The 144,179-nt window shown below is 34.9% G+C and overlaps 1 protein-coding gene across 2 annotated transcripts; it reads right to left on the bottom strand.

Moving 5' to 3' along the window:
• Positions 1–31,498: 31,498 nt before the first annotated feature.
• Ano5 (anoctamin 5) lies at positions 31,499–142,921 on the bottom strand. Of its 2 annotated transcripts, XM_076846988.2 has the most exons (22): positions 142,481–142,921; positions 135,087–135,133; positions 125,531–125,578; positions 122,969–123,010; positions 120,794–120,907; positions 101,593–101,661; positions 99,607–99,891; positions 94,251–94,364; positions 91,401–91,516; positions 83,138–83,272; positions 82,676–82,781; positions 82,510–82,570; positions 68,401–68,552; positions 65,076–65,150; positions 63,412–63,634; positions 61,529–61,698; positions 60,805–60,902; positions 53,700–53,830; positions 51,501–51,706; positions 49,583–49,761; positions 47,945–48,050; positions 31,499–35,346 (listed from the first exon to the last, which is right to left on the bottom strand). In XM_076846988.2, exons 1-22 carry the CDS (start codon positions 142,518–142,520, stop codon positions 35,125–35,127), a joined length of 2,739 nt encoding a protein of 912 aa, XP_076703103.1. In that variant the 5' UTR covers positions 142,521–142,921; the 3' UTR covers positions 31,499–35,124. The 2 variants fall into 2 exon arrangements, with proteins under 2 accessions (XP_076703103.1, XP_076703104.1); XM_076846989.2 differs by lacking the exon at positions 122,969–123,010.
• Positions 142,922–144,179: the final 1,258 nt, after the last annotated feature.

The following is a 144,179-nucleotide window of genomic DNA, read 5'->3' as shown; positions in this document are numbered from 1 at the left end:
ACACCTGAATACAAGGGAAGAATGATCATTTTTCTGAATCAATGTTATATTGAGGTTTTTTTTTTTTCAGTTTCAAAAGTAACTTTACAAACTAGTTACTTAAAAATAAGAAGACTAAGTGAATCAACTAAAAGAGGTAAAAGCAATTACCTCTAGAAGGGGAGGAGGAGGAGAAATGTTATTTTTTTCCTTATGTATTATGGCAAAACAATTAAACTTCTTGTAAAAATAAATAATTTAATTAACCACCCCCCCCCCAAAAAAAAAGACATTTGTTTAACCAGACTGCCTATGTCCAAATCTCAGTCCCACCATTTGGGAGCTGTATGACTATGGACAAGTTCAAAGTATTTGACCTCTGTGAAGTTCAGCTTTTCCATCTCAAAATGAGTGATAATAGTATCTACCTCTCAGAATATGAGAATAACCAAACTCAGTATCTTCTGTGTTCTCTGCAACCAGTATAGAAGATGCCTGTGACCAAATATGTGGGTTTTTTTTTCCTCCCACACATCTAACAAGCAATCAATTCTGAGGGACACCAGCTGGAGTTCAATTCAATTCTGAATTCAATTCAATTCTGATCCCATTTACCTGGACATAGCTCAGGTCCCAGAGGTTAGGGACTCAGACTCCAAGCTATCTTCCTTGGAATGCCAATAAATTACGGTTCTCAATACCCCTCCTCAGATTTGATTAATTGGCTAGAATGGCTCACAGAACTCAGAGAAACATTTTCATTTATTTATTTTTATAAAGAATAAGACAAACAATACCAGTCACCACCAGATGAAGAGGTAGATAGAGCATGGTATGAGGGAAGGGGCCATGCTGCCTTCCAGGAACATCTACCTGGGGTAGGGCTGAAATTCCCAAACTTGTAATCATGTCTTGGACTTTCTGGATACAAGTCCCCATCCTGAAACTGCGTAGCAGCTTCCAGACACAGTCCTAGTTAGCTTACAAAAAAAAAAAAAAAAAAAAAAACATTTGACGTCTTGAAGTTTTCAAGAGTTTTAGGAGTTGAATACCAGGGAGTGGGGGATAAAGACAAATATACTTCATAACATCCCACTGCCACATAAAGTTTTGTGAGAACCAAAGGAGACAGTGAATGTGAATGTCAAGGTTGGTAAGTGTGCATGGAAGTCTCATTCCATTATTGTCAGGCTCTCCCAGACCAACCTAAATTCTCTTGTGGCTCAAACAATGGCCCTTGATTGTTCAGGAGACCCCCATTTGTGCTTCTGACTGACTACTTTGCTCTTCAGCATCATCTTCTCCATGGATCCTTTGGAGGTGGCTTCAAAGGATCCTCAAATTTAGCCAGTTCTCCCAAGAATCAGTCTTGCCCTGCTCCAGACTTACCCCCACCTCCTGGGAGTCATGGCTTGTTTTCTTTAATAGACCCAAAATTTCCAAACTCTGTAGTTGCCTTACCTACATAAAAAGGGAAGGAGAGGATCAGCCAAAGGAGGAGGAGGAGGAAAATGAGATAAACAGCCAGTGCAGTGGAGAGAAGCATGTGTCCAGAGGTCCCCATCCCTGCAGAGCTGGTAGCTGGGAGCCTGGTGCTCTGTCATCCTCCAGTCTTGTTTCAGCCTGCCACTGTCCCATGGAGGCCATGAGGCCAGGGACTCTGCTGGTCCTGTTGGCAACCACAGCTTGGCATGGTAAGAACAGAACAGGGGGCTTGATGTGAGTAGGACAGAAACCACCTGTGAAAGGGCTCTGAAAGCCCTGTCCCTGGATGTCCCCAATCTCTGCTTCCATCTCCTTAGCACTGGACTGTGATTCTCTGCTTTGGAAAAGCAGTGGAGAGGAAAAGAGTGTGGGTTGGGTGGAACCAGCCTGGCCAGGGATGTGAATCTGTCCCACCTTAGCTGTCAACCTACCAAGTGTCCTGAGCAAGTCTCTAATACTACTCTCAGGGCTTTGTGAGTGGGGGCATGGGGCTGGGCTAGATTAATGCAGTGCTTTTGGAACTTGCCTGTGTGTACAGGAAATTGCCTGAGGATCCTGTTACAAGACAGAGTCTGACTCTGTAAGTCTCAGGCATGACCCAATATTTGCATTTCTGACAAGCTCCTAAGGGAGACCAAGGCTGCTGGTCCAGCTCTGCACTGAGTAGAGGGATCCTAGAGAGTCCTGGCGGCTCTAGGAGCTCTGAGAACCTAGGAGTCCATGCTTAGAAAGGCCCGAAGGCACAGTGGGCCTTCCTTGGGAGGCTTGAGTAAGGGCTAGGGGAGAGACACAAGAGGATGATCTCTCTGACCTAGGGCTCAGAAATGGGGGATTTGGTGAAAGAGAGTTATGAGGCTGGAGGTGGGCTGAGGAACACCAGGGAGGGTCTCCCCAGTCAGAGTCCTCCCAGACGTAGGCTGCCAAGGTCTCAGGAAGGGAAGCTGCATGGGGACGCCACCCCACCTCTAACCTCCAGGCAGCCTCAGCTGTCGAGAACTTCCATCTAGGAGGATGCCTAACTAGTGGGGAGGGGCTGGAGTGTTTGGCTTGTTGGCCCAATTAGCACATTTGGGCCACAATTGGCCCAACAAACGTGCTTTATATTCTATTGCCTGCTTATTTAGAGGGGTCTTGGGAGGGTGAGGCTTGGTGGGGAGGAAGGGCAGCCTCACTCTGGCCTCCCCATAGAGGCTCTGGGGAGTTCCTGTGTCTTTTCCCTGTTGAGGAGTTGGCACCCCCAGGGCCTTTTGCTGGCTCAGCCAATCTCAATGGCTAGCATGCTTGTTCTTTTTTAATTGGATGCAACTTACATGCATTAGAAAGCACAGTTTTTAAAGTGTACAATTCAGTGCGGGCGTGTCAAATGCACATGTTTCAGTACTTGCTGTCTCAATTAACATAGAGGCTATTCCTCTCATTCCAGAAAGTTCTGGGAGTTTGACTTCACTGCTTTGTCTTGTCCTCATCCCGGGGATCCAAATGTGGAGCAGAGTGAGTGAGTGATTGAATGAGTGTGTGTGTGTGTGTGTGTGTGTGTGTGTGAATGAGTGTGTGAATGTGTGTGTGTGTGTGTGAATGAGTGTGTGAATGTGTGTGTGTGTGTGTTTAGGGGTGTTGCGTTGTGTCTAAGCTGTGTCCAGCTGTAAGGGAAAGAAAATTGATGACAAGGGGATGAAAACCTGTTTTGAGCCCAGTAAACTAGTGGTAAGTGGGGTGGTGGGAGTTGCTGTGGGATCAGGGTAGTGCTGGACCACCTAGAGATGGGGAGAGGCTCGCTGCTCCTTATCAGGTGACAAGCTCTGGGGCTGAGGAGGGGCTGTGCACAGGGTCAAGCGTAGCAACTGGGGTGCTTCCTGGGAGTGGATGATAAAGGCATCTGTCTGGCAAGTGGACACGGTGGCGAGGTTTGGGACATGTAGACAATTTGGGAGCTGAAACTAGAGAGAGAAAGAATGGACAGGAGCAAGGGAGACCTTCGTCAGTGTTCAACAAGCCCCTCATCCCAGGGGCTAGGAGTTAGCAGGCTGTCCTTGCTGCCAGCCAAGTTAGCAAGGGGAAATTGGAAGTGGAAGTGGAGGGTGTCAGCCCTGTCCCGCATGAATACACAGGACAACAGAGCAGGAATACATAATTTGATAATAAAAAAAGATATTTAAAAATCCAAAATATCTCACTGCAATAAGCATACTATCCTTCTGCAGTAAGCATACCTTAATCATAATTTGGAGAATAACATCCACCACCAGAAAAATACAGTGGTGGGGAACTATTTTTTATCTGCTGCCCTCTAGTGGTAAATAAAGAAAAAGAGTTCTTAAAAGCTGATGCAAAAACATTAAAGTTATTTGAAAGCCAGCAAACATGTTATTCCAAACATTCTATTATTCCAATAGGAATAATATTAGGGGTGTGTGTGAGGGGGGTGTCCTAGAAAGAAGAAATAAAATGGAACTTATAAGTCATGACTGGGAAAGTGTGCCTCCACTTACACAATTTTTTATGTGCCTGCTCTTGGGACAAAGATGCCAGCTTCTGTATAGAATGCAGATTCTTTGGTAATTCATTATGACTCATTGAGTATTGAGTGCCAATACCTTTAGTCATTCTTTGTGCAGAAACAGAGTCCTAGATCTCTTCAAACCAAACTAAAACCTATTCTCTAACTAGACTAATTTTTCCAAACATCTTTGAGCCAATGAACCAATTTTAATTAATATTTTAGCCATTTGAGCGAGTTATCCTTTACTTGCAACCATAAACATCTTGATATACAATATTGAAATTATTTTATGGATAAATGAGTGGGTGAATGGAGAAAGGATGGATAAACAGAATCAAGGTTTAGTTATAAATTTTAAATACTGGGAAGAAGAAAGGTTCATAAGAGTAATCACAGAACAAAACATTAGAAAGGCAGGCAGTTTAGGACAAAGGAAAGGCTTGAATGTCAACGTTAATTCAAAACATTTTTATTCAGTATTTCTAAGTTATTATTATGTGCCAGTTCTTTCACTGAGTACCATGGAAACAGAAATAAATAAGATAAAGATCCAATTTTCAAAAAACTTAGACTTTTTATATAAGAAAGTTAGTTTTTTCATTATAGATAATATAATTTTTTAAAAAAATTATAAGCAAAGAAATTTACCCCCTGACTTTGGTACGAGGGATGGACCCCAGGGCCTCCTGCATATTATGTAAACACTCTACCACTGAGCTATATCCAGAGTCCAGGAAATCATTTGAACAAACGCAATAACTATCTTTGAAGGTTAATTGGGCAATGGTGTGAGCTGGAGGTGGGTCCCAGTCCAGAAAGTAACTATGACAATAGTCTTTGCCAGCTGATGAAACATATTACAAAATTAGTCTTCTTTCTCATTTGATGATCAGGCTTCTGATTCATTTGGGAGTGGGGAAAAATTACCTGTAGACACACAGATAGTGAACAGCAGCCAGAGTGGAGGACACAAGCCTTTTCAATAGATCACTTGAAAGTCATTAACTCAAATTACATTGGGAAAGTGCTCCTGCAGGCTATCCTGAAACAGATAGACTCCCTGTGTTTGGCCATTTGAATTTTCCTTCCAGAGAAAGTCTTCCAGATAGAGATCTGTTTGAAAACAGTATCCGAATAGTAATAGTAATAGGAATTGTGCACAACAGTAGTCTGGCCATTTGAGTGGAGGTCAGCTTTCTTACAGTAGCTTCTACCCAAGAGACTACAATATCAGAAGAGGATAGAGGGAGATTGAGAGCAATTTTAAGTAGATCATTTCTTCATGTACTAAGGAGGCAAAATGTTGGCAATGACAGAAACTAAAGCACTTAAAGGACATAACAGGTACAAAAATATGCAAATGTCTCTAGTCCATCATTTGTCCTATACGTCTAGCTTTTATTTTAACAAACTGATATATGTACCTGGACTTAGATGTCAAATACATTTTTTTTTTTTTTTTGAGTGATGGTCTGTCCACTCGTTCCATCTACTAACAATTGTTGCTACTAGAAGGACTCACCCTGGTGAGGAAGTTAAAAAAGTGTGTGTGTGTGTGTGTGTGTGTGTGTGTGTGTGTGTATTTTCCAGCCTAAAGCAGTGTCAGGCCCAGAATAAGCACTATATGTGTCAGCGGTTGTGATCATTATGCTGCTGTTTGTTGATTTCCAACTTTTGATACATCTACTGATATTCTCCTGTGAAAGAATTACTTTTAATTCTCCCTCTTTTTCTCTAACACACATGTTCATGCATGAGTACATGAACACAAACGTGTACTGACTTCTTAACTTCTATCTTTAAGCCCACATTCTATTTTCTTATAATAATAATAATAATAATAATAATAATAATAATGTTGAGCAACTGTCTAAGCTTATATAATTCCATGGCAGAGATAAAACTCCAACTCAAGATATTCACCTCTTGTTGCTCACAACCAAACCATAGGGTTTCTTTGGTTTCATTTGCTTTCTTATGAAGCATTCTATTTTCTCTAGAGTTTATAATGACATACTTCTATTTGTTGACATTGTTTTGTTATGTTTCTGTCATAGATCTCAAAACACTCAAAGAGAAGTGTACAATTCCCTCCATATTGTCAAATTCCACAGATAGCCTATCAATTCAACATATTGTCACTATATATTTTTGTCCTTGAGTTTTCTGATCTTCTCCTTCAAAATAAACTAAATACTCTGTGGTCTTGTTGCACAGCTCCCAACCTGAGGGTCCTCCAGCACCATTATCCTAGGGACCCTTCAACCTCTTTTCTTAATCAACTCTATGTTTTCCAGATCCCATATCTTTCTTGAATGCATTCTTTTGCAGTTTCTTGAAGCAAAGGGCTCAGAAGTAAATTACTTGATAATTTGCACATTTGAAAATTTATTTTTCCATCTTCACCCCTGACTGGTTTGCTTCTGTGGGTTTTAATTATAGTTATTTTCCTGATAATTTTGATGGCCTTGCTTCATTTCTTTCTACCTCCTAGAATAGTGGCACCCGCTTTCTCCAAAGAAAAGTCTTAACTGGGCTTCACCAGAAATCTTCACGATGGCTGATTTTGGGACTGACAGCAAAACAGTCTCTACAAAAGAGTTCAATGTAGATAAACTTCCTATTTTTGTGTTGCCCTATCTTACTTGGCCACTGGCCAGGAAGAAATCAGAATTCCAGGTGCTGGACACCCCCTTATTACTTTTTCACAAACATATCCAGTATAATAGTTTGCAGAAATGTGCAAATAAGGCCTCTGGTCTTGAGGTGGGCTTCACAGAGCTGTCTACATTTTCAAGATAACTTACCAATTGTGCTCCATGGTAACAGCTGGCACGGGGAGGAAAGAAAGGGGAGATGAAGCTCTTCCCTTCTCAGGTGTTGTTCTTGAGGGGTTCACTTGTCCAAAAGAGTGAAAGAAAAAGCTGCTTTTATGTGAACTTCTGCAGACTGTGAACTTCTGCATCCCTCCCCTTAAATACTGAGTATAAAACTCTGAAACTACCTGAACTCGGGTTCAGGGGATTGATTACAGCAAAAGCTGTGCTCTCTAAACCTGGCTTCAGCCAAATAAAACTGTTTCCTGCTATCATCTGTCCCTACAGCACTAGTATTGCTATTGATAGACAGTACCATTTGACTCTTGCAGAAATGTATATGCTTTAATTTTTTTTCTCTTGAAATGATACTTTATCTCTACTCTTATGAAAATTTAAGAAATATATTATAGGGGCTTTTGTAGTTTTTATGTTTGTTACTCAGAGACAGACCCTTTCATGTGCTTCAAATATGAAAATGTTCACATTAAATCTACTTGATAATTTCCTCTACTGCAATTTCCCTATTCTTTCTTGAAATCCTATTAGTTGGATCTTAGCTATCCTGAACTAATCTTCAGTTTTGTTTTTTTGTCTTTTTTTTTTTTTTTGTATCAGGGATTGAACCCAGGGATGCTTCAGCCACATACCCAGCCCCTTTTCTATTTTATTTTGAGACAGGGTCTTGCTGAGTTACTGAGGCTTTGAACTTGATATCCTCCTGCCTCAGCCTCCTGAGCCCCTAAGATTACAGGTATGTGCCATCAAACCCAGCCCAAAGATCTCCAGTTTTCAAAATCTTTTTCTTTCCAATTATGTGTTTTGACTTTTAAGTTTTTGATAGATTTCTCACTTTTTTCTTTGAACACATTAATTAATTTAAAGGCTTCTGCTATATACATTTAACTTCCAAGAACTCTTTATTCTATAAACAGTTTTTAGCCAGTGGCATCACATTTTTATTTTAAGGAGACACTATTCTCTTTTTTTCTCCTTGAAATTTTTAATTCTAATTGTTACTATTTTGTTTTCTTGTGTCCTCTGTTTCCATTAATTTCCTGCTTTTCAAAATGTTTGCTTTATATTTGGTTAGGGTCCTTATTCAAAAATCTCATGGACTTTGGCTAACCATTTATAATTAAAAGGAAGGCATTATGGGTGTGTAGACCTTTTGAACTGACATCATTCCCCATAACTTTGGAGCTGTGGATTCCAGATAGCAACAAATATATACTATTTTGTTTTCTTTTTTTCTTTTTTCTTTTTTTTTTGCATAGTGAGTCTCTCTATTTAAGAGTGTTCTGATCTGTTTCCTGGAGATTAGACATCTGACAAACAACAATCTAAAAGCTGTGTAGAAAGTGGAAATGAGGATGGAGTCTTGCCATTCAAACTTTGGTTTTCTCCTCCTGATTTCAGCAAGGTGTCTCACCACAGACTTCAGCATGCATACTATCTTTGAAGTCCGGGTCTATATGATTTGCCCTACAGACACAAATTTCTCTCACATGTCATGACTGTGAGATTCACTGGCCTGAAGAAATAGACTAGGGAAAATCTAAATCCTTATTATCTAGACTTACAGCAAAGTATCCTGTAACTAGCCTGGGCCATCCAACAGGTACTTCCAATTCCCATGCTATCCCAGAGTTTATGCATAAATCAGAATGCTTTCTGCTGAAAAGCATTTAGGTTTTATCTCTCTCTGCTATCTGGGTCACTTTCTACTTGTCCATTAGTTTTCTACCTCCTGAAATCTTGTTTCCATTGTCTAAATTCTCTGACTTCATATCTATTCTGTTTTATAGCACTTTAAAATTTGCTTTCTTATAATTTTAGTGTGATCCCAGGAGAAAGCAGACATAAACTAATATGCTTAATCTTCCAGATTTAATTGGAGATGGGTATCCATTTTATATTTGAAACAAAACTATATTACCTGTTTAAACTTTGAAGTAGGGCCCATATTTCTCTTTTTCATAGTATTACTTTGCATTAAAGAAAGATAATAACAACATTTGTCACAGAAAAAAAAATTCTAGTATTTAAGCTTATGCACATATTTCCTCATTCTGACAAAGGTTAGATGATCATATGCAGAATTCTGAAGCGTTTTCTCTCTGGAGAAACCTACTTCTCCAACTTCACCTTCACGCTTTTTTCATTCTTGCTCTTCCATACCAGGAACAGAGACAGGCCAAGTATGTTTTTGAGCTTCACTGGCTAACATATCATACTTTGTATTTTTTCTTTCTCCTAGAATTTCTCATTTTATAAAAATGTCTTGTTTGCTCTTCTGCTTGCTATCTGATTTAGTTTTCTATTGCTGCTATATCAAATGACCATTACCATTACCTTAGTAGCATAAAGAAACACAAATGTGCTCTAAGTTTGTAGAAGGGAAGTCTGAAATGGGTCTTATTGGGCTACCATCCTGTTATCAGCAGAGCTGCGTTCTTCTGGATACTCTAGGGAAGAAACTGGGTCTGTCTGTTCTAGAGGCTGTTTGTTCTAGAGGCTGTGCTAGAGGCTGTCTGCTTTCATTGGACCATGCCCCTTACTCACCTGGAAACATTCCAGTCACAGACCTCTGCTTCTGTCATTACTTCTTCTCTGACTCTACTGCCTGTTTCATGTATAAGAACCTTTATTATTACCCTAAGCCCATCTGGATAATCTAGGATATTGCCCTAGTTCAATATCCTTAATCACATCTGCAAAATCCTCTTTACCACATAAACTAACAGATTCAGAGATTCTGAGGATTTTGAAGAGAATGTTTGGGAGAGACTATTATTTTGCTTACCACAGTATCTGTTGGGCATTGGTTTTGTGCTGTCTTTCTAAATGAACTAGTGAACACTCCTCAATGATAGGAAATATTCCTCTTTTTCAGAATCCTATTCCCAGCACTTGTAATGCTTCCTGCTACAAAAAAAGATCATTTTAAAATTGGTTTTTGCATTTGGTCAACCTTATTTCCATTCTCTTATTTATGAATCTGTGGAAATCTAGTTAGAGTTCATTCAAAGTTCATAGTAATGAGCAGTGGGAGCTACAGAGTAGCCTTTAGTGGCAGGATGAGCACTCCAGTCAGAGTGTACCTGCACACCTTCAGACCAGTCTGAAACCTCAGTCTGCCCTGGTTGAGCAATAGTGAACTCGAGAGCTGAAATAGTCCATTCACTCTCAAATTCTTTCTTTGTCTTTTCATCAGCAGTGATTCTTTTCTATCCCTTCAAGATCTGTACAGAAGTAGATATCACTTGGGTGTTCTCATTCTGCTATATGTGCCAAACTTCCTAGGTCAGCATCCACCACATCAGACCCATTGAGTTGCCTGGGATGGCAACGTCCACATAATACAGAGGAAAATACATGTTACACAGAGCAATGACAAGCCTTTGTGTAGCTGGTGGTCAGCCCTAAGATCTGTAACCCAAGATCTAGTTCTCCAAAGGCTACACGGATCCGGTTAGTGAAGGTTCCAGAAGTAAAATATTTAGCTACAAAAGTGGCTCCAGTGGACTTTGGCTTAGCCCACTGGCCCTTATGCCTGAAGGATTTGACAGTGAGAGCTTGATTTTCAATGACAACAATGGTATGAGTTACCAGGGGCAGTTTCTCTCAAGTTCTGTTCAGACATATGATGTAGGTACCATAACTTTTCGCTTTGTAAATGTACGGTTCCATTTAAAAGTCAATGTTAGTGTCAACTAGGTGATTCCTGCAAAGAATTTGTGAATATCCTCCTCTTTCATCACAGGATATAAAGGGTTCCAGACATGGTGAAAATTTCCCCTTTGGTTACTGTGGGAATCCAGAAAACATAGTATGGAACCCTCTGTGGGTATCCTGGAAAGGCTCAACAGATATTTTTGAATAAAATAATAACTGGGACTTGAACTTAGAGTTCTTATCCAAGGAGCGAGTGGATTTTGCCCTACTCTCTTATGGCACTTGCCTCCTACATGAGCTTTGGTCTCCAGACTCCTCCATTCTCCAGGTCATTCTGCACTCCCCTGTGGAACTCATGTCCCTGAAGCGACATTGTCTGATCATTACACTTGCTTTAGCAAAGTCTTCACAAACCAACAAAATGAATATGGTATGACTTACAAGAAACCTCTCCCTGCTCCTCTGCCTTAGTGCTTATTGTTAGTCTTACCTATAATGCTATATATATATATATATATATATATATATATATATATATATATATATAAAAAAGTATATATATACTTTTTAATTTTTTTGCTCTGGACTTACTAGTGCTCTTGTCACTCACATCCAAGACCTGGATCAAGTGTATGTTACTTAATGAAGTTCTTTCTTTCACTGGAAATGAGGATCTAGTCCTAACTGATATTGATAGAAAGGTGTAACCTTGGAGAAGACAATGAGAAGTTTTAATCCTAAGTTACTTTATCAAGGTGGGAAGAATATTAACTTGAATTAGGGCCTGACCCAAAAGTACCTAAAGTATGAGAGTCTCTACTGCAGTCTTTAAAAAAGTGTTCATATTTGCATGATATATCTTTTCCATAACTCTTGCCCAAATGCTTGACAACCATATAAACAGTAAAAATTGTTTAATAAGTGAATTCTCTAAATCATATTGTGATGTTCCTTTTTGTAGCAAATGTTTAAATTAGTTTCTTAAAACTTCCAGAACAAATTATAACAGACTGAGTGATTAAAAAATAACATAAATTTATTTTCTTATAAATAAGGAGGCCAAAAGTCCAAACCCACATTGATCAGCAAGATTGGTTCCTTCCATGGGGGAGAAATCACCCCATCCCTCTTTTCTGCCTATGAGCAGTTGGTGACAATCCTCATAATTCTCAGTTTATAGACATATCATGCCCATCTTTTCCTTTAACTTTATCTTTGCCTTTATCTTCTCTTTTTCTCTGTGTCTTCTCTTCTTATAAGTACTTCTGTCTTCAGAATCACTCTAAATCCAGAATAATTCAATTTCAAGGTCCTAATTATATGTGCAAAGGCCCTATTTCCAAATAAGGTCACTTATTTGGTTCTGGGTGAATAAGGTTCTGAGTGAACTAGAATTTTATAGGAACTCTGTTCAACCCACTAGAGGTATGATGAGACTCCTTCTCACTTAAAATCTAAATTCTAGAGCTAGAATAAGTAGATGCAGAGCTCTGCACACCCTTACTGGATGTTTGCCTTTAGCTTCATTACTTAGCCACACCCATTTTCATCTTATGCATAAATGAAATGAAGATAATAATTATAGTAATATCTACTTTCAAGGGGTTCTATGAAGATTAAAATCAGCAATCTCTATATAAGAAGTTTAGTGTAGCTGGGTTGTTATTAGCTAATCAATACATGCTGACTCTACATAATATTGACTTTTTCTTTCTCTAAAGCAGGTACTCCTTCCTGGGAAGCTTGCCACCCCTGTACTTTTTACCTAACTCCTTCCAAACATTTATGTCTCAGCTTAAGTGACCCTTCGTCAGGGTGACATTTCCTGACATCTGCAATAGAATCTAATAGCCCTCAATGCAGTGTTTTAGTCTTTATCACAATTGTATGCTGAGTATTATAATCAAATCATAATTAAAGAAATTTTATATAGTGGACACTTCATTACTGGCTCCCCAATGTAGCTATTCATTCTCAGATTTTCTGAGTTGAATCCTGACTCCTGCAGTCATCCTCCTTGGGTAAACTCCTCGATCTGCCCATGTCCCAGTTTCCTCAGATGAGGAATAATAATAATATTAATAATATTAATACAATATAACATGATATATAATAATATAATATAACAATATTTTAATATATTAATAATAATAATTAATAATAATACTTTAATATATTAATAATATTACTTTCTTCAAGTTGCTGTTTCAAGGACTAAATGAAATCCTGTGCATAAAACACACAGACCACAATATCTAGACTATCATAATTGCCTCAAAATTACTTATTAGTATCAATATTTTTTCTGTGCCTGGCACCTATACAGTTAATGGTGTCAATTAATACTGAATAAATGAGCCTGTTTTGTTGTTGTTGTTTGTTTGTTTGTTTTGTTTCCAAATCTAGGAATACAGTCTGTATCACAGAGTAGTATAAAAATTCAAAGGTTCCAGTGACCTTGTCCTCATTAGAGATTTTCTCTAACCAAAGAAACTAGAAAGCCCAGGGGAAGTGCTGACTGACACTACTGCCCTCAAATAGGTTTGGCTATTATAACCCTTACAATCTTATTTAGAATTAAAAAAAAAAAAAGTGTTCGAGGAATCCAATTGTTTCTAGCCCTCGGGTAGTCGTTTGGAAATAGAGAAAGGTTCTAGAAGGTCAGTGAAAAATATCAGGCAGAGGAAATTCAGGTTCCTTAGCAGGGAAAATGTGACTTGAGGCAATAATACTTTGATGTGAGAAGGGAGGGAAACTCATTGGGACTTTGCAGCTTTTAATGTGCTTCTCTATAGTCTAAGACAAAAATGTACCACTGCTCCCATTGAGGAGCACACATATTCCTTCATTTCTTTTCAGCAGTAGAGAATTTAGTGGCATAGCTTTGCCATCAGACTGGTCCAGTTAAAACTCTGGTGAAAATGTCGGGCAAATTTTAAATCTGATTTCTACAGGCTGAAAGTTCTATAGTTGAAGTCACTTATATTTCTTTAAAAAGCCAGAGCTGAAACAATGAGCTTTTTTATTTTTATTTTTATTTTTTGAGGCACATAATTTTAGAACTTAAGATTATATAGGATAGGGCTGGGGCTGGGGCTCAGTGGTAGAGAGCCTGCCTTGCACATGTGAGGCACTGGGTTGAATCCTCAGCACCATATACAAATAAATAAATAAAGATATGTGTCCATCTGCAATTAAAAAATATCTTTAAAAATAAAGATTAAATAGGTCAAAACCCTTAGTTTACCAGTGATAAAACTGAGGAGCAGAGAGTTTAGGTGATCCATCTGGGTTACAGGTAGGTACTTAGGATTCAGAACTGAAGACCAGATGGATTCCATTCTTACCAGAGTCTCTTCCCCACACTTGACTCCTATTAGGGAAACTGTCCCATTTAAAAGATGTGACATCATGCTGTAAGATGTAACTCCAGGACTAAAAGGACTTTGAGGATTTATTTCATCTGTTTACTGCATTTCAAGGTTATAATTCTATTATCACCAGGTAAAGAGTCTATCCGTGGGTTCCTTTCATGTGGTGACCCAGGAAAGAATATGTATATTCTCTCTTAATAGCAAGCTACTTTTAATAACTGGGAAATGATACGTAGACGTAAGTAAAAGCATATTTTTATTTATAAAAATACAGTGTATATTTTTAAAAACTTTAGAAGGTCCTGGATTCCTTTGTATCACCCCCCCACCACCTCTTGCTATACCTTCAATAGAGAAATGATTCTCCAGACAAAATTTAAAACATCAGTTAGGCCACCTGGACCACTGAGCCAGATTACTGGGCTAAAACAACAAGTACCTGCTTTGTAGTTTCTTTTGTGCCACTTTTATTAATACAACCCAGGGAGTAAGTTAAGCAGATGTGGCTCTCTTGTCTCCTTTGTTTTGCTTTTCTTCCTTCAGGTGATTGTACAATGCTTGGTACAATTACAATAATTAAATTGAGAGGAAGGTATTGGGTTTCATTCACAAGCTGCAGCTGCTTACTCTATCTCAAAGGCCTTTGTCTGGATATTAACACACAATAAAACTCTTTTAGAGGAATTATTTGGTTCATTTTTGTAATCCTTTTGCATCAAATTTCCACTGTGGACACAAAGAGGAATGGAATTATGATTGACATAGTACAATGTAGACACTTTGTATTCCTCAATGTATTTTTATTTTTTGGTACTATGGATTGAATCCCAGGACATTTGACCACTGAGCCACATCCCCAACCCTTTTCAATATTTTATTTAGAGACAGGGTCTCTCCGAGTTACTTAGGGCATTGCTAAATTACGGAGGCTGACTTTGAACTCACAATCCTCCTGCCTTAGCCTCCTGAGCTGCTGGGATTATAGACATGCACCACCATGTCTGGTATCCTCAATATATTTTTATTAAAATTCAATTCATTCATTTCCTCAAAAAATATTCTTTTATTTTAAATCTTGTATTTTTTTACATTTATTTATTCATTTATTTATTTGAGACTGGGGAATGGACCTAGAGGCCCTTTACCACTGAGCTATATTCCCAGTCTTCTATTTTTTTATTTTGAGACACAAAAAATTTCTGGGGGTCTTGCTAAGTTGCTGAGGCTGGCCTCAAACTTGTAATCTTCCTGCCTCAGCCTTCCAAGTCACTGGGATTACAGGCATGTGCCACAGGTTCTGTTCCAAATTATTTATTATGCATCTGCTATATGCCAGACTCTATGTGCCAAATACAGAGGATAAAAAAAAATGAGCAAGAAAGATAATTTTCTGTTGAAAGAGTCTTTTGTAAGAGAAAAGCAAAGACTTTATTATGTCTACCCAGTTTAGAAAAGCATTAAGTGTTAACAAACACTTACTAAGGTTTAGGCACTGTTTGATGACCTTCTAAGTTTTAGCTTCTGTGATCCTACAGTAACACTAGGAAATGTATAATAAATAGGAAGTGTATAATAAAATATAATATGGTATAGTATGATAGGAATCATTATGGTTTTCCCCCAAAGTCTCATGTGTACAGATAGGGGCTTTTAGGAAATGATAAATTATTCATCTTCTTCCTAACTCACTCCTCTCTCTCTCTTCCCCTAACCCCTCTCTCTCCTTCATGAGCTAAGAAGCTTTCTTCCTCCATTCCTTTCCACCATGATGTTCTGCTTCGCCTCAGGTCCAGAGCAATGCAACCATAGGCTGACTCTGAAACCATTAGCCAAAATAACTTTTTTCTCCTCTAAGTTGTTCTTGTGCAGTATTTTTATCATAGTGACGGGAAAAGCTGACTAACAATAAATATTACACAGTTAACTGTCTTTGTTTTGTGCTTCTCTATCAAAGTGTCTGAAACTGGGCAATTTATAAAGAACACAGATTTATGTCTTATAGTCTTGGAGGTTAGTAAGTGGAAAGTCAAAGGGCCTGCATTTGGCAAGGGCCTTCGACTGTGTCATCCCACATTAGAATATGAATGGGAAAGAGAGAATGCCCAAGAGGAAGACAAGGTCAAACCTGATTTTAATTTAACAATAACCCACTCTCACAATAATCAACCCACTCCAGTAATATCAATGTTCATCTTTTCATGGGGAAAGAGCCTTCATTATCTAATCATATCTTATTAGGTCCCATTACCCTAACATTGTTGTGCTGGGGATGAATTTTCCAACACATGAACCCTGGAATACAGATTCAAACCACAGCAATAATAATTCGATATTTTTCCAGGGAGAAAACAATACGACTCAAGATTTTAGAGCTCTTAAGTATCTGAAGTAGAAGCTAAATTCAGAGTAAGTTGAATAAAAGTATGCACATAGGCAATTATGTTTTTTTTCCTTTCACTTACCAATATTATTAAGCAGTCACAGAATCTTGGTATTATGTAGATGCTATAAGTATAAAGATAAATAAGACCACTGACCACTAAGAAACATCCAGCTGGCGGAGGAGACAGTCCTATGGATAAACTCCTGCAATGATGTATAAAGGGAACTATGGCAAAGGAGTAGGAAGAGTAAAAGGAAAAAAAATTGTTCTGTCCAGAAAATGATATGAGTCATCAAGAGGAAATACACTTGATCTGCTTCCCCTTATGTGTTGAATTTTCTTTCATTTATGAGTGCCATTCTATTAAGAGCAAGACAGGAGTAGGGATGTAGCTCAGTGGTAGAGCACTTGCTAGCATGCTGAAGGCCCTGAGTTTGATCACCAGTACTGAAGGGGGAAAAAGAAGAGTAAGGCAGTTATGTGATTAAAATAAAAGGAACAGGGAAGGAGACAAGCCACAAATATTCCAGGTAAAACTTTGGTTCTAATTTGCAATATGAGAAAGAGTTAAAATTTCTCATATATTTTTTTCTTTTTTAAAAATTTAATATATGGCAGCATTAAGGACACCTGTCCCTTCCCTACATGGAATCATATGTCCTGAGTAAGATATAAATTGAGGGCAGGATTTGTGAAAGATAATGTATGATGAAAACGTAAAACAGCATGTTTAACACTGATGATATGATCAAGCCATTTCCTGAAGTTTTAACCTTCTCTTTTGCAAGCCAGATCATTCCAAGTCCACGGTCTTTCTGCGCAGAGCTTGGGTTCAGCCCTTTATACTCCACCTGCTTCTAGACCGTTGACAGCTCTTCCCACTGAGGCATCAATCAGTTCAGCATTATTCCTGTATGGTCTCCTTATTCTGCTTTCTTATACCATGTCATTTATGTAATTGTCCATTACTTAATTCTTTAATTTTGTTTTGAGCAAATTATAACTATTTTGTTATTACTTTTGGAATTTAAATTAGCTTTACAATTATTCTAAAAATTTAAAGGGTAAAACAAGAAAACAAAATCTTGAATTCACCTAAACCTCTACCACCCAGATGTAACTGTTTTATACTTTGGGGAAATTTCCTTCCTTATTGGCAATTCTCTGACTTTAATGTGGAGCAGAATTACCTAGGATGTCTTTTAAGACTGCAGATCTCCTCAAGTCCCAACTTCTAGGGATTTTGATTTAGCTTATTCATGGTGGATCCAGAATTCTGAATTTAAAATATCAGCAGACTTTTTTAAAATTTGAAGTAATTCTGACGCTGATGATATCTATTCCTGATTTTAAAACAAACAAACAATAGCAACAACACAACTATTGCTGCAAACAATACCCGTATCAATACAGAAGAAAGAAATACAGCGTCCTTCCAGCAAATTTGTTGGTTGACTCCTCCAGTGCCACGTTCAATTCATTTTCACTTGTGGCTTTTCCCTGTAGGAGCTGACAACCCCAGAACTCATTGTTCCAGTCTGCAGTACAGTTGCATTTGGTCATACAAACGAGTTTTCACCAGGAAAGGCTTCTGGGGAATCTAATCTCTTTCCTGATAGAAAATAAAGGTAGAAGCAGAGTGATTGCTACAGATACCTCACCTTTTAAAGGGAATGGTGATCACATTCATGATTATTGATTATCATTTGAACTTCCTGGCAGAGAATTTAGGGTCTTACACTTGGACAGGCATACAATCTAAGCCCATCTGTCAGAAGTACCCTCATGAGAATGATCTGGAAGTGAGCACTGTTAGGAGCCAAGCTCTGTGTGGCACATGCAGGTGTAATCGTGGCTGTTTGGTAACGGTGGAGGGATCTGCCTTTGAGTGTCATCAATGGCAGAGGTGATAGTTTCCTGGTGGAGGTGAAGTAGGTATCCTGCTCATCCTGATTTTCCCAGGATTTCCTGTTTTACCATGGAAAATCTTCTATCCTGCTTTTGGGAAACCTGGACAGTTGATCACCCAATGGCTAGAATGACATTACTGATACAAGTGTGGTAGTGAACAAGTTTCAGTATGTCCTAAACATACTGCTGTTAAAAACATCACAGGGCAATTTATAAAGAAAAGAGGTTTATTTTGATTCACAGTTCCGGTTTAAAATTGAGGGGCTACCTTTGGTGACATCTTCTTGCTGGTAGTATTCTGAAGTGGTACGTGGCATAACATGGCAGGGGACAGGAAGCACGTGAGAGGACTACCCAAATTGACATTTATCACAGACCACTTACAAGATACCTCATTAATCCATTATCCATTAATTTCATGAATGAATAGATCTACTCGTGACTAAACAGCCCTGATCTCCTCTTACTCGTCCTAACTGGTCTCATTTCTTCATATCACATAACGGGGATTAAAGTTAACATGAGTTCCAGAGGAGACATATCTTTTTTGAACTGTAACACAGTGAAAAAAGTTTCTGGAATTTAGTGCTAAGCAATGAGAGTGGCAGAAGCTTCTTTCTTGTTTTATGGTGGGATATGTTTTGTTTCCTGGAAGCTGGGCCTGGGGTCTTTTTACCCACCCTTTCAAAGATTTTACTAGCAAGCAAATATGTTTCCGAGTACTCTTGAACTTGAATTAGCAGGAGTGAATTTGTTGCTTCCAAATATGGTTTCTGTCTAATATACCTTTTTTTTCTGCTTCAATTACCTCAATGAAACCTGGAGTTAGAGTAGCCATCTTGTAATGTGACATTTTAAAAATAAGCATAAATACCAACAGTTAAGGATGGCAAGTTGGAAAGAAAGAATGAGTTGTTTTCCTGCTGGTCTAATTTTTTTTTTTTTTTTAATGAACAAGTCCTGGAACTGCCTATCAGGAAGACTCCTTGTTCCTGAGATAACAAGTACCTGGATCTTTGTCACTGTGTTTCAGTTAAGAAAACTGTGTGTTGATACGGGTCAAGCATACTGATATATACCAACTCTTCTACTCATTCAATGGTATGCCACTTTGTATTTACCTGCCAATAATGCAGTTGACAGCATCTTTGATGGTAAACTCTGTATTTCCTTGGATGCACATCCTGTTTTTCCACAAAGTCTTGTTCTGTATTTTGAGCTGTTTTCTATTTTTAGTGTGTGTTTCTTTCTTGGATATGTTAGTGGGTGAAATTTATTAAAATATGAATATGTTTGAATATATCAATAAACATTAGCTATACAATGATTAAAAGAATGGTAAAAAAATTACTATGCTAAAGCTGGTAGATAATTTTTGCTCCTTTGTGCTATAACCATATTTCTCTAGAACTAAGTAAATACTTTTATTTTTTGCTACTTCAAAATGTTATGTTGTGACTCTGAAAAATTTGTCCTGGAAGAGAGAGAGAATGGTTTATTTCTCTTGCAAACAAGGAGTAAGACAGTTTTCAACCATGAAAAGTTTTACTGGGTTCCTTGGACCAGGCAGAAAGAGAGGAGAAGTAAAGAAAAAAGAGGAAAAAGGAAGAAAGGATACCAAAATCCATGTATGCTCATGTCCCATATGTGAAATGGTAGAGTAGTTGCATATAACCCATGAACATCTTCTAGTAAAATATTAATCATCTCTAGATTACTTATAATACACAGTACAATGCTAATGCCATGTAAATAATTGTCACACTGTATTTTTAAAAGAACAATGACAAGAAAAATGTCAATATATGCTTTGTAGAGACAGAAGTATTGTAGGTCTAACTACATAGTATTGAATGAAATAAGAGGTGAACAATACTAAAGTAAGAAATGCCTGAGAACATACTTCTGTTCCACTCTGTGGAACCCACTGTTGACAGTTTGGTGTGCGTCCTTATTAAACTTTTTTTTTTAATATGACAGAGAATAATATTTTGACCGTCATTTGTGTACTTATTTATATTTCTTAAGAATGCGCTACTCACCTTAGAATAAGATACTAAGATGAAATAACTAAGATTTATTTTCAAAATAATATAATAATAAAGTGTAAGTTAATGTTCAATCTCTAAGTGGAGAGATGAAATTTGTGGGAGTTCAATAATCTTGAAATATAGGCAATACATATACTGAAAGGAGAAGCATCTACTAAGTTTATTTAGATTTATGTTATGACTCAGCAGTTCCATTCCTGGGTCTATAAGAAAAATGAAAACTGTACTCACACAAAAAAATTATACATGAATATTTAAATCGGAATCATTTAAGGTATCAAATGGGCTATGAATGCATAAATTCTGTGGTAGGTATGTATGTCTCAATAAGGCCATTTTTAAAATGAATTTATTCAGATTCCTTTTAGCAAATCAAGAGGTAAGCTTACAGGTGCCATTCATAATGTTCTTTGGTGCATAGACAAAGAAACTTTGGGTATTCATTAAAGTTTAAGCAAGACTGGATTTATAATTAGGAAGAAGCAAGGTGTGGAAAAAGGAAAATCTTACTGCTTATAGCTATAGGGGATGATAATAAAAAGATGAAGTCAGGAGTAAAGTCTTTTGATCAGATGTGGGTCTCCATTTCCTCCTCAGGGCTTTAGTCCATGTGGGGTTGTGCATCATAATAACATGAAGGGCTATAAATAGATGCCATTATTGTACCACCCATTGTTCCTTCTTTGTCTAAGGCTTGCCTGTGAATTCTGTGGACAATTTCTATAAAATGTGATGGCATTGTACCCCAAGTGCTAGCATCTCTCTATTTTAATGTTTTGTTTTTGTTTTTGTTTTTGTTTTTTTGCCCCTGGGTACTAGAATGTGCTTGACCGGTTGGGTTCCTGGGACTGCTGATCATTCCTAGAAGCAATTTACTCAGTCCATGAGGTATAGAGGTTGGTAGACAATGACCCTGTCTTCTGCCTCTCTGAGTGTCATGATTCTGAGCTTTGATTTAAACAGTCTCTCAGTGAGTTTCTCAGTGGAACTGAACTTCAGAACGGTAGCCTGCTGATAAACACATGCTTTTTCTCTTGTCTTAGTTCCTCACTCTTTGGAATCTCATCCTAAACACTGTACTTCTTTCTTGTCCTTATTGAAATTTTCTACAAGAAGCAGGGGAACAATGAAATGCTGGAGTCGGGGGCAGGAGGTACTTGCTTAACTTTCCAGTTGGCATATCTCATAGGAAATCAGGAAGCTGCAAAGAAAAATCTACATTGACGTAGGTCCACTCACATAATAACAAGGAGTGGGTGGCTATGATCAGAAGGAATATCTAATTCATTTTCAAGCCTCCCTTAATTTTTATGTATACTGTATACTAAGCAGAGAACCTGTGAAGTTACCATTGAGTGCACTAGGGAAGAAATAGGGTGCTACACAGTGCAGGCTGAGAGCAGAACACTGGATCAGGGTATTTTGGGGGAATATAACATAAAACTAGGAGCTTTTAGCTAGCAAAATCTAAATGAGAGTAAAATAGTAAGCAAGTGGAATGCAGTTGTTCCTCCATGAAGTATTATCCAAGACAAAAGACTGTACATCAGACTCACTTGCCAGAGGATGCCAGCATGGCTCCCAATGACCGGACAGATAAGTGATATGATGATCTTGATTCTTTGGTAGAATGTAGCTTAATTTGAGATTGCCTGATAGTCTGTCAGGATTTGATCGAAGTTATGCATTTTGGTAAGAATATCAAATCAAACCAAACCTAACCAAGCCAAATCAAACCAAAACTAAACAAGCCAAACCAAACACTAAAGACTGGTGTTGTGCCCATCTCATTGTAACCTGTTGGGGATACATGGTATCAATATGTGTTGTTATTGGTGATTAACCCTGACTTCTCAGTGAAACTAGTGTACACCAGATTTCTATGTGGTAGAGTTATTATTTTTACCTCAGTAATAAGCATATAACTTGTAGGGAATGATATTGTAAGTTTTTGCAAATATTCTATTTTTTAAAAAACATTTTTTTGTAGTTGTACAGAATACCTTTATTTGTTTTTATGTGATGCTAAGGTTCAAACCCAGGGCCTTGCATATACAAGGCAAGTGCTCTACCACTGACTATAGACATAGCCCCAAATATTCAACTTTTTAAAAATCATGCATTACCATTAATTTTAGCCTATAACTGTTACCATCTATCCTTGCCGATGACCTAATGCTGGGTTCACAAAATCTGACTATTCCAATAACTTAAGAAAATGACAAAGAAACCAGGCAACCACACAGAATTATCTTTTCAATAATCTGGAGACTGCTCTATGAATTTAAGGGTCCTTGGAAAGAGAGAGAGCACTGTAATTCTTTATTTTTATATAGGGAATACGCAAGGGGAGGTTCCACGGAACATTCTATCCCCAAAAGGGCAAAGGGGTAGCATTACAAAGGGACAGGTGAGCTCAACTCCTCTGTGTGCCGCCTCCTCCTAGGCCACACCTCGTTATGCCAGCAAGGCAAAAGCCCAAGTCATGGCACTACTGCACCAGACTATGGTAATCTTCAGATCCCAGTGGTGCATCAGGACTTAGAGGTGCATGCACTTGGAGTGGCTCCCCACATATAACAATTATTATGGTCTCCCATTCTTTAGTTTGCTTATCATTTTATGAGGCCTTGAGTTATAATACTAGATTATTTATTTGGTATCTTTCTCTCTCTCTGCCTCTCTGTCTCTCTCTCTCTTTAATGTAGGAGCTCTGTGCTTTTATACTTTCCTCTGACAACTACCTTCATATTGCCTTCAACTGCCTTCATATTCTGAAAAGTTGTATCTCTATTTTTGTTTATTTATAAGAATTTTTTCTTCCTCCCCTGATTTCTTCTGTTCTTCATTCATAATTCAAATGTATATTATTTGAGCTGGCATCTGAAATCCCAGCAATTTAGGAGACTGAAGCAGGTAAATCAAAGTTCAGGGCCAGACTCAGCAACTTAGTGAGGCCCCAGACAACTTAGTTTAAATCCTGTCTCAAAATAAAAATCAAAAAGAACCTGTGATGTGGCTCAGTTTTAAGCACCCCTGGGTTCAATCCCCAGTACCAAAAATAAAAGTGTATTATTTAATCTTCATATTGTTAGAATGGTTCACAATCAAGGAATTATCTCTCTGTGTGTGTGTGTGTGTGTGTGTGTTCTTTGGGACCTAAAATATGATCTAGTTTACAGAACGTTCCATGTGCCATGGAGAAGAGAATCAATTCAGTTGTCAATGGATAAAATATTCCATAGATCTCTATGAGGTCTATTTGATTAATAGTATTTTTAAGTTCTGAAGAGTCTTTACTTAGTCAATATCTGTATGACCTATCTGATAGAGAGGTGAGTTAAAATCACCCAGTATTTATTCTTAGATAGGGAACACACAAAAGGAGGTGTTTAGTATTGTGGTCTACTGATTCTTTATATTGTGTGGGGTTTGTTTTTATGTATGTTGTTTGGGGCATAAATATTTATAACCATTATATCTTGTTGGATGATTCTCTTAACTAGCATAAAGTGACCTTTATCTCTTCTGATTAATTTGGGCATATATTCTACTTTGTCTGATATGAGAGTAGCTAACCCTGCATGCTTTTGGATCCCATTAGCATGGTATCTTTTTCCATCCTTTCACCATCAGTATGTAGATATATATGCCTATAAGAAGGTTTCTTGTAAACAACATATGGTTGGGTCTTGATCTCAATTCCTTCTGTCAATCTATATCTTTTGATTAAAGAGTTAAGACTATTTACATTCAATATTATTATAGAGATGTGATTTTTATTTTCTACCATGTTGATTTCTTTTTTTTCTAACTCCTGATAAAACAGTAGATGATTTATGTGCCTGAAACTATATAGTTAAAGTGCAATCACTTGACTTGATTTTCCTTTAATTGAATATTTTTCTAGTATAATTCATTCCTATGCTGGTGTTCATGCTTATTTTTCATTTTTTCTGCATGAAATATTTCATTGATTATGCTCTGTAGTACAGGCTTAGTGGTTTTGTGTTCTTTTTAGTTTCTAAATATCATGGAAGACTTTAATTTCATCCTCTATTCTGAAGGATGGTTTTGCTGGATATAGTAATCTTGGTTCACACTTGTTTTATTTCAGGGCTTGTACGTATTTTTTCAAGCACCCCTGGTTTTTAGGGACTGAGTTGAGAAACCAGTTTGGAATCTGACTAAATGTGATCTGCCATTTTTCTCTTGTGGTTTTTCAAATTCTATTCTTATTCTGTATTATACACATTTTAATTATCATGTGTCTTGGAGAGGAACTTTTTGACTTGTCTATTTGAGGCTCTATATGACTCTTGTATTTTGATTTCCATCTTGTTCCTAAGACTTGAAAAAAAATTTGGTATTATTTTATTCAAAAGATTGTGCTGGGTGTGGTGGCACACATCTGTAATTCCAGTGTCTTTGGAGACTAAGCAGGATGATTGAAAGTTCAAAGCCAGTCTCAGCAAATTAGTGAGGCCCTGAGCAACTTAGTGAGACTCTGTCTCAAAACAGAAAATAAAATGGATTGGGTATGTGGGATGTGGCTCAGTGGCTAAGAACCCCTGCCTTCAATACAGAAAATAAATAAATAAATAAAAGATTGTGCATTGCATTCCTTTGGTTTGTTTTTTGGAGACTTCTTTACATAAATGATTCCTAGATTTGGTCTGTAGATGTTATTCAAGATTTTTTGAATATTTTGGACATAATCTCTTAACCTTTTCTTTATTCTTGACTTTATTTTCATGATTCTGTACTTTGTCTTCAAGTCCTGAGAATCTGTTTTCATAGTCCTGTCATCTATTGGTGATATTTTCCATTTAACTTTTAATTTGATTTTTTTGAGTCGTTCCCTTTCAGGATTTTCACTGTATTCTTTTCCAGAATCTCTATGTCATTATTGAAATGATTTTAAACTTCCTGTGTTTTCTTAGTTCATTTCTTACATCTTTTTAAGAATTTGTTCTAATTAGTTATACAAATCAATAGAATGCCTTTTGACACATCATACATAAATGAAGTGTAACTCCTCATTCTTCTGGTTGTACATGATGTAGCATTATACTGGTTGTGTAATCATATATGCACACAGAGTAATAATGTCTGATTCATTCTACTATCTTCCTATTCCCATACCCCTCCCCTCCCATCACTCCTCTCTGTCTAATCCAAAGTACCAAAGGACCACCATTCTACCCTAGCCTCCTCCCCACTTATTTTCAATTAGCATCCACATATCAGAGAAAACATTTGACCTTTGTTTCTTTGGGATTGGCTTATTTTGCTTAGCATAATATTCTCAAGTTCCATCCATTTAGCAGCAAATGCCATAATTTCATTCTTCTTTAAAGACTGAGTAATCATTTCTTACACCTACTTTTAACTCATTGAACATTTTAACTATGAATTTTCTAAATTCTTCATCTGACATTTTCTCCACTGTGGTGTCAATGGAATCAGTTGTTAAGTGTTGCTAATTGTTTGGGATAGTTTGTTTCCTTACTTTTTCATATTGCTCATATGTCTATTGGGATGATTAATGACTCTACTTTTATGCATTGAGCTTGGTTCCTTTAAGAGCTCTGGGCTGGGCAAATATTAAAGTATTGGTACTTTCATTCAGCATGTTTTCTCTGCTATTCCCAGTGTCAACACAAATTTTGAGAGAAGATTTTAAACCCTATTTACTATAATCACTTCAGAGCAAAGTTTCATAGTAATCATCTTTTGGAAAAATTAAAAAAAAAACTTGTCAATAATGTTCTCCATGCTTCCTCTAATCCAGATATAAAATTGTAGTAATGTTTTGGAATAAGTTGAGAAATTAATTATTAAAGATAGTAAAATTACTATTACATTTTGTAGGGATAAAGAAGAGGCGGGGAAAAAAATTGGACAAAAGAAGAAAAGAAAAAAGTCATAAAAGGAATATTTAAAATGGTAGAAACGAATAATGCAAATTAATGAGAAAAGAAGATAAAACTGGATGTGGGTATTTGAGGTAATATAAGAAAGAAAAAAAGGGGCTAAGGTTCTTATTGATCAGCCCAGGTGCTTGGGGCTGCATGTTCGGAGGATGCTGTTTTGTGTTTTTTTTTTTTTTTTTCTTTCCCCTATTGCGTGCAGGTGCACAGGATGAAGGCCTGAGGGATGTCAGTTACGGTGATTTCTACAGGATGCTATACACTTGTTCCCCTCCATAGGGTCTTGTTTAAAGTATCATAGAGTCTAATGCCTGTCTGCATCTGAGGTCTCACTGTCAGCAGCTGTGAATCATGGGTGCCCCTTTCCTCTGCTGGATGGAATAGAAACTTGGCCCACTTTTGTCTGAGTACCTGGGATGAAGACCATTGGCTCACCTGGGTCTGGGCTCACACTGCCTGTGGCTGTGAATCACGTCCATCCACTCCCATCTTTGCCTGAGCTCCTGCAGAGGCTGTGTTAAGGGCTGGGTTAGTGTTAGCACTCCCTGGGAGGATTAGCTCTCAGGGTTTCTCCATCCTGCCCTACTTCCCTTGTCCATGGTGGAAGGGAGAGAGTTTCAGTTACTTTCAGCTGGCAGTGATCCCTGTACAAATCCCTTGTAGACGAATTATTGAGACATCCTGTTTCACAAGTGTTCCCTCTGGTTATATTTGTTGTTATCTTAAGGTAGAGAGTAGATGTATCGATTTCATTTCTCCTAGAGAGGCTGCTAGCTGTGCCTGCCATGTCGGGCATGGCTTTTAGCTCACAATTTGGGTTAAACAGCTCCATCTCCTTCACCGAGTTTGCTGTTCTTCACTGATTTTATCATGTTTTAACTTGGTTTGCTTTTCTTTCTCTCTGTTGTCAAGGAAATAAGCTTATGTGCTTTTTCCTCTCCCTGTTTCTCTCTTTGTTACCTCTCCCTCCTGAATCCATATTGGTCCTGGTTCAGGGATAAGGATTTTGTCCTTATTTTATGCTTCAGTGACCAATCTTCAAGTCCCTGTAAGTCTCAAGCTGTCCAATATTGAGTTTTAGAGTATGCACTGTCATCCATTGTAATGCCAGATTCTTGGGACCCCAATAGACCTTCAGGAGTTGAATCCAATGCAATCACACAAGAGTCTTTATTGCAAGCTCAAGCCTGGACTCACAACCATCCCTGACACAGCGGTCCCGGGGAGTGAGTCCCTGTCCTTTGGTCCTTTGTTCAGTGAGATTTTATAGGTTTTGTGGGGGATACTCTATGCGACACAATATCACACAGCAAATCATTCCATACTGCAGGAAAATCAAACAACCGCTTTTAACATTGATTAGCACATTCACTGGCAGGAACAAGTTGGGTAAGGGTGATTGGTTAGTACAAGAAGGGGATTCCTTTGAACTGATTGGTTTAAGCCACAAGGGGTGTACGTGCTAAACTACATGGTTTCTCAGCATGTTATCAACCACCATAAACTACTGGGGGATCATCTGGCATCCCAGGTACTTTCCCTGTCTCATGTTGATTGGAGGTTGCTAGGGGGTGAGTCAGGGACACCTGGCACCCCAGATCTCTCCTGTTATTTGTAGACAAACAACTCAGCAGGGTGGCTATGTGTTTAGAAGTGCTCTGAGGGTTTTTCCAAGGACAAGGGTCATGTCCCCTTCCTTAGGACAGGCCTTGAGGTAGAAGCTGCTGTTATTTATTTATTTTTAAAAATGGAGTCACATCAGTTTCTCGCCACCTCTCCAGTCAGCTCTTTTACTGCTTCTTTTCTAGAGGGTTAAAAATGCTGCCTAGGGGCTGGGATTGTGGCTCAGCGGTAGAGAGCTTGCCTAGTGCGGGGGGAGTGGGGGGACCCGGGTTTGATTCTCAGCAAAACATAAAAATAAAGGCATTGTGTGGTGTCCATCTACACCTAAAAAATAAATATTAAAAAAATGCTGCCTACCTTTGTTCCACCATCTTCTTCCTTCCTTATGCAATTATTTTTTACATGAAATATAGCATGCTATAAAACTTATGTTGCACTTGGCTTTTTTTTTAAAATAACAGATTATCTTAAGTATAAATTCATATTCATTCAGACAGATTTAATTTTGAAACATTGAGCTGTTGACTTTTTTATAAATTTATAGAACTTTATATATTCTGGATATGCGTCTTTTCCTGTGGAAATATCTTCTCTTTATCTGTTAAAGGCATATATTTTCATAGTCTTAAAGTTTTCTTAAACAAAATTTTCTAATTTTAAAAAAGTCAAATTTAATACTATTGCATTAATAGTTATTGTTTAGCTTAGCCCATATTCTCTAGGTTTTAGCAATTTATTATCTCTCTCTCTTCTTGATTGTTTCTTGCTAGATGTGTATCAATTTTTTAATCATTTGGAAGAATAAGCTTCATACTTGTTACTTTTCTCCATGTAAGTTTGCTTTCCATTTCAGTGATTTCAAACAACATTATTTTTTCTCTAGTTTTTGGATTTATTTTGTTCATTTTCCCTTTATATGTTTGAGGCATAAGCTTTACTATACTTCATAATTCCTATTTTACTAATATGTGCATTAAGATCTCTAGCTATTTCCCCTCAGAACAGTGATTTAGCTGTTTCTCACAAACTTTGAAATGTTAATATTTATTTTTTTTCACATTATTCCAATATTTATTGAAATTTCCTCTCTCATCCATATGATACTGAGAACTATGTCTATTGCTTAATTTCCAAACATTTTGTTGATTGTCTAATTATCTGTTATTGTGTTCGAGGTGAGTTCACTACATTCAGAAAATTTTCTGAATGGTTTTAGTCATCTGAGATTAATTTTATCTGCTTTACTGCCCACAATATGCTCCCTTTTGAAAAACATCCTATGAATGTTGAAAAGAATGTTTGTGTTGCCATTATGAGATATAATACTAGTGATCAAGTTGATTGCATCATTCAAGTGTTCTGTGTCTTAATTGCATAACCCGAACACTACCCCATCCCAGCACCAGTTTGGCCCATTCATCACTGAAAGAATGGTAATATTTCCAAAGTTGTGGGTTTACTATCCATTTGTCAACATTTTTTTTTTAAATTTATTCCTACTTGTCATTAGATGAATACATATTTAGAATAGTTATATATTCTTAGAAGTATCTTTTTAATATCATAGAATAGCTCAATCTCTAGCATTTCATCACAATCTACTTTGTTTGCTATTAATATAGATATACTTTATTTCAGTGTTTGCAAGAAATATCTCTTTATCCATTCTTTCTCTTAAACTTTCTGTGTCCTTATATATGGAATATTCCAACAGATAGTGCTAGGATTTTAACAGGGCTTCTTGTTATCCCAAACAAATATTTTCCCCAGGCACTAAATCTGTTGAAAACTCAACTGAACTTTGGTTCTTTTCAACTATCATTTTTATGTTTGGATCTCTAATTTCCTCAAATAGAAAAATTACCACATAGCAGGCCCACTTCTCTCTCTGCTTTTCCCTCTCCTCCTAGTTATTTGTTCTAACAGGCCTCTTTATATTTTTCCAGTGCTTTCAATAAATTTTTAAAGTATTTTATGTAAATTTTCAACTTTTTATCAGGATTATAATAGTCTAAACAAAATCCAGGCTATTATTGCTGAAAGTGTGACTTTTTATTATGGATTATAAAGGGATAGTCTAATATGTTCCCATTAAGAATAATATTTTGTGTATACTTTGCCTGAATTTCTCCAATTAAGATGTTTTCCTTCCTTTTAATTATTTGTTTATATACTATTCTCTTTGTTACAGGCTTAGCTTGTTTTTTACCTTTATGAATTGGCTAGTAAAATAGTAAACATTTCCCCTAAAAACTACCCACCACTTATAACTAATATATCACACAAAAATTAAACTGTACAGTATTTTTGGGACCACATAATTAATTTTTCTTCTAAATTCCAGTTCACTTTCTCTTTTGATGCAAGGTATTTAAAAAATTTATCACATAATTTTCCTAGTTATATTTTAATTATCTCTTCTAATTTCATTTTACTGTGTGCAAATAAACCTATCTGGTTGATTTCTATCTTTTAAAATTTATTGGTTTTGGCTTTTTTTATGATCTGGTATTTGATCAGATTTTTTAAATGTTTGTGATTGAAAAGAGTGAAAATTCTATTCTTCAGTTATTAATTTAAGAAGGTAAATTAAACCTATTTTGCTAATCATACAGTTCAAATGGCCAATTAAACTTTCTAATTTTCATTTTTAGTCTCCATGGCAGTATGTACTATGTCAAATTAGTGAAGCTGGAGTTTTATTTTCATGAATTTGTTTCCTTATATGATGTCAGATAGTCTTAGCCAAAGAGGCAGACAGAAATCAAGCAAGAGCCATTTTTTTTTTTCCAGAAGGTCTTTGAGTATCAACATGTTAAAGACACATGGAAAGGTGTCCGGAGGGCTCTAGCCTGTCTCCATTCTCCTCTCCTCTCTATATCCTGCACTTCCTGATCAGCAGTTGGTCCCAGGGCCATGAGTCAAACTTGACTGCAGATTCAAAGCAGCAGCACCTACACAGAAATATCCCTTCCCATGGACTTCAGGAGCTCTCTTTCCCAGTTCCTCTTCAGTACTAGTTGACCCTGCAAGCTCCAAGTTGTTCTCCCATGACAGTGTTTCAGGAGAGATGAATAATGCCTTGTCAGATTTTTCCTGATCTTTCTTCTAGACCATTATTACTCTTTTACAATTACAAAAGGTCACTTTTGTTAATAAAAATTCCTTTTCTTCCCTACAATATTGTTATGGTTTAGATATTAGGTGTTCCCCAAAAGCTTACATGTGAGACAATGCCTGAAAGTTTACAGATTTTTAAAAATCTCTTCTCAGTGACTCTGCATCTAGAGATCTGGGATAGGGCCTAGGAAGTCTGCATTTCCAACAAGTAGTATGTAGTTCAGATACTTCCAATGGAAGTCGTTGGGGACTTCTTTCTGGGAAAAAAAAAATGAGACTGAAAAAAAAAAATGGAAAGTATTTCAACACATTGTTTTTCCTTGTGGATCTTTCTGTTCACTTTTATCATTTTCCAAAGTAGAAAAACTGAAAAGACAGTGAAATAGGAACTACCACATTCTCCCATTTTTCTAGACCTTCTAGCTTCTTACTTAAAGGATCTGCTCTCTGTGTGAGTAAAAAATGTATTTCCTGAATGAACCATGATGTATGTGTGCATTTAAATATCTCTAAACAACAACATGAGTCAAAAATCTCTCTTAAAAGCACTCAAACTCAGAAAAAGTATATCTGAGTTTTACTTGAAAAATAAATTTAAGATTATGTCAAAAGTTTATTTTAATATCACTTTATTCACTGAGCAAATTTAAGTCTCTTGAAATTTATGTACATATTACTTAAGAGAAATTTTTTGCATACATGTGTATCCTCTTCCTGAAAAAAGAAAGAGAGAAAACAAAAAGGAGCACTTATTTTCTGGATTAGTCCCACGGCATACAACCTCACACAAACAGAGAAATCTAGTCAAACATTTTTGGGGACTGGAAGCATGCATCTCACACAAATTAAGCCACACTACATGTTACTTTTGAACATTCTTATCAATTTTTACATAATGCTGGAATAGTTATACTTAAAAATCATTACACAGAAAATTGAACAGTAAAAAATGTGTCTAGAAAAAGAGCAACACAATAGTCACAGGATTCTTCATGGCATACTTCCAGTCAATGGTCTTCTGTAAGGCCATTCCTTTATAATCTTCAATTACATAAGAGCTATTCCCTATTCCTGACATAAAACATAGATGAGACAGGTTCTATTTTCTTTCTTTCTTTTTTTTTGGTACTGAAGATTGAACCCAGGGGCTCTGAACTACCAAGCCACATCCTTAGACCTTTTTGTTATTTTGAAACAGGGTCTTGTAAAATTACTTAGGGCCTCACTAAGTTGCTGAGGCTGGCTTTGCACTTGCCATCCTCATGCGTCAGTCTCCAGAGCTACTGGGATTTCAGGTGTGTGCCACCATGACCAGCCTGAGAGGTTCTTTTAAAACAATTGATTCCCTTTATGAATGGGCAGTATAAATTCCTCACTCTCAAAGGGAGTAAGTTCCCAGAGATCCATAGCTACTCTCATAGGGCCTGGCATTATTTTGGAACCAACTTTTACTTTTGACACATAATAGTTGTCTCCTTGAAGTTTCTCTAGTTTTTCTCCTACTTTTATAAGATGGCATGGGAGAGAGGTGCTTCTTTCCACCCACAGTGGCCATGCATCTGCACAGTACCTCTCCTAAAGGAACACAAGCAGGATCCAAAGGAATAAATACTTTCTTCTTCCTCCTCCTTTGCTCTGCTTCTTTTTCCTCATCTTCTCTGGAGAACTTGTTTAATAGTTTGGCTTAAAAGAAGAATGTTAAAGCCAGGAACATCCATGAGATGTAGCAAACTTAAGAGAGCATTTAATTAGGACCCTTCCTTTTTGATAGATTCATCTAAAATAAATATTTTAAAGGATTCTCTTTCTTGTATGCAAATAAAAATTGATGAAGGTAAGAATGACAGAGAACATTTGAAAAGAGTTATGTGTTATTGCTTTCTTTTTTTGGCTGAAACATTTTATTTCACATAAGATCTCAAATGTTCCCTGGAACATTTCTGAAAAAAAAAAAAAGTGACCTCAATTTGATTAAGGGACAAAAACAACTCGAATGCTGATAACCATGAAGTTATACTTGGTGTTCAGGTGCTCTTAATCCAGCCCTCCAATAAAAACCAATGGATTTGGTTAGATGAAACAAATATTTGAATACCTTTGGCTTCTGATTTTCGTTTGCAAACTATGAGGAAAGTGATACCAATATTTAATTTTAAAATCTCTAAAACAAGAAGAAACTTCTCAGTAAGAAATCACAAGGTGAATACAAAGAATATATCAATATATTTTAAAAGGAAAGTACCATCAATCGTAAGAATTAATTATCTTAAAAACAATTTCTTCTTTTGCTGGTTTATTCGTATATTCTCTATTAACCCAACACTCGGGTACATTTGTTTTAAAGCTGTAGTGGACAGGTAACTTTATGAGTTAAATTTGTCTTTATCTTACTATCTCGCTCTTCTAAATACTTTAAGCCATAAAAATAAAATAATAAAATTGTATATCTAAGAAATTAAAGTCCATGTTCTTCCTTATTTTCATCAGCACCCAGGAAGGAAACAATATGAACTTGTGTACAATGTTCATTGTAATAATGCAGTTTGATTTGACAAGGTAATAATATTATTGTGTCTGGGGCTTATTTCATGGTAACCCTGACTGGTTTTCTCAAGCATGAAATATATCTCCTCCACATATATAATCATCTTTCAATTATGAGTTCAAGTTACCCAAAAATGTTCATGAAATATGCCCAGTGGATGACAAATTGGTTCTTCCAATACTGGGGTAATGGCCTTACAGTTTTATAGAATGCATAATCCCCAGTTTTAAATGCTTAATATTAATCAGTAGTTAATATTGTTCATCTGTCATATATTTAATATTAGCAATGCTATAAAATTCATTTACATTAGATTAAGAAATACTACTTTAAAAAATCTTGTGATACAGTTTCTTTGTGTGTAATAAACACTATTCCTTTGGAACTGACCTGTAATTTGAAACTAGAGAATCATATGGTATATAATTGGACTGCATCTCTCTTTCTCTCTAGTTGTAACACACAAATATAATACTTTGTTAAACAGAATAAGAGCTAAAATTGTTGTACGTGTACACAGGTCTAAATTTGAGAGGAATAATTTGACAAATATTGTTCACTTGACTATCAAGTCCATCACATTATTTTTACTTTGTTGATTTTCCCCTTGGTGTTAAACTTTTTGGTCATTTCTCTAAGACAAGTTTACATTTGATATATTGTGTCAAATCAACAGCCAATAATATGATCTCTCATGTGTCAAAGGCATAGGAACAAGGCACTGGGCATTGTGTATAGTGATACACTGATATGAAAATGCTGTAAACTTATTAAGAGTTAAAATTCCTTTAAGCAAATAGACCGCATTTCATAAATAACTTTACTTAGCTTATACAAATAACTTGTGCTCAAAAAGGCTTCATGATGCAAAACAGGCATTCCAGAAGAAAAGTAATTTAAAAAACTTTAACAATTTTCTAGATTGAAGTGAATACATAAATATGTATTCTTTAACTGCTAAGAAAACACAGGTAATTTTCTCCAATACCTTTCACTCGAAGACCTAACAACTTTGTAATATGGTTTTCCAGATAAGACAATCCACAGTCTAGAAATTATAGTTACCAAAGTATTATCATTAAGTAACTTGTTGTTAGTCTCTGTTGAAACTCAAAACATTTAGTCTTTAGAAAAAAAAAATGAATTCTGCATTTGCCTGGAAGAAGTATCTGGGAGTATGATGGAGTTTAACTTGTATTGGACAATTTCAGGAACAAACTCCTGCTATGATATTTAACCAATATTCTTTAATATGTGAGTTTTATTATGTCATCTGATTTTGGTGTTTCTCTTGCAGATTTTAAAATGGCAGGATTTATGTGACTCAGGAGGTCTCTCTGCTCCCTTTCTTTATGTAACATTTTTCTTGATGGGGAGGAGATATAAGCAACCCAAAAGAAGACCATAAAAATGTGCAGATGCACTGCAAGGAGAAGGGACAGCCCCAGTCCAGTGTTTCATTCTGAACTGCAAAACACCATGATTTCCCATAATCTGATTCTACATGTGCTTTCAACAATCATTTACAGGACCCCAGAAAACAATATCTGGGAAGGGCCCAGAGGATTATGCGAACAATATCACAAAGTTGGCCTCTTATGAAAGTATATAAAATTGAGTTAAAAAAAAGGAGTAAAATTGACACATGGCTTTTGGCCTCTGGCCCTAAACCCAGAGAAAAAAACTGAAGTGAGACAGGCAACCAGCTGCTTTTTCATTATGCTGATTAGATTGTTGATTTAGCCAGCTGTACTTTGCTTTCTTCCATCATGACTTGCTTGGAAAATAGATCTGAATTAATTCCCAAGTTCTCTTTTAATTTCTTGAGCTCAAAGTCATGGAGAATCTTGACAGTCATTAACTTTTCTCGTTTGAGTCTCTCCTCAACATCTTTTGGAACATCAGGAATCATCCAGGCCAACAAAAATTTAACCAAGAACACAATGTGCTAGAAAAAATATAAAGGGAAAACAAAGATACTCTTAGAATTGTTAACCATCTGGCAGGAAATCCTTATAAATAATCTCACTCATTCAATGAAATGCATGAAGCTTGAAGTTCTTGGGCTACCAAAAACCCTGTCTTACTATCATCATCCATACACTGGCATTTAACAAGTATATAATTTAAATACATAATTAGAGAAAATTCAATTGAGTTTAATTACTGAATATACATTTTATTTCTGTTTCTTTCTGATGAGCTAGTAAAATATTTGTGAAAGAATTAGTTTCCAGTATAAAGGAAGCATTTAAACTTGGTGATGTGGTGGTTGAGAGTCAACACTGAAAAGACACAAGCAATTTTGTTTTAGATCTTCAGAAAAGTTCAGGAAAGAAATCATTATATAGGTTGAACTTGAAAACAAGAGTATTAATTAAAGCTGGGAGCACTGATTCAAGCCTGTAATCCCAGCGGATTAGGAGGCTGAGGCAGGAGGATCACCAGTTTAGAACCAGCCTCAGCAATTCCGTGAGTTCCTAAATAAACTCAGTGAGAACCTGTCTCTAAATAAAGTATAAAAAGGGCTGGGATTGTGGCTTACTGGTAAAGTACCATTGGCTTCCATCCTGGTACAAAAAGAAAAAAAATTAAAAAAGTTTTTGCAAGATGCCAGCAGAACATTCAGACCTTCTCTCTCTCTCTCTCTCTCTCTCTCTCTCTCTCTCTCTCTCTCTCTCTCTCTCTCTCCATACTCCACCCATGTAGCAGCTGAACAGTTCACATTTACACAAGACAGCTGTGGATTTGGAGACATTGACATAGCCAAGGATGGCATTGTGGTATATACTGAAAACAAAAGTTTATAAAAAGGAAGTGCAGCATAATACACTAAGAGTCCCCAGGTTTACTTGCCTTGCTCAGCTCTCAGTACACAGGCAACCATGAAATTCTCCATGAACAAGAAGTTGGAGGATTTTTCCCCATGGGTAAAATAACCCACTGATGAAAGTACAACAGCATTTACCAAAATTTTGTGGTTTTCCAATGAAATTTTTGGTTTACTCCCTTTACACTCTACAGTGAAATCTCTCAAGCTCAATCCAACTGTAGGCTTATAAAGTTTAGAATCACAATTTTTTTTTATTGGTTGTTCAAAACATTACAAAGCTCTTGACATATCATATTTCATACATTAGCATACATTAGCTTCAAGTGAGTTATGAACTCTCATTTTTACCCCAAATACAGATTGCAGAATCACATCGGTTACACATCCACATTTTTACATAATGCCATACTAGTAACTGTTGTATTCTGCTACCTCTCCTATCCTCTACTATCCCCCCTCCCCTCCTTAACCCTCCCATCTTCTCTCTCTATCCCATCTACTGTAATTCATTTCTCTCCTTATTTATTTTCCCATTCCCTTCACAACCTCTTATATGTAATTTAGTATAACAATGAGGGTCTCCCTCCATTTCCATGCAATTCCCCTTTTCTCTCCCTTTCCCTCCCACCTCATGTCTCTGTTTAATGTTAATCTTTTCTTCCTGCTTTTCCTCCCTGCTCTATTCTTAGTTGCTCTCATTATATCAAAGAAGACACTTGGTATTTGTTTTTTAGGGATTGGCTAGCTTCACTAAGCATAATCTGCTCTAGTGCCATCCATTTCCCTGCAAATTCCATGATTCTGTCATTTTTTAGTGCTGTGTAATACTCCATGGTGTATAGATGCCACATTTTTTAATCCATTCATCCATTGAAGGGCATCTGGGTTGGTTCCACAGTCTAGCTATTGTGAATTGTGCTGCTGTGAACATCGATGTGGGAGTATCCCTGTAGTACGCTCTTTTAAGGTCTTCAGGGAATAGTCCGAGAAGGGCAATAGCTGGGTCAAATGGTGGTTCCATTCCCAGCTTTCCCAGTAATCTCCATACTGCTTTCCAAATTGGCCGAACTAATTTGCAGTCCCACCAGCAATGTACAAGAGTACCCTTTTCCCCACATCCTCTCCAGCACTTGTTGTTGTTTGACTTCATAATGGCTGCCAATCTTACTGGAGTGAGATGGTATCTTAGGGTGGTTTTGATTTGCATTTCTCTGACTGCTAGAGATGGTGAGCATTTTTTCATGTACTTGTTGACTGGTTGTATGTCCTCCTCTGAGAAGTGTCTGTTTAGGTCCTTGGCCCATTTGTTGATTGGGTTATTTGTTATCTTATTGTCTAATTTTTTGAGTTCTTTGTATATTCTGGATATTAGGGCTCTATCTGAAGTGTGAGGAGTAAAAATTTGTTCCCATGATGTAGGCTCCCTATTTACCTCTCTTATTGTTTCTCTTGCTGTGAAAAAACTTTTTAGTTTAAGTAAGTCCCGTTTGTTGATTCTTGCTATTAACTCTTGTGCTATGGGTGTCCTATTAAGGAATTTGGAGCCCGACCCCACAATATGTAGATCGGACCCAACTTTTTCTTCTATCAGACGCAGAGTCTCTGATTTGATATCAAGGTCCTTGATCCATTTTGAGTTAACTTTTGTGCATGGTGAGAGGAGGGGGTTCAGTTTCATTTTGTTGCATATGGATTTCCAGTTTTCCCAACACCATTTGTTGAAGATGCTATCCTTCCTCCATTGCATGCTTTTAGCCCCTTTATCAAATATAAAATAGTTGTAACTTTGTGGATTAGTCTCTGTATCTTCTATTCTGTACCATTGGTCCACCCGCCTGTTTTGGTACCAGTACCATGCTGTTTTTGTTACTATTGCTCTGTAATATAGTTTGAAATCTGGTATCGCTATACCGCCTGATTCACATTTCCTGCTTAGAATTGCTTTTGCTATTCTGGGTCTTTTATTTTTCCATATGAATTTCATGATTGCTTTATCTATTTCTACAAGCAATGCCATTGGGATTTTGATTGGCATTGCATTAAACCTATAGAGAACTTTGGGTAATACTGCCATTTTGATGATGTTAGTTCTGCCTATCCATGAACAGGATATATTTTTCCATCTTCTAAGATCTTCTTCTACTTCTCTCTTTAGGGTTCTGTAGTTTTCATTGTATAAATCTTTCACCTCTTTTGTTAGGTTGATTCCCAAGTATTTTATATTTTTTGAGGATATTGTGAATGGAGTGGTTGTCCTCATTTCCGTTTCAGAAGTTTTGTCGCTGACATACAGAAATGCCTTTGATTTATGCGTGTTGATTTTATATCCTGCCACTTTGCTGAATTCATTTATTAGTTCTAGTAGGTTTTTTGTAGACACTTTGGGGTCTTCTAGGTATAGAATCATGTCATCCGCAAATAGTGATAATTTAAGTTCTTCTTTTCCAATTTTTATGCCTTTAATTTCTTTCGTTTGTCTAATTGCTCTGGCCAGTGTTTCGAGAACTATATTGAATAGAAGTGGTGATAGAGGGCATCCCTGTCTTGTTCTAGATTTTAGAGGGAATGCCTTCAATTTTTCTCCATCCAGAATGATGCTAGCCTGAGGCTTAGCATAGATAGCTTTTACAATGTCAGGGTAAGTTCCAGTTATCCCTAGTTTTCCTAATGTTTTGAACATAAAGGGATGCTGTACTTTGTTGAATGCTTTTTCTGCGTCTATCAAGATGCACATATGGTTCTTATCTTTAAGTCTATTGATGTGGTGAATAACATTTATTGATTTCCGTATATTGAACCAGCCTTGCATCCCAGGGATAAATCCTACTTGATCATGGTGCACAATTTTTTTGATGTGCCTTTGTATCCGATTCGCCAGAATTTTATTGAGGATTTTTGCATCTAGGTTCATCAGAGATATTGGTCTGTAGTTTTCTTTCTTTGAGGCGTCTTTGTCTGGTTTCGGAATCAGGGTGATGTTGGCCTCATAGAATGAATTTGGAAGAGCTCCCTCTTTTTCTATTTCCTGAAATAACTTGAAAAGTATTGGTTTTAATTCTTCTTTAAAGGTTTTGTAAAACTCCGCTGTATACCCATCCGGTCCTGGGCTTTTCTTGGTTGGTAGTCTTTTGATTGCTTCTTCAATTTCATCCATTGATATTGGTCTGTTCAAATTGTGTGTATCCTCCTGACTCCTGACTCAGTCTGGGCAAATCATATGTCTTAAGAAATTTATCGATGTCTTCACTATCTTCTATTTTATTGGAATATAGGTTTTCAAAATAATTTCTAATTGTCTTCTGTATTTCTGTAGCATCTGTTGTGATATTGCCTTTTTCATCCCGTATGTTAGTAATTTGAGTTCTCTCTCTTCTTCTCTTCGTTAGCGTGGCTAAGGGTCTGCCAATCTTATTTATTTTTTCGAAGAACCAACTTTAGTTTTGTTAATTTTTTCAATAGTTTCTTTTGTTTCAATTTCGTTGATTTCTGCTCTGATTTTAATTATTTCTTGCCTTCTGCTGCATTTGCTGTTGTTTTGCTCTTCCTTTTCTAGGGCTTTGAGATGAAGTGTGAGCTCATTTATTTGTTGGTTTTTCTTTTTGGAGGAATGACCTTCAGGCGATGAATTTCCCTCTTAAAACTGCTTTCATTGTGTCCCATAGATTCCGATATGTTGTGTCTGTATTTTCATTTATCTCTAAGAATTTTTTGATTTCCTCCTTTATGTCTTATGTAACCCATTGATCATTCAGTAACATATTGTTCATTTTCCATGTGATGTAGGATTTTTCCTTCCTTCTTTTATCATTGATTTCCAGTTTCATTCCATTATGATCAGATAAAATGCATGGTATTATCTCCACCCCTTTATATTTACTGAGGGTTGCCCTATGGCAAAATATATGGTCTATTTTTGAGAAGGATCCATGTGCTGCTGAGAAAAAAGTATATCCACTTGATGATGGTTGATATATTCTATATATGTCAGTTAAGTCTAGGTTATTGATTGTGATATTGAGTTCTATAGTTTCTTTATTCAACTTTTGTTTGGAGGATCTGTCCAATGGTGAGAGAGGTGTGCTGAAGTCACCCATAATTATTATGTTGTGGTCTATTTGATTCTTGAACTTGAGGAGAATTTGTTTTATGAACATCGCAGCACCATTATTTGGTGCATAAATATTGATTATTGTTATATCTTGTTGGTGAATGGTTCCTCTTAACAGTATATAATGTCCTTCCTTATCCCTTTGGATTAACTTAGTCTTGAAGTCGATTTTATTCGATATGAGGATGGCCACCCCTGCTTGCTTGTGAGGACCATGTGCGTGGTATATTTTTTCCCAACCTTTCACCTTCAGCCTGTGTATGTCTTTTCTAGTCAGATGTGTCTCTTGGAGGCACCATATTGTTGGATTTGTTTTTTTAATCCATGTTACCAGCCTATGTCGCTTTATTGGAGAGTTTAAACCATTAACGTTTAGAGTTACTATTGATATATGTTTTGTACTTCCAGCCATGTTTGATTATTTATCTCTTTTTTTTTTTTAAATTTAGTTTGTTTCTCCATGATTAGCTTTCCCCCTTCCGTCTGTCTTTACTGAGGTACTTCCCACTGTTGGCTTTGGTTATTGTTTTTCATTTCTTCCTTGTGTAGTGTTTTGCTCAAGATGCTTTGCAATGCTGGTTTTCTGGCTGCAAATTCTTTTAGCTTTTGTTTATCATGAAAGATTTTTATTTTGTTGTCATACCTGAAGCTTAATTTTGCTGGATACAGAATTCTTGGTTGGCATCCATTATCTTTCAGTGTTTGAAATACGTTGTTCCAGGATCTTCTCGCTTTCAGCGTCTGTGATGAAAAATCCGTTGTTAACCTTATTGGTTTACCCCTGAATGTAATCTGCCTCCTTTCTCTTGTAGCTTTTAATATTTTCTCTTTGTTCTGTATATTGGATATCTTTATAACATTGTGTCTTGGCGTTGGTCTACTGTGATTTTGTATGCTCGGTGTCCTGTATGCATCTACAATTTGTATATCTGTTTCCTTTTTTATTTCTGGAAAGTTTTCTGTAATTATTTCATGTAGCAGGTTACTCATTCCCTTGGTTTGAATCTCTATACCTTCCTCTATCCCAATGACTCTTAAATTTGGTTTTTTAATGTTATCACATATCTCTTGGATGTTTCTCTCGTGATTTTTAACCAGCCTATCTGAGTTGGCTAGACTCTTTTCAAGATGATATATTTTGTCTTCATTATCTGATGTTCTGGCTTCTACTTGCTCCACTCTATTAGTGATACTCTCATTTGAGTTTTTAATTTGGTTTATAATTTCCTTCATTTCTAAGATTTTTGTTTGATTCTTTTTTATAATCTCTATCTCCTGATAAAGATGCTTAACTTCTTCTTTTATCTGTTTATGTAATTCATTCTCAATGTGTTCTTTCGCTGCTTGAATTTGCTGTCTCGTATCCTCTTTAAGGTTCTATTCCATCTGTCTAAGGTATTCCTTGAGTTCTTTATATGACCATTTTTCTGATGACTCTATATCCTCCTGAATATTTAGGCTGTCCTGCATTGTTTGTACTCCTTTTCTTCCTTGCTTTTTCATCCTGCTTATGTTGCTTCTTGTTCTGTTTGACTGCTGAGTTACTGTTTACTCCTATAAATTTATCTGATGCTGATCAAGGCGCAACCCGATGACCCTGAGTCACAGATGGCCTGTCACGTTTTCCGCGCCACAGACCCTAACCAGGCAAGTCCCGGGTGCGGGGGTGGGCCTGGCTGTTGAGGGTGCTAGAGCCTAGAATCACCTTTTAATTGCCTCTTTCTTAAGCATGAGCAAAACTACCACCTAGGTAAGTCTCTAACGTGAAAGAAAAAGAGAAAAATATACAAACAGAAACTAAAAGCAAAAAGGAGCAAAAGAATAGTAGAATAAAAAACAAAGGTATCAATCTATCACATTATAAAAGAGAAAATAAATGGTTATTAGAATTTGAAAATATGAATTATTTACCTGAACAATAAATTAGAAACAGACAGGTACAACAACAACAGCAAAAAGAAACAATTATTAAGGAAATGATACAAGTAAATGCTTTCAAGTTGAGAGGTAAGTATGTTTTCAGATCTAAGTGTCCACAATGACTATGTTGTTAAATAGTGAGAAACTGTTATAAAAAATTACAGAAATAGGGGTTACTGAGAAAATTTCTAAAGCTAATTGAGCTTCAAAGGAAACCATAAACAAAGAGTAGGAATAAGAATGGCATTTAATTTCAAAACAACCCTGAAAGCTGAAAGATGAAGAAAAGTCTTAAAACATTTCAAGAATACATAAAGCTGATGGAACAACAAGGAACATAACTTTCAATCTTGAATTCTCTAACAAATAATCATTTGTGAACAAAAAGCCTTTTTAGAATATTCAGGATATCAAAAGTTGACCATCCCAAACTGAGAAAGTTACTGGAAGATGTATTTCAACAAATTAAACTAGCAAACCAAAAAGGATTCCCAATACCATTTACTGGATAGAAAGGTGATCTTAACTTCTGATGAGAAATGTAGAAATAAAAGAGTAATAAATTAATGAAGAACTAAGTGGGGAGGGAAAAAATAGAGTATGAAAGAGGGAAAACAAAATTACAGTAAAATCAATGTATTCAGAATATAATCCATGAAGCAGATGTGACTATTAAGTCACAATTTATAGAACTTGACTATTATCACTAATCTACAATTTATTATTCAAAACTCTTTGCATATGGATGTTGTTTTGCCAGAGGTATGATATCAGAAAAGTGGGTTTAAGAAGCTAAAATATTTGCCTTTGGAGATTAAGATGAGGATGAGGAGAAATGTGTGAGAAGGCTCCTTTATGGCCATGTCAAACTATTTCATTTTTAAACTTCCATGTATAACCTTGATGATAATAAACACAAATTCAAAAGAACCTGAATGGAATTGAATGTCTATGTGTCAGAGTTGTTTATTTTGGGGTTTTCTGCAGGGTAAAAAGGTGCCTAACTTTGTTTTCCTTCTCCCTTAATGGTCTTCCTTATGATTTGTAGCAATCAAACTTAGGATTTGTAACATGTCAAATACTCCCTCTGTATTGGTTATCTTTTCATGCATGTCTTGTCTCTGTAAATATATTAGATATTGCACAAAAAAAAGGATCCATAATATAATGAATGGTGAGAGATATGTGAGACTGGAGAGACTGGCTTGCTGGATATTTAAGATCAAGAATTAAAGATTGAATTTAAAACAAAAGGGCCAAGAAAACCATCATCTGGCTCTTGCCCTCTAAGTCCGCCTAAACCCAGGGAATAAGGGAACTTCTCTAAAGAGCTTTGCAAAGGAAAGCCAATCAGTGCACTTGTAAGAGTGGGGTCATTGGAGAAGTGAGATATCTCTGATGCTTCCAAGCAAATGGCACTAAAGAGCTAAGAAGCTGCTCTTAAGTTCCTGAAGACTGACTCCCATGAGAACTCAGCTGACTCAACAATAGATCTGAATGAAGTCCATTTGACCAGCTTGATCTTAAACACTTAGCCAAAGCAGTTAAAACAAAACCAAAGTAATTCCTGAGCATATAAAAGAAGAAACAATAGTTAACTGTAACTTAAGATATACACTTGTGTTAGCCCCTAAGAATAAAAAAGACTGGAGGCTACAAAAGACAGATTCTTAGGCAGGAATACCTGATAACTATCAAGAAAAACTGCCAGAGTCAGAAGTTTTTAGTCAGTTTAAGGCCTATAGATTTTCCTAACCTCTACATGGGTAGGTTCAGTGTTTGCTAGTATGATTATCTAGCCTGAAGTACCAAAATAAAAAGATCTTTACTAAATAACAGGTCACACCAGTAAAAAGATATTTTACAAAATCAGATGATGTTAAATAGCTTAACTACACCTTATGGAGATGGACATCTGTGACATTAAAAGTGTGTGTGTACATTCCTGATAACTCTGACAATGTTAAAGATTTATAATCCCAAATAAAGGCCTTGCCCTCTCCAGCCTTGTTAAAGGATAAAGGGACAATTTTATTGACTTCTTTCATCTTCATGATATTCACTGACGTGTTCCAGGTGCTGCAACATTTATTTTGCATTAATCTCATTTCAGTACTCATATCTTTTTGTTTCTCTCTCTCATAGAAGTACCCATCCCCAGATAACTCTATAACCTGTTCCCAACAGCTTCGAGCTGAGAGGGACTGACCTAATTTCTAAAAAGGAAACTCCAAACTGCTTTCCCCACTCCATGTAACCCCTTCTCAGCTCGAAGCCATAAGAGAAGTTGTCGCCCCTTCTCCTTATAGTTGTAAAGAGTTCTTAAAATTAGAGGGGAGAATGAAGCCAGAATTAAAGACAAGAATTCAGTATAGACAGACATATCGGGTTGGATGGACAGAATGGAGGCAAATTTCGGTCTGGGAAGTAATGTCCTCACAGTCCTTCCTCAACCCTTTTCAAGATAACCTGCTCCTGCTCCAACTGTTGCTAAGGTAACCTATACCAGGAATTTTCCCTCCCTACAGGGAATTGTAAAAGTTGTTAATTAATGCACCTGGGCCCTCTTCCTAACCAGATCATTTCACGTAGGCCCCTCCAGCCCATCTTCTCACCTTTTGGCCATTCCACTGGAACATCTCCTAGGCCTAGTCACATATGCAGGAAGAAGAGAGAAATAACGAGGAAGAGAGAGGAGAACAAAGAAAAATATATAGAATATATAAAAGAGGCAAAACACTCTCACTTCTAGGGATAATAGGACACCAGCTATGGCCCCATTCTCCCCACTAGGAGAAATCTGTATTACCCCTTTTTAAATAAACCCTGCATCTCTTATTTTTCCAAATGAATTTCATGGTTGCTTTTTCTAGTTCTATAAGGAATGTTAGTGAGATTTTAATAGGAACTGCATTGAATAGCACTTTTAGTACTATGGCCATTTTGACAATGTTAATTCTGGTTATCCAAGAGCATGGGAGATCTTTCCATCTTCTAAGGCCTTCTTCAATTTTCTTTCAATTTCTTTCTTTCTAAGGCTGTCTTCAATTTCTTCTTCAATTTCTTTTAGTGTTCTGTAGTTTTCCTTGTAGAGGTCCTTCACCTCTTTTGTTAAATTGATTCCCAAGTATTAATATCATTTTTTGAGGGTATTCTGAGGGGTAGTTTTCATAATTTCTATTTCAGAGGATTCATCACTGATGTGTAGAAATGCATTTGATTTAGGGGTATTATGCTATTATGTCCTGCTGTTTGCTGAATTCATTTATTAATTCTAGAACATTTCTGGTGGAATTTTTTGGATCCCTTAAGTATAGAATCATGTCATCAGCAAATAATGATAGTTTGATTTCTTCTTTTCCTATTTTCATCCCTTTAATGAGAAGACCCAGAATAGCCAAAGCAATCCTTAACAAGAAGAGTGAATTAGGAGGCATCACAATACCAGACCTTAAACTATATTACAAAGCTATAGTGACAAAGTAGCCTGGAATTGGCACCAAAGTAGACATGTAGCCCAATGGTACAGAAGAGAAGACACAGAGACAAACCCACATAAATATAGTTATTTCATATAGACAAAGGTGCCAAAAACATACATTGGAGAAAAGATAAGCTCTTCAACAAATGGTGCTGGGAAAACTGGAAATCCATATGCAGCAAAATGAAGCTAAATCCCTATCTCTCACCACGTACAAAACTCAACTCACAAGTGGATCAAGTACCTAGGAATTAGACCAGAGACCCTATACCTAATGGAAGAAAAAGCAGGCCCAAATCCTCATCATGTTGGATTAGTCTTCCTTAACAAGACCCCTAAAGCATAAGAAATAAAATCAAGAATCAATAAATGGGATGGATTCAAACTAAAAATCTTCTTGTCAGAAAAAAAAAAATCAGTCAATGAGGTAAAAAAATCAGTTAATGAGGTAAAGAGAGAGTCTACTTTTTGGAAGCAAATTTTGGCACATGAGATAGAGAACTAATCCCCAGCATATATAAAGAACTCAAAAAACTTAACACCAGAAAAACAAACAACCCGATCAATAAATGGACAAAGGAACTGAACAGACACTTCTCAGGAGAAGATAAACAACCAATCAACAAATACATGAAAAAATATTAAACATCTCTAGTAATTAGAGAAATGCAAATCAAAACTACCCTTATTCCAGTCAGTCAGAATGGCAGTTATCAAGAATATAAGCAACATGAGACTGCAAATTGGTGCAACCAATCTGGAAATCAATATGGAGATTCCTTAGAAAACTTAAAATGGAACCCAGCTATCCCACTCCTTGATCTGTACCCAAAGGACCTAAAAAGAGTATACTAGAGTATACTACAGTGATGCAGCCACTTAAATATTATAGCAGCACAATTCAAAATAACTTAACTGTGAGAGCAACCTAGATTCCCTTCAATAGATCAATGGATAAAGAAAATGAGGCATATATATGCAATGGATTATTACTCAGCATTAAAATAGAATAAAATTATGGCATTTGCAGGTAAATGCATGGAGTTGGAGAATATCATGCTTAGTGAAGTAAGCTAATCCCCAAAAACCAGGAGTCGAATGTTTCTCTGATAAGTGGATGCTAATCCATAATAAGGGAGGGCATGGGATGAGTGGAGGAACTTTGGATGGAACAAAAGGGATGGGGGTAAAGGGAGCATGGGAATAGGAAAGATGGTGAAATGAGATGGATATCATTACCCTAGGTACATTCATGATTACATGAATGGTGTGACTCTACTTCATGAACAACCAGAGAAGTAAAAACTTCTGCTTCATTTCTGTACAATGAATCAAAGAACTTTCTGCTGTCATGAGTAACTTGTTAGAACTAATAAAATAAAGAATAATCTATTGGAAAATAAAATCAAAGAAAATTGACCTTACAATAGCACCACAACCATGAGAAATATACTAATTCATCAATGGGATACAATAAAGAGCACAGAAATAGGCACAGAAAATAAATAAACAAATAAACCCTGCTTTATATGCTTGCCTCAGCATGCTTCTCTAATGTTATACTTCAGTGTGTGAGGCAGCAGAACTTGTCACCGATAACTGGTGGTATCAGAAGCCTACCTCTAAAATTTACTTGATTTACCTTAAATCAACCACCTATTTCGGGAGGGCATCAATTTATTTGTCAAGGTGAATAAGTACAATTTATGAGATTGTTGTGACTTAAAATTGCCTCTGGAACCAGAATATAATAACTAAAATCTATAAAATCAGTGCACCACTTTTGTTCTCTCATCTCAGGGAAATGTGGTGACATTTTCGTTACCTTTTCTGTCACCATGGTCTCTTTGACATGAGTAAGTAAATAGTGGGCAACTCATCTGCACTGAAAACATTCCTAAACTGCCTCTTATGACAAGAAATATTTCCTTCAAAATAACTTATTGAGATAAGGTAATGAGATGTTCATTATTACCCTGGGTACATTCATGATTACATGATTACATGAATGGTGTGACTCTACTTCATGCACAATCAATCCTTTTAATTGATTCTTTTTAGTTTTATAAAAATATTAGAATTCATTTTGAATCAATTATAAAAAAAAGAGGTAATTCTAACTTTCTGATGAGCAGGTACTTTTCGAAAAAGCTACCTAAAGTGAGAGGAAAGAGTAACTGGAAGGAAAGTTAAGAACAGCTTACTTCCATAACTATAATGAAGGTCATCCTAGCAGCAAGGACATGCCAGAATTGCATATTATGAATGTATTTATCCTTATCTTCAGGAGGGTTTCTATAATCTCTGTACCTGAAAAAATAGAAATAAAAGCAAAAAAATTAAGTGTAATTTCAACTATAGAGACTTGGCATGAGCTCTTATTACCCTGTTCATTGACCTCAAAAGTCAGGTCATAGGATGATAAAACAAATACTGTATTTTTTGTTAATATAAAACATTTTCTTGTTTATATAAAACCATGGCTGCATGCTATTTTTATGCAGAAGATCTCTAAAGAAAACATACAATTGAAACATCTCTCATGTCCTCAAGACAAACTTTCAGTTACCAAACTCTGCTGTCTCCATTTTTCTCTTCCTACTCATCACCACTTAGTTCTATCCCTCTCTCCACCAAAACTGCTTGTATTCTGTTACTAAATTAAAAGAACAGTTTAATCTTCATTTTGTTTAACCTTTGAAGAATAGGATTTGAGATTGTTGACCATTTATGTTTTCTTGAAACTGTTTTCTCTTACATGTACTGACACAGCATCAATCATTGTTTCTTACTAAATTTTTGGACTTTTCTTTATGTTCAACTCTGTGAGCTCATTCTCTTCTACAAAAGTCACTAGATACGGGATAACATTTCTTCTGATGCTAGAAAGTGATGAAACAAAAAATCAGTGCCCATGTTCTTAAACATTATACTACGATTCCTTGATGTCTAAGTATGGAATATTACATGTTTCTGTCTATTTGCCTTGCAACATTCTTCTCATTCTTTGTTGGAATCCCAAAGGAGGCAGTGGTTTAAGGCTTAAATTAGGTTAAGGTATCTTGGTGTGTATGGGTATCTACCTACCCACCTACCTACCTATCCACCTACCTACATACTATCTTTAAATTCAAATAATATAAAGATCCTCACAGTGTATGACTTACTGAATGTGGAAAAAAACAGTTCATATCCCATATCACACTCCCTACACAGAAAATCCCTTAAATGGGAAGACTCTCACATTATGTTATTTCTTTCTCATTCTACCTTTTTTTCTGAGGACACATAGATAAATTCAAGAAAGTTAAATTCACACATAAATATGATCATGCCGTGTGACAGACAGATACTACACTTTGAGACTAAGGACATTTGTTGGTGAGCAATAATTTTGAAAATAATACACCAATATTGGGTCTAAGCCACAAAAAAGCTGATTTATAGTGAGGGATTAGTATTCCAAGATTTTATAACTGCAAAGTGGCTGAGATGTGACTCAAACCTAAATGCATTTGTCTCCCACCAAGCATGCATGTTCTTTTCGCTCACACTTTGCTCTTCTTACTTTTCTGATTATTTTCTTTTACAGTTCTATTATCCTTAAACAAAATAAGAAACTATCTGATATCAACATGATATTTACCCATACTATATTGTTTTTACACATTCTATTTTCCCAAATTGGAATCAGAAAATGTGTGAATTGTAGAATTAGCATGCATTATTTATCAAAGGTTTTTGTTGACTCTAGTAAATCCTTTACATTGTAAGACAAGAAAGAAATGGATAATGTAAGAAATACAGTTAAAGGGAAAATTAAAACCTAGACAAAAAGAAACCTGCAAGTGGTGAACTCTCGTTTTCCCGAAGGTGCAGTGTGGTTTGGAAAATCAGCTATCAGGAATACCGACAGACTGTTATTGACATATCCTTTCAAAGGATGCGTGATATTTGTTGAATAGGCGTAGTAGTACACTAAACGGGGGATGATGTCTGATGTAAACGCGACAATAAAAGCCTGAAGGACAAAGCAAGAGAAAGATAGTGAGCTGTCAATCTTATTTTTCAAATGTACTATCTGTATATTTCTCAGTACCCAAGAGACATGGATGCAAAATGATTAAAACATTATTATACATCATTCTACTCATATGCCAGTCTTTGGTTTAAAACGTGAAATAGCTTATTTATAGTGAGAGATTACTATTCCAAGATTTTACAAACTACAAAGCTGCTGAAATGAGAACTGAACCAAATGTATCTGTCTCCACGAAGCATGAACTTTCCCCCATGCCTTGCTCCTTTTTACTTTTCTGATTGTTTCCGTTCACTATTGTCCTTAACCCAAATTCTCATGATTAGACCAGCTCCATAATCTAGCTGTGTGTGTGTGTGTGTGTGTGTGTGTGTGTGTGTGTGTGTGTTTACAGGAGGCAGATAAGGAGGAAATGGAAAGATAGAAGACTAGATGCTGATTAACCATACTTAATTGCTCAGTACAATTAATCTCAGCATTCAATTTCATGTGGATGTTAGTGTTCAATTCTTTCATGAAGTGTTGGAATTATACAAACAGCATGTTTTCTTTAGAACAGATGAGTCAATTTAAATCCATCTGGCTATGGCATCTTCATTTTTATCAGATTTTTTTTAAAGCCATGGTTATTACTTTTTGGCTACTAATCTATTTAGGTTTTCTATCACTTGTTGAATAAATCTGACATATTTTTATTTTTTAAGACACTGTTAGTTTCAAATACATTTTTTTTAGAATAAATGGCTACATAGCAGTCTCTCATATTTTTTTTCAGAATTTTGTTTTTTTATTTCTTTCCAACAAAAGAGTTCTTGATTTAATTAGCAATTATGTTACTTTTGTTTGTTTTCTAATTTTGTTATTTATGATTTTTTTTACTTATTCTTTTATTACATATCTTCTACTGATGTGTTTCATAAATTTCCTTTAGTATCTTAAGTCAAATGCTCAGTTCATGTTTTCCAATTTTCTTTTTTAAAAAATATAAACATGGGGTTAGGGTTGTGGCTCAGTGGTAGAGCACTTGCATAGCATGTGTGAAGAACTGGGTTTGATTCTCAGCATTGCATATAAATAAATGAATAAAATAAAGGTCCATCAAAATCTAAAAAATATAAAAAAATAAATTTAAAAAAACATGTATAGGTATGAAATTTTTCTCTGTCAGTGTGATTTTAATTCGTTCCTATATGTTCTCCTTTTAATTTTGTTCTGTCTATAATTTCATCATTATTTCCTATTATACAAAGCTTACTTAGAAGAATAAAAATTAAGTGGTTAGATTTTTTTTCTTTGATTATGTTAGTATCACCTTCAGTTTTCAAATATATTATGGGTAAATATGCACTGTACAATTTGTACTGTTGAGAATTTAGTTTTCTTCTTAATTTTTCATAAAAGCTCTCTAACCATAAGCAAATGTGTATTCTTCATATTATTATTTATTTTCTAATCTGTCACACACTATGAAACTGTGTCATGGATTGTCATGACATTTTAAAGAGTTATTGTACTTTTTTCTTGTATTTTTTAAGAGTTTACATGACATAATTCCTTCCTTTATGACTTAGTGCATGAATGTTTAGGATATTTTATCTTCTTGGCCTACTCTCACGATGAAATCACCGTAACTAAAGACTGAGTTAAGTATCATTCACATGTCCCCATTCCTATGAAAACAAAATAGGACACAGTCACCCAACCAAAGTAGGTCCACTTACATTAGTTGCAACAGAAACAACGGCCATTCCATAAAGTATGTCTTGCCAAACGCCTATGCTATGAGCTTTGGCAGCTACAGGTCTCCTATACTGAGTAGTAAGTTTCCAGGCATCCACTCGGATCTCTATGATGTTATTCAGAAGGGCAAGAAGAGGGGCCAAAGGAAAAGAGGCCACAAATAGTGTGACAAATCCAAATTGGATAACTGTAGAGATTAAAAAAGAACCATTAACTCATGAAGAAGAAAAGAGAGGAACATATTTTCAAACTCCTGCCTCTTCTTTCATTTGAACAGATCTATATCAGTAAAACAAACCAGGCCTCTTTCCATCTGCCTATTGCATCCTCCACATAGAAGGCCAAATGACTTATCTGTTAGAACTGGAAAGAACTTAGATGCATAGCTCAGATATTTTCTTGCTTTTTTGAGAGATCTGCTTGTCTGAAGAAAGAATCTATTCTTTGTCTTTATTTTATTTTGGTATGGGGGACAAACTCAGGGATGCTTTGCCACTATGCCATATCCCCAGATCTTTTAATTAATTAATTTTAGTTTTTTAAAAAATTTTGAGAAAGGGTCCCACTAAGTTGCTTAGGGCTTCACTAAGTTGCTGAGGTTGGTTTCGAACTTGCAATTCTCCTACCTCTGACTCCCAAGTTGCTGGGATCATAAGCGTGTACCATCCGACTGGCATTCTTTGCCTTTTATTTTATGGTAAGTTTAGGTTTATGTTAATCTTCAAATTTGTATTCACATTTAAATTTGTGTTGGGATAATTGAGTTTTTTTTTTTGTCTTGTTATTCTATGTACATTTTGAGATGAATGACATCTGGATGCTTCTAATACCCACACCCACCCACACATACCCCTTATATGTAGGCAAAGAAATAACAAAATTTCTAGAATAAGGTATCTGCTAAAGCCCTGATCTTATGTATTACCTTGGTTATCTTTCTGAGTTTTACTCTCTCCCCTCATTAAGACTTAGCAGGGGAACTATACCTTTGCAAGTGGGCTTCTCTTCTCATTTTTGCTCTTTTGATTCTAGCAATGCTGGAACCCATGCAGCTGACAGCCTGAACTTTTCTTCACATGAATGAAGAAAATATAATGAGAAATACAGAAATGACTTTCCATTTAAAGAAAAAAGAGTCTTCCACCAGTTTTCTATTTTAAAATTAGTCCTGAATGTTTCTGTATTTCATCTTTTTTTTCATAATAATGAATCAGGTGTGTTATTAAGTGAATACATATTGACTCTCTCCTGCCCTGCTATCTTTACTGACCTAATAGAAAATTAAGAGAAAACATTTGGTTGAAGCAGTATGAATTTTCCAGGTTCAAATCTCAGATCTTTACCTAGAATATTTGTGATTCACAGAAAATTAATTAGGTTAAGTTTCAGTATTCTCAAAAGTAAAATGTCAAATAATGACTAGTCAGCACAATTATTTTAAGATTAGAGATAATGAATGGAAGTTTCCAGAACAAATTAATTCTCAATGGGTCTCAATAAAGAGTAGGTGACTGAGGTCATCTCATGCATTGCTCCATGATTTTAAGAGAATTGGAAATAAATGAAAAAAAGTTGTCATCTATAATTCCACCAGAAAAGGATAGTCACTTGGGTGAAATATTCTAAGCAGATTATAGAGCAGTCCCCAGCACTAACTTTCCTAACATATCTCAACATATCTTTTCTGTCCAACCCTTGAATATTTTATGTATTTATTATGTTCAGCTTGTATCTATCCTGAAAAACCGCTTTTACATTCTTCTCAGTCTGATATTAAGGATATATATTAAATGCATGTCAGACTCTGGAAATGTTTTCCAACTTATTTTCTCTCTGAGCTTTCACTAAGGCAAACAAAGAAAAAATAGCCACTGAAGTAATTTGAGAAGGGCGTTAATCTGTGATTCTGACATAATTTGTTTCAACAATATTAACATTCAATTGTCAGGAAAAATATCTCTAAGATTCATTTGTTTTGGAAATAAACTTTAATTTGTGTTCTGTTTAGTGAGACAGAAAAATGGTGAATTAACTTATTCATTTTTATCCACCCATCTTTTCACCCTCCATCCAACGATACTGAACATCTACTAAGTACAAGACAGAAAAAAAATATTAAGATCTGAAAAACCACTCATTTTATTCAAGCCAACTCTTTCAGAATGGTGGATGGAAATTACCTGTTTCTAAGTATTCATAGAATAACCCCAGTTGTCCAAAAGTTTCAAGGTCATGATCCTGCTCCCAGCGACTGTACAATTTCTCAGAGTTGGTCCGAGCTTTTCGGCGTCTCCACCAATTAAAAACCAAGCTGTTGGAAGTGACAGAAGTAAATACATGAAAGAGAGCTAAAAAGGAAGAGGTCAGAGAGTTAGTGTGCTGAATCTGGAAAATGGCAGTAAGGTTAAATAACTGAAGGCTACAGAACAAGAAGTTTATAACTAAATTTTAAATCAAAATCTATTATTCTTTTCACCACAAATGTGGAGGTCAAGATTTCCTCATTGGAGTGATTAAGAAAACAAGACCACTCTGAAACTGATCATGGAAATATATTTGCTCAGATACAGGTTTGTTGATGAGCATGTGAAGAAGATCGCCACTAGAACCATTTAATAAACTTTATATTATCACAATATTCAGAAGGACATTCAAGGAAATGAAAAATAGAGATTGTTTATGAAGGAAAATATAAAGACTTTTATAGATGCAATAGTACTATAAAACTTTAACCAAATAAATTCCATACTATATAAAAATGTATTGTGATAATGTTCAATGTTTTGGATAACAAATATTTTTTTTTAAGTAACATATCTATGAAATAGACGATATTAACAGATTGAAGTACAAAAATATAAAATCATCTCAACTGGTGCAAAAATGTATTTGATATATTTCAAACATCTATTAAAAACTACTTAGAGGTTTTAATAGATGTTTGAAATATATAACAAAAACTCATCTGATCAAAAGTATCTAACAAAATCCTGAGGCAAACATCACTCTTAACAGTGAAAAAAATGAGAATTGCTCCCTTCAGAATCAAGAAGAAAATAAGATTATGCAGGATTATATTTAAGATTCTAATGTAGATCTGAGCCAGTAAAATAAGATGTGGGAAAAGTGAAAGAGAAAGCTGTGATTAACAATGACATGATTATCAGCATAGAAAAACGATATGAAGTCAGACAAAAATTATTAAAAGAGGTAATAAGGTTTATCAATGTTTCATTCCTATATACCCAAAACAGAGGGCAAAATATAAGTTTTAAGAAGATATCATTTACAATAGCAACTAAAATTAAAAGTACCTAGAAATGGATTTGACAAAAGATTTAAAAACCTTTATGCACAAGTTTAAAATCTGCATCTGAATTCATTAAAGTACAAAATAAATCTCTGTGAATAAGAAGACTTGCTTCATAAAATGTCAATTATTTATATTGAAATAATTGAGATGGAATTTCTATAAAACATCCAAAACATGTTCCATGTGAAATCTAACAATATATTTTTTAAGCTTTATAGAGATAGACAAAAAGATCAAGGATAATTAATACAGTTATATAGATAAGGACTAATTTGGTAAAACCTTCCCCTTCAGATATCAAGACCAATTATAAACATATATTAATTAAAAGACTAAGTATTAATGCAGGAGTAATCAAATTTTGGAACAGAATGGTGACCTAGAAATAGTTTTGCACTTTGTGTATTACAAAAATGGTATTGTAGATTATGGAGTATAGGAAAGAGGAGTCTCTTAGTAAGAAATAATATAACAATTTACATATACATGTATGTAATTTATATATACAAATATATACATAAAAAATTAGATTTTCACCTCATATCAAACATAAAAAAATGTTTCCACATATTAAGAATTTGAAAGTAAAAAACAATAATGTTAAAATATACTTTAAAATTTAGAAGAATTATGTAAGAGCATTTTTTAAATCTTGGCTCAGGGAAGAATTTTTTTAAACAAGATGTCAAAAATGTTAACATAGAAAAGACTGAAAAATTCTACTATAGGCCTTGAGTATCCCTTATCTGAAATGTGTGGGACCAGAAGTATTTCTGGATTTTGGAAAATTTACTTGTACATAGTGAGGTGTCTTGGGGATTGGATCCAAGTGAAAACATGAAATTCATATATGTTTGATATATACATAAAATACAGAGCCTGATGGTGATTTTATGTACTCTCTTAAGTAATTTTTGCATGACATAAATCAGAAGATCACAGATCAGAAGAATACTTTATCACTACAACTCTAAAAAACCTTACGTGTCTTTTCTAAATTTCTACAAACAGCCTGCTGAATGTTCTTCAATTTTTAGTTCATTATGATAGAATTTTGCTTGTTTCCTGATCTGCATGCCACAAAGTAGCCTGTGTCCACTGTGATGTTGAAGGTTACTTTCTTTCAATACACAATCCAGATCTTAAATGTTAGCTTTTTTCAGATTTTTTTCTTCTTTTCATTAATTCTCTAAATCCCCTTCAGCAACCTATTGAATGTCTGTCTGTCTGTATCTCTGTTTATCAAGGTCATATGGTGGTCATTCCAGCACCATACTTGTCTGTAAAGATATTCTGCACTTACACTGCTGACCATTTTCTCCAACAGCTTAACTTTCTGTGCCATAGATAAAATTAAGCGCTTTCTTTTTTCTTAACACTATTACCAATGGTAGAACCTGCAGTCCTCTGAAATTTCCAAGAGTATCTTCACACCACAGGACAAAGAATAAGCAAAAAATGTGGTGTGAATAATGCATATACACTTTGGCCCCAAGTAAAGTATCATGGAGAAACTGTTGTTGGGGCATCTGATCTGTGCTTTTATTAGCATTTGTGAGTGTGCTTGTGTAGGGAAATCTGGGAATGTGTGGAAAAGATATGTTGCAGCTGAAAGGGGCTGGGTGGTATTTTTTCTGAGGGACACTAAATAGATCAGGTATTCGAGTCAGCATTTTGATTGAGACTCTCACATGAGGTCAAGTGTGGGATTTTCCACTTATGGCATCGCGTAAGAGTTCAGAAAGCTTCAGGGTTTGAAGCGTTTCAGATTTTGAATTTGGGATCAAGGGTACTTGACCTGTAATAAAATTATGTGCTTTCATCCAGATAAAGCATTGACCCCAGTCAACAGTGATTTTTTTCTGACAAGAGCACCTTTTCAATGTCTAAAGACATTTTGTCTGTCATAACTATAGAGTGGGTGGCCTGAAGGCATCTAGAAGGTGCAGACCAAGGATATTTCTAAAACTCTATGATGCAAGCCCAGCACAAGGCTGCAATCCTGTAATCCCAGTGATTAGAGGGGCTAAAACAAGAGGATTGCAAGTTTGAGGCCAGACTCAGCAACTTAGTGAGACTCTCAGTACTTTAGTAAAAACTTGTCTCATAATAAAAAAACAAAAAGGACTGGGGATGTGGTTTAGCAGTAAAGCAACCTGTATTCAATCTATGAGAACAGCAACAACAACAACAACAAAAATCTACCATGCAAAGGATATCCTGCTAAAACAAAGGATTATCTGGCCCTAACTGAAAATAGTGCTGAAACTGAGAAAGTATGGATACTATTAAAAAATAAAATTTTTGTTAGGATAAAATATTTTCAACACATTTAACCAAGAAAGAATGAAATAAACAATGGCAACTAAATATTTAAAAATTCATAAACCAGAATTTCTGAAGTATTCCTACAGATCAGTTAGGGGAAAAAAAGTAGGAAAATAGTTAAAACACATAAATAAGTATTTCATTGAAAAGGAAACACACATGGCCAAGAATTTCTTTCATATTATTAATTGGGGAAAAGCAAAACAAAACCAGAATGAGATATCATTTATACTTCTCCATGTTGACAAAAATAAATAAGACATTATGAAGTATTGTAACAATTGTGGATTAAAATGAACATTTATATATTGCTTATATATAAACTGAAAAACAAAGAGACAAAGGAACGATGAGAGGAAACAGAAAAGTTGAGATTTTTTGAGACAATGCTAAACAAATGCACACTGAAAAGGAGACTATCAGGTTCAATAAAGAAGCTTGTGAGAAATTCCAGAAACTCTTCCCTGTCCTTGACTCCATTCAAACTCCTCAATCCCCACAGCAGCAATGATTATCTTAAATTCTGTAGTAATCACTTCCCTTGCTTTCTCAAAACGTTTTATCATCTATGATATGTTGCATGTTGATCTTTAAGTGCAAGTTAAAGTTAACATGGAATTTGATATTTTGCATATAGATGCTTAATTATTTCAACATAGCTGAAAAACTTTCTTTTCTCAATTTTTGCAACTCTTCAAAAATAAAATGACTGTATTTGTGTAGATTAAAAATTTCTGCACACTCTACAATCTCTATTCTTGTGATTCATGCTCTGTTCCATTGATTCATTCCTTCACCAATTCCACACTGCTTTGATTAATGAAAATTTATAGCAAAATTTTTTAAAGTGAGTAGAATAATTCCCCCAACTTTATTCTTCTATATTACATTTTTGAGCTATTCTAATTTCTTGATCTTCTATAAAAACTTTAGAATGTGCTTGTCTATACTTACAAAATCCCTGTTGATATTTTGATTAAAATAATATAAGTGTATATAGCAATTTGGAAGTACTGACATTTTTACCGTGTTATGTCTTTGAATCCATAAACAGGCTATTTCTCTGCTTTTTTTTTTAATTGGTTGTTCAAAACCCTACAAAGCTCTTGACATATCATATTTCACACATTAGCATACATTAGCTTCAAGTGAGTTATGAACTCCCTTTTTTACCCCAAGTAGAGATTGCAGAATCACATGGGTTACACATCCACATTTTTACATAATACCATACTAGTAATAGAGAGAGAAGATGGGAGGGGAGGGGTGGGGGGATAGTAGAGGATAGGAAAGGCAGCAGAATACAACAGTTACTAGTATGGTATTTCTCTGCTTTTACATATTTTTTCTTTCTTTCATCAGAATTATGTATTTTTCAGCATACAAATCTTGTATGACTTTTAGATTCAAAGAAAATATTGCAGTTTTTGGAACAACAATTTCTGTGCTAATCAATGTTTCTTGCATCCCAAATTTTTCTGTTTTTTTTCTGTTCATCTATATGTTTTAATAGTTCTTTCCATGAAGATCTATGAATGCTAAACTCTCCTAGTATTTTAATATGTCTAAAAATGGCATCATTTCACCTGCATTTTAAAGAATAGCAAACCTTGTTCCAGAAAACTACAATGAACATTATTTTCACTTGTAAACTTAAAAATATTGTCTTTTACATCTAATGCTATCAAGAAGAAATCTGTTGATAGTGTAATGACACTTTTTTGAAAGTATTTTATCTTTGAATAGATTTCAAGACTATCTTTAAATATTCTAATATATTCTATAATAAATCTGGATGAGAATTTAATTCTAGTGACCTTGCATAATTTTCAGAATGCATTTCTAAAATTCATGTTGTTTTCATATTTGAATTATGTTCAGCTATTACACTTATTCCACCTATTCAAAGAGTTTTTCCCTGTACCACTTACCTAAATTATCTTTTACTGGAACTACTGGTAGATTAAGATGAAAGTGTCTTAATCCTACAGATAATACTTTTAGCTATTTGGCGTGCCAGGGATCAGACCCAGAGCCTTATGCATGCTAGGTAAGTATTCTACTGTTGAGCTATACACTTAGTCCTGTAATTTTTTGAAAACCTCATCTTGCATTGTACAATGTCAGAATTTCTCTGTAAAATTCAGTAATTTATTCTTAAATCATGTTCAGTCTGGAATTATACTCTGGAATTGTCACATCTATTGTATTTGTTATTTAAAGTATTCCACTTTTATGTAATTGACTCCCTTTCACATTTAGTTTTTCTTATTTCAGTTTTTATTCAATTACTTCCTGATTCTTTTTAATGACAGAGTCACTTCCCTTTATGTTTTTAATATAATCAATGTAACTTTTATGGGCATTGCTGGGAGTTTCTAACTAAAACCATCAGCTAAACTAAGCTCATTTGCTAAAAAATTATTTTCTTTACAATATTTGTAGCATTAAATCTCATACAATAGTTTGGTATTTAAAAAAATTCTTGTTTTTATTCCCTCATCTCTCTCTATCCTCCTCTGTGCATATTTATAATCCCTCTTGTATCTGGTTCAGGAGCTAACTCTGTTCTGTCCTCTGGATTCTCAATCTAGAGCTATGATGCAAATAACAGGTTTGAGTTATTTTCTATAGGAATGTGGTGCTACAAATTATGAATCCAGAAGAGGGCTTGGCTGAAACCTATTACTGTTTAAAACTATGATTATATTTATCCTTCATCAGCTCATGAAATAGAATCCTACTTGGCACTATGACTGTGGGTATCTTGGAGTAGAGGGAGATGAAGACAGTATTTTCAACCTTCCTTCAAAAATAAGAGAAAAAACTCAGTCCCTGGTTTTGAGTTCAGTTAACCTGACTAGTCCTCTGTTTATAAATGAGGCACTTTTATTCTACTTTATCCTGTAGGTGCTAAACTCTGACATTGTCATTTTCTAAGTAAGAACTCTGCAATGTAAGAAACATGATTTATGATTATTTATTTTTTTAATCCAAGAGAATAGTCACCTAATAATTGAAAACAACTGCTATTTGTTTTTCTCTTTTGATGATATATTCATTATTGCTCTTTTTGGATAAAAGAAAAATCCTTTCACATATTGACCTGAAAGTTTTCTAGCATTTTATTCACAACCAATTTTTATGCCTAGATTGCATTAAACATGACATGAAATAATAAGTAACATGTAGAATAATTTATAAATGATTAATATTTAGATTTCCCAGTGAAATATTAGGGGGAGATGACAATAATTACTTTTCCCTCAACTTCACTCATGCAAAAGAAATGCACATTTAAAAGCCTGTGCTGTGTGTAAAACATCACACTGTAGTCCATTAGTATGCAAAATTATTATTTGTCAATTAAAAAAATTTTTTATTTAATTTTTTAATTGACAAATAATAATTTTACATACTAATGGAATAAATTTATTTCTTTAAATAAATAATGAAATAAATAAAAAAGGTTTTTATTTTATTGCTTTAAAGTATCCTTTAGAATTGATTTTAAATGAAGGGTTTATTTTTGGATTAAATATTTTGTAACAAAGGCACCATGATAATAAAAAATTTCCATTTTCTTCATGAGAAAATTTTTCATGGTTAATTAAATCACACAAAAACTTGTCAGTCATACATACGGATAAATGGCTTCTTTAATGTTTCCAAAGATCTGTTTCCCAGTCATTACAATGGTCATCTGTGTTGTCAATTCTATTAGACAGCCTCCAGGATCACACTAGTTGGAAACAAGTGGAGAGAAATAAAAAATAAATGACAAAAAACAGAATTTTGTAAGAACTTAAAGAAACCAAAAGATTAGAAACTCAAATGTTTGGTATGAAGGTCTATGAAAAAGGTAAAAGAAATATTAGTCCAATAATTTCAAGCACGGTTACAGATCAGTGCCACACTAACTGTATTACATTAATCTGTGAACTCTGTTAAAAACACAAATTTCTTTACGTAGTCCTAGAAAATTCTGAATCTTTATGCTTTGGTTAGGGTCAACCATTGTATTTTCCATGTGATTTGTATGTTCATCCAGGTTCAGAAACCACTGCTCTTGTCTAACTCTGTAGCCCACAGTAGAGCACTTTCTCCAAAAAGTAATAATTGGTCTTTTCTATGAAGCCTCAGGAATCAAGATCTTATTAAATTTTTATTTTATATTTTATTATCAAGCCATAAGAACTGTATAAATTCTTGTTCCAAGAGACCTCAAAAGTCTAGAAAATGGCAGGATTCATATGTGTAGAGTTGGTTGTCAGACTTTTTTGATAACATCTGAGTTAGTGCTAAACACAAGGAAAGTTCTTAGTGCTGAGTTAAGCCAGAGACTTCAACTTTAAAAAGAACTCTTACCTCTTCACTTCTCCACACGTTAAACAAATATGTGTATTTTCCAGGATAGCCCACAAACTTTCCTTTAAAGAAAGCTACATAGAAGCAGGATGAGTAATAATTTACAAACTGAAACAGGAACATTTTCAAAGTAAGACTGCTCTCATACTCCTGGTAAGTTCGAGGAATTTCTGGCAAGTAAAAAGAAACAGAAAAGTAAAAAAAAGAAATAAACAAAAGTCAAGATTTAATACAATTTCCTAATTGTCCTTAAAATATATACTCACTGGAATTAGTGAATGCCTAGTCATATTATTTTGAGAACCAAATAAAATGTTCCCCACTCTGATCATGGCAGAACGATATTAGTAATATGATTTGTCTAGGCTTTCTGTTGAACCCTTTCTGTTAATATAATCACTGTGAAAGCCCAGAAAGCTCCATTTTTCACATTTCAAAGGTGAATACTTGTTTGGGGGGGTGTCACATAGTCAGAATATGGAATTCAAATCCCTTTAAGATTGAAGAACCATGGGGTCATCACCAGACCTGTATTCCTATAAACCTGCCAGAATTCTCTCCCTTTTCTATTTTCAATTAGAAAAGTTTAATCAAAGTGATTCCACATCAAGGGCAGAGATGTTTTCAACTGACCTATGTTTCTTCTCAAGAATTAAAATGATGTATCAATTTTGAAAACAATGTGATGGCAATTAATAACATAAATGGTACACATTTTCCCTCTCCTTTACTTAAAATGTATGATCATGGTTTGACATTCAACATATTCCAAAGTAAGAAGATATTAAATTCTCTTCATACTACCTGGAGTACCAGGAAGCACAGGAGTTTAAGAGAACATGTGATTTTGAGCTAATAATCTCCCAATAGCACAGCTGACCCAGCCAAATCCATGACACTTTTAGGAATACTACAATAGTAACAAGTTATTCTAATGACACTGATAACTCCTCCATGTTAGCAAAATTTGGTTGACTTCCAAAAAATCTCTAATATGAATTCATTGATTTTTCTCAATGTAAAAAAGCCGTGAATTGATAGGTGCTTTTAAAAGCAGTTTATCTGCTATGGTTTTCTTTGTGTTGCTAGTAGAGAAAAGAAGTAAAATTGAAAGAGAATTCCAAATCTGAAGATTTGTGTAAGTAAAGCTACCTGGCATTGCTCATATCAGTGCTGGGTGAAGATTTTGTGGTCTTCTTGTCTGCATGGGACATGGTACCAGTGCATAGACAGGGTAAGGGGAGCATGATGAGATCCTGAGGTGAGGACTAATCAGAGAAGATACACCTTGGGCTGTGTCTCAGATCTATCTCTAACTTGTTATGACAACTGCACTCTGTACTACCATCCTTGATTGAATCCTTTGCTTTACCCGTGACCCACTTCACCTTCTCTCATGGTTTAGAAATTTAAAACACAAGCAAGAAAACAATTCAGGTTCTAAGAGATGGCAACTGAAAAGAAAAGTGCTAAATTTGAGATTTATTTTGGAGGAAATAATATTCTTTATCTCATGATATTTTCCCAAACCGAATATTTTCAAACAACCATACGCATGAAGTCAAATTTTCTTATATTGAGTGCATTGAGGATTTTAGTCAGGATTCAATTAGATCCATCAAGGGAGGATTAAAACAAGAATACTAAAAATTATCTAGAGTCTTAATTTTCTTCTTTGTCTTCTGTTCATCCTGCTTCCATTAAGATAGGCCTGAATGTAGCTATTAGCAGATTCTGAACTACCAGGAGTGGATCTACTTAGAGATCAGAACTGCCTTAGAATGGTACTTGAGGAAATTAACTCCCTCAGAGATGATCCAAAATGAATGTGTAGCATTGGTAGGGACCTATTTTCAATCACAGTGATGATCTGGCTAGCTTACCCATTTTTGTAATCCAGGCAGATATCTTTTCATAAAAGAAATTCAAGATCAAGATGACAATAAAGTTCAAGCATGATCCTGAGAGTGATGTGGCTAACTGAGGAGTAAAGTAAACTTTAACATGCTGTAAGGTTGCCTCACTTTCCATGAAGCTAGCAAATGTAGCGAAGACGGACAGGCGGTACACAATCACCGCTACCATGCTGCTGACAACAAGAGCCATCTGGGGAAGGGAAGCAAAGCAAAGAATTAGTCATGCAGGTCTCTATCTGCAATACATACATTATCTCTTATGGCATTATATTCAGTTTAGCAATTGTCATATGAAAACCAAACCAAATCAGTATCTCTTATGGATAGCAGGACACACACAGTTGCAAGGTAAAGAGTTAAAGGAAAATCACTGAATAGCAGCTGGTTAAGGATAAAATAGGAAAAAAAAATGTGTTCACTGTCAGGCTTTTTCTCCTGACAGCATTTAGGAAACAACAACCAGAAGACCAAATCTGTTTTTTTATGGCCCTTCAGTTAATATTCCCCACCCTCCAACAAATGTAAATGTTATAAGAAAAAATGAAGACAAATTTGTGCCCGAGATTATATGTGGCCATAAAGCCTAAAAGTATGTGTATCTCCTTTAGAGAAAAAATTTGCTGATTCATGTTCTAAGTTGTAGTTACACAGATTCCTCATAAATTTTGTACACGTCCTATATTGTAAAAAAGATAGCCTTAATATCAATGGGTAGAGAACTTTTATTCTAAGCATTGAAGAAGAAACTCAAATTGAATGAGAACTAGTAAGCAGGATAGAATAATCTTTCTGGGACCATATTCCAAAATGTTTCTCAAAGAGTGTCCTGAATTGCCTCCTCTTCTTTTACCACATTTCTACCATGGTTGTTGGAAGTCTAAGAAAAAAAAAAGCATTTCTGCTAACTCTTTTAAGATAAACAAAATTATAACTTAAAAAAGAACTGTTAAAGTTATAAAATACAGTATATACGCATTGTTGACTACAGTCAACAACTGTTAATTTACTTATACTTCAATATACTAACCCCTCAGAAGGTAACGTCACCTCTTTTCCCAAATTAAAAAGGCCAACTATTAAGAAGGCACAAATGTGGAAAGGTGAGGTAAGGAAATAGATTATGGTGATGGAGAAATCTGTCAGGTAAAAAATATGGGGAACAATTGACTTCCATACAATATAACAATAGTTATATTCTTTGAGTATAAAAATACTTGTTTTTTTTCAGCAAGAGAAATATGAGTTCCTTATTCATTTTATGTAGATATTTTAAATGTAGATAAAGATTAATGATTAATGATTTTTCTAAAACTAACCAGAGTCTATAATCAAAATATCTTTTGTTATTCTGGTCTGATTTCAAGTTATCACTTAATTATTGAATTATGAGATAGAGAAGGTCAAACTGTAAGATAAAGTATCTCTTTATTCTCTTAGATCTTTCCACAAAGTCCAATTTTGAAAAATTTATGTCAATTACAATTTATTTTACATAAGAGATATAAACAAGATAAAAAGACCAGGAAGAGGAAGAGCAGGAGGGACTCCAGAGCTACCTCAGATGAAAATGTTGGGATAATCCTGAGGACACCTGCTAAAGAGAGGATAATGGTTGTTAAGGAAATGCTTACCCAGAATGTCACTGTGGCTCCTGATAAAAAGTACCATGGCATACGATTCCACAGAGGCATGTAAGGTTCCAATTCCTGCAGTGTTGAAAAAAATACACTGAAAATTTCAAAATCTGCCCTTGAAGTTGGTACTTCAAGCAGCATTGAAAATCACAGAGCATGATTAAAGTAGAACCCCACAAAAGGGCCCACAGTAAGGGACAAAATGGACACATATTAGCTGATTTAGAGTCCTATTCAGGGCCTGATAGACAGGAAACAAGTCAAAACCTCAAGGGTGCTCTTAAGTAGACAAAATTTAATAAATTTATACTTTTATTCCCATTGAATTGAAATGAATGGCATTGCTTTATAATTGCTCTAGATGATATTAAATTTGGTGTGTTAATCATAGTGTAACTGTGTTCTTCCACATAGTTTAGCAGATCAGATTTTCTACCTAGAAGTTTTAAAGTCACGGATAAAGATTAATTACATAGGCTAACATTCTTAGCTATATTCAAAGGTAGGTATACTTTACTAAAGACATCTGCCATGCAGTAAAAAACAGTTGTCAGGGGCTGGGATTGTGGCTCAGTGTAAAGTGCTTGCCTCATATGGGTGAGACACTGGGTTTGATCCCCAGCATCATACAAAAATAAATAAATGAATAAAAATAGTTGTCAAGAAAAATAGAAGATTTCACATTTTATGGATTTTCAGGATGGACTGAAGGCAAACAATTCTCAATGGCCTGCGCAGACCATCCAAGGACACTACAGAAGTTTAGAATGTGTGTCCCTGTGTGCATGTGTGATTTTTTTTTGTGTTAATGTGTGTACATCCAGTGTGTGCACTCTAATGTGTGCATTTTGTAAGTGCACCTGTGTGTGCCCATTCAATTGTGTTGTTGTCAATGCAGAATTAAATGTGAGAATTTTGTTTGTGTGTAAACACCAAAAAATGTTCCACAAGTAAGAGAAAAAAAATCTGCCTCTTGATTTCAAAACCAAGTGAATGATTCACTGTGAATCAACACATATTGCTTTTCAACCAGTTCCAACAGTAAACATTCATTTCATCTTTTGTTGGTGATGGTATTAATTTTGGGAAAACTAAAAGGGTTGACTTTTTAAAAAAATAATATGAAATAGGAATGAATAAACATTATGTCTGTATCTTAATTTCAAACTACTACCCAACTTGTTCATGCATTTTCTGAGATGCATTTTATCCTTTATTCATTTACTAAACTTTTGTGACTTTTCAATGAAATATTATGTTTGGTGAATACTTGTATAGTGAAAAGAATTTTCAGTGTTATACTGAAAGAATAGCATCCTGAAAAGGTGAGAGAATTGTATGGAATAGGTTGTGTTTGAGACATAATCAATATTCTCTTTCAAACAGCAGATTATGGACAAATATATGACCAAAATTCTGGTCTGTGAATGCAAATCATCTTCCACTTTCCCATGAAAAAATGTTAGTGACTAAGAGTTGAAAGACTCAGTCAAGTATATACAGCCTGTCAGGCACAGTGGCACATACCTAGAATCCCAGAACCAGGAGTTTTAGGCAGGAAGAAAAAACGTTCAATGCCAGCCTGAGCAACTTTGTCCCTTAACATAGTCCCTGAGCAACTTAGACCCTATCTCAAAATAAAACTATAAAAGGAGTAGGGATGTAGCTCAATGGTAGAGCACCCTCCTGCTGAAAAAAAAAAATATAGCCTGTTTGCCAGTTAATGATTCTACAATATAAATTCCCTTACTGGCCATGCTCCTGCTCACATTAATGCAATGATTTTACTATAATCAATTGAAAGGGACTATGTGAAGAAAATTCAGTCTAAAGAACCATTCACTCATAAGCCTACTATCTTAATACAAACACTATTCTAATTTTTGCATATTAACTTGGTGTCATTTCTATTTCTGTATTTATAGACAAAGCCAAAAGTATACACATTGTTTTTCATTTTCCTTTTACTCACCAAGTATTAAAATTATGTACAATGTTACAATGGTTTGGGCTTGCTTTAAAACAACCTAGTGGCATAAAGGTGTAATGAAAAGCATTGCATTAATTAAAAATGATTGAAGCTGTAGGGAAATGCAAATCAAAACCACACTAAAATTTCATCTTACTCCAACCAGAATAACAGAAAATAATAAATGTTGGCAAGATTGGGAGTAAAAAGGTACATTAGTACATTGTTGGTGGGACTGCAGACTATTACAATTCCCCTGGAAAGCAGTATGAAGAATTCTCAAAAAACTAGGGATAGACCCACCATATGACCCAGCTATTCCACTCCTTGGAATCTTCCCAAAAGATCTAAAATCATAATACTACAGTAATATAGCCACCTCAATGTTTATTACAGCACAATTTATAATAGTTAAACTATAAAATCAACCTGGGAGTGTGTCAATAGATAAATGGATTAAGAAATTATGCAGTTCTACTCAACCATAAAGAAAAGGAAAAAAAAAATTATGGCATTTGCCAGTAAGTGGATGGATATGAAGAATCTTATGATAAGTGAAATAAGCCAAATTCAGAAATTCAAAGGTCAAATGTGTTCTGTCAAATGCAGATTAGAGTAAAATAAAGGAAAAGGGCTTGGGAAAGATAAGATAACATAAAGATAAAGGGAAGATTAGTAATGTAGAAGGAGATTGAAAGAGTAAAGGGATGGGTAAGGGGAGGCAAAGCAGAATGACTTTTAAAAACTCATGTTATATGCATATATAAATATATCACAGAGAGCTTCATCTTTATACAATCAAATATAAATAAATAGATGAATGAAAGGAAGTCTAATAGAATAGAGGAAGGAACACAGAAGGACAGGAATGAAGAGGGAGAGGAATAAAAAGGGGATCAGGAACTGAAATTGAACTTCAAGAATGTATTAGTTTGTCAGGATGAACCCAATTACTATGTATAAAAATTAAGTGCTATACAAATGTAAAAAAAATCATGTTTTATTGTAAAGTATAAGTAAAATTTTAAAATTCAGAAAAGCTAATAAATTTAGGATTGTGATAAAAAATCAATGAAGTACTAATAAAAATTAGAAAAATGTTTGAAAATGGGTAATAGTTCCACCCATTGGGTCAGTATAGTTTTCCTTCTGTTTCTGTATGTTTCTGAAGATTTTCATATATATATGGATATATGAATACATATGTACATATTACAAATAGAGAAGTTTACATGATTTATATTTTAGGGAATATATTAAAAAGGAATTAAAACATACATTATTATTTGAGAAGCAACCTAAAGCAGAGTGTTCATTGAGGTGAGCTGTCTGTTTCACAGTCTCCTAATGTACCTTTGTCACTGGGTTCATTTTCCTGTGTTTACACATAGCTTCAAATTCAGGTCTCAGTTGAAGCTGCTGCTGTTCCTCTTCAAAGTCCACTAAATCCCACTCATATTCCAATCTGGCCTGTCGCTGTTTCCAAAACTCCAAAAACAGTGTGACTATAGGTAAAGAAATATATTTTTTAAAACCCATAATAAAAGAAGAAACAAAATTAATAAGAAAATAATTTTCTCCCACTTCTTCATTATTTTGGCTGTAAGGTGGTTCATATTTTTCAGGTGGCTATATTCTGTCATTGTTAGATTATGAAATTACCAATGATTAATGTTGACAAAATACTAAATAATAACATTCAAATAACTCATATACAAAAATTCAAGCTAATTTATTAGTAGTTCATCAAAAAATTTTATTCAAGCATATTATGCTGTTTCTTCATTCATATAATTTTATGTAATATTTGAACTAAACATTTTAATGAACACTAAGATTTCTTTGAATGTGTTTTACTGAAATCATTCAAGTTAACGTACATTTTCTCAAGTTTAGGGAAATGTTACCTAAGAAGAATATTTAAGGAAAACATATAAGAGCTATTTCCCAGTGTAGTTCAATCTTTCTCGCGCCCCCCCCCTCGTGCGCGCGCACACACACGATTCCACATACTACAGTACATGTGTAACTTCAAATTTCAATGGAATAATAACATATTTATGGAAAAGTACATAAACAATTAATTATGCAATTAGAAGAATTTTCACAAAACACTCACACGCATTTATCAGCACAAATATATTTTAAAAAATAGAAAATGAGCAACACCCCAGAAACTCTCATCCTGAATCTTCTGAAACAGAAGTAACTAGTACCTTAGCTTCTAAATCACAGGATAGTTTCACTGTCTTTGAACTTTTAAAAACTGGTGTCATATAACAAAAAATTTTTGTTGAGTATGTCATCTTTTAAATTAAACCACAAATGTATTTATTTATTCTTGGCATGATGAACATTTGAGCTATTTATAGTTGTTCACTATTGAAAATGTTTCTTCTTTGAACATTCTAGGATATACCTTTTGTTGGGCATATATGTATCTTTTGTGGAATATATATCTAGGAATAGAATACTGCAACAGAATCAGCTTGTTATTTTATCATTTATGAAATATTTAACTTTTAAAGTTTCTTCTTACTCAATCTCTACATTTTAAATAATAACTGTGGATTATGTCTGAACATTTTTAAAGCCCTAATTATATCTTTTCAAAGTATTACAATTCTCATTTAACTGGTCTCTCTGCCTCCAATATATGTCCTTTTCAATGCAAATATACCTATCGCCTGAATGCCAGTTTTTTGTTTGTTCTTTTGCTCATATGTACATTTGCTTATTATGCTCTTTTGCTGATTACAAAATATATTTTATTGTGACAAGAATGCTTAATATCATATCTACCATCTTAACTAATTTCAAGAGTACAATTCATTATTGTGAACCATAGGTTCAATGTTGTATATATCTAGAGCTTATTTATCTTTCTTAACTGAAACATTATGCCCATTGGTTACTGATTACTAACTCTCAAATTCCCAGTCTCTCAGTCCCTATCAACCACCACTCTATAATTTGATTCTATCAATTTGATTATTATAAATATTTCATAAGAATGGAATCATGCACTGCTTATCTTTCTGTCACTGTCTTATTTCACTGGGAAAAAAATGCACCTATGTTTCGTCCATATTGTTAGATATTGTAGATTGCCCTTATTTTTCAAGGCTTAAACATATTCTATTACATGTATATACAGCTAATTATAATCCATGTATCTATCTATGGACATTTTGATTGTTTGCACATCTTGTCATTATGGATTATGTTTCAATGAACATAGAAGTGGTAACATTTCTGCAAGATCCTGATTCAGCTATTTTGGGTAAATATCCAGAAGTAGGAATGTTGACATATAGTAGTGCAATTTTTAACTTTTTGAGGAAACTTCATTGTATTTTTCACATTTACTGCATCATCTTGCAATCCTAACAACAGTATGAAAGGGTTCCATATTCTTTTGTGTTCTTACCTATGCATGTTTTACATGTGTATGTGTGTGTGTATGTGTATATATATATATATATATATATATATATATATATATATATATATATATAATCCATCTTGAGAGGTGTGAGTTTATACTTCACTATGGTTTAGATTGTCACTGTCCTGACAACTGGTGACATTAGGCATTTTTTTCATATATGTGTTGGCTATCTGCATATCTTCTTTGGAGAACTTTTTATTCAAATCCTTAACCCATTTTTAATAAGGTTGCTGATGTCTTTATTTTTCTATGCAGGATTGAGTAAAGGAGTTTATAATATAGTTTGGATATTAAACTCTTATGAGATAAAAGGTTTGCAAATATTCTCCCATTCCACAGGTTTTGCTATCATTGTGTTTCCTTTTTATCATAGAAGCTCCTTAATTTGATATAGACTCACTTGTTTATTTCTGAACATATTGCCTAGCATCTGGTGTCATGTCAATGAAAACATCGCTCGCACATGTGTCATGAAGCATTTCCCCTACATTTTATTCTAGGAGTTTTACAGGCTCTGATCTTATGTTTAGGTCTTAAACCCATTTTCATTTGATTGTTGCTATGGTAGAAGGGTTCAATTTCATTATTTTACATGTGGATAGCTAGGATTCCCAACACCATTTGTTGATGGGATCTGGCTCACTATCACTTCTCCATTGCGTATTCTTGGAACAAATCCTAAAGACAGGTTGACTATGTATGAGTAACCTTCATGGAAATCAAATTTTCCATCGATTAACCACTGCAATGTGTACTTCTATCATACCACATGTGACGAATCTATACTATTTTGACTGTCAATTTAAAAGAAAAACAGAGTAATTCATCTAGAAGAATAAGAGACCCAGAATAGCCAAAGCAATCCTGAACAAAAAGAGTGATGCTGGATCACAGTCAGATCTCAAATTACACTACACAGTTACAGTAAAATTATTAGCATGGTATTGGCATCAAAATAGACATGAAGACCAGTGGAACAGAATAAAAGACACTGAGACCAATCCACATATATTCACTCATCTGATGCTCAACAAACATGCTAAAAATATATGTGAAAGAAAAGATAGACTTTTTTTAAAAAATGGAGCTGGGAAAACTAGATATACATGTGTAAAATGAAACCTGACCCTTATTTTTCACAATTCACAAAAGTCAATTCAAAGTAGATCAAAGACTTGGGAATTTCACCAGAAAATTTGCAATTGTAGAATAAAACAGGACCAACACTCCAAAGGCACTGACTTTTTTTTTTTTTAACAAGACTCCTAAAGCACAAGGGGTGGGGGAAGGAATCAAATGGAATGGCATCAAATTTAAAAAAGTTTCTGAGCAGCTGGGGATATAACTCAGTTGGTAGAGTGCTTACCTTGCGTGCACAAGGCCCTAGGTTCAATACCCAGCACCATAAAAAAAAAAAGTTTCTGCATAACAAAGGGAATGATTAAGAGCATGAAGAGTAGGCCTATAGATTGGAAGAAAATCTTTGACAGCTGCTCTTCCAACTGGGGTACTATTCAGACTATATAAAGAACCCCTCAAAACCACCAAAACAAAACAACAATGACACCAAAAACATAACTTAATTAACAAATGAGCAAAAGAATTAAACAGACACTTCTCAAAAGAATAAATATAAATGCAACAAATTTATGAAAACTGTTCAACACCATGGAAATCAGGTAAATGTAAATCAGAACTGAGATTCCATTTCCCTCCAGTCAGAATGGCAATTATCAAGAACACAAACAATAATAAATGCTGGTGAGGATGTGGGGAAAAATGTAGACTCATACATTAAATGGAAGACCAGTAGAATAAAGGAAGGGGGACAGGGGAAGAAAGAGGGAAGGAAAGGGGAAGTACTAGAGACTGAAATGGAGCAAATTATATTCCAAGCTTGAATGGTTATGTCAAAATTAATACCACTATTATGTATAACTATAATGCACTATTAAAAACATTTAAAAGGTAATTCAGTCCTTGTCTGATTCTCTGCACTTGAAATGGACTTCTATGAAAGTAGTCTTTAGATTGTGTCCCAGTCTTTAAACTGTGGTTTTTTTCTATAACAGGTTATATTTTACACAAACTTTCACTCACTCATTTTATCATTTAGTGCTGATTTTCAATTTTATGAGACAGGAATTTTAACTCTATTCATTTTTTCTCTTGCATATACTAGACACATGTAGGGATAAAAATGTTTCAAAAGTCCGATACAAGTAAGCAGTTTTTTTTTTTTTCTTGTGGTGCTGGGGATTGAACCCAGGGCCTTGTGTATGAAAGACAAGCACTCTACCAAGTGAGCTCTATCCCCATCCCATTAAGCAGGGTTTTGCCATTTGTTTCTTTATTTAAATTACAAGAAAAAAACTACTATAAATTTCTGAAGTAGTATTTGGTTACCATAGCTCTGTAAAACAATAGGTGATCTAAAAGTGTTAATGACCTAAATGTGTAATAATGGAGAACTGATCAGGTAAAATGTGATAAATTGACAAAAGGCAATTCTACTTAGTCATAAATACACACGTCCATATGTACACATGTACCTGCACATTCATTGAAAGGAGTCCCATGATTCATTGTTTGCTGAGTGAAAAAAGCATGCTGAAAACAATTTATATAATATTATGTTGGTTATGTGAAATTACATGAATATAGGTCCCACATACTCAGAGTGAAAGATTCTGGAAAATTATGGACAAAATAATTATCATATTTTGAGTGATTCTAACATTTCCTATTGCTATACTCTGCTTGAATTTCACATGAAGGTTATGTGTTTTCATTATTAACAAGCAAAAACATTGAAGGAAAACACTCCCAACCCTCAACCAAAAAGCCTTCTTTATATTGAGTGTCAACTAACTTTGGAAATGTTGCACCTAGTGCTTCATTTTTTCAATTTCATATTGGAAGTTGATGTGATATAGAGTTGTTCCTATCATCAGAATGAAAATTTATTTCTATAAGAATTATGAAAAGGGCACTAAAATGTATATCAAAACATGGAGATTCTGGGGGAAAATAGACTTTTTTTCTTTCCAATTAGTAGCAAAATCTAACAAATACAACTATGTGCATTTCACAGTTGGGCAAGGATTACTTTATCTGAGGCCAAAAAAAAAAAAAAAAAAAAAATTAAGAGGCATTTGTGTAAACCAGAAGGATTTGTGGGTTTCTAACATTTCTTCTTGGCTGCTGTCTTCTGAAGAGATAAGTTCTAGTTTCAAAGAGAGAACAGAGGATCAAGAAATCTCACTAAGAATTTACCACAATCCCAGGTTTGTTAAGTTGGCATATGGACATCTCTTCTTTATAAGGACGCCAAATCTTGATACTATCATTACATGCAATAAAGAGAGAATGGCATGATGGAGGGAAGATGGCGGAGAATGGAGTGCATCACCCCCCGTGTACCGCATCACTGCGCGGGTGAATGACAAGTTAGAACGGCCAAAAGCTATCTTGTTAGGAACTTCCAGCAAAATTGGGGTGCACCGAAACCTAGAGGAAGGATTTCCATCGCCAGAGAATCGGTTACTAGGGCTCAACCACGAGCCATCTGTGCACCCGGAGATACAAGCTGTTTATTCAGTGGCCCGCCCCGCTGCTAGAGACTGCGGCTCGCCGGGAAATGTCCCTAGAAACGGTGAGCTAGCAACGCAGAGAAAAGGCGCTGCAGATTCTGTGGGCTCCTGCCGGCTGTGCCCTCACTGTGCTCCGGGCTGAGTTCTGGTTTTGAGACGGGGAAGGAAGCGGTCCAGTTCTGTCTTCCACACCGGTCAGCCCACTGAGGAATCCAGCGGACACCATCTTGGAGAGCTGACGTCACCATCGCCAGTTTTCGACAGATCGCAGCTCATTCAGCGATAGAACAGGTCTGTGACATTTATACCATCTCCCATACAGCAGGGAAATCACATAAAATCTCTCCGCAGCTTTCCGGGGGCGTGATTAACAGAGTGAGTATGAATAGAGGTGTGGGGGAAAGGTAAAGGCACCTGACCTCCAACTCCCCCCTCCCACCAGCATCGAAAATGAAACCTGTCTCACCTGCTCTCGGAGGAGGGGCTATCGGAGGGAATCAAAACAATAAGGTGCCGGTTCCCAAAAGCCACGCTCCACTTCCAGGAAACTGCAGGCCCAGAGTGTAGCTTGAACTGCTGAGAGGTATCAAACTGGGAAAGGCCTGGCTGACAGGAGAAGCCAGGGGACTAGAAACCAGGAATAAACCTAAGCTAACAGGTTTTGAGAGACACCAGGAGGGGGAGGAGGGAGCAGCCTCACAGGGATTGTTTCCTACAGCTGGAGGGCAAAATCTTGGCCCAGAAGGCACAGCACCACCTACTGGAAGCGAAGAAAATAAAAGCCTAACAGTGTCCCTTTTTTCTTTTAATTTTTTTTTAATTTTTAAATTTAAATTTTTTTTCTTTTCTATAATTATATTATTATTTTTTTAAATGTAATTTTTATTTTACTGCATTTTATTATTATTTTTTATTATCATTTCCTTCTCTTTTCTATTCTTTTCTCTTTCTTTCCTCTCTCTCTCTTTCCTTCCTCTCTCCCTCTCTCTTTCTTGGTTTGCTTCCTTACCTTTTCCCCATCTTTCCTCTTGAGCATGATCACCCAGATTACGTACAACTTACTAAATACAAATAGATGAATACTATGAATCGATCCATAGTCCGCCTAAGTCCTTAACTACCCACAAGTACTCCTGTCTATTCTCTTGTTAATATCCGCCTGCATTTGAGCAACCCCCCAAAGAAGATAACATACACTAACCTCCATACCATCAAAGTGCCCAACCTCAACGTAAAATCCTAAATTAAAACCTCAATTCGATACATGCCATCAAATTCTGTAGGCCTTTAATGAAACTAATGAATTTACCTTAAATCACAATTAAATCCAACATCTCTAAACATTGTCTTCCAACACAAAGGAGAGATATTGGAACTATAAAAACCAAAACAAATTTAAAGAAGAAAACAGAAACACAGCAGTTAAACAGAGTTGGAAAGTAATGTGAGCACCATGAAAAAACAAGGGAAAAAAGGATTACAAACAATGCAGAACAACTTAAATTCACAGGAGAACCTAGAGGCATCAGAAAAATGGAGAGAGAAAGAACTCAAGGCATACCTAACTCAAATGGAAAGGAATCTTAGAGAAGACATTAGACAGCAAGTCCAAACAATGAAAGTATACTTTGAAAACGAATTAAATAGGCAAATTCAAATGACAAAGAACGAGCTTTTAATAGGAGATAGAGATTTTTTTTAAAAAAAATCAAACAGTAATCCTAGAAATGCAGGAAACTATAAACCAAATTAAAAACTCAAACGAGAATATTACAAATAGACTAGATCAAATAGAAGTCAGAACATCAGATAATGAAGACAAAGTGTATCAACTTGAAAAGAATATAGTCAACACATAAAGGATGCTAAGAAATCACCAGCAATCTATCCAAGAGATATGGGATGTCATAAAAAAAAACAAACTTGAGAGTCATCGGGATAGAAGAAGGTATAGAGGTTCAAACCAAAGGAATGAACAATCTATTGAATGAAATAATCCTAGAAAAATTCCCAGATATGAAAGATGGAATGGATTGCCAAATCCTGGAACCCTACAGGACCCCAAACATATAAAACCGTAATAGACTAACTCCAAGACACATAATTATGAAGATATCCAACATACAGAACAGGGAGAGTATATTAAAAGCTATGAGAGAAAGAAGGCAGATTACATTCAGGCATAAACTAATTAAGTTAATGGCTGATTTTTCATCACAGACGTTGAAAGCAAGAAGATCCTGGAACAACGTATTTCAAACGCTGAAAAATAATGGTTTCCAACCAAGAATACTGTATCCAGCGAAATTAAGCTTCAAATTTGACAATGAAATTAAAATATTTCACGATAAACAAAAGATAAAAGAATTTGCAGCCAGAAAACCAGCACTGTAAGGCATTTTGAGCAAAACACTACAAGAAGAGGAATTGAAAAACAGCACCCAAAACTAACATTGGGAGGTAACTCAGTAAAGGGAAGAAAAAAAAAATAACCAAAAAGGAAAAACGAGCCATATTAAAATAAATAAATAAATAAGCATGACTGGAAGCACAAACAATATATCAATAGTAACCTTAAATGATAATGGCTTAAATTCACCAATCAAGAGAAAAAGGCTAGTAACCTGGATTAAAAAAACAAATCCAACAATATGCTGCCTTCAGGAGACTCATATGATAGGAAAAGACATACACAGGTTGAAAGTGAAAGATTGGGAAAAATCATACCACTCACATGGTCCTCGGAAGCAATCAGGAATGGCCATACTCATACCGAATAAAATCAACTTCAAACATAAGTTAATCAAAAGGGATAAAGAAGGACACTATATACTGTTAAAAGGAACCATCCACCAACAAGACATAATAATTATCAATATGTATGCACCAAATAATGGTGCTGCAATGTTCATAAAACAAACTCTCCTAAAGTTCAAGAGTCAAATAGACCACAACACAATAATTATCGGTGACTTCAACACACCGCTCTCTCCATTGGACAGATCCACCAGACAAAAGCTGAATAAAGAAACTATAGAACTCAATATCACAATCAATAACCTAGACTTGACCGACATATGACATATATAGAATATATCAACCATCATCAAGTGGTTACACGTTCTTCTCAGCAGCACATGGATCCTTCTCAAAGACAGACCATATATTATGCCATAGGGCAACCCTTAGTAAATATAAAGGTATGGAGATAATACAATGCATCTTATCTGATCATAATGGAATGAAACTGGAAATCAATGATAAAAGAAGGAAGAAAAAATCCTGCATCAACTGGAAAATGAACAATATGTTACTGAATGATCAATGGGTTACAGAAGACATAAAGGAGGAAATCAAAAAATTCTTAGAGATAAATGAAAATACAGACACAACATATTGGAAGATATGGGACACAATGAAAGCAGTTTTAAAAGGGAAATTCATTGCCTGGAGTTCATTTCTCAATAAAAGAAAAAACCAACAAATAAATGAACCCAAACTTCATCTCAAAACCCTAGAAAAGGAAGAGCAAAACAACAGCAAATGTAGTAGAAGGCAAGAAATAATTTAAATCAGAGTGGAAATCAACAAAATGGAAACAAAAAAAAAACCACTGAAAAAATTCATAAAACTAAAAGTTGGTTCTTTGAAAAAATAAATAAGATCAACAGACCCTTAGCCATGCTAATGAAGAGAAGAGAGAGAACTCAAATTACCAACATACGGGATGAAAAAGGCAATATCACAACGTACACTACAGAAATACAGAAGATAATTTGAAATTATTTTGAAACCCTATATTCCAATAAAAGAGAAGACAGTGAAGATATCGATAAATTTCTTAAGTCGTATGATTTGCCCAGATTGAGTCAGGAAGATACACACAATTTAAACAGACCAATAACAAAGGAGAAAATAGAAGAAGCCATCAAAAGACTACCAACCAAGAAAAGCCCTGGACTGGATGGATGTACAGCGGAGTTTTACAAAACCTTCAAAGAAGAATTAATACCAATGCTTTTCAAGTTATTTCAAGAAATAGAAAAAGAAGAAGATTTTCCAAATTCATTCTATGAGTCCAACATCACCCTGATCCCGAAACCAGACAAAGGCACTTCAAAGAAAGAAAACTACAGACCAATATCTCTAATGAACATAGATGTAAAAATCCTCAATAAAATCCTAGCGAATTGAATACAAAAGCATATCTGGGATGCAAAGCTGGTTCAATATTCGTAAATCAATAAATGTTATTCACCACATCAATAGATTTAATGATAAGAACCACATGATCATCTCGATAGATGCAGAAAAATCATTCGACAAAGTACAACATCCCTTTATGTTCAAAACACTAGAAAAACTAGGGATAACAGGAACTTACCTCAACATCTTAAAAGCTATATATGCTAAGCCTCAGGCTAGCATTATTCTGAATGGAGAAAAACTGAAGGCATTCCCTCTAAAATCTGGAACAAGACAGGGATGCCCTCTCTCACCACTTCTATTCAATTTAGTTCTTGAAATACTAGCCAGAGCAATTAGACAGACAAAAGAAATTAAAGGCATAAAAATAGGAAAAGAAGAACTTAAATTATCATTATTTTCGGTTGATATGATACTATATCTAACAGACCCAAAAGGGTCTACAAAGAAACTAATAGAGTTAATAAATGAATTCAGCAAAGTGACAGGATATAAAATCAACACGCATAAATCAAAGGCATTCCTGTATATCAGCGACAAATCTTCTGAAATGGAAATGAGGACAACCACCCCATTCACAATATCCTCAAAAAAAATAAAATACTTGGGAATCAACCTAACAAAAGAGGTGAAAGATTTATACAATGAAAACTACAGAACCCTAAAGAAAAAAATAGAAGAAGACCTTAGAAGATGGAAAAATATACCCTGTTCATGGATAGAAAGAACTACCATCATCAAAATGGCGAAATTGACCAAAGTTCTCTATAGGTTTAATGCAATGCCAATCAAAATCCCAAGGGCATTTCTTGTAGAAATAGATGAAGCAATTATGAAATTCATATGGAAAAACAAAAGACCCAGAATAGCAAAACCAATTATAAGCAGGAAGTGTGAGTCAGGAGGTATAGCGATACCAGATTTCGAACTATACTACAGAGCAATAGTAACAAAAACAGCATGGTACTGGTACCAAAACAGGCAAGTGAACCAATGGTACAGAATAGAGGACACAGAGACCAATCCACAAAATTACAACTTTCTTATATTTGATAAAGGGGCTAAAAGCATGCAATGAAGGAAGGATAATATCTTCAACAAACGGTGCTGGGAAAACTGGAAATCCATATGCAAAAAAATGAAACTGAATCCCTTTCTCTCACCATGCACAAAAATTAACTCAAAATAGACCAAAGAGCTTGATATCAAATCAGAGCCTCTGCACCTGATAGAAGAAAAAATTGGCTCTGATCTACATATTGTTGGGTCGGGCTCCAAATTCCTTAATAGGACACCCATAGCACAAGAGTTCATAACTAGAATCAACAAATGGGACTTACTCAAACTAAAAAGTTTTTTCTCAGAAAGAGAAACAATAAGAAAGATAAATAGGGAGCCTACATCCTAGGAACAAATTTTTACTCCTCACACTTCAGACAGAGCCCTAATATCCAGAGTATACAAAGAACTCAAAAAATTAAACAATAAGAAAATAAATAACCCAATCAACAAATGGCCAAAGACCTGAACAGACACTTCTCAGAGGAGGACATACAATCAATCAACAAGTACATGAAAAAATGCTCACCATCTCTAGCACTGAGAGAAATGCAAATCAAAACCACCCTAAGATACCATCTCACTCCAGTAAGATTGGCAGCCATTATGAAGTCAAACAGCAAAAGTGCTGGCGAGGATGTGGGGAAAAGGGCACTCTTGTACATTGCTGGTGGGACTGCAAATTGGTGCGGCCAATTTGGAAAGCAGTATGGAGATTACTAGGAAAGCTGGGAATGGACCCACCATTTGACCCAGCTATTGCCCTTCTCGGACTATTCCCTGAAGACCTTAAAAGAGCGTACTACAGGGATACTGCCACATCGATGTTCATAGCAGCACAATTCACAATAGCAAGACTGTGGAACCAACCCAGATGCCCTTCAATAGATGAATGGATAAAAAAAAAAAATGTGGCATTTATACACAATGGAGTATTACTCTGCACTAAAAAATGACAAAATCATGGAACTTGCAGGGAAATGGATGGCACTAGAGCAGATTATGCTAAGTGAAGCTAGCATGCATCTGCAAACCCCAACAAACTGAAAACTCCATGAGGGCAGGAATTGTGCTTTAATTATCATTGAAAAACTTACTTTTTGTTATCTCAAGTCAGACACTGAGATGAAGACTTGATCCCAGATAGTTGATGCAAAGAGACACATGTGACACTTGAGGAAAGTTGAGAGAGGGAAGAAGAAAAGGTAAAAATGGGTTCATAAATATGTTGCCATTTGTGGGCAACTGGAGCTCAGTCCTGTTGGGGGGTCCTCATCCTCTTATTAATTATATATATAAAACACCTCAGAATTACCTCTTGAGGTCTGGGAAACTGAAGTTTTTACCCACTAATTCCCATCCCTCATTGGATAAGGAATTTCCTCGGACATGAAAACCCTGGTAGCTGCAGGTATTCTTCTCAGGGGATAATGAAGCTTTGATAGCCATGGACAGGGGTCTCAGCAGAGAAGTGAGGGACGTGGGTGCTTGTTATATACTTTTTGAATTTCCTATAAAGGTCATTTTTTTTTTTTTTTTAAAAAAAGAGAGAGTGAGAGAGTGAGAGAGAGAGCGAGAGAGTGAGAGAGAGAGCGAGAGAGAATTTTTTAATATTTATTTTTAGTTATCGGCGGACACAACATCTTTGTTTGTATGTGGTGTTGAGGATCGAACCCGGGCCGAACGCATGCCAGGCGGGCGCGCTACCGCTTGAGCCACATCCCCAGCCCCAGTCATGTGTTTTTATTACTAACAAAACAAAACACTGAAAGAAAACACTCCCTTCTCTCAACCACAAAGCCTTCTTTATTTTGAGTCCCAACTAAATGACTAAAGTGTTGATCCTTTAACATAAATGATCTGTTTATCACATCTGCTCTTCCAACACATCATATCATTCAGCTTAAACTTAACTCTTCACTACAACAAACATTTCTGAAGGAAAAAGTGATGGCGACATCTCTGAAATGCTCACTTTCCAGTGTGTTTCTTCCTATTGATGGAGCACCCTCTCTCTCTAAGGAGACATCTGAAAACTCTAACAAAGTATTTGTTGTAATCTGTCATTCACTTTGTTTTACATTTACAAACAGTCTTTATAAGAAAAAGAAGAAAAAAAGTTTTTCCAAAAAGTGTCCATGTATTTTCCAGAGTTTGCATATATTGTATTCTACCAGTTTATTTGTAAGATTATTGGAATATATAATACATTTTCTAACAAAATAATGTTTTAAAATAGTTAATTTTTTTTTCTTTATTTGGATTAACTCTCCAAACTTAGTACAATTTAATTGCATTATTTACTTTGGTGCCCAAAGTATACTTTGAGCCACAAATTTGTACCAGGCACCAATTTAAGTGCTACGGTTATAACCATTACTGTTGAATGCCCCCTCTAGAGTAAGCTTGGCCCACCTCTCAGTCTTCTGCAGTCACCTTGCACATTAAGTACCCATGTGGATGATTTTAAACAAATGGAACTGCAAGCCGAAATTAGAACAAGACACAAAGAATTCAGACTCAAACATTGTTAAGTAGCTTTCCACAGTTTTCAATCCTTGCTCCAGTTTGTATCCATGAATCCCTAACTTCCAGCTACCATATATTTATGCTAAGCCACTCCCAAATTAAGGGCTTATTGAAACTATCTTTACTATGGCATGGGGAGATAGTGGGAGCCTAATATATCTGATGTCTCAAAAATTTACCTTTTTCTTTTTTTTTTTTTAATACCATAGATTGAATCAGGGGTACTTAACCTCTGAAGCACATACCCAGCTCTTTTTATATTTTATTTTGAGACAGGGTCTCGTTGAGTTGCTTAGCGCCTCACTAAGTTGCTGAGAGGCTGGCTTTGAACTCACAATCTTCCTTCCTCAGCCTCCAGAGCCACTGGGATTACAGGTGTGTGCCACCACACCCGGCTGAAAAATTATACCATTTCTTAGAGAAACAAACAGATATTTAATAGACACCTTTATTTCTCAAGGATCAAGGGGTAACAAGTTCACCTGTGTATTTACTTTAGAGAAGAAACAGTGGTCTGAAACCACCTTTGGTATCTAAGATATGTCTTCTGAATATCTTATATGGATGAGCTATATAACATCATATGAAGAAAACTGTTTTGTTTTTATGGGACTATGTACTCACCCCAAATTCCCATGAATATTGCAAAGAATACTGTAGATTCATTATCAAATAAATGGGACAACTGTAAAAATAACAATAACAACATCACAAAGACCAATTAGTATCAATTGCAATATAAAAGGAGGGAAATTCCAAGTTTTTTGAACATACCACAAAGTCTACATACCTTTGAAATCAAGCAGGTACTATTTAGTCTCCAATAATCACATACTTGATCACAGAGTGGGCACATGATCAATTGACCTCCAATTTCAGGGTCACAGATGTCAGTACTACCCGGAGAACAGTAAAGTTATTTTGAAGGCAATGTTTTACAGTGAAAGTCTAAGCTACTATTATTAGAACAATTGTTTATATAGATTCTCACATAGAAGAGAAGGAGCAATGAAGTAGCATTTTCTGTAATGGGTAAAGTTATATTTTGAGAAGAAAAATTTTTAAAGCACATCATTAAAAACATTTTCAAGAAAGCATTTGGTGAAGGGCAGCTGCTGTGTTTGGGTCCTCTTTGGAAATTTCAGTTAACTGAGAGCATAGGGAAATATTTTGGACAAATGCTAGGGAAATATCAATATTTGTTTCAGTTAACATAAGAAATATTTTCTCTGAGGAGCTCAGCTCTACTTACCTGGTTTGGTTAGAATCCATTAATAATATCCCATAAATAAGACAAGCTAAGCCAACTACAGCTGCAATTAGAAGCATTTCAGTGTAAAATCCCAAGAAAACAAAATAGATACCAATTTTTTCTCCAAAATAGTCCCTGTGAAAAAGATTAAAAAGAAAAATCAGAAATTAGAAGAATGGTGTAGTCTGGGGAGCTTCGGTTTTGTATTCAGACAGACATGCATTCTAATTTTGGCCCCACTGCTTTCTAAATATGTAATTTTGGTAAAGTTCCTTAACTCTCTAAACTAACTTTCCACATAATAAAAAACAGGAAAATCCCTATCTCATTCTATGTGAATACATGTAGGGATTAAAAGAAGTAGCACATAGGAGGAGTTGCTTGAATATAATATAAATTTAAATTTTATATAATAAGATAATTTGAAGAGCTTCTAAATTTTAGAGAAATTAAGCATTTTTTAAATAAACTACAAAGTACCCTGAAATGAAACCTCTAGCAATTAATCTGACACCTTAAAATCATACTCATAATCTGCATGGATTTTTGCTTTACCTAATTTCTGACACTGACAATGGTACTTGGAACATACTGTAGGTATATATGATCATCTTCCTCCTAGTTTGGATCTCTAATGGAGGAACATAGGTAACTGATCAAGGAATTTAAAAGGACTATTTAATAAAAATTCCACCAAGTATAGTAGTTCAGCTCTTCCTTCATAAAGGTTTAATATTGAGCATAAATATTCAGGTCTCAAAATCAAGTTTGTTTTCTTTTTTAACTGAGTCCTTCTTTAGGAATCTAACAGCATAGTTTTCTCTGATTCAGAAAACCAGGTTTCATTGTTGCTTCTTACCTGGTTATTCTCCTCCTTATTCATACAGAGACTAGCTCTCCAAATTTTTATGCTTTTCAACAGCTTCCTAGACAGTTAGATGTGATTAGTTTTGAGTTCAAGAGCATGTTTATGAAAGCACTTAAATTGCAGTTTTCATACATACATCCAGGTCTGTAAAGGTTTAATAAACATCATTTCCCAATGAGAATTTCAAATATATTTCTCATATTAAATATTAGTTTTATTGAACCTCTCATTTTTCAAAACTCTTTTCTAAATAGGCTTCTTTCTGTTTGTATAATCTTCCTTCATTCTTTTCAGTAATGATAAACATTTTGTATTTTTTTCTCATGGTTTATATATTCTAAACTTTTATTGGATATTTTTATTATATATGACAATAGAATTCATTTTTATATCTTCATAAAAGCATGGAATATAATTGGTTCTAATTTAGTTCCCTGTACATCCCCACCCCTTTTCCTTCCACCTGTTCCCTTCCCTCTAATCTACTATTTTTCTGCTATTTATTTATAGTTTTTTTAAAATTAATATCTTGTGGATGTACATGATGGTTTATTCACATATGTACATAGGGAAGTTAGGTCAGATATATTCTACTGTCTTTTCCTATCCCATCTGTCCTCCCTTCCCTTCATTCCCCTTTGTCTAATACTCTGGTCTTTCTTCTATTTCTTTTATGCCCATCTGCCCCATATTTGGGATTAGCTTCCACATATCAGAGAAAACATTCTTTGACTTTTTGGGACTGGCTTATTTCAGTCAGCATGGCAGACTCCAGTTTCATTTATTTACTGGTAAATGCTATTAAGTCATTCTTCTTTATGGCCAAGTAATATTCCATTATGTATACATTTTAAATTTTTATTTTCCCTATTGTTTTACAAATCACCATGACATGAAATTTAACTATAACACCATACTTACTAATCTACCATTCATAACTTCCTTACAGTTACTCTCAACTAGGGTGAATAGACTTGCCTTCTCCCAGTATTTTACTGAAACATATAATAATTACTATAATACTATATAACAATAAAATCAGGAAAAAAGTATATACTGTTTTATTTTGTGGAAGATCATTTTCACCATGTTTATTTTCCTTTGATGTTTTAACATTATAGAAGCAAAAATTTTAGGAGGTATAAGGTAATATTACTCCTATAGATTTATAATTCCTCAGAAATTGAAAAGAAAACTAGATATTTCAACAACCTTATTTTTTAAAAATATTTTTATTAGTTATTAATGGACCTTTATTTATTTGTTTGTTTATATGTGGTTTATATATTTGCCTCACAAATGCTAGGCGATCACTCTACCATTGAGCCACAACCATAGCCCTCAACAACCTTATTTTTAAAGGACAAACTGCTTTTATCTACCTTTCAGATTTCATGAATATTTTAAGGAGGGAAATAGTCAAGCACTTATTAGATAAAGTTATGAGAATTTATTGTATCTGGAAGTGTAGCAATTATTTTACTAAACTTTGAACTTAAGTTTAACAATAACCGATTAACACTTAAACTACTTTATAAGACATACCTTACATTTGTATTACAGTAAAAATACATAGATTATTGAAATAAAATTTAAGATGCTGCTTAACCTATCTTATTATTCACAACAGAAATAAATATAACAATATGAAACACTCTACAAGTCTCAAATATACTGAGACTCCTTTCTTTTGAGCATTTCCTAGGAAAAATGTGCCATATATTAATATGTATATTATTTCTCAACCTGCTCATTTTATTTAGTAAATGTTCAAATTGTCTCTGACCTTCTAATATCTAACAGCATCTGACAGAAGAGATTTAGTAATAATGGCTGTGCAATGATTATATGAAGTAACTAGTCTAATTTGGGGGAATGTATCGGGGATTGAACTCAGGGGCCTTGACCACTGAGCCACATCCCCATTCCTATATTTTATTTAGATTCAGGGTCTCGCTTTGTTGCTTAGTGCCTTGCTTTTGCTGAGGCTGGCTTTGAACTCAAGATACTTCTGTCTCATCCTCCCAAACTGCTGGGATTACAGGCGTACCACCATGGTGCCTAGTAGGATTAGTCTAATTTTGTAAATCCAAGGTGAAAAAATTAGTCTGAGGTAGTACAAAGAATTATGATAGAATCTGAGATAGATAGGATGTCAGGGAGAGACAAAAGGAGACCCTTGGTAGAGGGACCAAGATATGTGAGTATGATCAGCCACACCTGCCTCATTAGTTAGATGAATAAAACCTCCAGTGTATGCTTGTACCAGATTATCAATAATGAGAACAAATCAGTTTCAATGCCAGCAAATTCAAAGACCTACACAGAGTACCCATAAATCATTTATGACCAGACGGCTTTAACCAGGAAGAAACATTCTTAACCCTAAATATCAAATGATTGACATGGATTTTTCACAAAAGCTTGTTAGGAAACCTGTACTTTTCTTCCCCAGAAAATCCCATGTAGAAAATCCTATGTATGTCATTTGTCTTCTCTAAAGAGGCAAGAGGAGTCTGCACCCTGCCTTTGGGGTGTGCATATCTTTGCTTTAATCAGTCTTTCTTGTGCCCTGCTTTCAATGTGTTCTAATTTTTTTTAGTGGTATAAGTCAAGAACCCTCCCAGGCCAATTTGTGGACATACTGCCCCTTGGACCTTTGTCCAACGACAAATTGACTAAAATAGAGTCCCAAAGAAGGAATGAACAAATGCAAACATTCACTCTAAAAGAATTCATTTTCATAGTGAATTCATTGACAAATGAGAAACTTAGCTATTATATTATCTTGGAACTATAATAGTTCATTATAGTCATTGCTCTTTAATAGATAGTAGTATAACATTTTATTTCTAAACAGTGAGAAAAACTTTATAAAGTTGTTAAACTGGCAAGGAAAAAAGGCTGATAGAGCATATAAAATTGCAGTTTAATATGACAATGACAGAAATCTTGGTATTAAAATTTCCCCAATATATTATTTAATACAATAAAGTGATCATTGCCCTAGTGACAGAAAAATCACTTATAAATATTCAGATGCTGGAATTGTAATTTGGTATGGAGATAACATAAACTATGTGAAATGTAGAAATTTATATTCCTATATTCTGAATCTCTTTCTAGACACCACAGTCATCCTGACTTCTCTATTATTTTATACGTTCAGTCACCCACTAGATCCCAGGAATACTGCCATACACACACACAAAAAAAGTTTTCTAATCCATGGTCTCTCCTCTATTCTGTTTCCAGTGCCTTGGATAGGATCTTCAATATTTATTGCCACAATCAACAGCCTCCTTACTTGCCTGCTTCAGTCTTTCTCCTCTTCTGGGTTTGCTCATTGCACCCCCAAACTATTATTTTATCCCAAAGATAAATCTTAACAGGATTTTTTCTTTTTGTTTTTCGATCAAATCAAATTGAGTATGTTATGGTTTGAATCTTGAATTTTTTTTTCTAAAAAAGATTGTTTGAAAGTACTGTCCCCAATGCAGCAAGTTTCGGAGGTAGGGCTTTTAGGGAAAGATGGGACCATGTGAGATACAACCTCATCAGTGGGTTAATCATTTAAATAGACCACTGAGTAGTAACTGTAGGCAGGTGGAAATGGCTGGAGGAAGTAGGACACTGGAGGGGCATGTTCTTCAAGATAATATGTCCTTGGTGCCTCTCTCTCTCTCTCTCTCTCTCTCTCTCTCTGTGGGTGTGTGTGTGTGTGTGCTTCCTGGCTGCCATGTTTTGAGCAGCTTTCCTCCACAGCCCTTCTGCCATTATTTCTGCTCTATCCCAGACTCTAATCAATGAAACAGGCAACCATGAAGTGATATCTCTGAATATAAAGCAAACTTTTCCTCTTCAAATTTGTTTTTGTCACAGCAATGAAAAGCTGACTAACACAGTATAATTCACATATGATAAATACACTTGGTTTAAATGCATAGTTCAAGAATTTCAAATTCAGGCTTTCATTTCATGTAATTACTATTCCAATCACATACACAGCACTTCTATCAATTAAAAAGTTCCCTATAGCCCCTGAAGTTGACCCTTCCCTTACACCTAATTCTGGGAAATGGCTATTCTAAAGTCAGTCCCTATTGCTGTGTCTTTTACATAATGATGTTTTTAAATGGAAACAGAGTATGTAGTTTTCAGTGGTCTGCCATGTTAATGCAACATCAGAGAAATGAAGATGTTGCATAAATTGTTTCTGTTTATTTCTGAGGGAAACTATCCACTGTATGAATGTATGATAATTTGTTTATACACTCATCAGTACATGGAGAGTTGTTTCCAGATTTTTATTATTAGAAGTTAGACTGTCATGAATATTCATATAATGATGCTTCTGTAGACATTTGCTTCATTTTCTCTGGTTATGCGTAAGTGAAACTGCTGACTAACACAGAAACTATGCATTTATAAGAAACCTTCACACTGGTTTGTAAAGGTGCAGTACCATAATGTATTCCTACCAGCAGTGTTTGAGATTTCACTTAGTGCTGCAGCCCTGCCAGTGCTTCTTGTGTTTTTTTTTTTTTTAACTTTAGCTGATATAGGGGGTAAAAAGAGATATCTCAATAACATTTTAATTTTTACTCCTCCTATAAATGATAATATTGAACTTTTATGTACTTAATAATCATCAGTAAACATGATTGTTTGGGGAAGTATCTGTTGCAATCTTTTGTCATTTAAAATTATTTTGCCTTATTAGTGAATTATAAGAGTTCCTTAAGTACTATAGGTAGGGGTCTTCTATTATGTCTATTGTAAAAGTTTTCTTCTATTGTTCTGTAATTTGTCTTTTGATTTTTGTGACCATCTTTTAAGGAGACTATATTTTTAATTTTGATTAAATCAAACATATCGTTTTCTTATAGTGTTTTGGTGTCTTATGTGAGTTTATGCCTAACACAAAGTCATATAGATTTTTCTCTATACTCTCTTGAAAACACTTTCAGGTTTTTGTTTGTTTGTTTGTTTGTTTGTTTTTGCCAGGCATGGTGTCACATGCCTGTAATCCCAGAGGCTTGGGAGGCTGAGGCAGGAAGAATGCAAATTCAAAGCCAGTCTCAGCAATTTAGCAAGGTCCTAAAGCAACTCGGTGAGACCCTGTCTCAGAAGGCCTAGGATTGTGGCTCAGGAGTTAGATACCCCTAGGTTCAATCCTGGGTACCAAAAAAAAAAAAAAAAAAAAAAAAAAAAAATCCACTTTGCAGTTTTAGCTTTTACATTTAGTTCTCTGGTCCGCTTCAGTTCAAGTTAATTTAAATCTTCTTATAGTAAAGTATCAAGATTTATGTTTTGGATACACATATCCATTTGTATCAGCATCATCCCCATTGAATTTTCAGGTAACTTTGTTGATAACAAATTGATCATATGAGTCTTTCTGAACTCTCCTTTTGCTAAAGGTTTCATTTGGAAATGACTCAAATAACAAAGAAAAATTGAAAGTACAATTCACAGAATGCTCTGATTCTTTCATTGTAAGTATTTTGCTCCATATACATTTTCTCTCCCTCTTTTTATGGGTGTATATGATTGTCCACACATATATCTTTACCTGAACCATTTGAAAATAAGTTAAATACATTATAGTCCTTTACCATTAATATTTCATTGTACATTCTTAAGATGAAGATCCTTTACATAACCACTGTGAGCAAATTCTAAGGATAATGGCTCTTTCCTGCAGTTGCTACTTCTGTGATAATGCAGTATTTTTTCTGTTGTCTTTTCAGTTATCTACTAAACATCTTTACTCAGCTATTAGTACTGAGAATAAATTTTCTGCTAAATTTTTTATTCCATTGTTGAAAATGAAACACTCTGCTTGCTATATATGGGAAATGATTAACAGGATGAAAAGTTTTATAGTTATTGAATTTAAGATACACACTGTCATCCAAAGGAATATCTGAACTTCCTTCCAGTTGCCAAAGGAAATTAGCAGGTGTTAACAAGATATTACAAATATACCAGCACTAATCGGAGACATAATGTGTCTACGGATCTAGGATTCTGAAAACCAACCCTGGGGAATACTTATTAAAGGTTCACTTATGGTAGATAATTGAATAATGTTAGGTGAATAAAAACATTTTGAAAAATGTAAAACATAGAAACCCTCATTCTCACAACTTTGTTTCTTAAAAAACATCCTACTAATATATTCTCCAATAGCAGATATTTCTGACAACACTGAATGCAACAGTAAAAAAATATAGGACAATCTAATGTTTTTCACTAGAAAAACTCACAAATACCCTATAAAATGCATAAAAAGTTCTTGCATACTGTTAGAAAGTATGAGACAGATCTTTGTATATCTACCAAAAAGGATATATAAATAATATATTATTGATATATTATTTAGTGGAGCAAAAGAAATTCTCAGCATCATAAAAAAGATAAAAATGCCAAAAGATTATAACAGACACTTTAACAAAAATTGCTTATGGATAGCTAATCAGTATATCAAAAAAATACCACAGGTGAAAAATATATTTATGTATATTCTCTTATGCAGACACATAAAAATAGAACTAAATAGATATCTCAAAGCAAGAGAAATTTCTTCTGTGGAGTTTGCCAGAAATGGAATTTCCACTTAAAATTTTTACATTTTTATTGCTTAAATTTTTCATAAATGTGCTATTCTGTCACTTAAAAAATTAAATGATGATTTTTCAAAACTTAAAATAGTCATCCAAGAATGAGTCTGATTAATGATTGACAGAGTCACTGGCTATGTGGAAGTATCACAGTACAAGAATAAATTATATAAAAATACTGACTCTAGTGACAGGGGCATCTGTAATCTGATTGTTCCTTTACTGATATCATAACAGAGTCTCTCAATTGCCTGTGTACGTGAAACATTGTTATCTTTCAACTTGAAAACCTGCAACCATATTGTTCTTGCTCAGTTAATAAAACGATCTGAAGACAGTTCAGGTTATTGAGCAAATGACTTACAGATCTCTAAGATCAACATACACACAAAAATCTACCTGTTACCTTCCTCCTATCTTCTAGATTCTTGTACTATAGAAGAAAATCTACACTAATATGCACTGAGAAGTAAGTGCTGGTCCCAATGCTAGCAAATACATGTGTCTATTTAATTATTAAATAAATCCAAAAGAAAGTACTTTTGTTATTTTTCTTCTACAGATGACCCTCTTAATAGTCAAGTGATTTGACCAACTTTATATAACTTTTAAGAGGCAGAACCAGATGATCTCATGGATTTTGGCAACACTATTCTGCTCCCAAATGAATTACTTGATGGTGAAAATTATGAGACAGAGAAGATGTAAAATGTAATGGGTGAAAATGGTAGCAAAATTAATAGCATAGTTTTCCTTGTAAGATACTTACTTAATTAAATCTAAAGGCTGCTCCTTGTAAAAATAGGAAAAGCGTGCCCAATTCTGATAAAGTGTATACCTTTCATTGACAGTACTGGGAGGTTCTGCTGGCTTCCAATATTGGCCCTATAAATATTCAAGAAGAAGAAACAAAAAACAAAGTAAAAGACAAGGAAAAAGTAAATGAATGCTTTTTTTTCCCATCCCCAGGAGGTTAAAGGACAAGACTAATACTCTCTTTTAGTTTTATGTTTCATATTCCACTGATGTGAATTTAATTACTAAAATCCATCAAAATTCATACTACTAGTGCTAATAGTGATTATTTACTAAGTTTTCACACAGCTAACTAAAAATATGAGTTAAAATTTGAGACTTGGCCTCTGCTCAAACTGTTCCCTTCACCTAAAATGCCCTGCCTTCTCTATTCAAGTGCTCTTTACTCATCTCAGCTTAGAGATTCAATTGCTATGTAGCCAGCTCAGATTAAGAGATAGGCCAATGTTTTTATTTCATAGCTAGAAGAATTAAACCCAAAGGAGAATTAAGTGAATGATCTAAGTCACACTGCTATGCCACGAAGAGATTCATGTACAGTTCTCTTTGGTTATCACCAATAATCACTTGCCAACAAATGTAAATTATTGCAAATTTTAGCACTTAAGAGCCTCAGTATTATCTCATGTATGACTTCCCTACCCATTGTTAGATACTAAATAGCTTTGCTAAGATCTTTTCCTGGCTAGGAAAATAAAGTACTGTGTACAAATTTAGCTGTGTAATACATTCTGTTCTACTATTTATGAAGACAACTGAACTACTGAGGACCACATTGAATGCACACTATTTAAAATTTAGCACATGTGAAAATATATATGATAGAGTGTAAAATTTTGTATTGTACACATTCCAACTTCTTTCTTCTGTAGATTTCTACGGAATTTTGAGAAATAAAATTAAAAAGAAAAGAAAAAAGTAGCCTATATAGGAATCTTGTACAAATGATTCTGTAAAGCAGATAAGGGAAAATCTAGTACGTCAACTTGCATTCAGAAGTGAAGGTAAGAAAAGTACAATTAATTGGTTGTAAGTTATAGGTATCTCTAAAGACAACTCCATATCACTGAATTTCCAATGAGCATGACACTTGCTAAAAAGTTAGATGTATAGATTCAATTTGTTGGTGGGTGAGGATGTTAGTTTGGCCTCATGACATGACATAGAAAGAAGAGAATTAATGCCCTAAAAGTGAACAAACAAAAGTACTCAAAAAACAATAAGCCTTTTGTGAAGAAACACTGACATAGAATGTGTTCAAGAATGTTCCTTAATCTACTTTAGATTTCTCTACTTTACCAAATGCCTATGGCATTTAGAATCCATAATCTCCAAGGAATGATTTTGCCCTGGGGGAAAATATTTGGTTTTTGGTGTGGTGTGTTGGGTGGGGAGGTCATTACAGGAGGGAAAAGGATGGTTGAGATTTCTATAACTTAAGTTAGGTGCAAATGAATTGATATTCTTATTCAAGATGGTCATGCATTTTGGAAAATTCTATTTTATTCTTATAGGAAACATGAAAATTAATAAACTCATCAGTGTCAAACTAGAGTGGAGTGAATTCTCATAGTATTGATTAAGACACAGAAGATTGAGGAAAAGTTTTTTGCTTTGGGATTTTGGAAATTGTTGTAACAACACCACCTCCAGAAAATTGACAATGATTTATCTGCTACTTATTTCAGTGAAAATATTTGTTTCTTCTATATTGTCAAAGAATATGTTTCTTGCAAAGAGACTATCATCAAAAAGTCTTTAAGTATGGGAGATTAGAACTGGAATAAAAGAAAAGATCCAAGGGATGATCCCAAATTAAATTAAATGCACTATTGTCAGCAAATAGTGAAATGAATACACTGACTATCTAAATCAGTAGATTTCCCTCAGAAACTAGGGCTTGGTTGCCAGGCTGTTTTCAAGTTTGATTCAATGGATTCATCATGTAAAAAGTCACTTCCTTATGTAATCTATAAGTCTCAGTATTTTTTGATTTGCCAGTCCCAGAGAAGAATTCTTAATCTCAATTATTAGTCTGAATTGTTCTTATAGACTGAAACCTATAACTTGTAGTGCAGTAGTATACAACCGTTATTTCTAGGAACTGCCTAGTCTGTGAGCTTGGACTCCTGGTTATGTTCCAATAATACCTAGGAGAATGTTTCCATGTAACAGAAACCTATTATGTATTTGATTAATGAATACATGAATGAATGTAATCTAAATCCATCATGGCTTCAAAACTTTATGAGAAGCCAGGAATGGTAGCACACACATGCAATCTCAACTACTTAGAAGTCCAAGGCCACAGGATCACTAGTTAGAGGCCAGCCTGGTGAACTTAGATCCTGTCTCAAAATTATAAATTTTTAAAAAGGGTTGGGGTTGTGATAGAGTACTTGAGCATATGAATGGCCCTGAGTTCCATCTCAAGTTCTGTAAAAATAAAATAAAATAAAAGCTTTAAGAGAAAGACCTGATAAGTTCAGATAGAATTTTCCAAATATTATCTTCTAAAATGTTGACTAATCTGACTATTTTCAAAATTGGTTTTTAAAAATTCATATGCAAATGCAATTACTTTTAAAAAATGAACTTACATTGGAAACCTCAGCATCAAGAGGCATTGGCAAGGTGTTTCAGCATAGCTGGGGGAGTTCTCAAATTGAGGTCTTCGGGAATTTTCCCATCATGAATGAATTAGTCAAATTTTAAGAAAAAGGAAATCAAGTGGATGACTCTATCTCACAACAAAACAATTTGCAAATGTAAGAGGAAATTTCAAAGCCAAATCTGTACTTACATCATGAAGTGGGTAGGCAGATGAATAGGTATTAGAAGTTAGCAGTCTATCAATCCCAAACCTTTTCTTCCCATCTTCTACGCCAAAAGGACACCGTGAGAGAATATAATATACCTACAAGGTAAATACAAAAAGACTCTAGCACATTTCATAACTTTTATACTTTCTACATTTTCAATCACTATTTATTTAACAATGTCCATTTTTATCTAAATGTAGACAAAGGCTGAGATTACAGAAAGAAGCCTCGCTTGGTTGTTTGGGAGAAGATACAGGATATGGGGTTGTAAGAACTCTGCAGATATTTCAGCTCCTGGTTCTGAGAGTCCCCTACCATTGCAGTGGGGTCATGAGTGGATTGATTATAATGTAGTTTGGTTCTTTCATCTCAAGCTCCTCCAGGAGTCTTTTGTGCAGAATTCCTAGGATAGTCAGGATTCCAGATGGAGTCTTTTTTTTTATATATATATTTATTTTTTAGTTGTAGTTGGACACAAAACCTTTAATTAATTAATTAATTTATTAATTAATTTATTTATTTATTTATTTAGTTAGTTAGTTATTTCTATGTGGTGATGATGGTAGAATCCAGGGCCTTGCACGTGCTAAGTGAGCACTCTACCACTGAGCCACAACCCCAGACCCAGATGGAGTCTTAATATCACCAACATTTCACTTGAAAAAATACAAAGTAGAATCAATATATAGCCAAGCTGTTTTGGATATTTCTTCACTTAATTACTATGATGATTTATGCTGAACTTTTACCTGTTATTATCTTGAGTCGAATTTATTGACTCAAGATTATCATAGCTCCACAACTTTGCAACCACTTACATCTTTATATAATTTTTTTCCTGTTTAGACCTTGGGCCTTGGTTTCCCTTGCTATTGTATTTCTATCAATTCATTCTAATCTGCTTTTTGTCTTCAGAAACTTTTCATAACTTCTACTTTTATGATTGTTTAATTGGTCCTTCAGCACTATTTTAAATGTATTTCCCACTCTTTTCTTTTACATTTCATCATTCAAGGACTTGCTGATTGCAATGTGGTGATTGTCCTTGAATCATCATTATCTAATGTGGTCCATTCATTTCAAGGGAAGTTTAATATTCCACCTTAATAAAGAAATCATAATTTATGCAAAGTAGTTTTAATTTTGATAAACAGTGTGATGAAACTATTTATATACTTTGGATTATTTCCTTAAGGCATAGTCACCAAAATAAGAAGTTTGTCTTGAGTGAAAAAAATTTGCTTTACCAGATATTAAGATATATTACAAAGCAATGGTAATAAGTATAGTACTATCAAACAAGGAAAGCAGTATGGAGATTCCTTGGATATCTAGGAATGGAACCACCATTTGACCTAGCTATCCCTCTCCTTGGTCTATACTCAAAAGACCTAAAAACAGCATACTACAGGGACACAGCCATATCAATGTTTATAGCAACACAATGCACAATAGCTAAATTGTGGAACCAAAGTAGATGCCCTTCAATAGATGAATGGATAAAAAAGATGTGGCATATATACACAATGGGATATTATTGCAGAATAAAAGAGAATAAAATCATGGTATTTGCAGGTAAATGGATGGAGTTAGAAAAGATAATGCTAAGTGAAGTTAGCCAATCCAAAAAACCAAATACTGAATGTGTTTTTTTTTTTTTTTTTTTTATATAAGGAGGCTGATTCATAGGGGGATAGGGAGAGGGAATATGGGAAGAATAGACAAACTTTAGACAGAGTAGAGGGGTTGGAGGGTAAGGGAGGGGGCATGGGGCTAGAAATGATGGTGGAATGGGATGGACATTATTATCCAAAGTACCTATATGAAGACACAAATGGTGTGAATATACTTTGTATACAACCAGAGATATGAAAAGTTGTGCTTTATATGTGTAATAAGAATTGTAATGCATCCTGCTGTCATATATAAATAAAAAAGTTTTTCAAAGAAAGAAAAAATGAATAAAATAAAAAATTTTAAAAAAGATAGCTAAGAGAGGGATGGCAACTATGACAATAGAAAGAATATTTTAACCAGGAAATCTGCAAACATCTGCAAGACCAGGCAGAACATACTTATTAATTTTCTTTTACGAAGAAGTAAGCAAGGATTAGGGAGAGTTTCTCCTTGTGTTAGACAGCAGCTGCAGCTGTTCTACATATTAATGTTGGCTCAGGTTTGGCTCTACTAGATATTTCCTGATAGAAATAAAAGAGCAGGGAACATCATAGGCCAAGGTTTTGGTTCCTGTGAGGATGAAAAGTTAAGTTCCTTTATGTGAATTAACAAGGTCTTTGTTCTGAGGGACCAATGGTGCCAAACAATTAAACTAACCCTTTATGAAACAAAGACTGAGAATCTGAAAGGACTGTGGCAGCTTTTGTTACTACAAAATATTGAAAGGGATAAATTGTGAGGGTAAGCCAAACTTCTAAAATAACTGAATTTTCCCTGGTCCCAAAAGGGAAATGCCCTACCTTCTTTATCTCTTCTTTTGTGATGAATATAAATCTTTATAAAGCTAAATAGGCATCTCCTCAGTTTTACAAACTAACAAAGTCTTTCTTAAGTTTCCTTGGAGCTATTTAGTAAACAGCAACAAAGCTGGTATCATTTTTTACCTCTGAGTTTCTGTGGAGGTTTAGCCTGGATACCTGATTCCAAGCTGTAACTACTACTTGACAGAAAGATAGAAGTTTCATTTTTTTTCTTTTCATAAAGGCAATGCACTAGTATAGTCCGATGGTTCAATTTCCAGGTAAATTTAGGATAAAGCATTGGATAAATGGTGCTGTGGAATCAAACTGATGAGATGGTAGAGGTATCCCTGAGTATCAACTCAAGCATATGAGGAAGAATGGCTTTTTCAGTGAGTTTGTTCCCAGAAAAAAAAAGAAAAAAGTATAGGGGATTTCCTTAACTGTCCCTGCTTTCCAAGACTATAGAACTCTGGTAAATTCATTTTCAAAATGATAAAAAGATCAAACGTACAAATTAGAGGCTAGAAGTAACCTATGAATTTGTTGTGTAAAAGAAATGTGAAAGTTGTCAGAATCAAAATGGAGTCACTTGTGTTAACCCTAACAACAAACTCCAAATAAAACTGGTAGGTTACATGGGAAGGATTCTTCTGCATGATTGCCTGATATTGTCACAAAAGGCTATCAGAATCATTTCTCATTAGAAATTTGCCCTTGCCTCAATTTCTTTGAATATACTCATAGTTTAGAAAGGAATACATATACCCAAATAAATATCTTATTCTTTGGAGAAACTCTGATTATTTAAATGTAGGTTGAAAGTGGATATTTGAGTCATGACAAAGGTAGTACTGTAAAACAGTATGAAAAGTAGAGTGTTTTCAAAAATTGTTACAAGTTAGCTGACCATATACAATGGGGGAAAATCAATTACTATTTTTTCTGCCATGCACAAAAATTAATCCTAGGTAAAGAGTCGTTCTCAGTGGGATAAGTGAAATAATACAGGCATGCCTCTGAGATATTGTACAACACAGATCAGACCACTGCAGTAAAGCTACACAATTTTTTTTAGTTTCCTAGTGCATATAAAAGTATCTTTATAGTGCACTATTGTCTATTAGTTGCACAATACCAGTATCTCCAAAAATAGCAATTTCTATACCTTAATGAAAAATATTTAATTGCTAAAATATGTGAATAATAATATTGCATTCAGTTGAGTCGTAATCTCTTTCCTGGTGGAGGTAAGGGCATGTTTTAATGAGAAAAATGAAGGAGATTACTTAAGATATTTTGAAACAATAATCCCTGGCCACTATGATTAATATCAAAAGTGGCTTCTGTCTGAAGTTGAACACACAGTTCTGGGCAAGCATATTTCCTTATAGATGTATATTTTTAATAAAGTTGTGGCGGCCTCTCTGCAAGTGTGTGATTTGGGTACTTTTTTTTACATTACTCTTCCGAATGACTTGTGTAATAGAGCAAGAATAGTAGTTGTCCCTTCTGAAGAAGGGGAATAATTTAATGTTGAATTAGTCTATATTGTAACTGTTTATATGGAACAAGAAACATAAAAAAAGAGTAACATTTCTCTCTGATAAAGATCCTATTTCATTCCCGTGTGTTCACTGTTTTTTTTTTTTTCCCAAACTTTTAATGGGACAAGTATTATTAAATTACAGTTTGCAGAGTGCTTTGCATATTTCCTTCAATTGATTTTCACTATAAAACCAGTATAATCATTATCATTGTTTCAAGAAGTTCTCTTTATTTAGTTATCTTATTTCAAAGTGACAGAGTTACGAGTTGATACCAGGGCATCTGATTCCGTGTCGCATGCTTTCATGCCCTTAGTGGTTGCCTCTTAAGTTTTTTTTGCTGATTTTTAATATTGGTATAAACAGGAAGAAAACTTTCAGTTTGTGAATTCATGTTTTCATACCAAAAATCCTAGGAATTACATTTTAATACTCCTTTCAATGAACCTTTAACTAGGAATAAAATGGAACTAAGCTTCTCCTCTGGTCAGAAAAAAAAAAAAAAAAAAAAAAAGCACATCACCTCAAGGCACAGACCTTGAGATTTTTAGAAACCAGGTGGTTGAATTAGTATGCAACAATGTATAAGGGCAACACAAAATTGAAATTTTCTTCTGAAGTCAAATAATAAGGATAATATCTAAAATTTGTTGAACATTTGACATGTGACAAGTACTGTTCAAAACTTTTCATATCTTAGCTCCTTTAATTCTTAGAGTAATCTGTGAAGTGGATACTGTCCTAATTTAAACACAAAGAAACTGTGGCACAGAACCTTTGGTTCTTTAGGAGACAAATTTTTAATGGGAAGCTTAAAAGATCTTAGTAGTACAAATGGAGAGAAATATTGATTCAAAAGGCTAAAAAGGGCTTTAAATTGGGGGAGAAAATTCTGAGACTTCTCAAATTCTATCTCTATATAAATAAACTGAAACATTAAAATTTTACATGAAATGACCAATATTCCTCATACTATTCACACTGATTTTATAAAACCAGACTTGAATATTATAAGAGCAATCTACAAAGATCATATAAAATCAAAGTCTTCTGGCTCTCAGTTAAGGGATTTGCTAGGATGGCATGATTCTGTTTTTATTACTGTATCCACAGTGTCAATGACTCATTTTTTAATTGAAAAATTGAGAGGCGTGGAGGATAACAGGTTTAAGTGAGCCAACCAGATTTTCCAACCTGCCCAATACTGCCAAATGCTTATACCCTACACATAGTACTATACATGTACATATATAAAAGCACACATAGTCACACATGCCATAGTTGGAGAGATATGCAAGCTCTTCTCTACCTACAATTCTGTTTCTTGATGAGGATGGAAAGAAGGTTGCTTCATCTTCAATGAGGAAGAGCTCCTGCCGATGTCTGCTGAATTGGGCAGTGAAATATTCAGGGCGAGGAAACTTCACTTCCTGTGGGAGCCTCACAGGCCCCAGCATATAACGCAAAGGGCTGTTCTCAGTTCGGGGAATATCACTCTCCTTAACAGGCATTTTGATTCCCAAAACTTCTGCATAAGTAACTAGTACCTCCCAAGGTGCATGAATCTTGACAAAATAAGTTCTTCCATCTTCTGAGTCCTGAATAAAATAAAGGCAAAATCAGAAAGCTTACTGATCATTTGTTATTGAGCTGATTAAAGAAACAAAACTTAAAAAAAAAAAAATCTAAGATGTCAAAGCATTTTAATTTGTTAAAAAACTATAGCAAAATTTTTAGAAAATTAAATTCTGAAAACAGATATAAAATACTTATACATTTATAAGTTTATGTTATATATATGTGTATACACATACACATGTGTGAGACAGAGACACACAGAGAAAATGTTTTTTAAAATATATTACATGGCCCATCAACATGCAACCCTAAATACACAGCCATACATAGTTATAAACAATTTCTGAAAAAAACTTTTTTTCCTTGGTTCTGGGTATTGAACCCAGTGGACGCTTTACCACTGAATCAAATCACCAGCCTTTTTTAAAAAAATATTTATTTTTTAGGTGTAGTTGGACACAATACCTTTATTTTATTTATTTATTTATTTTATGTGGTGCCGAAGTTCAAACCCAGGGCTCGCACAAGCTAGGAGAGCACTCTACTGCTGAGCCACAACTGCAGCCCCTCACCAGGCTTTTGTTGCTGTTTTTTTTTTCTTTTTTATTTAGGACAGAATCTCATTAGTTGCTTAAGGCCTAGCTAAATTGCTGAGGTTGGCTTTGAACTTGTGATTCTCCTGCTCAGTACTCCGTCACTGGGATTACAGGAATGTACCACAGTACCCAGCTGAAATGGCTAGCTCAGATTTCTGCTTAGTTTATATAAGGGATATATCCAAACTATAAGATGGTCTCACTCTTCTTATCCAGCTTTTGTATAAAGCCTACATGAAGATGAAGAGCTTTAGACAATAAAGGTCCATCATATAGCAGAATAAATTACAGATTGTGAGCTGTAATATACATTTTTAGCTAGTAAAAGTAGGAGAGAAATAAGAACTAAAGAATATTAAATTTAAAAAGCATTAGAAATACATAGACAGGGTGGGATCCTAAATGTGTCTTTAAAAACAATTTTAAAAGTGATTCTAGAAAAATGGTGAAAGACAGGGATTAAATATTAAAAACTTGGTATATTCATGAACAGTGCATCTTGACTTATGCTGTAATATATTCAGTTTAACTACTTAGTGTAGGAGATTATAGACAATCTTCAATTAAGGATGAACCTAAGACCATGTCTTCACTTCTTTTGTATCCTGGAAAGATATTTTATGTATGCTCATTTTTAAAGTGTTTTACTGGTCTGCCAACATTCTAGAGAGCATTCAAAATATATATAATTTTTTTTAAAAATTGAGAAAGTAACTCTTATTCCTAATGTAGGAAACATATGATTTTGTAAACCAGATGATTACCCATTCTCTGAATTCAACAAAAATAATAGCAGAGATAATACAACTGCTAGGTGAAAGATCCTAAAACATTATTTTAAACATTAAATCACATGACTATATGCTGAGTTCTGTATTTCTAATATAAATTAGAAGTTCAAAAGATTAACACTGTTATGACAGTACTTCTAATCCAATATTTTTACTTTATTTGAACAACCTTCCTTTACATTACTGACCTGTAAGACCATAGACACTACCATGCCCAGTGCAGACAGCTGATACATAGTGATCTAAACACAAAATATACTCACTTGAAGGCCGGAACAGGAGAAAACAAGAATTAAAACATAAAATTCTCATATAAATTATCAATTACATTTACCCTTTTGTCTTCAATTTCCAACTCAAGACCTGTTTTTCTGAGATTTTGTTCAAACTCTTTTCTTCTTTCCTACAGCAAAACAAATAAATGAATGTTTTTGTATTTTTTGCTCAGTGCTATGCATACTCAAAATTCAAAGGCTGTGCTCCAGACAATTCTGGCCCTCTCAGCTTTGTCTATAAATGTACTCTATGTAATACCCCCATCTTAATGTCATGTGTTGCTTTTTACCTATGTATAAACATAAAACATAAAATACAATACATGGAGGAATAATCTCTAAGAAATATGCAGGATCTCTATTTGAAGAGGCATATAAAACTACTGAATAACACAAAAGTTTAAAAAGCCTCACAAACAGAGAGACATATCATACTCCTAGTTAGAAAGACTCAACATTACAAAGATCAGTATTCTTGAAATAAATTATAAATTTAATAAATTTATAAGACAAATATCATCATGATTTTTAATCTTAAAGAATAGAATAGTTTCTTAGAAAAAAATGCAGCCAAATTTCACTATAGGACATTATTGTAAATAATAATTACTGTGTGGTTTAAAACCATGTATTGATGCTCCAAATTTTTTTGGCCTTAATTACGACTTAAGTGAGAAGAATTTCAAAGTGAAAAAAAATTGTTAAAAGTCTTACTAGGATATTCTAGGACATTCATTGTCAAATAGGCATGTCTAACTTGAAGTTTCTGTAAACTTTTCAAAGAATAACAAATAGCTTTAATATGTTGTTCTTCTCCACTTCCTGGGTGGTTGGACTAGGCCTGTGATAACACTGCAAATTCTCCTTCTTCGCTACATTTTCATCAGTGCTCTTTTGCAAAATAAGACATACACAAACTTCCAGAAAACCAAAGATCAGATGGGGGACTCAATTATTGCTTTCAGTATTGATAAAGTGAATAACTCTTCTTCTAACTGCAGAAACACTTTGTAAATCACATGGTTATCCATTCTCTGAGTTCAATAAAGCTGATAATAGAGTGCATTAAATTGTTATCTGACAAATCATAAAACATTGTTTTAAACATCAAATCACTTTTGCATAAGTTCAAAAAAAAATTGACACTGTTATACTAATACTTTTAATACAATCTATTTACTTATCTAACCAACCTTCCTTTATTGTAAAATATATAAAAATGAAGAATATAATCCAAGCTGAACCACCTCATCCTAAGATTAATTTTATATTCATGAATATGCATGAATATAAAAAACTAATTAATCAATGTATATATAATATGCTTACTTTTTAAATAATTACTTGTTAAATTTTGAAATATACTCATGGTTTTCAATTAAGCACTAATACAATTATAAAATAATTCAATACAAAAAGTTTAAGACTCAGAATATTATAAAGACAATAAAAACATTTCAATCAATATAAATATGGTTTTTGTAGCAAAATAATGATTAACTGAATAATAAAAATACTCTCAAGAATAAAACATGCTAATACCACCCTGCTGATCCATGCGGGAGCTGAGGCCAAAATTAGGCCCAGGACTGCCCTGCAGACAGCAGACCGATGCAGAAACCTAGGCCTAGCCCGCCTACATCTTGGGACACTGGAGCCATCGCCACAGCCCACCCCACACAGTAGCCTCCACCTTGGGACAATAGATAGGGCCTAGAGGCAGCTGGATCTCTGAACAGGAAAGACACCTTTTCAGCCCCATCTCTAAAAGTGGTTGCAGCCATCTTGGGACACAGCCACTACTATCTTGAGTTACCTCTACTATTGCCACCATCATCTTTAGTTGCAGTAGCATTTATCTTGGGACATCAGCCAGGGACTAGAAGCCCAATACCAAGGTGAAGTACAGGTAATCTGCAGGGAAACTACAAGATCATAGGGTAGAAACTGTAATACATCAGATCTGCACTGCAAGAAGGAAGACACAAAGAAAACATGAAAAACAAGGGAGGAAAGTGCCCCAAACAAACCAAGATACTACAATAATAGAATTCATGGACAGAGCAATTGATGAAGTGTTAGAGAAGGAGTTCAGAATGTACATAATTAAGATGATGTATGAATTAAAGAATTACCTAAGTGAGCAAATACAGGCAAGAATCCATCATTCCAACAAAGAGATAAGGAACAAATACAGGTAGCAAAAGAGACAGGAATTCTGAAAACAAACAAATAAAAAAATAATCAGAAGTCCTTGAAATGAAGGATACAATAAATCAAATAAAAAACTCAATAGAAAGCATCACCAACAGACTAGATTACTTGGAAAACAGAACATCAGAAAATGAAGACAAAATATACAATCCAGAAAATAAAGTTAATCACACAGTGAAGATGGTAAGGAACCATGAACAGAACACCCAAGAATTATAGAACAGCATAAAAAAATGAGATATATTGGGATACAGGAAGGCACAGAGATTCAAACCAAAGGAATGCACAATTTATTCAATGAAATAATATCAGAAAAATTCTCAAATATGAAGAATGAATAGGAAAATCAAATACAAGTGGCTTAAAGGACAGCAAATGTACAAAATTATAACAGATCCACACCAAGCACATTACAATGAAAATGCCTAGCATACAGAATAAGGATAGAATTTTAAAGGCTGCAAGAGAGAGGAATCAGATCAAATATAGGGGGAGACCAGTACATATCAGCAGATTTTTCTACCCAGACCCTCAAAGCCAGGAGATCATGGAACAACATATACCAAACTCTGAAAGAAAATGGATGCCAAACAAGAATCTTATATCCGGCACATTTAAGCTTCAGATTTGATGATGAAATAAAACCTTTCATAATAAACAAAAGGTAAAAGAATTTGCAACTAGAAATCCTGCACTACAGAGTATTCTCAGCAAAATATTTGAGGAAGAAATAAAGACAACAATGAAAATCAGCAAAGGAAGGAAATACACTAAAGGAAAGGCTAATCAAAGGAGAAACCAAGTCAAGTTAAAAACCAAAAATAAACCAAAATGACCAGGAATACAAATCATATTTGAATAATAACCCTGAATATGAATGGCCTAAATTTATGTCAATTAAAAGACATAAATTGACAGATTGGATTTTTAAAAAATGACAACAATATGCTGCCATCAAAACACTCTTCTCACATTCCTTGGACAGCTGGGGATGGAACCACCATTTGACTCAGCTATTTCCCTTCTTGGACTATACCTAAAAGACCTAAAAAGAGCATACTACAGGGACACAGCTACATCAATGTTTATAGCAGCATAATTCACAATAGCTAGATGTGGAACCAACCAAGATGCCCTTCAACAGATGAATGGATAAAAAAAAAAAAATGTGGCATTTATACACAATGGAATATCATTCAGCACTAAAAAATAACAAAATCATGGCATTTGCAGGGAAATAGATGGCACTAAGCAGATTATGCTAAGCAAAGTTAGCCAATCACTAAAAAACAAATGCTGAATGTCTTCTCTGATATAAGGGAGGTGACTCAAAACCGAGTAGGAAGGAAGAGCATGAGAAGAAGATAACCACGAAACAAGGAAAAGAGGTGGGAGGGAAAGGGAGGAAGAAGGGGAATTGCATGGAAGATGGAAGGAGACCCTCATGGGTTCACAAAATACATATGGTGTGAGGGGGAAGGGAAGGAAAAAAAGAGAGAGAGAGATAAGTGTCACAGTAGAATGGGTAGAGAATAGTGATGGGAGGGGAAGGGAGGGGAGGGGAGGGGGATAAGGAGGGCAACAGAATACAACTGACACTAGGATTGCCGTATGCATACACATGGATGTATGACCAATGTGATCCTGCAATTTGTACATGTGGAAAAATGAGAATTCATACCCTATTTGAATCAAATGTATGTTATGTCAAGATCATTGTATTGTCTTGAACAACTAATAAAAAAAATGAGTAATGGACATAGGTAAAGCATCTTAAAAAAAAAGACTCTTCTCACAGGAAAAGACATCCATAGACTGAAGGTGAAAGGGTGGAAAGAAACGTACCATTCACATGGACCACATAAACAAGCAGGGGTTTCCATTCTCATATCAGATAAAGTGGGCTTCAAACCAAAACTAGTGAAAAGGGATAAAGAAGGACAGTTTAAGGTGTAGGCTCTCTCTTCACCTCACAGATTGTTTCTTTTGCTGAGAAGAAACTTTTTAGTTCGAGTCCATTCCATTTATTGATTCTTGATTTTAATTCTTGCGCCAAAGGAGTCTTATTAAGGAAGTTGGGGCCTAATCCCACATGATGGAGATTAGGGCCTACTTTTTCTTCTATTAGATGCAGGGTCTTTGGTTGTATTCTTAAGTCTTTGATCCATTTTGAGTTGAGTTGTGTGCATGGTGAGAGATAGGGGTTTATTCTCATTTTGTTGCATATGGATTTTCAGTTTTCCCAACTCCATTTGTTGAAGAGGCTATCTTTTCTCCAATACATGTTCTTGGAACTTTTGTCTAATATAATTTTAGTTTTGTGGGTTAGTCTCTGCATCCCCTATTCTATACCATTGGTCTACCAGTCTGTTTTGGTGCCAATACCATGCTGTTTTTGTTTCTATTGCTCTGTAGTATAGTTTAAGGTCTGGTATAGTGATGTCACCTGCTTCTCTCTTCCTGCTAAGGATTGCTTTAATTATTCTGGGTCTCTTATTTTTTCCAGATGAATTTTTCATGATTGTCTTTTCTATTTCTATGAGAAATGTCATTGGACTTTTGATCAAAATTGCATTAAATCTGTATAGTGCATTTGGAAGTGTGGTCATTTTTTATAATATTAATTATGCCTATCCAAGAGCAAAGTAGATCTTTCCATCTTCTAAGGTCTTCTTTGATTTCTTTCTTTAGGGTTCTATAATTTTCATTTTATAGATCTTTCACCTCTTTTGTTGACTCCCAAGTATTTTTTTGAGGCTATTGAAAATGGGGTGGTTTTCCTCATTTCCCTTTCTGTGGATTTGTCACTGATATACAGAAATGCCTTTGATTTAGGAGTATTGATTTTATATCCTACTACTTTGCTGAATTCATTTACTAGCTCTAGAAGTTTTCTGGTGGAACTTTTAGGGTCTTCTAGGTATAGAATTATATCATCAGCAAATAGTGCCAATTTGAGTTCTTCCTTTCCTACGTGTACCTCTTTAATTTCTTTCATCTAATTGCTCTGGCCAGTGTTTCAAGAACTGTTAAATAGAGGTGGTGAAAGAGGGCATCCCTGTCTTGCTCCATATTTTAGAGGGAATGCCTTAAATTTTTCTCCATTTAGAATGATGTTGGCCTGGGGCTTAGCACAGATAGCCTTTATGATGTTAAGCAGTGTTCCTATTATCCTTAGTTTTCTAGTGTTTTTTTCCATTATGGTCAGATGGAATGTAGGGTAATATTTCTGGTTTTTTGTTTTGTTTTGTTTTGTTTTGTTTTTTTGTATTTGCTAAGACTTGTTTTGTGGCATAACACACAGTATGTTTTGGAGAAGGATTTATATGCTGCTGAAAAGAAAGTGTATTTGCTTGTTGATGGCTGGAATATTCTATACATGTCTGTTAAGGACAAATTATTGATTGTATTACTAAGTTCTATAGTTTCTTTGTTTAGTTTTTGTTTGAAAGATTTATCCAGTGGTGATAGAGGTGTATTAGTCACTCAGTATTATTGGTATGTGATCTATTTGGTTCTTGTAGTTGAGAAGGGTTTGTTCAATGTACATAGATGCCCCCCATTGTTTGGGGCATAGATATTTATGATTATTATGGCTTGCTTATGCATGAATCCCTTGATCAGTATGAAATGTCCTTTTTTTAATTAATTTTTTATTTATATATGGCAGAAGAATGCATTACAATTCTTATTACACATATAGAGCACAATTTTTCATATTTCTGGTTGTATACACAGTATATTCACACCAATTCGTGTCTTCATACCTGTACTTTGGCTAATATTGATCATCACATTCCACCATCACTAATAAGCTCATGCCCTTTCCCTTCCCCTCCAACCCCTCATGCAACACGATCAAGTGGGATTCATCCCAGGGATGCAAGATTGGTTCAACATACAGAAATGAATAAATGTAATTTATCACATCAGTAGACTTAAAGATAAGAATTATATGATCATCTCAATAGATGCAGAAAAGCATTTGACAAAATATAATTAAAATCAGGGCAGAAATAAATGAAACTGAAACAAAGGAAACAATTCAAAAAATCAACAAAACAAAAAGCCGGTTCTTTAAAAAAATAAATAAAATTGACAAAACCTTAGCTACACTAACAAAAAGAAGAGAGAAAACTCAAATTAACTAAACTTGTGATGAAAAAGAAAATATCATGACAGACACTATTGAAATAGAGAAGACAACTAGAAACTATTTTGAAAATTTATACTCCAGTAAAATAGAAAACCTCAAAAACACCAGAAAATTTCTAGAGGCATAGGATCAACTCAAACTAAGTTAGGAGGACATACACAATTTAAAGAGATGAATTTCAAGTAAGGAAATAGAAGACTCCATCTAAAGCCTACCAACCAAGAAAAGTTCAGGACCAGACAGCTGAGTTCTACAAAAACCTACAAAGAAGAATTAAGACCAATACTCCTCAACTTATTCCAATATATAGAAAAGGAGGTAACCCTTTCAAACTCATTCTAGGAAGGTAGTATCATCCTGATACAAAACCAAGCAAAGAAACATCAAGGAAAGAAAATTTTAGACCAATATCCCTGATAAACATTGATGCAAAAATTTTCAATAAAATTCTGGTAAATCACATACAAAAACATATTAAAAAAATAGTGCACCCTGATCAAGTTGGGTTCATTCAAAGGATGCAAGGTTGTTTCAACATATGGAAATCAGAATAATTCTTAGATGGCGGCGGGAAGGGAGTAAGCAGCCCCGTGACCTGCACCGCTGCGCCAGCAGGGTGTAAGTTCAGAATGGCTGGATGCTGTTCTTTAAGGAATATTCAGGGAGTTTGAGCATCTGAGGGGCACGGATGTAGCTCAAACTTGAGAAAACCCGAGCCGCCTCCTGCGCTGAGCTCTCCGTGTGTGTGAATATCAGAGCCAAGGGAAACTGAAAAGGCACCTGACTTCCAACTCCCCGTCCCTTGGGGGGCGTGGCTATCAGAGGGAATCAGACTGGATAGGCTGCCGTATTTCAACACCCGTGCTCCACAGCCATGATGACTGAGTGAATAACAAAGAGAGCACCCAGTCATTCAAGAGAGCAGGGCATCCAGGGTCCTGCATGCCCAGTGTGAAGCTAGAACTGTATAGAAGAGCCTCAGTAAGTGGGGCCTGGCGGGCAGGAGAAGTGAGGGGGCAAGAGACCAGGAGCAACCATAAGTGACCAGCTGGGGAGGGAGAGCCGCCTCACAGGGACTGTTTCCTACATCCTGAGGCCAGAGGCTTAGCCCAGAAAGCACAGCTCCACCTACTGGAAGAGAAGAAAATAGAACTCTACGAGTGCTTTTTTGTTGTTTCTTTCTTTTATACACACACACACACAGACACACATATATTTATTTTTTTATTATTTTCTTTTCTCTCTTTCTTTTTCTTTCTTTTTCCCCTTTCTTTTCCTAATCCTTTCCTCCCAAGCATTACTACTTCTACTACGTGTAACTTACTAAATGCAAATAACTGAATGTTTCGAGGCTCTCTATAGTGCTCCTAAGTACTTAGATACACCCAAATACTCCTATTTATTCTCCTGTTAATAGCCCCCTTCATTAGAGCTATCCTCCAAAATAGCTAAGATATACTAACCCCCATATCATCACATCTTTCTACCTAAACATAAAGTCCTAAGACTAAACCTCAGTTCTCTAGATGCCATCAGAATCTGTATGCCTTTTATGAAACTAATGAATTTACTTTAAATTACAATTAAACCCAACATCTCTAGACATTGTCTCCCATCACAAAGGAGAGATCTCGGAGCTATACAAAAGCAAAACAAATTTATAGAAGAAAATAATAACACAGCAGTCACACAGAGCTGGAAAGAAACATGAGCATTAAGAAAAAAAAAAGGAAGAAAAGGAACACAAACAATGCAGGACAGCTCAACATTACAGGAGATGTAGACACAGCTGAGAGACGGTCAGATAAAGATTTCAAGACATATGAAATCTTCAGTTGGTATGGAGTCTTAAAGTAGATCTTAAGACAGCAAATGCAAACAATGAAAGATCACTTCAACAAAGAATTACATAAACAAATCCAAGAAGCAAAAGAACAACACTATAGGGAGATAGAGGTTATACAAAAAAATCAAACAGAAATCCTGGAAATGAAGGACATTACAAACCAAATCAAAAACTCAAATGAGAGTATCATCAGTAGAGTAGACCAAGTAGAAGTCAGGACATCAGACAACGAAGACAAAATATATCATCTCGAAAAGTGTCTAGTCAACTCAGAAAGGCTGGTAAGAAACCATGAGCAAAACATCCAAGAGATATGGGATATCATAAAAAAACCAAACTTAAGAGTCACTGGGATTGAGGAAGGTATAGAGGTCCAAACCAAAGGAATGAGCAATCTGTTAAATGAAATAATTTTAGAAAACTTTCCAGACATGAAGAATGAAACAGAAATCCAAATCCTAGAGGCCTACAGGACGCCGAATATCCAAAACCACAGGAGACCCACACCAAGACACATTATAATGAAAATATCCAACATACAGAACAAGGAGAGAATATTAAAAGCCACAAGAGAAAGGAGGCTGATTACATTCAGGGGTAAACCAATTAGGTTAACGGCTGATTTTTCATCAAAGATGCTGAAAGCAAGAAGATACTGGAACAATGTATTTCAAACGCTGAAAGTTAATGGGTGCCAACCAAGAATATTATATCCAGCAAAATTAAGCTTCAGGTTTGACAACGAAATAAAAACCTTCCACAATAAACAAAAGTTAAAAGAATTCGTAGCCAGAAAACCAGCACTGCAAAACATTTTGGGCAAAACACTACACGAAGAGGAAATGAAAAATAACAATGAAAATCAACAGTGGGAAGTAGCTCAGTGAAGGAAAAAACTAATCAAAGAGGAAAAACAAATCAAGTTAAATAACAAAAATAAACAAACATGACTGGAAGTAGAAACCATATATCAATAGTAATCCTAAATGTTAATGGCTTAAACTCACCAATTAAGCGACATAGGCTGTTAACCTAGATTAAAAAAACAGACCTAACAATATGCTGCCTATAGGAGACTCATCTGATAGGAAAAGACATATACAGGCTGAAGGTGAAAGGTTGGAAAAAGCATACCACTCACATGGACCTCAGAAGCAAGCAGGGGTGGCCATACTCATATCAAATAAAATTGACTTCAAGCCAAAGTTAATCAAAAGGGATAAAGAAGGACACTATATACTGTTAATGGGAACCATTCACCAACAAGACATAACAATCATCGATATATATGCCCCAAACAATGGTGTTGCCATGTTCATAAAACAAACTCTTCTCAAGTTCAAGAGACAAATAGACCACAACACAATAATTATGGGTGACTTTAACACACTTCTCTCACGACTGGACAGATCTTCTAAGCAAAAGCTGAATAAAGAAACTATAGAACTCAATAACACAATTAATAACCCAGACTTATCTGACATACATAGAATATATAAACCATCATCAAGTGGATATACTTTTATCTCAGCAGCACATGGAGCCTTCTCAAAAATAGACCATATATTATGGAATAGGGCAACTCTTAGCAAATATAAAGGAACAGACATAATACCATGCATTTTATCTGATCATAATGGAATGAAACTGGAAATCAAAGATAAAAGAAGGAAGAAAACCTCCTACACCACTTGGAGAATGAACAATATGCTACTGAATGAACAATGGGTTGCAGAAGACATCAAGGAGGAAATTTAAAAAATTTTAGAGGTAAATGAAAACACAGACACAACATATTGAAATCTATGGGACACAATGAAAGCAGTACAAAGAGGAGAATTCATTGCTTGGAGTTCATTCCTCAAAAAAAGAAAAAAAAAACAAGAAATAAAGGATCTCACACTTCACCTCAAAGGCCTAGGAAAAAGAAGAGCAAAACAACAGCAAATGCAGTAGAAGGCAAGAAATAATCAAAATCAGAGCTGAAATCAATGAAATTGAAATAAAGAAACAATTTAAAAAATTGACAAAACTAAAAGTTGGTTTTTTGAAAAAATAAACAACATCGACAAACCCTTAGCCATGCTAATGAAGAGAAGAAAAGAGAGAACTCAAATTACTAGCATAGGGGATGAAAAAGGCAACATCACAATAGACACTACAGAAATATAGAAGGTAATTAGAAATTATTTTGAAACCTTATACTCCAATAAAATTGAAGATAATGAAGGCACTGATAAATTTCTTAAAGTCATATGATCTGCCCAGATTGAATCAGGAGGATATACACAACTTAAACAGACCAATATCAAGTGAGGAAATAGAAGAAGTCGTCAAAAGACTGCCAACCAAGAAAAGCCCAGGACCGGATGGATATACAGCAGAGTTTTACAAAACCTTTAAAGAAGAACTAATACCAATACTCTTCAAGCTATTTCAGGAAACAGAAAAAGAGGGAGTACTTCCAAATTCATTCTATGAGGTCCACATCACCCTGATTCCAAAACCAGACAAAGACACTTCAAAGAAAGAAAACTACAGACCAATATCTCTAATGAATTTAGATGCAAAAATCCTCAATAAAATTATGAGAAATCGGATACAAAAACATATCAAAAAGATCGTGCATCATGATCAAGTAGGATTCATCCCTGGGATGCAAGGCTGATTCAATATACGGAAATCAATAAATGTAATTCACCACATCAATAGACTTAAAGATAAGAACCATATGTGCATCTTGATAGACGCAGAAAAAGCATTCAACAAAATACAGCATTCCTCCATGTTCAAAACACTAGAAAAACTAGGGATAACAGGAACTTACCTCAACATTGTAAAAGCAATTTATGCTAAGTCTTAGGCTAGTATCATTCTAAACAGAGAAAAATTGAAGGCATTCCCTCTAAAATCTGGAACTAGACAGGGATGCCCTCTCTCACCACTTCTATTCAACATAGTTCTCAAAACACTGGCCAGAGCACTTAGACAGATTAAAGAAATTAAAGGCATACATATAGGAAAAGAAGAACTTAAATTAGCACTATTTGCGGCTGACATGATCCTATATCTAGCAGACCCGAAAGGTTCTACCAAGAAACTTCTAGAACTAGTAAATGAATTCAGCAAAATGGCGGGATATAAAATTAACATGCACAAATCAAAGGCATTCCTGTATATCAGTGACAAATCCTCTGAAATGGAAATGAGGACAACTACCCCATTCACAATATCCTCAAAAAAATAAAAATAAAAATAAAAATAAATACTTGGGAATCAACCTAACAAAATAGGTGAAAGATCTATACAATGAAAACTACAGAACCCTAAAGAGAGAAATAGAAGAAGACCTTAGAAGATGGAAAGACATACCTTGCTCATGGAAAGGCAGAATTAATATCATTAAAATGGCCATATTACCAAAAGCACTTTACAGGTTCAATGCAATTCCAATCAAAATCCCAATGGCATTCCTTGCAGAAATAGAAAAAGCAATCATGAAATTCATCTGGAAAAATAAAAGACCCATAATAGCTAAAGCAATTCTAAGCAGGAAGAGTGAAACAGGTGGTATAATGATACCCGATTTTAAACTATACTACAGAGAAATAGTAACAAAAACAGCATGATACTGGCACCAAAACAAGCTGGTAGACCAATGGTACTGAATACAGGACACAGAGACCAATCCACAAAATTACAACTACCTTATATTAGACAAAGGTGCTAAAAGCATGCAATGGAGAAAGGATAGCATCTTCAACAAATGGTGCTGGGAGAACTGGAAATCCATATGCAACAAAATGAAACTGAATCCCTTTTTCTAACCATGCACAAAAGTTAACTCAAGATGGATCAAGGAGCTAGGAATCAAACCAGAGACTCTGCGTCTAATAGAAAGAAGAGAAAGTTGGCCCTAATCTCCATCATGTGGGGTTGGGGCCCCAAATTCCTTAATAAGACACCTATAGCACAAGAGTTAAAATCAAGAATCAACAAATGGGACGTATTCAAACTAAAAAGTTTTTTTCTCAGCAAGAGAAACAATATGTGAGGTAAACATGGAGCCTACATCCTGGGAACAAGTTTTTACACCTCACACTTCAGATAGAGCTCTAATCTCTAGAGTATACAAAGAACTCAAAAAGTTAAACAACAAAAAAATAAATAACCCAATCAATAATGGGCCAAGGACCTGAACAGACACTTCTCAGAGGAGGATATACAATCAATCAACAAATACAGGAAAAAATGCTCACCATCTCTAGCAATCAGAGAAATGCAAATTAAAACTACTCTAAGATACCATCTCACTCCAGTAAGAATGGCAGCCTTTACTTAGTCAAACAATAACAAGTGCTGGCAAGGATGTGGGGGGAAAAAGGTACACTCCTACATTGCTGGTGGGAATGCAAATTGGTGCAGCCAATTTGGAAAGCAGTATGGAGATTCTTTGGAAAGCTGAGAATGGAACCACCATCTGACCCAGCTATCCCCCTTCTTGGACTGTATCCAAAAGACCTAAAAAGAGCATACTACAGGTACACAGCTACATCAATGTTTATAGCAGCACAATTCACAATCGCTAGACTGTGGAACCAACCTAGATGCCCTTCAATAGATGAATGGATAAAAAAAAAAAGTGGCATTTGTACACAATGGAATATTACACAGCACTAAAAAATAACAAGATCATGGCATTTGCAGGGAAATGGATGGCATTAGAGCAGATAATGCTAAGTGAAGTTAGCCAATCCCTAAAAAACAAATGCTGAATGTCTTCTCTGATATAAGGGGGTGACTCAAAATAGGGTAGGGAGGAAGAGCGTGAGAAGAGATTACTACTAAATAGGGAAGAGAGGTGGGAGGCAATGGGAGGGAGAAGGTGAATTGCACGGAAGATGGAAGGAGACCCTCATTGTTATACAAAATACATATATGATGATGTGAGGGGGAAAGGAAAAAAAGAGAGAAAAAAATGTGTCACATTAGATTGGGTAGAGAGATTTGATGGGAGGGGAGGGGAGGGGGAGGGAGGATAGGAAGAGCAGCAGAATAAAATAGACACTAGTACTGCTGTATGTATATACATGGCTGTATAACCAATGTGATTCTGCAACCTGTACACTTGGAAAAATGAGAAATTATACCCCATTTGATTCAAATGTATGATATGTCAAGATCATTGTATTGTCATGAGCAACTAATAAAAATATGGAAATCAATAAATATAATTCATCACATCAACAGACTTAAAGATAAAAATCAAATGATTATATCGATTCAGAGAAAGCATTTGACAAAATATAGCACCCTTTCATGTTCAAAATCCTAGAAAAACTAGGAATAGTAGGAACATATCTCAACATTGTAAAAGCTATCTATGCTAAACCCAAGGCCAATATCATTCTAAATGGAGAAAATAAGAAGCATTCCCTCTAAAAACAGGAACAATACAGGTATGCTTTCTTTTACCACTTCTATTCAACATAGTCCTTGAAACTCTAGGCAGAGCAATTAGACAGACAAAAGAAATTAAAAGGAATGAATAGGAAAAGAAGAACTCAAACTATCATTATTTGCTGACCACATGATGCTATATTTTGGGGAATCCAAAACTTTCCACCAGAACTCCTAGAATTAGTAAATGAATTCAGCAAAGTACCAGAATACAAAATTAATATCTATAAATCAATGCATTTCTATATATCAGTGATGAATCCTCTGAAAGAGAAATTAGGAAAACCACCTCATTCACATTAGCCTCAAAAAAATACTCTGGAATCAACAAAAGAGGTGAAAGACCTCTATGATGAAAATTATGTAACACTAAGAAATAAATTGAAGAAAACCTTAGAAGATGGAAAGATCTCTCATGTTCTTGAATAGGCAAAATTAATATTGTCAAAATGGCCATACTACCCAAAACACTATATAGATTCAATGTAATTCCAACTAAAATCCCAATATCATTTCTTATAGAAATAGAAAAGGCAACCATAAAATTCATTTGAAAAAATAAGAGATCCAGAATAACCAAAGCAATCCTTAGCAAGAAGAATGAAGCAGGAGGCATTACAATACCATCCCTTAAACTATACTTCAAAGCTATAGTAACAAAAATGACCTGGTGTTGGCACCAAAGTAGACATGTAGATCAATGGTACAGAAGAGAAGACACAGAGACAAAGCCACATATAGTTATCTCATATAGACAAAGGTGCCAAAAACACATTGGAGAAAAGATAGGCTCTTCAACAAATGGTGCTGGGAAAACTGGAAATCCATATGCAACAAAATGAAGCTAAAGCTCTATCTTCCACCATACACAAAACTCAACTCAACGTGGATCAAGCACCTAGGAATTAGACCAGAGACCCTATGCCTAATAGAAGAAGAAGCAGGTCCAAATCTTCATCATGTTGGATTAGACCCTGACTTCCTTAATAAGACTCCTACAGCACAAGAAACAAAATCAAGAATCAATAAATGGTATGGATTCAAACTAAAATGAGGTAAAGAGAGAGCCTACATTTTGGGAGCAAATTTTTGCCACATGCACATGAGACAGAACACTGCTCTCCAGCATACATAAAGAACTCAAAAAACTTAACACCAAAAAAAAAACAAACAACCCAATCAACAAATGGGCTAAGGAGCTGGAAACTGCTCAGAAGAATACATTTGATCAACAAATATATGAAAAAATGTTAAACATCTTTAGTAATTAGAGAAATGTTAATCAAAACTACTCTAAGATTTCATCCCACGTCAGTCAGGATGGTGGTTATCAAGAATACAAACAACAATAAGTGTTGGTGAGAATGTGGGGGAAAAGGCACACTCACTCATGGCTGGTGGGACTGCAAATTGGTGCAACCAATCTGGAAAGCAGTATGAAAATTCCTTAAAAAACTTGGAATGGAACCACTATTTGACCCAGCTATCCTACTATACCCAAAGGACTTAAAATCAGCATACTATAGTAATGCAGTCACATCAATGTTTATAGCAACTCAGTTCACAATAGCTAAACTGTGGAGGCAACCTAGATGTCTTTCAATAGAGGACTGGATAAAAAAAAACCTGTAGTATATATATACAATGGAATATTACTCAGCATTAAAAGAGAATAAAATTATGGCATTTGCATGTAAATGAATGGAGTTGGAGAATATCATGCTAAGTGAAGTAAGCCAATACCAAAAAAACAGGGGTTGAATGTTTTCTCGGATAAGTGGATGCTGATCCATATGGGAGGGGGGCATGGGAAAAATGGAGGAACTTTGACTGGGCAAAGGTGGAGGAGGGATGGAAAGGGGCTATGGGAGCAGGAAAGATGGTGGAATGAGATGGACATTAAAACCCTAGATACATGTAAGACTGTGCGATGTATATGGTGCAATGCTACATCACGTATAATCAGAGAAATGAAAAGTTGTGATGCAAGTTTTACAATGAATCAAAATGCATTCTGCTGTCATATATGGCTAATTAAAGTAAATGAATTTATTTAAAAAAAATAATAAAACATACGTATTAGGGTAAAATCATGTGGGGAAGTAGAATGAACATTTTAGGTATTTCTTCATATTTTTTTAAAAAATGAATGATGGTTGATATCCAATTTTCACAGAATTTTCTTTCTATAGAAACACAGGAAAAGTAATTGAACTGGTGCATGTACAGTATATTTTAAGTTATATCCTTTCCAAAAATTGAAGGATATGATGAATAATTAAAAATGGGGAGGACTTGTGGATGGGTCTGTCTTTAGGGGAAGTATAGGAATTGAACTGTTGAGTTTCAGATGTCTATGGCATTTATAAAAATGCAGAATAGTCATTGAGTTGTGCATTATTGGGAGAGAACTCTGAACAGGAAAAGGAAACTCTGTATTTGGCACAACAGTTTTACAACTAGCAAACAGAATCATATCATCAGAGAAATCAATGAAGTTTAAAAAGATAAGGATTAAGAACTATGTCTCTTGTGGCACCACAAGAGTAAGGGTTCCAGCAGAGATTGAGAAGGAACAACTAGCGAAAGAAGAAAAATTAAGAAAATGTATTCTTGAAAGCTAAGTGAAGAAAATACATAGGAAAGGGTATTATCAACTATGTCAAACTGTAATATGTTCAGTATGATGGGGGCTGAGACTTGAACTCTATATGTGGAGATGCACAGAGTGGTTGGGATGAGGGCCTGAAAGGAAGAGGTTTAAGGAGTTGGGTAAAAAAGAGTTTGAGAACTGGAGAGTAGTTGGTAAGGAAACTTGCGTCAAGAAAGTTTTTGTCCTGGTTTTGCTTGTTTTCTCAAAGTAGAAAAATTAACTGCTTATTTTTTAAGGAAATAATTCATAAAAAACAACACAAAATATGATTTTGTAGAGAAAGGAAAGAATTGCAGGAACAATATTCTTAAGTAAATGTAAAGAAAAGAGTTCATAATAGACATGAAAGTGCTATCCTGCCTGCAGCATTGGAAAGGTCATCCTTGGAGTGTGGGGACTTGGTTTTCTGGAGGTTTCTCCTCAGTACCAGAACTGATAAGAGTGGCTCAATATGCTGAAACCATTTGTATACTCAGAGTAGTTTATGCTAAACACCTAATTTTATTCTGGGAGTAAGGAATTTGGACATGCCCTAGGCAGAATGTGAGGAGGTTACCAGCCCACTATTAAAGCCTAAGTGCACTGAGTCTCTAATGATTTTGCCTAGTACACAATGCTTTATATTTGTGGTCATATATTGTTTCTGGAGAAGGTAAGTATGCCCCAGGGACTCTTGTAAGCTTGTTCCTGCTTTCTCCTGGACTTTATTCTATGAGCCTTTTCTCCTTGCTGTTTTTGCTTTACATCATTTCACTGTAATGAAACAGCCATGAACATGACTGTATGCTAAGTCCTGTGAGTCTTTCTAATGATCAAAAAACCTGGGGGGGTATGGTGGGGGTTCAGTGTTAGAGCATGTGCTTAGCACACGTGAAGCACTGGGTTCGATCCTCACAGCACATAAAAATAAATAAATTAAATAAAGGTATTGTGTCCATCGACAACTAAAAAAATTTAAAAATTAAAAAAAAAAAAACTAAGGGTGGTCATGGTGATTTCTGAAGAGTCAGTAAGAAGAAATAAGCTACAGGGCACATGTGGAGATGCTGGCCTTAGACAGAAGGATGAGTAGTTATTCTACAGTAACAGGAAGGCAGGTAGACTATACAGGTGAAAATGCTAGTGGCTAGAGAGATGTGATGATAGAAACTTTTAGAATTTCTCTTCTTGCAGCAGTTTTCTCAGTAAAGTATAAAAGTGTGCTCTGCTTAGTTTGAAATGTGGAAGGAGGTAGTAGAGGTGTAAGAAAAAATAATAAGTTCTCAAGCAGGAGAGTGGAGGACAATAGAATAAGGAAGTCAGATATTAATGCCACATAGCACTAAGGACTTACTTATGGTCCATGGGCACCTTATGAGGTGAAGTCTAAGAAGAACGGTTTTCTTTCTGCATGGGTGTGGGCATTTAGAAAGTAAAAAGTTGCATTTAATTAAGGTTGTTTTCTCAAGTAAGTATACTTGAAAGAGGGGCAAGGAACTTAATGTCATATACAAGAGTGGTTACAATTGTTGACCATCAGAATTAAGCTAGAAAAACATCAGAAAGAGGGGGATAAATAGCAATAAAAAAAGGTGGTAAGATAATTATATTTCGTCTAGTCCTGGGATTGAAAGAGAAGGGTATAGGTTAGAATATTTGAGGAGCTGGTTAAAACATTTGACCTGTGAAATGAAATTATAAAGAGTTACAATTATCAGGGAAGTTACAAGTTTCAGGGAAGTGATTAAGAGTTAGAATAAAGCCTAAGATGACTGAAGAAGGGAGTTCAAAAAACAGAAGGTCCAAAGGGACAAAATAATCCTCTATGCATGCCCTGACATCAAAAGTGATTTTAAAAAGAGTACTGAATACTGAAAGTGAGCAGGAAATACTGAAAGTGAGCAGGAGCTAAAATTGTAGAAAAATAAAAAGGGAAGAACCAAAGTCCAAGAAATGACAAGTGACAAGTGCAGAGCACTAGTCAATTTGATGAAATTCAAAACTCAGGAATTTGAGGAACAAGGGAGGGAGAATACAGTGTAATCAACAAGACAAATGGGTGAACAACATTTACCTCATCTCCAGGGAAAGTAAGGAAAAATGCCTCCACTTGAGATGACTACCCCAACGAACAGCCAGGAATGAAGGGAACATTAAGAGAAGAGATGAAAAGATAACAATATATGAATTTCAGAGACCTGCCGCACCAGATAAGGAAAGAGTAAAAGAAGGAGACAGGACTAGACAGTCATATATTCTTGCGGATATGTATAACAGCTTTAGTCGCATGACATTTACTTTGTAAGTATGTAAATAAATGTGAGTGTATATATGTACATCCATATATATGTTTATTATTGCACTTTAACTTAGTACTTCATTTGAGTATTTAATATTAATTGCACTCCAATTATCATTCCAGGTATCTGGGTATATAGCAATGAATAAGACAGAGTACTTGGCCTTATAAACATAATTTATGGGTAGTAGAGGCAATAAACAAGTTAAAAAATGAGTAAATAAATTGAGAACATGATAAGTGTTACAATGAAAATAATAGGGTAGGGAATAGATCACAACATGAAGTTTATTTCAAATCAGATGAATTAGTCAAACATTTTCAAAATGAGAACTTCATACAAAAAGGAAATAATATTCACAAACAATCTCATATTTTAAGACATTTAATGTCTAAAGTGAGCTAGGTAAAACATATATCAATCATTTGAAAGAAGAAAAAGAAGTTGGTCTCCAAACTACCCCCCCCAACAAATAAAATTGACTTAAACATCCATTTGTAGGTTGCTTATTTTGCAGTCTGCTCACTAAGTTTCAGACTTCAAGAAAACTTCAGAGCACTTTCACATTTACAACATAATTCAATGTGGACATCTACATCACAATACAGAGTGGGCATCTCTTTTATTCTTGTTTCTCTAGATAAGTACTTACCGCCTTTAACTCTGCATCTTTCTTTATGTCATCAACATAGGAAAGCACAAAATCAATTTGCCTGACTCCATCACGGAAGAAGATAGAATCTTTGCTTTGCGCCCTTTTTTGAAACTGCAGGAGACATCAATGAGATATTTAAAAATACTGTTTATTCTCAAATAGCAAATGTAAGAGGATATTATTTAAAAGTTGATTACCATCTTATATTTGATCTTAAAATAATAAGTCAGGGCAAATAACCATGAATTTTCATCAGAAGAGAATGCTTACTTTATAAAGTGAAATTCCATAAGGGGGGGTTAAATAAAAACAACTCAGGAGGAAGTAAGAATATTAACTACATGCACACACAACAATGCTGCAACTATACCAAATTATAAAATGAATATATGTATATATTAATTCCAAATGCACAGAGTCTTATTATACTTATTAAACGTACCAATTAGTTCATTAAATAACGATGATTACACACTTCTTCCAGGATGTGATTAATTTCAGACCAATTAATGGCATCTTACTATAAGAAAATAAATTTCTGATTGATAGTTCCAGATATTTTCATATAATTATCAGTTTTTAATTCAACTTTTGAAGTGTTAAGAATAAAATCAAGGCACAGTTAAAAATTAGAAAGCGGGTAGCGTGCTAGTTGGTCTCACTGTAAATAAGTTCTCATGCAAATCTCTCTTCCACCATTGATCTTGGGTGAGTTACAATCAATCTTTTGTTTAAATTTATGAAATTATCTCACTATTGTAATCAAATTTACAAGTTTAGGTTTCATATGTTGTATAGTTCATTTATTCCTTCCCTTTCAAAACAGCAAAAAAAGTACTACAGAGCTTAGAAAAAAGAGATTTCATGTTTGATTTATTTAGTCTTCTTTACAGTCTACATGCAATATGTAATACTTGATACTTCTAGTAGTTCGCATGTAAAATTTAGAATCATGCAAATAAATTATGCAGTGGATGTCCATTCGATCATTTTCTACTTGATTAAGCTAACTTGCAAATGGAGAACTAGATGTCTGTATTTTCATAACTGGTGGTTTTATTAGTTTTTTATTTTCTTTTATGGTACCAAAAATTAAAATGTAGAAACTCCAAAGTTATGTCTGAGTTTTTGGCACACCATATGAAGAACTGAATAATCATTTACTCTTTCCTATAAGAAAGTAAAATAACCTGAGAAAACTCAAATTGCTATATGTTATATGGTATACTTTGATTATAAATCAGTCAAAAGGAAAAGAACAGAAAACAAAACAAAAAAGCATTGGCACTCTTATAAATCATCATAATATCAGCCCATCTTATGTAATTCCCCCAAATTTATGGAAGCTAAGCAGGATGAAAAAACTAAGCAAACTAAATATAGTCTAAGTACAAATTTAGAGATAGAGAAGAAAAAAAAACCACTCCTCTTGCTCTGATTCTGTTACAGCCACATTTTATATGGTAGGTTTGTTAAATGACTACTATTTTTACAAGTGATCATTTTGTTTATAGAAGCTAAATGTAAGTCCACAAAGAACAGTTCTAGAACAACCCAAACTTCTCTCATATGTAACACTGATTATAAATTGTAACATATTTTGTAAAATACAGAAAAAAAATCACTGCTGTCTTTGCAATCACCATTAGGCACATGTTTTAATATTGTTAACAAAAACTGATTAAAATTAACTGGGGCAAAAATGTATAATTCTGTTACATATAATAGAATACTATTAAAACACATCTTGTCTTTGTTTTGTTCAAAACATGACACAAAGACCATATTTTATAATATATGCATACATTAGCATTTATATTTGATTCTGAGAAATGTCTATAATTAAGCAAACGTCTGGAGTGACTTCTCTTTGAATAATGAGTTTATTCTGAGGTTCATGACCTATATTCGTGACAGGAGTTCATATACCTCTGAACTACATAAATTCTCTGTGCCTTAATATGTGTATGTGTATGTGTGTGTGTGTTCATATACATTTTTAGGAAGAGGGTACATAGATCTCATTATATCAATGATTAAGAATCACCATTCTTAAATGTCAATTGTCAGGGAAGTAGGAATTGGCAATAAAATCCCCCCATATTAATAGTATTCATTGGAAGAAAATTGAGCCATCCAGAGCATAAGCAACATCATTCAACACTGTTTTACCATAAGACGCCGCTTCAGGAACAAATTGAATCGCTTTGCAGGCTGTGAAGCAATCAACAGGGAGTTAGCAACCTTACTCAGGATTAAAAAGTTTAAAAAACAGAAAATCAGTATTAAACAAACCTTTAGTGTGATTGCTCTGTGTTGTGTGGGTATGTGTGTGTTTGTGTGAGAGAGAGAAAGAGAAAGAGGGGGGGAGGGAAGGAGATATTAAAGCTGAAGGGTAAAAAGGTTAACAAGAAAGAAAAAATGGAAAAGAATAATAAAAAATTACTTCAAAGTAAATTTCCCTAAATTGTTTGTAAAGAAAATGTAGATGGAAGATGTTTGTGAAATTGAATTAAGGAAAAAAAGAGAGGTATAATGAACTGAAACATGGCAATAATTGAAATATAAAGCAAAAATATATATTCTTTAAATATGCCTCTATACATCAGACAAAGAAAGCAAAATTACTAACATTAAATATTCTAGGATGATATATAATGTGGAAAGTTTACCCAGGGTTTATTTCTTAAATTTTCTATAACTTCTTAAAACACCGAAGAAAAGAAAAAGTCATTCAATTATTGAAATGCTGAATTGTATCCTAGTTTCTGTTATCATGGATAAAATACCAATATGTAAAGTACCAATGAAATGTCTTTAAAATATCTGTAATAATCAATGATATCTGAAAGAAAACAAAATCAATAGCACAAAAAGGCCAGTATTGTGCATATCTTACAGTGTCATGAAAGAATAATAATCCAACAAAATTACCAGTGAAGGGGTTCAGTTCTTAATAAAAAGTTTTGTTTCAACTATTCTCTTTCTGGAATAGACTGAGGGGACCTAGGCAACTGGTGACCATTGCGGGTGAAAATTCCTGTTCTATAAAGTAATGAGCAGTTTTGTGTGTAAAAAGACAAGAAAAACAAATCAAGAGATAAGAGAAAAGCCTAAGTGCCAGACAGGAAAGTGGAAAACATAGACAAACAGAATTATAGAGCCAAATAAATTAAAATGACCTTTCAATGTTGAAAAAAAATAGTATCTCACTCACATAGAGAGAAATGAAAATTTAAACTAAAGCAAGGATACTGAACAATTTGAAATAGCTCTCAAGAGGCTCTCAAATGGGCAAAGATCTAAAGGCACGACAGCCCAGTTGACGAGGCTGAAGGGAGACAGGCACTCTCATTAGAACAGATGGGGTGGAATTTGGCAATATATGGCAGGATCCCATGTGCCTTCATTTTCTAATAAAGAAATCCGATGTAGAAAGATATACTGGCCAAAGTAGCTTAAAATTAACCCCCATGGGTATTCATTGTAGCCTATTGGACAGCCTTTTAAGAATTGAACCAAATAAAAATAGTTAAAACAGAAGGACTGAGAGGCCAAAGAAGGAAGAAACTTTTTTTCTGAAAACACTTTATTTCTCATTTTCAACTGAGATGAATTTAACTTCAAGTCAATAAAGTCTAAGCCTCAGGGCACTTTACTTGCACCTGCCACTTCAGAGGATTTAGGAAAGACCCTAGCAATATGTTCTCATGGTTAAATAATTTTTCAATTGGTTTTCCTTAAGGAAAAACACCTAAATTTTATAAATTTTAGGCATCACTATACCTTATTTGATCTGTGGTTTTCAACTTTGGAATTATGTAAATGATTCCAAAACCAAAAATAAATAGTAAACCAACAAAATTTAAATTATTTTAATTTGATCATCTCCACAATCCTCATTCAGAATACTAAAGCTTAGGACCCTGGTAAAAAACAAATCATCATCTATGTTGAAACTTTTATTTTCCCACCTTCCAAAATGGCATTTTTTATTTGCAGAGTGAAAAATTTGGAGTCTCTCTACTGACTTCTTAATTGGTATTTCAATTTAATTTTTAAATAAGTTGTATTTCTTCATGATTATTCTTAGGCATCTCTTTATAAATAAGAAGGGTGATGTAACAGAAAATAATTCCAAACTAGGTATCAGAAACTTAGCTCTAGCCAAGCATGTTGGCACATGCCTGTAATTCCAGAGGCTGAGAAGGCTGAGGCAGGAGGATCTCGAGTTCAAAGCCAGCTCAGCAACTGAGCCAGGTCCTAAAACACTTAGCAAGTTAAATAAAAAGGCTGAGGACGTGGCTCAGTGGTTAAGTGCACCTGGGTTCAATCTCTGGTACCAAAAAAAAAAAAAAAAAGAAAAAAAAGAAAGAAAATTAAGAAAGAGACAAAAAAATACCATAATCTTAGAATCTTAGCTCTAGTCTAGGATCCATCCTTTAACCACCCATACTAATGATGTGGATCAAGTCATAAACTCATTGGACTTTTCATTTTCTCTTTTGCAAACTAGAAGTTATTAAAATGCAAGCAAAATGTTATGCTTAATATGTCATTCTCATTAGTGTGACTAATGTTATTTTCCCTACATAAGGTATTTTTACAAAAGTAATGAACTATCAAATACCATGTGTTAGGGTCTTCAAAAAGACTGCATTGGGAAAGATAGCATCACCTTGCAGTCTGCAAAAAGGTATCCCATGTGTGCCATTGTTAGTACCAATTGCTTACCATTCGTTCTTCATTGATGAGAAAACAGGTTTCTGCGCCGCTCAGGCTCTGTTAATAGCGTGGAAGGGGGAGATATAATGCTGTCAATAATAGTGTCCATCAAGCAAGTGGAACTTTTAAATTTCCATAACAAAAAATTAAGGTTTCCTATGCACAGATTCTAAAATGGGAACTCAAGTGAATTATGAAACTCCTGAAAGTGTACCTCAAATTTTGTATATACATATATATCCATGTACATGTATGGATCTAGATATCCATGTATGTGTCTGTGTGTATACAAGTCTCTGTGTATAAAGAGAAGGAATGGACCTTTGAGAAAGAAAGATAATTTGGGAAGTACTTTTATTAAATAATATGTGACTTAAGAAATGCTTAAGAATGTAATAATTTTACAGGGAAATAACCAGAAGCTCTATTCTTCGAATGAACTGAATTTTGAACAAGATCAACCAGAAGAGCAGAATTAATTGGTATTTTCTGCCTTACCACATTGGTTTTAAAAAGTTATCATCAGGATTCTTAAGAATTTATAGTTATATAAAACACTCATAGGGCAATCTGGGAGGAGTTAAGTGGCAAACCATGCCAGGAAGAAGTGATCTCTTTGTGTTATTAAAGAGGATGAAGAGATAATTTTGAACACATGTAAATTATCATAGCACTTTATTCAATATAACTTTACACAAAAAGTAGTGGGAATGATTAAAGACTTGCTAAAAATACTATTCCACTTACCTGTGATTCTAACTTGTGGACTGTGAATGACTTTCACTAGAAAATCTAAATATATCAGCTATCAAATAAGGAATATCTTAACCAGTCAATTCTGAAATAGCAGTCTCTACAAATAAAATGTATAGTTCCATAGTATATTTTCATTGTATATTGATTTTTTATGACTTTTTAAAAATTATCCTACAGAAAGGTTAGTTACTTTGCTTATAAAAGAGTACAAAAAAATTTAAGAAATGTTCCAAAAGCAACCAGTGTAGTACCTTATAATCTCTCACTTCAGGAAAAATAAGTTTGGTCTGATTTCTATCAAAGTCTGTGGTTATATCTCCAGTTTGCAAAATGTAAAATAAAATAATGAGTTTTTCTACTTTTTGCTGAGTATTGCATTATCTCCCTTCTTACTGACCTCTTTATTTGGCAAAAGACTGTTATCAATTCTACATTTCCCTCAACAGTGGCAATAACCTTCATTTCTCAGGTGCCTTCTTTCCTGACTCCAAATATCAAAGGATTTAGTGAAATAGTACAAAATGAAACAAAAATGAATAAATGGATAAGTAATACAAACTTTAGTAGCAAAATGGGACACTATTCAGAAGCTATAAATCATCATAGACAGAGAAGTCAGTCATTCTGAATATTTGGAATATTAAATAGGAAAGATGTGGAGATTGAAATTCAGAAAAAAACATAACGAAACTTCTACATAGGAATTTTCTGATTTTGAATTAACTTATTATGCATATTTCATTATGTATATTTAAGGTATTCAATATAATGTGATCTCACAATGGTTTTAATTTTATTCTCCTGATCATTAGTGATTGTTTAGCACTTTTATATATATACATTTTGGGCATTCTTATGTCTTCTTTGGAGAAATAGACATTCAGGTCCTTTGCCCATTTTTTTTTTTTAAACTGGGTTACATGTTTTTCTGCCTTTGAGTTATAGAGTAAAATTTACAATATTAACACATTCTCAAATATGTGGTTTGTAATTATTTTCCCAGTCCACGGATTGCCTTTTCAGTTTTGTTATTTCCTTCCCTGTGAAGAAGTTTCTAATTTGATGTAGTACTATTCACTTATTTGTTTTGGTAACCTGAATTTTACTGTGATACTCAAAAATTCAAGGACAATTTCCAGGAAATTTTTTCCTAAGATCAGTAGTTTCAGATCTCACATTTAAGTCTTTCATCTATTTTATCCATTTTGAGTAACCGCCATAGGATTTAAGATAAGGGTCCAAAAACATTCTTCTACATGGAAATCCAGTATTCCAAGAATCACTTACTGCATAGACTATCCATTTCCCACTGAGACCTCTTAGACTGAGCCCTTGTCAAAATTTGTATGACTCTATCTTTTTGGATTTATTTCTGGGTTCTGTATTCTGTTCCACTAAGTGTGTGTGTGTTCGTATGAGTTTACATATGGATTTTATAATTTATTTATAATTTATTATTATTTATTATTATTAAGCTACTAACATTCAATCAGAAATACATAGAAAAGTTCAATAAACCAATAACGGAGAGAGATAGAAGAAATAATTGTAATCCATCAGCAAAAAAAATCCCAGAACCAAGATGAATCCATAGCTCAATTTTACATAGGGTTCATAATATAGTATTCTTAAAGAAGTAATATTGTCAGGTGAATTATGTTATATTCTTATATGACTATTCCACAATGAAACTCACTATTGTGTGTAAATAATATGCACCAATAAAAAACTAAGCAAAAATGGGAAAAATAAAAGAAATATGGAATATTTATATAGTTTCACTTTACAGAGTCTTCATAAATTTCTTCTTCAATATGTAAAACTAACTACATATGTATACTTGAGTAAGTTTACCATGACATCCACACAGCAAAATTAAATAAGAGATAAAAAGTTCTCAATAAATATTGGCTTCTTAAATTAATCTTTAGTTACTTTCCAGTGGTCATTGATAAGTTTGCTATTTGTATCATAAATTTTCAATTCATATGAATTTTTTAATCTCCAAAAGATTGTAACAATGTTTAATGACGACCTATATTAATTTTAAATCAGAGGTAACTCAACACTCTAGAATTCAGTTCTTCACTCTTTAAGCAGTTATGAAAATATAGAAGAACTTTTCAATGCACAAAACAATTTTGAAATAAGGAAACTAGAATTTCTATACATACTTCTGTCATAAGTAGCCCAAACATTCATCAGTTCATCAGCCCAACAATTACTAATGGATTAAATTATTCGTTGATTCTAGTCATCTCTGCCTCAATCCAATATGTGGATGAATATTATATTAACATATTTCTTTTTTAACAATTTACTGAAAAGTAGAGTTTTCATTTTTATGGCACTTGAATATTGGTGGAAAAATATTGGCATTAAATAATGAAGGTTGTACTCACTTTAAAAATATTTTGAAATAATGATAGCTTCATGGGAATTTTCCAAAATACAAGAGATCTCATATACCCTTGAATCAATTTCCCCTAATGATTGCATCTTACATAATAACAGAAAAAATATCAAATCTAGGACACTAACATGAGTACAATGTGTGTATAGTTCCATGTTCTTTTATCACATATGTACATCTGGATGAGAACCATACCAAGCAATATACAGAGCTATTCCAGCTACAAAGATCTCCCTCATGCAACCCTTTTAAATTTCTGTCCATTTTCCTTCTCCTCAATGTCAATATCCCCTAGGAACCACTATGTTTTCCTCCATGTTTCTAATGTTGTTTCAGGGGAGTTATAAAAATGGAGTGAAAAAAATACGTATACTTCTGATATATATTTTTTTTAATTCAGCACAATGCCCTAGAGCCAATTTGTGTACATATACCACATTTTGTAGATTCCTCAAAAGATTAGGAAAGGAATCACTATATGACCCAGCTATGCTAGTCCTTGGTATTTATTCAAAATAGGTGCTATCACCTTACATAGTGATACATGCCTATCAATGTTTACAGCAGCAGAGTGCACAATAGCGAAGTTAAAAACCAGCCTATCAGTTGTCTGTCAACAGATGAATTGAGCATATTTTCATGTGCTTATCTGTCACCTATAGTTCCTCTTTATGAAAATGTTCCACACATATTTTTCCACTTTCTAAATGGGTGGTTTGATTTTTAATATTGAACATTTTTACTATTTTATAGATGATCCTCAATTTACAACGGGGTTATGTTTAAAAAGCCCATTACAAGTTGAGAATATTCCAAAATGTAAATACAACTAATACACCTAACCTACCGAGCATCACAGCTCAGCAACACCATATACTCTAGAGTGTGTGGGTAACTGTGTGTTTTGCTGCTGCTGCCTAGTATAATGACAATGTATCATGCCACATATTACAGGTCCAAGAAAAGACCAGACTTTAAAATTCAAGGTATAATTTCTACTGAAAGTATACGATTTTCATATCATGATATCATACAAAAAAACATAAGTTGAGCTATACGTAGGGGACCATCTCTATACCATAGACACAAATCCTTTGTTATATAAATAATATGTAAATATTTCTCTCAGTGTGTAACTTATACTATAACTCTGTAAATTCTCCTATGATTTTTCATAGGACAAGATATACTTAATATGACAAATTCCAATTTATCAATTTTTTTCTCTTATATATCTTGCTTTTCTGTTATGTTTAAAATCTCTTCAACATGACTTGGTTTTCAAAGAGTTTAACTTACGTTTTCTTCAAAAAGTTTTTAAGTTTTATGTTTTACATTGAAACTTATATTCAGTGTTGAATTAATTTTTTTATAAGGTGTGAAGTTTAGGTTGAAGTTCCCAGGGATGCCCATGGATACACAAATGCTCCAGCAACATTTGTTGAAAAGACTATCTTTCCTTCATTGGAACTGGTTTTTATACCAAAAATCATTTCTCTGTATGTATATGAAGCTATTTCTGAGGTCTCTTTTTCTGTTTCATTAATCTACATAGCTTTCCCTCCCCAGAATACAGCTAAAAAAAAAAAAAATCTTGAAATAAAAGGTATTGGTGATTCCTTCCACTTTATTCTTTCTTGAAATTGGTTAATCTCTTACTTCCTTGTCATTCCATATTTTTTAAGAATAAACCTGTCTATCTACAAGATGTCATGCAGATATTTTGACAGGAATTGCATTAATCCATATGCCAACTGGGGTTTTCATATGTTCACTGCCAGTATATATAAACATAATTAAGTTCTATATGATTCTCTTGTATTTCATGAGCTTGGTCACCTCACTTAACTAGCTGTAGGTTTATTTGGGTTTTTTTACATATTTGTTGGAATTTTCTATGTAAACCATCAAATTTTCTGCAAACAGGGATAGTTTTATTTGTTCCTTTCTGTTCTGTGTACCTTTTATTTTCTTGTCTTATCTCAAGACTGTCAGCACTTTCTTTAACAGAAATGGCAAGTGATCTTTATTCCTGATTTTATGAAGAAAGTTTTCTATCCTTTACTATAAAACATGATGTTACTGAAGGTATTTTGTGGATATTCTTTGACAAATTAAAAAAAATAACCCTCTATTCCTACTTTTCTGAGAGTTTGTATAGGATTTTTTTCTTTGTCTTTAATGCATGGACATTGAGTCTTAACAATTTCTTTCTAATAAAATATCATTTTTATTCCTTAGCTTTTTAAAATATTTTTTTCTAATTGTTGATGGATCTTTATTTTACTTATTTATATGTGGTGCTAAGAATTGAACCCAGTGCTTCACGCATGCTAGGCAAGTGCTCTACCGCGGAGCTACAGCCACAGCCCTCCTTAACTTTTTAATATGATGTTTTTCAAATAATAAATGATATTTACATCATTGGAATAAACCCCACTTTTTCATGGTATACAATTCTTTTTATACATTACTGAATTTTATTTGCTAATATTTTATTAAATATTTTTTGTTTATGTTATGAAGGATAGTATTTTCTGTTTTGTGAATCTCTGTTTTATTTTTGTGAATATCCTTAAGACTTCCTTCATTCAATTATGCCTGAAATTTTCATTCCTGAAGTGTATTTCACTGGTTATAAATTTCTGCAGTTATATACTTTTGAGTTATATACTTTTGAAATTTTTTTCACCATTTCCTTCAGAATCTGAATTCTTTATAAGAAATGTGCTGTCATTTTCACTACTTTTCTCCTAGAGTTAATGTGTTGTTTTTCTTCACCGCTTTCAATATTTTTTCCTAATTCTCAATTTTAAGAATTAGTTTTAGTCTGATTCATCTGTAATTTTTTGGATCATCCTATTTGGGGTTCCTTCAGTTCTTAGACATTGTGGGTCTTAATGTCTTTTGACCCTTTGGTATTCCAGCTATGATTTTCTGGAATATGTCTGTAGTTCACTCTCTCTCTCCTCTCTCAGGACTCTACTCTCCTGAATGCTAAAACTTTTGTTAAGTCCCACAGGTTCCTCTGCTGTTCACATTGGGCAATTTGTATTCTTTTATCTTCAACATCACAGATTCCTTACTCTATTCCCTTGATTCTCCTAGTAAGTACTTTCACTTCTAAAGTTTCCATTTTACTCTTCTTTATACTTCTAATTTTTTATATCATCTTAGAATTGGCATCTGTTAATCATATTTTCTCATTCTTCCATTTCTTGGCATTGTGAGTCATTTTCTATAAAAACATGGACTTGGGAATATAATGTCTTAAAACTATTGATTTTATTTAAATCTGCTAATACTACTTCCAGGTGAGTAAGCAGAGTGATGCCTCACTTCTCAGTGATAATAGAAACTCAGGCTCTGTGGACCTGGAAGAAGGCAGCAGTGGAAGGGTTTCTCATAACTGCTCAGTTGGGGTGAGACTCCAATCTCACCCATAGGCCTTCCCTGATTCCAAGAGCAAGAATGCCTCATTTTCAGTTCCCAAATGCCCTCCACTGTCACCATGGTGGGGAAAGGGGTAGAGGTGGCTTCTCTTCCTGTGGGCAGTGATGAAGCTTCTGACTTACCACCAGACCACCTCTGTCACCTCCCCAGCAAGAAAGAGTTGCTGCACCATTTTACAGTACTGGGTATAGAAGTCCCAGTTCCTCATATGGTCTCCACTGACACCATAAAGGGACAAGATGTCAAAAGGACTTTTATCACCTGTGGGAATGAAAGTTCCAGCTCTCTGTTCAAAATTCTCTGACACCAACACTACAGGGAGTCAAAACACTTTATCACCAACAGCTGGGAGTGAAAATCTAGCCTCCATGTTTAAGCTCTGGTAGAGGGGGTAGTGATGGGGCCTTCAATCCCCACCCCACCCCATGGTATTGGGCTGCAATAAAGTATTTACTGGCTAAGAGTTTTCTGTCTTCCTAGGTCAGCCTTTTCCTATACAGAGTAGGCATTTCTTGAGATTTTCTTTGCCAGTGTCAGCATTTCTGGTTGCTGGCTTCTCCAATAGCCAGTTACAACATACAAAGCAAAGAGTAAACCCAAGAACTAACTCCATGTTTTTTTTTTTTCTTGTGCTTCAAGGCTGCCCATTTTTGGTCTGTATTCTTCTAACTTCAAAGTCCTATTATGTTTGTTTTATATATGATGTCCAAAAGTTTTAGCTGTACTTAGCAGAACAAATAGGATACAAATTTTCTACATCTTCCTGGAAGCAGTAACTGCAGTTATTACTATGTCAATATGAAAATAACAACATATTTGTTATTATTTGAATTGGATCAGTCTCATAAAATAAATCTTTCCTCTGTCTACACTAACGACATGAAAACTTATGTTTCATGATCTTTATTTTCTAAACAATTGTCTTGATTTATGTATTCACTTACTCAATATGTTCTAATGTATATAATGTAGCACATTATATCACTCTGGTTGTGGAGACCCTGCTTTATGATAGTGATTTTCAAATCTAGTGACATTAAGAATCATATTTAATACTTTTAAGAAAATCATAACAACTTCATCCTTATCCCCAAAGATTAGTAGTCATATGAGATTGGTTCAAGAGTCTGCATTTTAAAAAAAATTTTTTATTCAGATGATCTGCAAACTACACCATTACAAAAAATCACTGGACTATATTATCTTCATAGTACCTGCCAGTTCTCATATTGCTTCTCTCAGTATCATGCTCACTGAGCTTTTAAAGGAATCCTAGGGACTTTCTGGGACTTTTTTTTAAGTCAACCATCATATTAATTATTCAGCCAATTCATCCAGCCAACCAACCCACAGCCAACTTATCCTGAAAGGATATGTTTCCCCAAGTGGTAATTTCTGTTATTCCTAGAATTTTTATTTGAATGCCAGGAATAGAATCCAAGGCCTGAGACTTACTAGGGAAGTGCTCTACTACTGAGCTACATCTCTGACTCTTTTTATTTTGCTCAAATGTGTCTCAAGCTGGCAAACCTCCCACCTGAGCCTCCTGAGTAGCTGGGATTACAGGCATGTGTCACTGTGCCTGGCTCCTAGAAATTTATTCTTAAAAAAACTGATTTTATCTGACTAGATACCTCTAACCTAACTTTGGGGCATCTACCTTTGTGAGAGCTATGCAGAGTTCTAAATCAATTAGAACCTACCAGAAAGATTATTTTATTGAATAAATGTTAGAATGTTTATATTTGGCATAGAAGCAATATAAAGTATAATATTTTTTAAAAGCTTATATAAGTAAAATAAGACATTTGGTTGAAGTAATTCTAGGTTTTTACAAGTTGTATATTATTCCTTGGTATCTTCAAGGGATTGGTTCCAGTATCCCCTGTAGATACCAAAATCCATCAATGCCCAAGTTCATTAAAAAAATGGCATGGTATTTTCATATAGCCTCCACCTAATTTTTTGCATACTATAAATCATCTCTAGATTACTTACAACATCTAATATAATGTATATGCTATGTAAGTAGTATTGTATTGCATTGTGTAGAGAATAACGACAAAGAAAAATTATAAATGTTCTATAGAGACACAATTATCTTTTCCAGATATTTTTGATTCTCAGTTGATTAAAGTTACAGATGTGAAAACCACAAATAAAAAGGGCCAATTATTATTATTTTTTAAAAAATTTTTTAGTCGTTGAGAGACCTTTATTTTATTTTATTTATATGTGGTGCTGAGAATTGAACCATGCTAGGAAACCTCTCTACTACTGTGCCACAACCCCAGCCACTCATTTTACTATTTATTATGCTATTCAATGTTTATTTAACTAAAGTTGAATCACTTGAATTCTAACAGAGTGACAGATTAAAACACATAACATACTAAAAATTCTTAACATAAAAAGCGGGTTCAGAGGCTGAGGTTGTGGCTCAGCGATAGAGTGCTCACCTAGTACGTGCAAGGCCCTGAGTTCAATTCTCAGCACCACAAAAAAATAAATAAATAAAACAAAGGTATTCTTATTTTGTGTTTTTTATTTTATTTTTAAAATTGTGTCCAACTACAATTAAAAAATAAATATTAAAAAAGAAAACGGGTATAAATAAGCCTGTATTAAGCTCTCCCAAAGGGTTTGGTTGAATATTATTACATTGTGTATGAAAGTCCAGAATATCCGAGTTCATTTCACAAAAAAAGGTTAAAACATTCAAACTTAGGTTTGTTTCTTATAACAGCTAGAAAGGTCTATTACTAAATCTGCATGAAACATGGACTTACAAAAAAGTGAATAGGTTGGAGGACAAAATAAAATGTGGCCTGAGTAAATAAAGTACAAAGACTTAACTGTTCATAGGAAGGATACTGCTAACTTTGCCTTGGTAAATTTTGTCTCTTAAATACAAGGGAGTTAATACATATATAGTTCACTTACATCACTCGTTTCAACACTATAGATGAATTCTCTACTGTTTCTTCTCCCTAGATAAAAAAAGAAATGGAAAAACATGTTTCATTGGTCAGCTGTGGACTACTTTCAAAAACTTACACAAAGAGAAAACTGGAATTCAACAAACAAATGAAATTCAAAGCAAAAATACTGGGAGAATACCTGGAAGACCATTCCGGGCATAAATTATTGAAAACAGCCTAAAAAGACATCTCGATAAAACTTGTTTATAATCTAAAGGAAAATGCCAATTACTGATGTGTAGGATATACTCTCATCCACTAAGAAATAAACTTAAGTTTGATCAATGGAGTTATCAAACCATAGGTAGAAAGCACTAAGAAGAAAACATTCAATAGAATGTCCACTGGTGTCTTCTAATTCTCAGCATGAGACATTAAATATTTTCTTCACTTCTTTCTTGGAACTGAACCAAACTGGTTTCAGGGGAAACACTATCAGAGCATACCAGTTCTCAGCAGGTTCAGATTACTTTCCCATCAAACAGATATTTTCATAATGGCTATGTGCTTATTTATTTGGACTGAAATACATGTTCAAATAAGTTTCTAATACTAAAAAATATTATAATGTAGAATTCTTATTTTTACTCTCTAGTGACTCCAACTTGGACAAGTACTATGAAATATTTATCAACTCAAAAACTTCTTACATAAAATTTTTTAAAAAAATATCACAAGGTGAATGAAATAAGATTCTGGTATCACTTAAAGGCCATCCATAATAAATAACTATAATTTTAGGAAGAGTTAACATATGTTCTAAGAAAACAGAAAATCACAAATCCATCATTTATATACTTTCTCAGAATCCAAGAAACAATTCATTTTACAAAATAATTTTAAACAGATGAAAAAGATTTAATTTACAACAGTCCATTCATTTTCACAGATTATTCAAATCACTAATGATTAGTGAGAATCACAAGAGGGTAAATACAGTACCATAAATGTTTTGAGAAACAAAGACTATATTCAAATAATTTTATTATAGTATATTATTATACCTGTTCTATCCTATTACTTCATATTATTAATCTCTTACTTTGCCTATTTTATAAGGTAAACTTTGTCATAAGTATGATATCATAAGAAAAAAGCACAATAATCTACATGTAGGACTTGGTATTATCTGAGTTTCTGGAATCTACTGGGGGTCTTAAAATGTATTCCCCACAAATAAGGGGGACTACTATCCAAGGTGTATGATGTGTTTTAATAAACTAAAGATTCCCTATCCTTTCTTTGAAGAGTATAGCAAAAGTTCAGAGCTCTCAACTATCTCATAAAGAGCATAATGTCTATCTCATAAGATTTGTGTGAGCATAAACAAGAGGCCAACAAATAGTCTTATTTTGATACTGCTATTACTCTTAAGATAGGTTCTGTTCCTTATTAATAATAACTATTATGAATTTCTTTGGATTAAGTTTCAGCATGTCAGAATAAAGTTGAAATGATTTCTTTCCTATTTGCATTTTTTGTTGTTGTTGAAGGATCTGATCTTAAAATGCAAACAGTTACTATAACGAAACGTGAAAACTAACCAACTAGAGCTTAACTTTTCTGAGTGGAGAATTTCTCATGTAAAAGAGAAAAATATAAATTAAAATACTCTGAAAATATGTAGTACAGTACCATCAAAAGAAATGTTTTCCCATGAATACTACCTTGATATACAGCTGAAAACTTCACAATGTCCAGAACACCTATCACTGCATTGAATATGGAATGCACACTAATCTGATGTTCTTGTTTCATGGTTTGCATGTGATTTAAGTGTATCCCAAGTGTTCACGTTCTGAAGGCTTGGTCCCCACTGTGGCAATGTTGAGAGTGGGTGGAACTCTTGGGTCCTAATGGCAGGTAATTAGGCCACTGGAGGCAACAATCTTTGAAGAGATTAACATAATACTCAGTGACCCAAATTAAAACAAAAGCAAGATTTTATAAAAAGAGCAAGCCTTGCTCCTGAACTTTTTCTTATTTCCTATCTTGCCATGTAATATCTCCCTCTCATACACAATTGCCATTATGCCATTAATAATGTTTTGATGAAGCCAGAAGTTGTTCAGGTTAAATAGATGGGGCCACATAATCTTGGTCTTGCAACCTCCAAAAACTGTGATCTGATTAAACACTATTTTAATAAAGTATCAAGGCTCAACTATTTTGTTATAGCAACACAAAGTGAACTATACCTTATAATGAATAGGTAAAGAACAGTATTTTAAGAAACACATGCTTTGTCTCTCAAGGTATTGTGTTTGAACATTGACCTAAGGAGGGTTACATTTTTTTAACAACAAAAACAGTCATTTTTACACTGAAGAAGAATGCATCAAACAAAATATTGTTCCAAGGACAGAACAATCCATCAAGTACAAGTCTAAGGCTAGGTTTATTGATCATTTGTAATACCATTTTTTTATGAAAAGAAAGTTGAAAATTGCAGACACGAATCCCTCCTTCCTCTAATTATTTTTGCCCCATTTAACGGAAAACAACAAAGTTTAAAAAAATTTCAAATTTATATCTGAACTTGTCACACTTCATTTAATTGAGGATTTAGAAAAGAGGAAAAGAGAATCCTCCAGAAAACCTCCCATCACTACTAGTCCTCCTCTCACATTTAACCTTTAAACTCACTGCTTTCTTTCACTGAAATGAACAACTGTTCTCTTCCCCTGCTGACACCTGCTTATATTTCACATTATATCAATTTAAACATTCTCCTTTCAGGCCTTGCTGATACTGCCACAGGAGTACACTTTGTAAGGAGGATCCTTTTCTTAGGAGCACACTTTGTAAGGTGGATTGTTTTGTGAAAAGCAGGAAAATTCAGGATAGATTTATTTCCTCACACATTGCTCACTGTGTCTCTCTCACGCACAATGAGACGTTCATACATGCCATATATTTACACAGACTTTCACACTTCCTCACAGAGTATGAAGATACATTAACGATGATGCATGATCTCCAAACCACTGTCAAAACAGGTCTATCTGAAAGGACAGGATTTGAAGCCAACAACTCCAAATCAACTTCTTGCTATTTTTCCAATTTCTAAGTGGCTGTACTCTTCTTGTGGAGTAGAAACAAAAGATATGAAGGTTTGGTACCAATAATTGTGGAGAATTATCTGATAGATGCTAAAAGAAAAGCCAGCTCAAAGACTAAGGTCTGAATTTTCACTGAAAGCATATTCCTAAGAATATACTCTCCAGCAAACCCAGAGTCCTAAAATAGCTCTTGAATTAACCAGATGGTCTTCTTACCTTACACTCCTACCAGCAGCATAAAATAAAATATAGTTTTGTGCTAGCATAATAACATTTCTGTCAACAATAGACAACATATAACACAATGTCTGTAAGATTATAATATAACCTAGATGTATAATAGGCTATACCATCCAGTTTTGTGTAAGTACTCTATGATGTTCCCACAAAGTGAAATCATCTAACAATGTATTTCTCAGAACATATCACTGAAATTCAACAGCTCATGACTGTATATACAATCAAATATTTACATTCCTTAATGATAGGTGGTTTTATTAAGCATGATGCTTAATATACATGCAAAGGTATTAGTTCTATGTATAGATTCTAAGTATAGATTTTTTTTTTTACATTCAACTTTCAAACTGTCTCTTCCAATGCTAACTGTACATAAATCAAAGCATGAACCTTGCAAATCAGATTCCTTATAATGTCAACTAGTTAGTAATTCAATTCCAGTGACATTGACCTTTTTACTGTTTATTTACATAACTATTTAAGTGTACTATTACAAATTTACATTAGAATTTCATTTTAAAAATTAGTAGACAGTAGGAAAATAGCCAATCAGAAATATCTGAATAAAAACAGACTGAGGAAAATGCAACAAATCAGAAATTTCACATTATTATATTTAACAGACCAGATGTTAATTGTCTCTCTAGAAACAAATCTTATTACATGTAAAGCAATTGTTTAATTCTCCCATGTTTAATCTTTGAAGGCAATTTAGGCAACACATAACATATAAGACTGGTTTACATGTAAGGAAATGAACTTACTCTAAAAAATCCTTTGACACTATAAAATGTAGAAATGAAAGTGACTTCTAAAAATTGATGCTCCAGAACCTAGAAAAATTTAGCTTTCTTTGGCCAGCACTTTTGGTTTTATAACTGTGTCACTTGACTCGGAGGTGGGGAGGGATCTGAAAGGGGATTTCTAAAAATCCAATGGATTGTTGATATTAAAATAAACATCTTAATCACAATGCACTTTCATAAGACCCTATTAATAACAGAAGATAATGGGCAACAAAGCCAATTCAGCAAAGTAATTGACGTTTTAATTTTGCATCCAGAATATAAAAGATATCTTAGTGGCCTTGTCCACTCTCCTTCTTAGGCCCTGCTCCCACCAATGCCACAACTCTCTGCTACTTGGATTCTGGATCTGTGAACAAATTTGGGCACAGATATTTGGGAAGGATAAAGTCATAGACTTATCCATCAAATATATAGTATTATTCATCAATGTCTTTTTTCTCACCTACATCAAAATCAGATGAGAGAGCATAAATAAATTACAAAGCTTTGGTGCATGCCTATGATTCCAGCAACTCAGGTGGCTAAGGTAGGAGGTTGTCAAGTTCAAGATCAGTCTTAGCAATTTAGACAAGGCTAAATAAAAAGGATTGGGAATGTAGCTCTATACAGTGCAGTGTCACTAATTCAATTCCAAGTTCAAGTAAATAAATAAAGAAATATTACAAAGTCTTTTGTGATGAAAAGAGAAAACTCAAGTCATTTGGGGAAAAGTACTAAAACATTCTTAGAATGAACTTATGCTGCATGTGACTTCATGTTAAAGTGATATTAGTTCTAAGTATAGATTCTAGTAAGTAAAATCATCAGACTCCAAACAATTGAAAGACAGTATTGGTTAATCTCTATAATGTTATATTAAAATATATTTTCTTCATTATATAAAGAAGGGTGGGGAAGTAGCTCAGGGATAGAGTGCTTGCCTAACACATGTGTGGCCCTTGGTCTAATCCCCAGGACCATAAAAAACAAAACAAAACAAAAAAATTATACAGAGAAAGTTTCATCATATACATTTATTCCCTCCACTCTTCCTTCAATAAAGAATAAAATTTTGGGCTCTCATAGTTTTATCTGAAAAGGATCAATTTTAAAAAATTACTGAATGCTATAAATGAAAAAATCCAACTAGTTAGTAATTCAATTACTAAAATTACAACAGGAAATAAATCTCAACAAAAGCCTAAACCATCAAATGAATATGGAAAACGACTTTCAATTTTATACTTCTAAAAGTCATTTGACTGTTTTTTGCAACACTGAACAATTATTTTTCCTAATAAATATATTTATTAGTCATTATTCAAAGCCTAGAGTTGTTTATAGCTTCATTTTCTTCTATCCTCAAATTAGTTTTTTTTTTAATATCAATGGATCTTGACTTTATTTCTTTATATGTGGTGCTGAGAATCGAACCCAGTGCTTCACAAATGCTAGGCAAGCACTTTACCAGTGAGCCACAACCCCAGCCCCCTCAAATTAGTTTTTTTAAATGTAAAGGGAGGGCATGAGGTTCAAGTGACCTGGAACAAAACAATAAAAGAAGATAATCCATGAAGTGGAAGAAAATATTTGTCATATATATAAAAAGAGGACTGATATCTAGAATATATAAAGACCTCTCACAAATCAATAATGAAAGGAAAATTAACTCAAATTTTAAAATGAGCAAAAGGATTTGAAAATAAACATTTCTCAAAGAATATATAAACATATACATATATGTAAATACACACATATATATATAACAAATAAGCATATAAAATAGTTTACACATTAGTCATTGGGGAAATGCAAATAAAATCATATTAAGACACCAGTTCACAACTACTGGAATAGTTATAATAAAAGCAGACAATAACAAGTGTTGGGAAGTGAAACAATTTAAATCCTTATACATTACTGGTGGGAAAATAAAACAATACAGACACTTGGAAAAATAAGCAACATAGAGCTAGTACATGATCCAGGAATCCCCTTCCTAGGAATATACCCTCCAAAATTGAAAACATATATGTTTTCAATAACCCATTTGACCACCACCTGATAACTGGATTATTGTGGTACATCTCTACAATGGAACATTACTTAGCAATTAAAAGTCATCATGAACTGATAAATGGATGAACTTCAAAAACATGTCAATATACAGAACCAGTTGCAACAGACCATGTATTGTATGATTCTACTTATATGAAGTGTCTGGAAAAGGTGAATCTATAGAGACAGTAAATAGATTATTGGCTCCCTGAGGCTATTTTTTTGGTGGGAACTGAGAAGGATGGGAAATGACTGCATAGGCAGTTTCTATTTGGAGTGATGAAAGTGTTCTAAAATTAATTTATGGTGATGATTACAAAAATCTGTAAGACAACTGAACTTTACTCTTTAAATGGGTGAATTTTATGGTATATAGATTATATTTCAATAAAGCTGTTTTTAAAGGATACAAGGATGCAATAATACACTATTTCTTGGTCTCTGAAAACTGAAGAGTAACAGTATGCTCGTGTATTTCATTACTTTAAAAAAAAGCTGCTTTTCAGGTTTAGATCAAATTCTAAACAGGACATGAAATTATTGTCATTGAAACTATTATGAAATTATTGTCTCGGAAACTGAGCAAAAAACTAAGTGCATTTTAAAGAAAATGTGTTTATTAAAATAGACCCACGGAGCATAGGTCTGTGCAAAGAATGGACAAATACTTCTCTACAGAACTTAGCCTTCAACTAAAGCTGTTCTGTTAAAACAGTAGTGTCCCCAGGAACAAAGGAATCTCAGAAAAACTTTAAGGTCTGTGCCTCCCATAATTGAGCATCTCCACCCATGATTGGTAATCAGCAGACAGGTAGGCAAATAGACCCAAGGGCCAGCTCCCTACAGGAGAGGGCACCCCATCTTGCACTCTAAGCTGTGACTCCCTTGGGGGAAATCCCTCCTTTCCAGTCGGGCCCTGTTAGGAGGCTCAGCACACTCTAGCAGCCCAGAATTGCTCAGGGGCTCAGTGGAGTCCTGGGGAGCAACGAGGGTGGCACAGGAAATCGCGGGACAAGGAAACCCAGCTACCCAGCTCAAGCACCCAGTGTCCATACTGCTGTGTGTCTCGCGCAGGGCTGGCCACTCAGCGAACGTCCCCGGTACTCCCGAGGCAGGGCCGCCAACGTCCCCTGGGTCCTTGTGCTGGGAATGGAGGGGTCCACGCGGGCAGCCCGCCCTCTCCCGGTGCCTCTCCAAGGGGGTCCTACCTTCCTGCTCCACCATTTCCAGGAGGTCGGGATCGCCCATCTTCGCTAGCTCATTGATCACACTGTCGCGGGGACGGGTGTCGGTGGCCGACCACTGCGACCAGCGGCGAGACAATCTGGGGGCGAAACTGAAACGGATCCTGGGCCGCGGCAGTGTCAGCCTGGCTTGCTTGGGAAGTTCGGGCTTCTCGGGGCCGCTGTCCTCAGACTCCTCCTCAGACTCCTCCGACGCCTTCTGGATGGTCTGCACTTTGGCCTTCCTCTCCAGCGGGAACGTCCACTCGTCTTCGGGGGACTCCGGCTCCGCGTCCTTGACCTTGCGCTTCACCGACCTCTCCCGGTAGCGCCTCTCGGCTCTCTCCGTGTACGCCTCCCAGTACGAGTCCCGGCGCCAGCCTTCCTTGCCCGAGTCCTTTCTGCTCTTGCTTTCCCGGCGCTTCCTTTTCGCCGGCTCTAGGTCGCTGTCTCCCCACCTCTTTCCCCGCCCCTCGTCCCGACTTCCAACCTCAGGACCCGCCGGCGCCCCACCCTCGGGAACCGCCATCTCTAGGCCCTCCCGCCTTTCTAGCGGGGCGCCAGCCTCCTCTTCTCCACTTTGCCGCGGCCGCGGCTCCTCCACCTGCCGGCCCTGCTCCTGCTCAGGGCCCGCCGCCGCCGCCGCCGCCGGGCTCGCCCGCCGGCGGTCCGCCTCCTGGCCCTCGGCCCTCCGCCTCTCTTGACTCTCCCGCTCCATTCTCAACAGGCTTCGCCCGTCCTATCTCACCCGGGCCACCCTCGCCTCGGAATCCGGGCTCTCCGCGACTACCTCCCTCCTTCTCTCGGAACCCTCTTCCGACCCCCACGAGTGGGCTAGACGCTGCCTCAGCCAGTTGGCCCTCATTCATCGGCCTGGCCCCCACCCACCGTGGGTGCCACCGAGAGAGAACCCCCCCCCTCCCGGTTCGGGAGTTACTTTTTGTCGGGTGAGAAAAGTCCCCGTCCCTTAAAGAGACCCCACCCCTTTACTGCCGGTGAATGGCTGGGGTCTCCAAGATTCCAGCAGACCTATCCTGCCCAAGTCTGAGCACTTTTCTCTGGGCACTGCCAGCTACCTGGACTCTGAACAGAATCTTTTCTAAGGTTGAGAGAAAGGAAAAAGTCATGCATTGTGGCCAGAGGTTAAAGTCAGACTCCGCTCCTTAAAAGTTGCATAGCTTTTGGCCAAATTTCTATGAGCTTCAGTTTCTATATCTTTAGATGAGAATAATAGTACCCACCTTCTAATTCTAGTGGTGTTGTGAGGAGCAGAGTGCTTGGCACAGAATGTGTTATAAATTTGGCTACTATTAAAATTAGCCTATATCACTTTGAGTCCTACTTCGATCCCTTAGTGCCCAGAGAACTTGAACCTGATGCTCATGGGCCTCTCTGTTTTGTTTTTTTTTTTTTTTTTTTTTTTGTTATTGAGACCCTGTCAATTGTCAGCTCCATAATAGTCAGGATATAGGAATTACTGTCCAATAGGAACAGGAAACAGATGAGTGGTGATGAACTGAAAATGATGTAGACATCTGAGCAGATAGGAGAGCTTTGAGAATGTTGAAAGAGGGACTGAGTTTTGAGGTAATTTCAGAATAAGGAAGAGGTAACCAAAGAAAACTTGGTCTTTATTCATTGCTCTGCTACTGTATTGTTGTTTTTCCCATTCCACTGATATTTT

This window comes from Callospermophilus lateralis, chromosome 2 (genome assembly GCF_048772815.1).
Source record: "Callospermophilus lateralis isolate mCalLat2 chromosome 2, mCalLat2.hap1, whole genome shotgun sequence".
NCBI lineage: Eukaryota > Metazoa > Chordata > Mammalia > Rodentia > Sciuridae > Callospermophilus > Callospermophilus lateralis.
Note: the sequence above shows the minus strand (reverse complement) of the source record. Positions and strands in the feature narration are given on the sequence as shown.

Excerpts from the sequence above, each read along its gene's own strand:
- Ano5 (XM_076846988.2), bottom strand. The coding sequence starts at position 142,520 with ATGGGCGATCCCGACCTCCTGGAAATGGTGGAGCAGGAAG. Across the intron at positions 123,011-125,530 it reads TCATCAATGAAGAACGAATG|CCTGCAAAGCGATTCAATTT; the intron begins GTAAGCAATTGG and ends ATTGCTTCACAG. Across the intron at positions 83,273-91,400 it reads CAGCCTTTAGATTTAATTAA|GGACTATTTTGGAGAAAAAA; the intron begins GTAAGTATCTTA and ends TCTTTTTCACAG.